The sequence below is a fragment of the Citrus sinensis genome, chromosome 2 (genome assembly GCF_022201045.2).
Source record: "Citrus sinensis cultivar Valencia sweet orange chromosome 2, DVS_A1.0, whole genome shotgun sequence".
Taxonomy (NCBI): Eukaryota; Viridiplantae; Streptophyta; class Magnoliopsida; order Sapindales; family Rutaceae; genus Citrus; species Citrus sinensis.
Window position 1 is genome coordinate 25839960 of NC_068557.1, and position 138209 is coordinate 25978168.

Here is a 138209-nt window from a genome sequence, read left to right on the forward strand (position 1 = left end):
TTATAATTGACTCAAATTAGAAATCTCTTCGAAATCTTCCAGAGCAAAATCTCTTTTTCATCATCATTCATCCTCAACCTCAACATTACCAAATTCAAAATTGTACCCAAATTCAGTCGAAAATCAACTGCAATTTAACACACTTAAATAAAACGGGAATCACAATAGCTATTCAAATTCAGCCGAAAATTAATTAAATGGGAATGATATTAAATTTTCATCATAAATGTCCTAACCTAGATAAACCAAATCGTCCCCATTTTGCCATAACCTAAAGAGGAAAAAATGAAGCATTACCTCAGGCTAAAAAAACTTTGTCGTTTCGTGCGTTTAATTTCCCAAACAAGCGTTACCAGTGTTGAACTTTGCCGCTACTAGTGTTTCAGACTGTGAACTTTGCCGCTACTAGTGTTTCAGACGGTGACCGTGGCTGTGAGTCGGTCGTGGTGGATCCCGAATGCCTGGACCTCGGTTGAGGAAGGAAAGTAACAATTTTTTTGAAGAAACAAAGAAACGAAGCACTGAAGAGATTTACGGTCAACCAAGAAACGAAGAGGAAGAGATTTAGCTCTTCTATCTGTCGCTTTCCCAGGGGAAACGAAGAAACGAAGAGGAAGAGATTTAATTCTTCTCAAAATAGTCCATAAAAAACGGCAATGTTTTGGAGTATTAAAAAAAAAAAATCAAAACAACGTCGTTTTAGTTATTTTCGGGGTTTGACCCAAGGCAAACATCATTTTCTAAAATATATTTATGTTCTAATTTCCTCTCTTTTATACAAACACTTATTAGAATCAGAGTTTGACTAGGAATTGAGCTAGTAGAGGACTGCAGACCAATGGGCTTTTTAACTTCAGCTTAATATTCAAGGTCCAGTGATCACTTAACACACGAAAACTATTAAGTTAACCCCACCTTATTCCATTAAAAGCCCAAAATTGTGCTATAGTAAGCCATATAATTAAATAAAAGTCCAACTAATTAAAACTCCTTTTAATTAATTTTAGCTTTGGCCTTAGACCAACAATAACCACTTAATTAACCCTCCATTTGAGGCTCAATTAAAGTTAAGCCAATGAAAAATGTTGTGCCTCTCTAATTATATATTTATCCCTAAGTAATTATTTGTTCTAATGATCACTTTTAGTATATCTATATTAGTAATTAAATTTACAAATAAATATTATTATTCAATAAATAATTTATTGAATAAATTGTGGCCACATATTTAAATAATCAAGTACCACAAATAACTTAGGTAGGGATCATTAGTATAAATTCCATCTTTTAAATATATGTTCTCACGATCTATGAAATTATATCACCAAGCTATCAAAGTTTTGATCGTTTATATAGATCTTACTCTATGATAACTCAAAAGATATAATACATTATGTAAGTTCATTACCTACTTAGAATTAAGGTCAATTAAGCTTATTAAAGTTTTGTGAACTATGATCAACAACATTTGTTAAATTAGACCATAATTCACTATAGTCCAATTCAATATACATATTAACTATTCTACTCGAAGTCCCCACTTCAGTGATCAAGATGAAATCACTCACGATAGAAGTAAAAAAGTTACAGCCTTATATAATAAAATGCTCATTTCATTAATAGCTGTGAACAATCTTTTATTTATAAACAACTTGTGATTTATAGATTCAAATATTGATATCATAAGCCAATACATAAATCACATACTTTATAAACAAGGGCTAATAATATATGCTCAATATGAATTATGAATAAATATATTTTATTAAAACTAGGAAATGTTATTACAACTAATGCTTTAAGAGCGTAATAATAACATTAAGTCTAACAACTTTTTTGCACCCTAAATTACACTCTAAACGCTAATTAATCATTCTAAATTCATGAAGTATAAAAGTTGATTTTCCTCCTAATCTGCTCATTATCGCTCCATGTACACGCCAAATGCAAGATGAGTTCAGTAATCTGTGAGCTTTTTCTTTCTTTTTTTAAAGTAAAAAATATATATGCTGTATTTTGAAAGGTAAGTTTCTTATTGATTAATTATCACATTCATCATAGATATAATTCAAGCACAGTTTGTACTGACTCTAAATTGGTAAAATTTTATGGATTTGATTAGATTAAAAAATGTACGTAACAAATATCACTCATGTCGATCTTCTGAAGAGTAAACTTCGTATGATGAACTTATAATTATGATGACAAACCGGACTTGGATTGGATGCATCTTTTATTTCTAAGCAATTTTTTTAGATTAATTTGTCATGTTAGTTTGTTAATGTAACATAGTAATAATATAATTACTATTTTTTTTATATTCATGTTTATTTTTGTAAATTAAAAAAATGCAAGATCTAATTTAATTTAATCTTTTTTTATTGAAAATTAGACTTGAATAACCGTGGAAAGATTAGCAGGCTTTCTAAATTTGATCACATCTGCTATTGAATATCAACTTAAACTTATCAATCTGAATTCGAGTCGTCTTCTATCATCTTCCCCTGTAGAATTGGTTTCTTCCAATATCTCCTCAAATTTTTCACATTTTTTTTTTCCAGAAATGAGAATTTGTTCATTGATGTTAACAAAATAACAATTAGTAAGAGTCACAAATATATGTAGGCTCTAAACACCAAAAGTGTGTAAATTGTTGTGAAATTATGGGTGTATTCCCAAGTTACAATGTTAGTGGACTGTTTTGTCATACTGCCGCATTAAAGTGTGGATCATCATGGATTTCAATATCAAAGTTCTAACTCCACTTTGTGTATTATAATGTTTTATTTAGGGATGATAGAAATCTTTATAGGGATGAGGCTCTTCGGGAATTTTTCTTATTTGGGGAGGATACGGAGAAAAAGAAAAAAGAAGAAGAAGAAAGAAACTTTAACATCTAATTTCTATCTCCTTTCTTTTCTCTTCTAATAAATGTCACCCCGGCAGCTAGCAGTCCAATGCCCACCAATACATATCCTAACAAAACCGCAAATACCATAGCCACCATAGATTCAAATCCATTTTAAATTTTAAAGAAGGAAATTAAAAAAGGGAGAAAATATTTCTTAGCATTTTCAATTGAAAGTTACTGAAACTCCATCCTGTCTACTAACGGGTACCTCTCTCTAACCTAGCTCATCTTCTCTCTTAATCATTATCCTCACCACACTCTCTATTTTATTTTGTTGTGTTCTTTTTTCCTCTATAAAAACCCATTTTCTATCACAACCTTAACTGAGACTTTATTTCATATTGAGGTACCATAATTTTTAAGCAACAATTGTTATTAAAAAAAATTGTAATTATTAAATAACAGTTGATATTGTATAGTAAATATGACTACTAAATAATAATTTTGACAAAATAAAAAAGATTTTTTAAGTCCTTCACTTGGGATCAATTAAACTTAGTTTCTAAATAACAATAATTAGTGTTTACTAAACACTTTATTACTATAACTTTTAAAGTACATTTACCCAACCTTATACCAAACAAAGCTTGAAGCTCCGAATCTCTTTAATCAAAAGCTGAAACTAGAATATGATTTTTTCCCCCTTAGTGGAGCTTTTAACACCCCTCAGAAATCCTTATAACACTCCTTTTGAATTCTATTTCCTAAAATACTCCTAGGTTAATTAGGTTAATTTATGATATACTAATCGATAAATTAACATCAATCATCTCGATCTTGGTACCAGCCCATAACGGTCAAAATCGAACCGCGAGCCGATTAATGAAGCAAATTCAATGAAACAACAACTGGTACCATAAAGAAGCGGCCATAAGCTGGAGAGTCTTGACCAATTTGAAAGATCGTTTGATGTAGTTGAAATAAATGAATTTGGGGTTGGAGAGTCTTGACCAATTTAAAAGATTTGTTTAATATTTGTTAAAACAAACGAACTTGGAGCAGTTGCACTGGTGTATTAAGCTTTTTTTTTTTCTTTTAGTAAATAATTCGATACAAAAAGATTTTTTTTGGGTGAACGTGTTGCAGTTAATTTATTATTTTTTTATTATTTAAAATAGTAAATAAAAAATTTTATTATTAAAAATGAAAGTTTTATTGAATATATTATAAATGAAAGTTTTATTGAATATATTATAAATGAAAGTTATGTCAATAATAAATGAAAATATACATTGGTATGAAATTAACATACTAGGAAATAAAAATAAATATAAATGTATATGTATATTTTCATTTATTACAAAAAAGCTTTCAAGATTTTGTCATTTACTATTATGAATAATTTATTGTGAGTAAATATAACATAGTGTCTTATTTTAAGAGATTCACCCATAAAATAATACACTAGTTACGTTGTCTCCTCGAATGTAATTATTATAATTCAATTAATTGGGTCATCAATACTTTTTTTTTTTTTAAAAAAATTATTACCCAAACTGATATAAATTAAGTGGGTCAAACTACCCATTTCATTATTATTATTATTATTCAGCTTTCAACTGTAAAAGTTAAGATTTCGCTTTATCATATAAGTTTTATTAATTAATGCAAACACCGTCCGTTTTGAAGATAGAAAGAGACATGTAATATTGTAACTGATTAGAATATATATCGGCCCGGCCGGCATCCATTTTAAGAACTTCACAGCAACAAAGGAATCAAAAGGAAAGAAAAATAGTTTAAAATAAAAAATTAAAATTGAAGCATAATAAAAATCAGTTGAAGTCACATAATCTATCAATATTAATCCTTTCACCATTAATTTGTTAAAGGAAACTGAGTTCAAGATTTGTAAATTGATGATCTTTTCTTGTGGATTAGATTAATTTATGCTTATTTTCCGATATGAAGGGATTAAAAATAGGCGTAAATCTATAGTTAATGCTAACCCAATATTTTTTTAGTTATATTTCTTTTTAGATAACTGTTACCTTACATTTTATATAACGTACAATTCTCTCTACCGTTTGTGGATCCAAGTGAGACCCACGACTCAATTTGTGAGAGATAATTAAGAGATTGTACCTTACATTGTATGTAAGCTAACCAAATCTTTATTTTTAAGTCCAAATAAAGAATTAATAAGTATCTGGTTGCAAATTTCAATTAATAAATGCACGCTTGAATCTTTGAAAATGTCCCAGTGTTGGAAATTTCTTATAAATGGTGTCACATCACAACTTGGCAAATATCTTGCTAGTAGTTTGACATTTATAACTGAAACACATAAGAATTTTGGATTTTATTAAAATTTTAAAAAATTATTAAATTATATAATTTAATATCATTACACTATTAAATTATATAGTTTAATAATTTTCTCGATCATTGGTTTAATAACTTTTCAAGACTTGAATAAATTCATGATTCTAAATTGGAATACACATATATATATATATGTATGTATGTGTATGTATGTGTGTATGGGGGAGTGTGTGTGTATGTTTATGTATGTATGTGTGTGTATATAAAGTTCTTTTTTTTTTTTAATAATTTCAAATTCAATAGACAAATCAATTGGTTCAAAATATTACAAAAGAGAATGTTTACTTACTTCAAAGACGAAGATGAAAGATTTTATAAGACTTTGGTTGGCAAAAGGGTCGATTATTCGGGGCAAACCCTTTTACATTCACCACACTTCGGACTTATCTAAATCAAAGGAAGAAACAAGAAAATTCGAGTTTCAAAACATTTTTGCAAGATTTTACTACTCCGACTGCGTTGTATACTCATCACCAATACACTGCGGGATTCATCATGACAAGGGCTTTTGTTCAGATAAACTAATCACATATATTTTATGCTAAAAAACAAAATGGTTTGGTTTTTTAATTTGCAAGAGTACAATATTGATTCAAGTTGTGTTAAGGATGATGTGTAACAGTCTGAGGCTTGTGTTTTTCAGAATACTTGATCCAATTCTTTATCTTTTTTTTTTTGTTTTTCAATTACATTAACAATTTTTCTTTATATATTTTTTTTCAGATGATGTAGTTCTATAAATCTTATAGTTTCAACATCTGATTGGTATAAACATTAGAGGTTTGATTGTTGGGTCCGAAAAAGCAAAAAAATCAATAATATCTAATCATTCGAGAGTTTCTTCGCTATGAAAAATACCCTTGGAGTACCACAGGCGCAACTTTTTATATTTCTTGTTTTCTCTTACTTTGCATTGCTGTCTTGCAATGATAACCAAACACTGTTTGCCCACGATTCAATCATTCAAATTTACAAGTTGTTGAGTTTGTGACGTACCAAATGTTTCTGTGTGTGTGTAAGTTGCTCTTTTTCATGGGGTCTACTTTTTAGTAACGTTGATAAATGTTTGTTTGTCCCTTTAAATTTGGTTCAATGTATTACTGTATGCAGAAAATAAGCCATATTAACAGCCATTACAGCAGCAAAGTTTTGCCCCAAAGCAAAGCAAAAAAGCAATCATACTTTAACGCATAAAACTGTAACGGCTTCTTTTTAGTGAGTGTGTTCTTTATTTTTCACCTTTTATGTTTTCCAAATCATGGGTTTTCTTAGCTTTAAGCAGTTCTGCGGCGATGCAGAGGCTCTTAAATGCATTCACAAGGTGGAAAACGTGAAGGAAAGAATGTGCTAATTTGCAAGTAAAAAAGGTTGTAAGAAAGCTGTTCTAATTTTTTGGTTAATAATTTTCGAATGTGTTAATGTGCCTGTTTGCATGCTTCCTACATCTTATTGGCACTTGATTAATTATATTTATGTTTATATGCATCATTGACTTATATTGTATATATGGAGATATTTTATCTGTGCTTGTGATAGTTTAATTTCATTAGTGTTTTGCTCTCCAGTTGACATTGTCTCATTGCTTGCTGTAAATGATTATGTCGTTTACCGCCAATTTTCAATTTCTAATTGCTCACGCATCTCTAAAAAGTGCAAAGAATTAATTTTAATTTGTTCTCAAGAACTCTGTTTGGTAAGCTTCAATAACCGAAAAACAACTCATGAAGCCTGTTCTGGTTATTTATGCTTTGTGCTTTGGTACTTGTCAGGAACTGAACTGGTATGGGGTGCTTTATATCGACGCCAAATGCTCCTGGTGAAACCCGAAGAAAGCCGAAAAATGTTGGGGAGATTGCTGTGTTTGTTCCAGGATTAAGGATTCCAAAACCTGTTGACTTTGCTGAGCCAATTGGTGATGAGTTATCTAGGAGATTGGTTGAACGTTTATCGGCTCTTAGAACTAGGATTGTTGTCATGGCAGGGCAAGAAGCTCCCATGGCTACAAAACCAAGAAGAAAAGCCACACAACATGGTTGGTTGAGACGTTGAGCTGTTTGTAGTTAACCCCCGTTGGTTTTTTTTGAAGTTTTTTGTTCATTCACTTGGATTGTTGTCGTGCAGGAGGATCAACACTGGCTGATCTTCAACAGGCTCTGGAGGATTACCTGCCTATCTTACTGGGGCTAGTCGAAAATGGTGTGTACATGATTAGCGGTTTGCCAGAAACATTTATTGTACTTTCTTGGAATTCAGTTTGGTTGCTAAGAAAGTAGAGGAAGACATGTTTAGTTCTACAATATTTCTGTTTGATTTCTAATGGAGGAAAAATAACCATAAATTGGCCTACATAGTTGATTTATGATTAGCTGGCTTTCGGTACCAATTTGATTGCTTTCCTTCTTCTGCCTTTTCGTGGCAACCAAACAAAATTTAAAGCCAAGTTCAGCATATACAATTCTTTTCAAGCATGCATTTCCGGTTTAAGATTAGTCCTTTATATTTTCCAATACATTATGCAGGAAACCAGCTGCGAGATAAGTTGCAATTCTCATGGTTAAATCAAGAGGATGATGCAGAGGTGAGATGACAAGGCCAGAATCAAATTTGTTACTCAGTCCGTGTAAGATCTATGTATTTCCATCTTATATTCTGATCATGTTTTTTTTTTTTTTTTGGAAGGAAACAACGATGGCAAACTCTTGGTACGAGATTCTATCGGTTTTGCAAATGATGACCATGCTATCATTATCCCAGGCCAATTTATTGCTTCTTCCGAAAACATCTACAGATGGTTATCAGTCAAAAGTATCAGTAGGTCAGGTTAATTGCTAACCGATATGCATAATAAATATAAGAAGTAAGAAGTTGTTTGGGTTTGTAATTCCAATAAAAATTCTATAAACCAGTCTACTAGTCTATATTCTCATTGGCTGCAGCAGCGCAGAATTTTATTAGCTGCAAGATTCTCAGTCAACTACTAAAAGCTACAATTTCTGATTCTATACCAGAATGCAGGCGGGAATCTATTGATATGTTCTTGAAGGCAGCTGGATATCTAGATTTTGCTGTCAATAATGTTCTCCCTCAGCTTCCACCTGAAATCAGGTTTGTGAAAGATATCCTTGCCTGCTTCTAAAGTTTTAGATAATATGATTTTTACAGCAACTGCCTCCTGGAAGAGACTTCAACTCCATTGGACTATTTATTACTTACTGTAGGAAAAATTTACCAATGGACCTGACAGAGGGGGTGCTTCGAGCCTTTTGCATGCAATCACTGGGACAGGTAATAGCTCAATGTTTGAAATCATGAAAAAGCCTTGATCACATTTTTAGTCAGTTCCATTGTTTGTTGAATATTATTATTTCTTTTGGCTTTCATCTTTGCATTTCTTCTTTTCAGAATATTTCTGCTTGAGAAATTATACAACTAGGAAACCACAGAACAATATAGGGAAAAAAAAAATGTCAATGACAATTAAAATTACATGTCTCAAAACAGTTAAAAAAAAAAAAATTCTTTGTAGCAGCTTAATGTTGGAGGTAAGTTCCCTGTAATCACAGATAAAATGCTATTTCTTTGTAAGTTCCTTGAGTGATCTAACTACTTGCATACAGGGTGTTGATGTTCAACTTGGAATGGCAATTGATAGTGTCAACGCCACAGTGGCAGTGAAACGAAGGTTCGCATGCGAGCTGGTGAAATACTGGCATGAGGTACTCTGTCAGATCAAAGTTTTATTCATGCTTATTGTTTGGCAAAGTAGAAGTGTTACATTATCATATAAGATAGTGCTCCACATTTACATGGCTACAGTGGCATTTGTGTGATTTGAGATATTGAATGATAATAAGTCAATTATAATCTGTTTTACACTCTGCAGGCTCAAGAAAACATAGTAAACCTTCCACTAGCAAATGGATGGGGAGACAAACATAGGCTTTTTGTTCGATGGAAGTATGCTGAAGCAAAGGTGACCTTTGTTTTTTCATTTTTCTTTGCTACTTAAGGAAAAATGACGTGCCTTCATTTATGAGATATTGTTCATCTCGCTGCTTATATGCATATGAAACTATTTTGATGTAGAGCATACGAAGGATAGAAAGTGAGCAAAAACTCCAATGTAACCAATTGTGAATTGCACATTAAGTAGATATCATAACGTGTGAAATATGATGCAGTTTTACATTTCAGGCAGCTGCATACTACCTTCATGGATTAATCCTTGACGAGGGGAAAACAGAAGGATGTAGTGAGATGGCTGCGGCAGCTCTGCGAGCAGCAGATGAGTTCCTTAAAGAAAGCAAGATGACCTGTGAATCTTTCCACATGACACCTCCTTTATCGCGGTAGTCTAATTGAAACCTCTCTCTGTTTTCAGAGGTGTATTTTTCAGGTCTTCCATTTTGGGTACTTCTTTAACTTTCTGTTTATCCAGAAATCCACCTCTCTGGGGGACTAGCAAGTACCTCTCCGAGAAAATTCCGAAAGATATTTCAAGCAGGCTGCCAGTAAACCCAGGCCCGCAAAATTATGAAATGTAGGTGACAGATTTTGAAGTTTTCATTTAATTCCATTATTGAATTTCCTATAAAAGCTAGATGTTTTGACTCTCTTAATTCGAGGTTTAAAATATAGCAGCTTGAGATATCTATTGAGTAATATTGTTGGTTCCAGGATTCTGCAGACAGCCCCAGCACTGCCAGATTTTCAATTGTCTCTAAAACCTGAAGATTTCATACTTCCTTCAGTGGATTCATCATGGAAGGAGAACTGAAAAGGTCAACATTTGCATCGTACTTGCCCAGCTGAGAGAGACCTCTAGAATGCCCAAAGATATTCTCAACCATTGCATAAACAATTGATACAGCTTGACAACTTGAGTTATTCTAATGTGTTGAAATACCAGTGTGATACAATTGATACAGCTTGACAACTTGTGTTATTCTAATGTGTTGAAATACCAGTGTGATTGGATCTCAGTGGCAACTACTTATTTATTGTGTTTGTTCAGTTTTTGGTTTAAATAAAACATGGTGAGAATGAAAGATGAGCAAGCTACCAGAATGATCAAATGCACACGCAACTTGATTAAGGTAAGGGAGCGGCTGTTCCAAATCTAGTGTATACATATAATAAGTGTTTTCAAATGATTATAATTTATATGGATGTTTATTAAAATAATTTTTTTATCTTCTTATAAGTAACGTTTAACTCCCATTATTTTTTTTAATTTAAGGTCTGTTATCTCTTATATTTATGATATATTTACTCGCCATTTTATAGTTGTATTATTATAAAAAAAAAGTCTTTGCTCTTTATTTGTATACATTTGAAATTGAACAAAAGTTATCTCTAGATTACTGAATTGCGCCTATTATTTGTTCTCTCTTTCTCAAATTATATTGTGTCTTAATTCATAAATAATTTAACAATAACATTATTATAAGACTTCGCATCTCTCATTAGCGCATCGTGACAATGCCTTATCGGGCGTTGCAAGTAGTCCTCAGCAATGAAAATTAATGAGTACCTTTCTAAAAGACAAGAAAATTATTGAGTAAATTGTAATGAAAAACAATTCCAAATGGTCACTATCAAGAGTTCAAAATTCCAAGCACTACCTAATTTTTTTTTTTTTGGCGGGGAAGAGTCCAAGAAATAAATCAGGAGTAATATTTGTATCACCAGAAATGGCTCAACTGTAAGCCGTGTTGCTGATCTTGCGCAACAGGCATTCGTACCGCGTGAAGCATCTCCTAATGGGCATTTGGTTCCTCAGCTCTGCTCAGAGCCAACACTGGGAAGCATACTCAGGGCCCTCATCAGAAAAGTATATGTAAAAGCAGCTTCTCGAAGCCTCTCAAATCTGCAATAACAGAACAAATCGTTTTGTTATTACCTAAGCATGAAACAGTTCACTTGATTGAAGAGTGTGCAAGTAGAGCAAGGAATGCATATCAATGTAAGGTGCAACAGCTAGGTAGAAATGAACACCAAAATGATTGGATTAATAGGCGCGTTCCACAATCATACATAGATGGTCTGGAAAATAATATTTTATATGCCGGCAAGATATTTATGGTCTTGCAACCAATAACAAAACGGATTTCCAATAATATAAGATAAAACATTTATCACACAGTAGCAATAAACATTGTCACTGTTAGCTGCTTCCAATGATTGAATTTTGTGGATATGTGATCTTTCTGAAAATTGTGTAACTTCAGTCATACGACCTTGTCAAACAACGGGCCAACCAAGAAACATTGTAAGTGGCAGAGAAGTTGGGACAGATAGGATGCAACAGTAAGTCTGACGAGAATTTAAAAAGGGAAAAAGAAATGGGAAATTTGGATTTTATACAGAACTCTAACAAGTGACATACTTTAAAATTTCATTAACAATCAGATAGCTCATGATTGTCCATGATGGTAGTGAATTAAACATGATGGATCCAAACATAAAAAATAGGTAGTGGATTAAATATGATGGATCCAAGCAAGAAATATAGGTAGTGAATACAGTGTACACAACCCAGGGTATGCCTCCACAAAATCCTGAAGAAGCAATATACTATATACATATTAGCCTTCACATATCTAAAACGTTTCATCTAAGTTGAGATGCTAAATATGCCAATTAACAATAATTTTAATTTCCTGCAAATGCAGATCATATTCATCAATTACCTCTGATCCCTAGTAATCACTCGCGTCAGAATCCATAAATCACATTAAGCTGGCCACTAATAACAGCAAATATAATAGAAAACCAAAAAGCCTGCTTCACAATAAATATTAAACACAAGCAGCTTACCTCCCTGACTTTGAAAAATGTCCAGCACCAAGTTCACATTTAAACAATAGTATATTGTCATCAGTTTTCATTTCCCTCAGTTTTGCCACAAACTTAGCAGGTTCCGAGTACATAACACGTGGATCTGTTGCAAGAAACCAGATATCAGCTTGAGTGGAAAGAGAAGTAATACAAGCATCAAGTATGTAAAACATAAGAATCTGCTATGAATCGTATGCAAGGAAAATTTTAAAATTAATCATTGTGATGAGCCCAACTCCAATGTCCTCTGAAAATGGTATTGTTTGGACTCAATTTTATGAACAATGCATCAAAATGCTCATCTGGCCCTAGTTTCCAGGAAAGAGAATCACCAATTGAGATCTAAATATATCAATCATCAAAAAACCATTTGAGTTTCTTACTTCATAAACTATGCCATAAAACATGAAAAGCAATAATACTCTTCTTTTTGACAGTACAGTCAAAGTAATCAAATGGTTTTAATATCCAAAGTAAGTTAAAAAATATATTTTTATAAACTGGAAGGATAGCATAATAAAAGGCTCTAGAAAAGTAAAAAACTTCTCTCAAAAAAAAAAAGAAAAAAAAAAACAGAAAATTGAACTTTGCATGGGAGGAGTGAGCTCTGACAGAGTTCTGGCTTTAACAATTATGAAATCACAGAGGCAGCTACCTAAGTGGTATAACCACTGCAAATAAAAGATATTAACTGACCAGGCAGCAATGATAAAAATGCTAATTTAAACATTTGGGAAGCTTTTGAATTCCCAAAAGCTAGCATTTAATGTCATTCCATAAGACGTGCACTTCAAAGCAATGCATTAATGCATTTTCTTCCTCACCCAATTTATGGAATACCATGCTAACAAAGTTCAAACATTCGCTCTGCAAGAAAACTAATATTGCAAAACATAATCAAAAGATTTAGCGTTTATGCTTACCATTCAAGCCAGCCGTGACAAGAATGTGAGGATAATTTTGAGCCTTAACCTGTGTAAAAAGAAAATTCATACATCAGGACACAAGCATAACAAAAATGTGAAGAATTGACTAAAGGGCACAAATCAAACAGCGCTGATAGTCAATAGCTTAGTGGTTAAATTATAATAGTGATCAAATATACAAAAACATAATGTAGCGTTGTGCAATACTCACATTATCAACAGGCGAATATGACTTCATGTAGAAGTAAAATTCTTCCTTCCAGGGGTCACCCCATTCCTAGAATAACATAAAGAATTTGTTTAAAGGCAACACATCAGCACTAGCATGTGAAGGGGAGGGGGGAAAAAACAGCAGTCCTACAGAGGCAGTCTTTGAAAGTCAACAAAGATAATGGAGAACAATCAGGAGCTAATACTTGAAGCATATTTCCATAAATTTAGGTGATCTGAATAGTGGAGAATATTATTTATAATTATATAAGATGATTCAACAAAGCAAGCTTCGAATATAAACATATTTCCATAAATTTGGGTGATCTGAAAAGTGGAAAATATTATTTATAATTTATATTAGATGTTTCAACAAAGCCAGCTTCGAATTCATCAGCTTTTCAGATCTTGTCACAGATTTATTATTTTATACAATAGATCATTGAGTTTCCCGGGAGATCAAATAGGACTAAATGATGGTTTACAAAAAAATGGCACATCACTTCTGTTGGTTCTGTGGAATAATATGCTGATAGAAAGGCAAGCAAATTTTTACATTTGATATTTTTCTCATCCATATTCTTATGTCTAGTATTTGATAAAACATGGATACACAATCAAACAAACTGTATACAGACTTCACATAGATTGTAACTCTGTATAACAAATCCAAGCTATATAGATTATGTAGATTAGTTAATGTATGATCCCAAATTACTTGGTTATGAGTATTGCAATATTTAAGAGGCTTCTTGCTTTTGCATTGCGATTATGTATAGCTGGATTTCATGCGCCATAAACTAACAAACCAGTTTATTGTCTGTCATTTAATGTCTGAATTCCCTTGTTACAAAAAAGTTCAATGGTAATGCCTATCAGATTTTAGCATTAATCTCTGGCAAAAAGCATGCTAAATAACCACCAAATATTGCAAAACTATGTTAAAGGTTCATATGAACAAAAATAAGAAAAATATAATACCTCCCACTCAGCAGTTGTAAGAGGAATAGTTGGATCCAGCATTGTGGTCAGGACATCTACGAATGGGACTGCTGCAACTGCAGCCTTGAACAAATCAGGCCTCATGTTAAGGACAGCACCAATAAGCAATCCCCCAGCACTTCTTCCTTCAATACACAGTTTTTCCTTTGTACAGTAGCAATTTTTTATCAAGTACTCAGCACAGGCAATAAAATCAGTGAAGGTATTCTTTTTCTTTAAAAACTTCCCATTCTCGTACCACTGTCTTCCCAATTCACCACCCCCCCGAATCTGAGCTATCGCAAAGATGAAACCACGATCTAATAGAGAAAGCCGAGATGAGTTGAAAGCAGGATCATTGCAGATCTGTTTACAACACAGATTAATCACAAAGAAAGTTCAGATAAAACATCTGATACAAGATAAAAGAATCAACTAACTCTATGCCGCAAGAATGAAAGGCCGATGCCTCCAAAGAAATATGTAGCCCAATCAACTAAAATTTATCTAAAGGGAAAGAAAAAAAAGTCTAAATGCAAAACATCAAGCCATTTTCCAAAGTACTAACTGATTTCATGATTGGAAATGATGACTTATAGGACTACAATATGATGAATTAGTGGGTCGTTCAGCTTTCTTAATGAGATATACAAAAAAAATAATAATTGATAAAAGGAATGCAAAGGATATTGTAAGATATTGGCAACTTGAATAAATATTCATAATCTTACCATGCAACAAAAATTAGGAATCAAAACACCCAAAGCAAAAATTTGATCTTAGAAATAAGAATTTGGTAGCAGATGACAAAGAAACATACAGAAGTAATATTGGTCATGTTCCAACAGAACCACTGATATATCAAATTTACAAAGACTTCACTGCATAATTTCAATATTGCTTTCTTAGTGGGCAGCTGGTACATAATTTCAATATTGCTTACTTAGTGGACAGCTGGTTCACTCCTTGTAAAGATTCTTCATCTTTAATACAATTTGCAGTTTCTTATCAATCAAAAAAGGAAAAAAAAAATTACCTCATACGAACCATAGCCATAAAGTAGTAATGGATCTGATCCATCAAGCTTCACAAGATTCTTCCGATAGACAATGCATATAGGAATCTGTGTGCCATCTGAAGCACTGGCCCACTTCCTTTCAGTAAAATAATTGTTTGTATCAAAACCTCCCAAGACCTGGATGAATAATGGAAACAAGTGCTCAAAGTGAGAAAGAAATAATAACACATAAAAGAAAGAAGTAATGAGATTAAGTGTCTGTTTGGTATGACTTATTTAAGAGTTATAAGTGCTTATTTAATCCTATAAGCACTTTTTAAAATTTTTTATGGTGTTTGGTTATTTTTTGAGTAGAATTTTTTAGCTTAAATAAGCTAATTTACCTCTACTAGTAAAAGCCCAAAATTTGAGCTTTTGAGAGTAGAGGTTAGAGAACTTTTCCAAAAAAAATTATAATATAAAAAATATCCTTAACATATTTCATTAATTATATACTACCCTTTGTATAAAACCCATCAAACGAAAATTGTTGCCGCCATATAAACATATTGCTGCCGCCACTTCACTTTATCTCTCTTTCTTTTTTTTTTTTTAAATAACCAGCACTTTAATTTTGCAATCCTTACACATACCCAAAATGATGCAATTTTTGTTTAGGAGAATATATCAATGATGCAATTTTTTATTTTGAAAATTAAAGAAATGATTGAATTGATTTTTTATTATTAATTGATAGCTTGGATGCATTTTGTTACATGTTATATAATTATGAATACATATCCTTTTTGGTAATTTAATTACATAAAAACACTTTTAGTTTTACATGACCAAACAGTTTAATGGTTCAAAAGTGCTTTTTTAATTGACAACCAAACACCCAATGGCTTTTTGTTCAAAAGCTCTATTGGTATAAGCTCTACTCCTATAAACTCTACTGCTATAAGCTCTATTTAATAAGTTATACCAAACGGAGCCTAAATTAAATTTTCTGTATGCATGTTTTGGGAATTAGTCAGATGATCAAATAACAAGAGAAAAGTTTGTAAGGTGAGATACAAAACAAAATAGAATAATGAGAAACAAAAAAGCCAATCACACCAAGGGCCTTCAATGAATAACATTTCCTAGTCTATTAAGAGCAGAATGACACAAGTCTGTCAGCCAGTGTGTATCGTGTTAGGCTCAAATTTATAGAACCAGAAAATTGCTAGATTTTTTTAGTATAACTTACAGTTTCAATTTTCTTCAAAACAGAAATCCCCATGTCCATATCATAATCATATACGGAAGGAGGTGTCCTCAATGAGCTATAATGAAACCGCAAAATCCTGGATGAAAACACTGATTCTGATGGATCGATTGAGTATACTGGATCTATAAATTCAACAGACTTGCCACCTTGGAGGCTTTTGAGTGGCTCCCCTACAGCTGGAAGACGATAAGTAGTTATTTTTTGCAGACCCCCTTCACGCTCATACACAGCAAGATGATCAATAAAAAGTTGTATGTCCTGAAGTTTTACACTGTAGAAAAGAAATTGTCAGTCCATAAGTATTATCTAGGCTGAGCCTGTACGAATATTGGGAGGTGAGAACACAAGCCATGGTTGTTGAAACTTATGCATGACTTCTTCAAAAAAATGAAAATTGAAATGCTTTACAAGTAATTTGCAAAAGAGCCACATCAAAAAAACTGACCGCAATAGTTGAAATAATTCATCTTCAGGAGGTGGTGCACTAGCAGCTCTCTTTTTTAATCAATTAGAGAATACAATAAGATTAAGTGCTCAAGTTTATTTACCACAAAGGAGATTTAGCATCAAGTGATTAACCATTGACTTTTCTTGGGCTCAAAATATCTGTCAATAAAATCTACTTACGATTTACGAATGCCAAGCATTAGTGAAGCTAGATTCTCATAGCAAGGGGCAGTAGTAGAGGCGATGCCCTATGCGGTATAATGCGGAGTGATTTCATCCAAGTTAAAAAGAAGAGCTAAAACAGCTATTGACCATTTTAACTGTCTTGCTTTTTGTGACATGTCTTAAGAGAGGCCATCAGTTGTCTAAAAAGTCGCAAAGTGACTTTCTTGATAACCCCTCAGATTAGTGTCTAAAAACCAAATAATATTGTTACAAATTCAGGTGACAGTCCTTAGCTCTATTTATTTATTTTTAAATGGGACAGTCCTCAGCAGAAACTAAAAAGAAAGTGAGATTGTTCTGGTGCGGGCAACCTTCAAGATAAAACTGGTATAAACCAGCTATCCTCAGATAGATAGATGCCCTAGGAAAAGAGGAAAAAAAAAATCAATTAGCCCTTGATTTGCCAATCCAAACCAGTCCCTGGGTTAACAGCCAACTTTTTAGTTTTGCATAGATCAGTACTTCTGGCTCACAGCCTAGATGTAAAACAAAGAAATCATAATTTGAAAAGAGTATAAAGCACACTAAAAAGATTGACAAAACCTGTTAAGTGAAATAACTACAACTCAGAAGAGGAAACTCTGCCTCTCAACTGTGTGCAGTCAAGCTGTACATTTACTTGGACAAGTTTATATGTGACAGTTCACAAAACATCTATTTACATAAATCTCACAAGAAGCCAGCATATTCTAACAAAATGATAGACCAGACAGTAGACTGACTATAATCTGCAACTCTTAATTCAGCATTACCTTTCTCTGTGTGGAATAAGAACCGTAGTTTCAGATGTGTTGTCCACAGGACATGCTAGTAGTTCTGAATTGAATAACTCATCACTTCTCCTTGTTATGAAGAAATGGTTTCCACGATGACTGGCTGCTGTATCAACTCCTACTACACGAGGTGTCAAGACCCTCAGCTCTTCAGGCTTAGAGACATCCAGATAGAAGACAAACCTGGTAATTTTGCTTTCAGAAGCAATGAATAAAAATTTTTTACTCTCAGAAGCTTGAAGACCAAGAGAATATATATCATCCTTCTCGTGATAAAGGCAGATGTCATTTGACTGGTCTGCTTCCAACTTATGTAACCACGCCTGTGATTAGTTATCATCCAAACCAATGAAAAAAAAATTAGCTGACAAGACTAGTTGCAGAATTCTACTTGAAAAAACAAAAATACCATTGATTAGGAGAAATAGCAATAAATAACAAAGGGCTTAAAGGGGGAAAAAAATTTAACCAATCAATGGAAAATGGCACCAACAACACAATGACTTCAAGAAGATTTTTTCAAACAAATATATGCTGCGAGGATGAAGCAGAATACTGGAATCTGGCACAAGAAGCCAAGGGTAGAAGCATGTTCGACGGTTGGGTCTAATAAAAGAACAGATAAGGTTAGAGATGTATTTCTAACTCATCTCAATCCTATATAAAACTCCACTAATATGTTCCTCTTTTGCACGGAAACTTTAAATGAATAAGTCACTAGGAGATAAAATGTCATTTAATGAACTTACCATGGTGGGGAAATAAATACTTTTTTCCTCATGCTCTAGAAATAAGGATTGAATGAGTGCATGACACACCGTCAACAATATATACCAATGCAATTATCACATATACCAACCGTGCAATTTTCAGGTATGAGATATTATTCTTTAACTGATCATCTTTGGATGGTAACCATCCAACACCCTAAAAGCTTGACCAACAACTATGGAAGAACAGACTGACTTTTGAATAGGCATTGCTTTGTCTCCAAATAAGTATGTGACATTTTCAAAAGCAACACTGCAATGAATCAGGAAATAGACACCAAGTTTAAGCTGTCTCTCTGCAACAACTAATTCAAATTGAATATGTTTACAAACAAAGCGTGCAACAATCAATAATTTCTCCAAGATAATGTTCAAAAAAATATAGTACCAAAAATAGGACACTGAGTAGGATGATCATATACCTTATCAGGCCGTAGGATCTCATCCATTGTAATGTAAACTAAAGCTTCATTACCAGCCCATTCAACAGATGCAGTTACCCCCACTAAAGGCTTCCCAACAGGAGTTCCGGTCTCTATATCAATGACGTATACAGTGTATATTTCATCTCCTTTAGTGTCTTCTGCATATGCCACCAACTTATTATCCGGGCTAACCTATACCCAGAACGAAAGCAGTAATTAGAAGCTGCGGAACAAATCCCAACCTGTGAACAAAATACAAAGTAACTTCTCTAATTGACCTGGAAACAACCGACGCTATAAAAACCTCGACCTTCAGCCTTAACATTCTCATCCAAGATAAGATGCTCAGGAGGAGCATCAGGACCAGTTTCCATAGTATCATGAACAGAAGGTGGAGCCTCATTATTATGGATCAATCGCCTACAGTGCTGAACATACTCCTTCCCCTCCAAAGTCCTTGTGTAATAATAATAAGACCCTTGACGAAATGGTGCAGATACATCTTCCTGCTTGATCCTTCCTTTTAACTCAGCAAACATGTTGTCCTCAATCTTTTTTGTTCCTAAAAGAGTTTCCAACATCTCATCACCTTAAAAGTGATTGTTACTTAAGAAAGAACAAAAAGTTGTTTTGCACATTGTCAAAAAACAAAATTAGTGAAAAATTACAAAATCCTTTGTCAACTTCTTGAACAAACTAGTATCGGTTACAGTTTCAGTGATTTAATTGAAAAAAAAAAAGAAAAAGGAAAAAAGAGAAATAATTTTCTCAGCAATGAAAAAACCATGTCAGCCATAGCGCAATCAGTTTACAGGCAGAAAATTTGATAGTTACAACTTACACAATAAATGAATTAAAACATGGTATAATTATCACTAAACGATTATACTACAACATAACAAGGTAAGTAGGTATCAATACCAATTTAGTCTTGAGATACAAACTTCAAAATTTATAATCTCATTCCACAGATCGAGACATACAAAATTCAAATTTTTGCACAATTAGTCATAAGTTAAAAAGTATAAGATTCAAATATCATAAAAAAGATTGAATTGTGAATATAAAAATGTGAATACCAGACATAGCGGACTCGAAATAGTCGTTTTCTTGCTTAAGATAAGCGAGCACTTCGGGATCGGATCGAGAGTCATCTCGAAGCCAGTAATAGTTATCAACTCTGACGTCTCCGAACAACTCCATCTTGTGCTCCACCTTCTTCGCCACCGGCGGCGACGGTAACTTCGACTGCGACATCATCGTGGCCGTTGATGTTTTCGAATCTGAAGATGATAGCGACGATGATGAGCAGATCACTCGCGGCAGGTTAAGCCAGCCGCTTGTGCTTATAAGCAGCGTATGTTTGCAAAACACACTTCGAAGCATTTTACGCTTTTAGCGCACTTTATATAAAAATAAATAGATAAATAAATTAATATTTTATTTATGGCGACATTCTCCGTAGGATCAGGCGTGTTACTGGGGCAAAGAATCTGCCAACCAAGCCTCCAAAAAACTTGTCTTTTGTTGAATGATAATTCATAATCACCTGTGTACGCCATCAGAATTGTGATTAATTATTGTATACGACCCACACAATGTAATGTTTTAACTAATTTTTTTTTCATTAATAATTATCCCCAAAAATATAAATATCTTTTGTAGACGAAAGATGTATCCTCTTGACAACGTAAAAGACTTCTAAAAACAAAACAAATTTTTACTTGTGTCTCTTATAAATTTTATGGTAATTTTTGTGATCTTTTCGGTACAAACATCATTATTCATCTGTGGCTACCATAATATGAAATTTTCTGTCTAATTTTTATGCCATCATCTATATTCATGGGCGATAGGCAGAGCTTAATGCAGACTTAGTAATAAATCTGCCAGTTACACAAATTCTACGGCAATTTCCCACCCAATACGTTGAAAAATAGTAAGGAAGAGTTAAACTGACAAATATGAATTTCCCACCCAATACAAGAGTTGTGCCAAAAATTTCCAGGCAATACACCACACCAGGAGACAGGAGTAGAAAACAAATACTATTCACTGTTCCAAATGATAGGGGTCAGGAGGTAACTCTTTGAACAAAGCTCTCGTGATTCTATCAAAACCACTGCATTACACCTAGCTGATGCTGTTGTGCAGCAAAAGCTGGAACTGGATAGTCTGTAGCATCTCATATGGGCATTAACTTCATTCAGTTTCGGCTCTGCTCAGAGCCAGGTGCATGAATCATATTCAGAGCCTTCAGTATAAAAGTATATTTGAAGGCATCTTGCTGCTGCTGCCGAAGCCTCCCAACGCTGCAGCTCCAAAAAAAAAAAAATGGCTCTGTAACCCAATTAAAAATTGGTATGCAAGCGAACTTTCAATGGCTTCAAGGAAAAGATTCATGCAGCAATCAAGTTACTCATGTTGTCTCAAAAGCAGGTCAACACTCGCATTGAAAAAAGCAGACAGCAGGGACATTAACGTGGATCAAAATCGAATCATATACATGGTTGAGGATCATAAAATTTTCAGGTTACTGACCCCTCAAATCATTTTCTTCATGGAATTTAGTTTCCAAAATGACTGAACCAAACCAAAGATGAGAGTAAGAGTGTTGGAACGGTAAAGAACTACCTTCAACTAGCATACGTACAAACAATCTCACTAATGAAAAATTTAACAAAAAAGCAAAGCCTAACCTCATCAATGAATCTTTAAAATCAGTAGCTTACCTCCCTGGCATTTGTCTATGGCCACCATCAGAACGACATTTAAGCAATAGTAAATTGTCATCAGTTTTCATGTCCCTCAGCTTTGCCACAAACTTAGCAGGTCCGTAAAACGGAACGAGCTTATCTATTAAGATAGACCAGAGTTCTGATTCAGCAATAAGAGAAGTAATACAAGCACCAGACACAAGAAAAACTAACATTTCCCCTCTTAGTTGCTTTGATTCCTGAAGTAATCTGTCTGTCAAAACAACTGGAGGGTTGTCGTATAAAACTTTTGAAGCTGCCTATGATTACACGAAAGAAGCAACACAATATAGGGGTCCCAATACACCAAATTATTATTATTATTGTTGTTGTCGTTGTTCTTTTTTAACAAACAGAAACTCATGTAGAGATCTGAAGTCTTTAAGGCAGGTGTAATGCATAATACTTAAGTGGCACAATACAGCACAGCTTTTGAACATTTGATAAAGCATTTTATTGTTTCTTTTCTTGTCCCCCCTATAACCATTCTTCTGCAGGATGCCACAGTGAAATGTATGTTGCATTTTCTTCCTAAATCCTAACCGCCCTTTAGGATAATAGACTGACAAAATTCAAATGCTATTCTGTTGGTAAAAATAAAAAATTTCTAGTAAATCAAAAGATCTAAACTTTGAGCTAACCTTGATAAGCCGTTCTGACTAAGATGTTAGGATAATTTTGAGCCTTAACCTGTGAAAAACAAGTCATAGGTCAAGAGAAACAAAAATAGTAGAAAATTACAGCATTGAATAAAATATAAAAATCAAACACGACATAGAACAATGCCAACCAAGCGGTTCTAAACTCATGGTTGATGCCTTTCGGGGGGCGGGGGTAGGAAAAGAAAGAAAACCTCATGGTTGATGGAGATGTGGATCAAGAATTCAAATAAATAAATACAGAGGATATGTAACTAACATTATCGACAGGGGAATATGATTTGATGTAGAAGTAGAATTGTTCCATTCGAGGGTCACCCCATTCCTACAGCGACAGAAAGGAATTTGTTTAGAAGCTAACAATTTGTAACTGGTTCTTAGAATTTAAAGCACTAGGACAACAGCAGTAGCCTCTGAAAGTAAAAAAAGATCTTAAATTATAAGAATTTTCATGATAAATTAATTTTGAATAATAAAACCATGGTACCTCCAAATCAAATGTAAGAATTTTCATGATCTAACATCTGTGATTTATTATATAATATAAGATGCATTAATACATTAATGTTCAAATTGATCATCTGTTCAAAAAGATGAAATGGAATTCTCTCTTCAGCAATAAACCATTAAGTTCACCAGGCAATCAAGTAGCAGTGATTGATTGATGGGATCCAAAAAACTAGTGACTTAGCACTTGTATTGCATAAATGCTGGACTGATAGACAGCATCAAATAATCAAAGCTAGCATTTGATATCTGTCCTATCTCTTTTCTTTACTTCGGTTGTTTAGCATCCACTAAATAACTAATTTATCAGATAAAAATCAAACAAACGAATTGCAGATACAAATTCATACAACTTATAACTGTCCGTATAGGCTCCTAGATTTGATAGTGTTAGAAATGTGGCCTTCAGTTACAGGCTAATAATGTGTTACTGTAATATGAGCTAATTATATGGGAAACTAGTTGAACGGTAATTAGTTAGGCAAACTACATGTATTTGAAAGTTTTCCTTACAATGGGAATTAACCTACTATGTAAACACTCTTCTTTTACGTACTTATGCATAGTGAAATTCAATTGTGTAAGAGATTCTGTCATCTCTTTGTTATTTCATTCAATCAAGTTTTCCGTTAGCACAGTTTATGCATCCTTTGTGATGCATGTTGATTGTACTACAGCAACTCAACCCCTGAACAAGGCTAACTATGATCTAGATATCCCATCTAACAAGATTACATAAGGCATTAAACTAACAAACCAGAGTATGGCCATCCAATGTCTGAATTTTCTCTTTTCTACCATTAGATGTGACAGGACAAAAATTAGTAGAATTATCAATCAGATCTAAGCATCAATGACCTGGAAGAAATCTTCAAAGTAACCACAGATGTTGCAATCTACATACAAAGTGAATATCAATAAAAAGTTGAGTATACTAAAAAGGGAACAGAATACCTCCAGATCCCTTTTTCTAGGGTAAAATAAGATTGTAGTCAGAACATCTACGGAAGGAACATCAGCAACAGCAACCTTGAACAATTCAGGCCTCATGTTGAGAACAGCCCCAATGAGCATTCCCCCAGCACTGCCTCCCTCAATACACAGATTGTCCTCTGAACAGTAGTTGCTTTTGATTAAGTAATCAGCACATGCAATGAAGTCCGTGAAAGTATTTCTTTTATTCAATAATTTCCCGTTTTCATGCCACTGCTTCCCCTTTTCATCCCCACCCCGAACATGCGCTATTGCGAAGATGATACCACGATCCAATATAGTAAGTCGCGATGCTATGGAATTAGAATAGCTGGAAGGCTACTCACAAGAAAAGAGTGAAGAGAGTTAGGATCAAAAAGAAACTTCAAATAAATCATCAAAAACAGGCCAGTAGCATTTAAAAGGACCCCTCTCGGTTGGCAGATGATACCATTCTTATATTATTAAAGTTTGCTGTTCAGGGTACATAAATACTCAGTTAAAGCCTCTAGTACCGTTAAGGGGTGAGGTACTGTAATTGGAAGGGGGCAAATCTGCCTTTTGGTTGGTATGTCATCACCCCACAGTCCCCATCCCAAGAAAACCCCACAGCCAAAATCATTACTCCCTACTCAAGTTCACAGTAAAGACCAAGTAACATTCGTTGATTCATTTTATGATATAAGGGGAACGAGAAAGACTTGAAGAAAAGAAAATGTTTAGCTATAAAACTTAAGCATTTTGGCATTGACATGTTCCATGATTTCAAAAATGGTTTGCAAACTGGAATGCGACTGCCCAGAAGGTTTTTCTACTTTTCAAATAAGATTTACAAAAAATTTCAAATAAGTAATTCTAGAAAAGGACATTGTAGGAGATTTTTTAAAAAAAGGAAAATTGCAAAACTACATGAGCACAATCAACAATTTTATTAAGGGTTGAAGCAGACAGAAGCATCAAACAAAATTTAGATAACATTTTGACAGTTTTATCATATGCTCCCATGTTAAGATCCGTTGCATTGTTTCATAAAGCATAGAGTGAGATAAGATAAAACCCTTATAAATCCAGTTTGCGCCACAAGGAAGCAATAATTTTAATGCTCAGACTTGAATATTACCCCAAGTCCGTATGAACCATAGCCAAAAAGTAGCAATGGATCAGACCCATCAAGTTTCACACGATTCTTTCTGTAGACAATGGATATAGGAATTTCCTCGCCGTCTGAAGCATATGCCCGCTTGCTTTCAGTAACATAATTAGACTCATCAAACCCTCCCAAGATCTGAAGAAATAGTGGACAGAGTACTCAATGTTAAACACGTAGGAGAATCTTCCATTGTGTGAGGTATGGGCCAGATAATGTTTAAGCAAATAATAAGACACACAAGAAAATCTACGAACTTCTCAAAATTTCAAAAAACCAAGAAATATTTCCTCATTTTACTTACCGTCTCCTTCTTCTTTAAAACAGAAATTCCTGTATTCATGTCGTAATCGTATGCTGAGAAAGGCATCCGCATTGTGTAAAAACAAATCCGCAAAATGCTGGAGGAAAACTGTGAGTCTCTTATACCGTGAATCCTGCTTATGCATAATTCAGATTTAAAAATGTCCACAGTCCGGCCTCCTTGAAGGGTTTTTAGTGGTTCTCCAACAGGTGGAAGGCAATAAGTGGTTATTTTGGGCAGACCCTCTTCAAGCTCATACACAGCAATATGATCAGCGAAAAGCCTTACTTCCTCAACCCGTACCCTGGATTAAGAAAATAAAAGATTAAGAGACTAAAATAAGCATTATTTCACTACAAGGCTGCCAGTATGCATTTTTGGGATATGGAGGGCACCAATCACTCTACACTTCTGCATACAGTTTTCAAGATAGATGCAGACAAATGATTTTCTAAGTTTCTGAAAGGACCAAATTGTACAAAATGAGAAACCGATTAAGATAATGCATCTCTGTGACTCATGCATTTCTGTAACCCCTCTATTCTGTATCATTTGAGAAGATATGATAAGAAACATATTCTACCCATTACCCTTTTGATTTAAAACAATATAGTTGAGAAAGAAAGATCTATGAAACTTGGTATTACCTTTCCCTGTGTGGAATAAGAACCGTGGTTTCAAAGGTATTATCAACCGGACATGTTAGTACATCACTGTGGAACCCTCCATCACTTCTTCTTATGAAGAATTGATTTCCACGATGACTGACAAACATATCAATGCCAAGGTGCCAAGGGGGCAAAAACCAAAGCGTTTCAGGCCGAGAAACATCAAAATAGTAGACAAAGCCCGTAACTTTGGTTTTGGATTTAACAAACAAAAATTTCTTGCTCTCGGAAGCTTCAAGAGTAAGGTCAAACAAATCTTCCCTCGTGCGATAAAGGCAGGTGTCCTTTGACTGCTCTTCTCCCAACTTATGAAACCACACCTGTTATTATTTTCAAAGCAAACCATTAGGAGATTAGGAGAAATGACTATTTTCACTTGCTGCACATGCACTCTATTCTCAACCCAAATTGCCAACCATATAGGCCAACAGAATGATTAATGAAGTTAAATTAACCATCCAAAATCAAACCGCTAATCTGTATAACAATGAAAGAGAGGATAGGATATTCTAACTGTAATGCTCCCTGAAGATGTTCCTCTTTGTAAGGTTGGCTCTCCTTGTATATACAAGCTTAATTAGGACCATGCCAGTTATAACGTATACCGTCAAGTTTCTAAGTTAGTTTTTATCCAACAACTTGCAATTCTGGAAAAGAAAAATTTAGGACTGTAAATTTAATTACCTACACCGGAGTATTTGAAGATGGTGATAAAAGGAGCACGATAATGCAGAAAAAGGACAAGGTAGAATCTCAGGAGTAAAATACGAAAAAAGTTCTTTAAACATAATAGCATACAGACATAGATAAGCGCAATCTCTTATAGAATGGAAAAGAAACAAGGGCTAGTCTCATTTCATCTATGAATTCCAAAAATTACAAATAAATAAATAAAAGACAGACATAGGTATCTACAACTTTGAAAGGAGAAGCAATCAAAGTAGAATTTGGTACCTAAGATTCATATACCTGAGGCTCTGCTATGGCATTGCGCCTTGTGTAAAGAAAAGCTTCATCACCAGCCCATTCAAACTCCAAACATCCCTGTATAGGCTTCTCCGCAGGGGCTCCTGTCTCTGAATCAATGACACAAACGGTTCCGCAGTTTTCTCGAAATGCCACCAACTTGTTATTTGGACTAACCTAAATCACATAAAAGACATAATCAATAACTGCAGAAACATTAACTCAAACCTATACGTTTTTATTTTAAGAAAAAAGATTCCGAGTAGCTTCTCTTCCCATATCTAATTACCTTGAAAGCAGTAATCCGGTAATTCTCCAGAGAATTTTTATACTTAATAACTTCCTCATCAATGATAACCTCCTCTGGAGGGTCATCAGGTCCCGTTGGCATTATATCATACACAGATGGTGGGGCTTCATTGTTGGGGATAAAACGCCTGCAATACTGAACATAGTCTTTGCTTAGATACCTCCTCTGGTAGTAATAGTGTGAACCTACACGAACCGGTACGGATATATCATCTTCCTTGAATCTTGCCTTCAGCTCGTTAAATAACGCAAACTCATACCCGTTCGTTTCTGTAACAGTGCAAGTTGTCATAAACCCAAGAAAATAATGGATTCCAAGACGTGGGCTGGGTCTCTTAACAAAGAAGTGTAAACAACGCAGGTAATGTTTTTGCAATTGTGACACAATTGACGTGGGATGAAATTATTAGTGGGTTCTGCGTAATTCTTGCAAAATTGTTGTTATATTACAATCTGCCGAAGTATCTATCGATTCTAGAGTCAAATTGAACCCAAGAACTTGTAAAAGCTATCTTTTTACTTCATTTGAAAATTGAGCGCCAACATTTACAAACATATAAGTAACTAACTTCATTAATTACAAACCTTTACATCCATATACATACACAATTAAGATATATAAACATTACTAAGTTATAAACGCATGGTACTTACAAACATACCAGACATGATGGATTCGGCGTATTTATTTTCGAGCTCCAGATAGCGTTGGACGTCGGGATCGCGGCCAGCGTCTCGTAGCCAATGGTAGTTGTCAAGTCTCTTGTCTCCGAAGATCTCCATCAGGAACGGCACCTTCTTCGCCTCCGGCGGTGATAGCCGCTGCCGATGAGAGCTCATGGCAGCCGTACGTTTATTATTCGCAGTAGCAAATTAATGCAGCAGTGAAAGAATTAAACCAAACCAAATGAAGTAGTAAAGTGAAAAGTCTTGTGACGTATCTTTATTGAAACAGAGGACTGGTCTGGAGATCTTTCTTTGATCTAACTGAAATCTGATCATCAGCCGTACATCATTGACCGGAATGCAAAGTTTGTTACTGATCAGTACCGGCGAGAATGTTTGTTAAGGTGTGTTTGTTGTGTTTTATTTACCCTTGTTGCTCATCAGTATTGGCGGGAAAGTTGGTTAAGGTATGACATTGTTCATACGTCAGTGTTTCTATTTTTATTCACTGGGATCGCCAACTTGGACTGCCACACACTGGTAAATATAGACACGTCAGCACTTGAGAGTATCAATATCGTTAGCAGAAAACTTGGGGAACTCAAGCGAGACTTCTTGTTTTATATGAAAGCAGTTGCAAACTTCCGGAATCATATTTGTTACTTGGCGACAGCTTTTTTTTTTCACTTTTTTTTTTTTTTAGGTGTAGTTTTTTAATACTTTGTCGAGTTATTTTAGTAGTAGAGTTGGTAAAGATACTTGATATGAAATTGATCACTAGTATTCAAACAAAAATTGAGATTGAAGTGTCATTTTATCAAACAGGTGTGCTATCAAAAAGAAGTTGAAACAACAGCTCAAAAAGTCTCCCATGGAAAGCCACTGTTGATGCCTTTGTAATATTTACTAGAATTCATTTTATGTACGATTTCACAACATTATGACCCAAGAAGACCAATTTTGTATGCCGTCATCAGGTATCAGCTATTCATAGGCAGTGCTTAACGCAGGCCGTGGTGCTTCTTCGAGGAAAAATGTTGTTGATAAACTTTGAAGACAAATTGACGGTTATTCTCTGTAGTGTTCGTGGGTTACATTGACAAATACCATATATTCACAATTCAAATGATAAAATCAGGAATAACAGTTGTATCTGTTTGAATACAAATTCATGTTCCAGTTTCACCACTTAGGAATGGAAAGAACTCTACCAAATACTACTGCGTTGAACCCAGCTGATCTTCTGCAGCAAACGCCATATAGTTTTAAGCGTCTCTAATCATCATTATTAGTCCATCAGCTCTGCTCAGAACCAGAGGCAGGAATCATACTTAGAGCCCTTCAGTATAAAAGCATATTTTTAAGTCATCATCTTGAAGTCTTCCACATCCGTACCAACACAACATGGCTCTGTGACTACTTACACAAGAAGGATTAAAAAATAGGCGTTCAACAATCGTCCAGCAGCTACCATGAGTTACTCACGTTGTCCAAAGCAGGCGAACACTCGCATTCATTCAAAAAGCAGACAGTGGGGTAGCATGAATCAAGAGTGAATCATATGGAGTGCGGATTTAAAAAAGAAAAATTCACTCTTATCAGCCCCTCAGATCATTTCTTAATTCACAGAATTTGGTTCCAATAAGAAAGAAGCAAACCAAGGATGAATCTTTAACGTCAGCAGCTTACCTTCCTGGAATTAGATCATGGCCAGCACCATCTTCACATTTAAACGGCAGTAAATTGTCATCCGTTTTCATATCCCTCAGCTTTGCCATAAACTTAGCAGGCTCTGACTATTTAACGAACGAATCTATCATGATAGACCAGAGTTAGATTCAACAAGCAGTAATACATACATTCATAAAACAGAATCTAATACCTTCCTCTTGATTGCCTGATCACTGAACTGTCTGACAAAACAACCCAAAGCCGTCTTATTATTACTGGGAACAAGGATTACAATGTAGGGGTTCCTTCACAGGACATTAATTTCTTTTTCTTTTCTAAAAAGGGCAGAAAGTGTAGAGATATCAAATCTCTGAGGCAGGAACTTCTACTACTCAATAGAGATACTGATAAACCAAGTAGTCATTAACAAAATCACTGCTTTTGAACATTTAGTTTCCATAGAAATATATTTTTTTCAACTCCCAGAAACTATTATTTCACAGGATGCCACGGTGTTTTAATCAGAAATTGTATATTATTCAGAAGGGAGCCACAAGACAAGGGATGCATTTTCTCCCTGCCCTCCCATTAGGATTAACATATACCAAATGCTATTCTGCTATTTTTTTTTTTTTTTTTTTGAATGAGAACTATTGCTCATGATGACATTTACAATCATATATATACTGAGACCCGTTTACATCAATTCTGATATGACACCGCTCAGATTTTTAACCCTCTCAAATATTCGAGGGACGTCAACTCACATTCTAAGAGAAAGACTGCCTTCACTCAAGCTCTGGGGCTCCAAGAAAGGAAATTGAAATCAAACCCCTACAATGCGTCTGCGAAGGCTCGAACCACTTCCCTCACATTTGTGAGGTAGTGACTCTGACCACTTGGGCTGGTTATGCTATTCTGCTATTAAAAATAAGATCTTTGCGCTTCTAATTGGATACACTTGCTGATATTCTGCGGTCAGCTAGCATGCCTAATCTTACGTGCCCTTTATCATTAAAAAAGGTCATTTGAGGCTTGAAATGCATCCTTCAATTACTTCTTGAATCTGCCAATTCAATTCCAAACATTACATGTCAAGAACAAGGGATGATGAACAGTTGAAAAGGCCTACAGATCCCACTTTTTTTATAATTTTTTTCCCAATCCTTAACAAACTTTATATTGCTGTTTAGAAACTGCACCATCAACACCAGGGATCCAAGTTGCCGTCAGGAATCCAATACGAAAACCCAAAATTGTTTCAAGCAGCAGTAAGATGAAAAACAATGATTGGTAATTAATCGTAAAGTGACATATTTATCAGAAAAATACAGCAACTCTAATGATTGTTGATTAATGAAATTCAAAAAGGGGCATATAAGAATGAAAATGGACACTAATTCATATAGAAACATACAGCAACTCTAATACACAACCTACAAATTTCCAAAGCAGCCTGGACCAAACTGAAAATTCAAGCCAAGCAAACAAGAGGTCCACCTGCAAACAGGTAAGAACGCATGCAAGGTCATCAGCGATCAACATGCTTGCAGTTGGACAATTTTACAAGTAATTGCAGCAGATAATTCCCTTTGATCATAAGAAATATGGAACTCCTGTTCTGGGTCCCCTCATCTGGTTGTTCTCCTCTGTTTCAGTGAAAAACTTCACTTCGCGCTCCTTTAGGAAATAACAGCCAAAATTAGTAAATACATGCATAAACATCCAGAGGACATGAAGACATAAAATAAATAAATAAGAACAAACTAGTAGGAGTAGTTTCAGTTTTGCCTTTTCCCACAGCAAGTTAAAGGCAAGGGTGAATCCACTAAGCAACCATGCTTATAGCTTCACATAATGATAACGATGATAATGGAATTAACTATAGCAATTAATTCAATGGATGGTTTGAATAAGAATTCAATTTAAACAAAAGAATGGAACACTGAGCAATTTTGTAGCGAGTTAGTTAATGTAGCATGAACAAGAAAACGAATCACATGAACGAGAAAGACTGAAGGCAAAATGTAACAGTATCAATTCCCAAGAAATAGAAAAGGAGAAAGGCGGCTAACTGAAAACAAAAAGTCTGTACAGCATGTTTAGATGATTGGAGCATTGCAAGCCACCTAAGCATTTATTATATTGGTCACGCAAATCTTACTACTAGCAAGCAAGAATGCTTCACTTTTTTTTTTTTTGGTGTTTTGGGGAGGGAGGGGGGGCTAAGAAAATATTAATGATTATTAAAAAACAAGTATTACAAATGTGTAGTGGACCTGGTGTCCACAAATGAGCTACCAAAGCAACTCAAACAGTCATCACCCAACAGTCTGGTTGGTATGTCCATCTCATTTCATAAAATGCCCCCTGAATGGTAACTAATTTCTAACTCCTGAACTTGAGATCAGGTCCCATGTAAATGAAGATGAATAATTCTCCTCACAGAAAAACAAACTCAGACACACACAGGTAACTTGCAGCAATAATAACCAAACATGATTTTGATAGATTGGGGCAGTAATATATCAAAATTATCACAGCATTTAGGCATGACATATGCTGGTATCAGTTGCAAAGATTAATATATCCAAGTTGTCACAGCATCTAGGCATGATATATAATGGTATCAGTAGCAAAGATTATCTAAAACACACACACACACACACACCCCAGCATGCCAACAAGCAGGATATCTTACCATGTTCTCATTGAAGCTCAATATAGAAGCTACATTCCCACAACGATAACAATAATTTGGCGCGGACCACACCTGCAAAATTCAAAAACCAAGCTATTTCATCAACGTTTATTTGGTTAAGCATCAATGTGAGCAGCAAAAGATTAAGTGACTCACAGTCACTAGGCCTTTATCTTGAAACATGTATTTGAGACCTTCTTGTACAAGCTGGTGTGCTCGACAAACTAAATCAAGATTGTTTATGTGGTTAAACTGCAAGAAAGAGGAAAAGACATCAGTAGCAGGAAAATCTTATTGCAATTTCAGATCCAAATCACATTACCTCAGATGTGACCCTGGAGCCAAAAAGCCAACCAGCTCCTCGTGGACTGACTGCCCATGTTTCAATATCTTCTGGATCACTCCACATGAGATCACAAAATGGTCCTTCATGTGGAATTTCACAATTCCGTTCAATCACCCTAATCTGCCAAACAGGGGGAAAAAAGAAGTAAATATCAAAACTTCATATGTCAGCACAACGCTCTGAAACACAGAAATAACCGCAAAGATCATATTTTGGCTAGTTAGACAAAAGTCTCATTGAGGGGTCATTGTTGTTTAACTATGGTTACTAGCTCAATAAAATAAAAGTTTCTGAACTTAGCACTGACAACGAAAACCAGCAATTTGAATTCAAAAGAATCCAATAAATCACAAAGGCATGCTTCAGATATGTAAACTGCAACCTATCAAACTCACCTTTGAAGGCAACTGACTGTTAAGAAATGTAGCTGGTTAGCATTAACATTCCAGCATGCACCAAACACCTCCATGACGTCCATGTCAAAATACAAAATACAAAAACATTGAAATTATCTGACATTAGCTAAACCATAGATTTTTACCCCTCTCAGCTATTTCTCTTCAAAATCACTTCCCATACATTTGCTAATAACCTAACCTTTTTTTTGAAAAATAAAAGTTAAAAGACACAAGCCCGCAACATATTGTATCCCTTTTTTGGACAAAGTGTCTGGTTTCTAAGTCCTTGCCATGTCAAAAAATGCCTGTCAGGGTGCAGGTGTTGCAGTTTACAGAATTGACTCAAACATCATTCAAAGGTGACATTTAAAGACTCCCCTCAGTTCAAATACAAAAATTTCAAATCATATGCAGACATGATGAGGCAGTCGCAAAAATCAAATGATAAGTATAGAATATGAAGGATGTTATAAAGGATCAGATAAACAACTGCTGAGCAAAACGAAATGGGGAGAAACCTGATCAATTGTCCGTATGTCAGGAGAAAGGCCACCATGAACGCAAAGCACCTACAAAATAAAAAGCCAAAACGTATTTTAACTTTTCCATGTAACTCACACAGAACATATATACAGCCAGCAAGGAGGAAAAAAAAATAGTAGTAATAAAATGAGAGTCTCACAGTGCCATCTATAATTGCTGAGAGAGTTAGATAGTCAAAAACATCTGTACAGTACCGCCATGCATTAGCATTTCCATACTTCCTCTGGCACTCATCATAAAATCCATATACCTGGGGACATAAGCAACCTATCAAACTAGAGCTTGAATCAAACAAAAGTAAAAGTCACTCTCTGACATGTAGCCGTATGAAATCATCAGTAACATCACAAATCAACAAACAGACAACTAAGGAACACTTAAATAGCATACCTGGGTCAGTTGTCTGCTTTCATGATTTCCACGTAAAAGAGTAATATTTGCCGGGTATCTAGCAGCACCACATAAGAGTCATATTAGCTTCTTCAAGAGATTAAGGAATTTAATAAAATTTACCGAGAAGCTTTATTTTCAAAACTTTTGGTAAAAACAATAGTGCAACATTCATAAGTATCACATATTGAGCCCTTAAGCAGTCAACATGATGGTCGATGTCCGATTTAGTTACTAGGCCGATATAACCATTACAAATTCTCACATGATTCCAAGGTATCTAAAAATTGCAATAAAAATGAAATGATAATTTCAAAATTAATAAAGATAAACATATAGATGCAAGCAAGAAAATGCATGAAACAAGCATACCTTGCCTTAAGAAGCAAAAGAATGGTGAAAACTTCAAGACTATTGTAACCCCGATCAACGAAATCACCCTGTCAAGGCATAAACAAATTATACCAAAACAAAGCACTACAATGTCATGATAATTCTGGTTGACAAATAAAAATTATACCATAAATATGTAATTTGTCTCTGGTACATGACCTCCTGTTTGAAAAAGTTTCATTAGGTCATGAAACTGGCCATGAATATCACCACAGACAGTGACCGGACTGTTAACAGGCTGCACATTGGACTCTTCAATAAGGATTTCTTTCACCTGCGATATTTTTGTACACAACAGCTAGTTAGGAGACATCAGGTAAACAAAAATCAGAAAACATATAAACTATCTTTTCTCCAAAAATTAGATACATTTTATCAAAGTCAGCAGTTTCATCACGTGAAAACACATGGTTAATTCAAACATGTAAAAGTTTCCCAAAAGGAAAAGAATAACTAACAAATAAAAAATAATCCAATAAAATAGTATAACCAAAGTATTTAGTCAACGATTGTAGTATATCTACATTCATATACGGAATCTATTACCAAAACAATGAATCAACAGATCTATTACCACCCAGCTTCAAGAATTTGTTCAGCTGAATATGCCGGACTAGTACAACTTCTACACCATAATGAATAACGTCCCAATTCAACTACATTATGAATTAAGAACATGAAACAAAAGCAAAACCACCAGACTAAGAATTAAAAGACATGCTAAAACAAAAGCAATACTATGATTAAGATGCCAAATATTGGCACACAGTGCCGAATGTGGGACCGACCCTAATGTGCATATTACATGCCACTTCAGAGTACAAAAATAGGAACACAAATTATGCATTCAAAAAATTCTACTCATGCCACAAATTACAATGCCCAACAATTTATCAAGACAGATTAAAAAGAGATGATTATTTTTCACTGATCACTAATAAATGAATTGTTTTGGTTAACAAGTAAACATCGACAACAGATACAAAAATCTTTCAATTATTCAGAGATAACGGCAAGTAAAAGGCAAAAACGAAAAGGCGAAACCCTAACTCTTTATACTCAATAAAAGTAAAAAGCAATATGTATTGTTTTGTAAACATACGTATTCGCAGAGGAGCTGAAGCTCGTCTTCTAAAAGATGCTGGCCCTCTTTGACTTTGGCTATCCACTGATCCAAATCCATTCAATTTTCCACGAAAATGAAGGCCAAGAAATTAGGGTTTTCGTGTTCACAGAGAGAGAAAAGCCCAGGAAATTTTTCAATATACGACTCCCTCTGTGTCTGTGATTATGTTTTAATTTACGTCGACAAACCGAAACAACAAAATAAACCAGATCTGCTTTTTTATTTTTCTTTTTATTTTTTCTTTTATATATCGATACACATGAAGTTGGAAATGAAAAATGAAAACGACGTCGACGTGTTTTTTGTTGGCCGGTTTTTTAATTAGAGTAAAAAACGAAAAATCAATTAACAAATAAATAAATAAATAAATATATATATATATATATATATATATATATATATATATATATTTTTTTTTTTCTAGTCTTGCAAAAATGCAAGGGAGGAGGTAAAATTCAAATTGATATTTTTAAGTAGTTACCTTTTTCTGAATTTAAAATTTGGATGACATGGGAAAGAAATATTTAAAAAACCCACTTGGTTAAGCCTAGGATTTAATGACTAGGAAAATACGGGTGCGTTTAATACCATTTTTGATCTGCTGTTTTCTATTTTTTAAAAAAGAAAATATATAAAATTTATTTGGTGGGCTCATTTTCCTTAAGAAAACACTACAGTATTAGAAAATAAATTATTTTTTTTCTTTAAACTTAACAAAGAAAATTAGAAAATGCCTTATTGGTGTTCTCTAATTTTCATTCTCTATTGAGAGTTTGAATGAGCCCACAATTTGACTTTGTAACCACTTTTTCCAATGAACGTGTAGGTTCAACAGGAAATATGTTATGGGCCAAGCCTATGTTACATGCAACGTAACATACATTCAGATAAACAAAATATTAATAACCTCCCTTGTATTTTATGGAAACCACAATAATAGAGTTAAAAGAAATACTTTTAAATCTAAAAGAAGAAATAAAAGAAATAAGACAAGATATAGGAAAATTAAAGATAGAAATATCATTGTTACAAAAAGGACAAAAGAAAAATAAGAAAATAGAGAGGCTTGAGATAATGAAATCAGGTATTATTGGAACAAATTTTAAGAAACCTACACAAAAACCTCAAAAAGGAAGTTATGACTACTGGTTTATGGAAACACAATATCCAAAAATATTACAAGAAGCTGAAGAATTAAAGGCAGAAATAAAAAAGAAAGAAAAAGGAAAAGAGAAATTAGAAATAAAAGAACAAACTGAGTCTAATTCTGAATAATGGAAGATACAATAGAAAGTTTAACTGAAAAATTTAGTGACATAAATTTAAGTGATTTAGAAGAATTTGAAAAAGAATACCACATAAAAATGAATACCGCAGGAGGACCAGAGATGAAACCAAATGTTGCAGAACCTAGCAATATACCTAAGAAAAAGAATAAACCTTTTTATGAATACACACCTAAAATAAAAGCTACTCCATGGAAAAAAGAATACAAACCCAATCAGGATACATTGGTACCTATAAGCAATAGTGGATCATTTCTAAATATAGACTGTAAGGAAAACCCTCGAAAAACATTAGCAGAATGGGGAATGCAAATGAAGCTATTCTTCACATATAATGGAGCTAATGATGACTGGAATGTAACCACTAATGAAGAAAAAATAGACATATTTACAGATATCCTAATAACCAATTTTACAGGACATGTATTTAATTGGTGGAGAGGATTAAGTGATGATACACAAATGTTAATAAAAGATTCAACCAAAATAGCTTTTAGGCGGAGCACTGCTCTAGGAATAGAAAGAATACTTGAATACATTGCTAGAGAATTTCTAGGAGAAGATTGGTTAGAAAATTCAGAAAGAGAAGCAAATAATGAAAAGCAAAGAGCTAGATTAAATTTATTAAATTTAACAATATGCAATATGTGTTTTATCAAAGAATATACATGTGAATTTAGTAAATATTACTATGAACAATATGTAAGTTTAGAAGATCAAGAAGTTTATAAAAACTTATATTACTCCAAGTTACCATACCCTTGGAATAGTTACTTTATAAATGAATATGAAAAAATTAGTACTTCAAATAAACTCCCAGATAACTTAGGATCTAGAATAAGATTTATAAATACACGACTTAGTGATATATGTATCCAGAGAAATTTAATCAAAAAGAGTAGAAACATAACAGAAATATGTTGTGAAAAAACAGAGATGCCAACGCAATGGGGATGTTCTATCCCATATAATAGAAAAAGAAAGTGGTATAAAAAAGAAAAAAGATATAAAAAATACAACAAATTTAAAAAGAAATACAAGAAACCTGGAAGAAAATACTATAAAAGGAAACATAAAAACCAAAGAAAGTTAGTAGATAAATCAAAATGTAAATGCTGGAATTGTGGTGAAGTAGGACATATCAGTACAGATTGTAAAAAGAAAAAAGTTAGAATTTTACAAGAAGATTTTGAACAAATACGAGATGAATTAGAAGAAATAATTAGCATATCAGAATACGAGGGGATGGTAGTATATATGGAAAAAGAAGAGGAAAATGAATCAGAATAAAGAAAAAGACATATTGGAAAAAGAAGAAATAGACGACATTGAAGAAATAGAAAGAGAGGAAAACAAAAGTGGATATAGCTTAGTAGCCACTTTTAATAAGGAAAAATACAATAAACTTCTAAGATTAAATGTAGAAAAACCGGAGTATAGTATATTACAAAAACTAAGAGATTTATTTAAGAGAAAAAGGATAATTTTACATGAATACTATGAACAAGAAAAAGCTGTAACCATAACACAAGCTGAAGGAAATATACGATTTAGCTTAATAAATAAAAGGACAATAGATTTAGCCTTAAGAAAGATAAAAAATAAATCGACGAAAGAAAAGATACAATATGTATATTTAGCTTAAATCCAAATTTTAGTAAAATCACTCTTCAAAGAAGGAGTAGATAGCCCAATAGTTTTATCAATCCATGATCAAAGATTCCATGATCCTAGTATAGGACATCTAGGAACAGTAGAAGGAAACTTATGTTATACCAAATTACTATTTACATGTCATCCTAGATACTGTGTACACATAAGAGATAAAAATATAGATGAAACTTTAAGTCTACATTTTAAACTCCTAAAAAAGAACTTAATGAAGGAAGGAAATAGGTTAATGACTATACACTATTCAGCGTTATATAGTTTTTGTAATTCTAATTATGGAGAAATTTATGGTAATAAACCATATATAGAAATAAATAAAGAATGTGAGGATATAGCAACCTTAATAGAACCTATCATACAGGATTATAAAATTCCTATAACATACGAATTAGATGTAGATGACAAAAAACAATTTTTAAATGATAATAATGAGAATTCTATAATCCCTATCAGTTTTGCAGGAAGAACCCTTTTGAGAGGAGGGTCTTCTAGAAGATTAAGTACTGATAAACAAATAATTAATATAAATAAACAATTATTAAAACCTACCCTAGCTAGTAGTGTAGTAAAAATCCTTGGACAATACTTCAATGGAATAGAATATACAATAAGGTTACCTATATTAGTAGATACAGGAACAAGTCATAATTATATGAATCATACAAAAAATAAAGGACTTTTAATAAAAGAAAAAGAAATTCCATATGAATATACTGACTTTAATGGTAATAAGCATATATGTAAGCAAGAAGTAAAAGTTCCATTAATAATTGAAGGAATACGAATAATAGTATCTTGCTATATAGACTCTTTCATGACTACAGATCCAGAAAAACATATAGTCTTGGGAAATAGTTTCTTAAACAGTCTAGAATATTATAAAATAGAAAAAGACCAAATTACTTTACAAATAGAAGGACAGAAGATAATTTGTGAAACATGTTAAGACAAGCATATATAAAATATCCTATGTCTGTTTACATACAAATAAACATAGTAGAAAAAGATATAGACACTTGTGCCTTAATAGACACAGGAAGTGAAATTACAATTATGAAAACCTTTTTATCAAACCAATGGAAATCAAATAGCAAAATAAAACTCGTAGGTATCACAGGAGATAAACAACATATTACTCAATCTTTAGAAAACTTTGAAACTCTTCTAGGAAGTAAAATTGTTCGTATTAATCATATCTTCCAATATGACCAAATGGATTGTGATATACTCTTAGGTAATGATTTTTTACAACAATTTCAATATTACCAACAAACGACCTATATGATTACTCTTAAAACCCCATGCAATCATATTTTACGCATTCCTCGAGAATTTCGCCCTTATCGAGTTCAGCCAGCCTTGCGTGGTGATAAGACAATTTATGAAAAACATTATTTAATTTCAAAAGGACAGAGTTATAACATAAATATAAAATTAGAAACAATAAAATCCCAACTTAGACAAGTCTATGAAGAAAATCCATTAGCCTTATGGAAACCAGATCACCCCAGAGCAAAAATAGAATTAATAGAAAATAGAATTATAAGACTTAAACCTATGATGTATACAGAGGAAGACCGAGAAGAATTTAAAATCCAGATAAAAGAATTATTAAAATTAAATTTAATACGCAATAGTAATAGTCCACACAACAGCCCAGCTTTCATGGTTAGAAAAAGAGCAGAACAAGTTAGAGGGAAAGCTAGAATGGTAATAAACTATAGAGAACTAAACAAATATACAAAATTTGATGGATATTTTTTGCCAAATAAAGATGTTCTAATCAATTTAGTAAAAAATAAAACTTATTATTCAAAGTTTGACTGTAAATCAGGTTTTTGGCAGATAAAAATGGAAGAAACTAGTATTCCTTATACAACATTTAGTACTCCACAAGGACATTATGAATGGTTAGTAATGCCTTTTGGATTAAAAAATGCTCCACAAATATTCCAAAGTAGAATGGATAAAATATTTAGAGATTATAAATACATAATAGTATATGTTGATGACATATTAATAGCCTCTGAAACACTAGAAGAGCATAGAAAACATTTAAAAGAATTTGTAAATGTATGTATTAAAGAAGGAATAGTATTATCAGAAAGAAAAGCAGTAATAGAACATAAGAAAATTGAATTTTTAGGAATGATTCTAGATAAACAAGGAATCAGACTCCAAAGCCATATAGGAAGAAAAATTATCGATTTTCCAGATAAATTAGAAAATAAACAACAAATACAAAAATTCTTAGGCTGCTTAAATTATGCAGAAGGATTTATAGAAAATCTAGCTAAAAAGAAAAATATGCTTCAAAAACTACTTAGGAAAAATAATACTAGAGGATGGAATACAGAACATACAGAAACTGTAAAAAACTTAAAAGATGAATGTAAAAATCTCCCTTCTTTAAGATTACCAGATAAAACTGATAAGTTAATAATGCAGACTGATGCATCTGATCTATATTGGGGAGCAATACTTAAGACTGACATAAATGAAATATGTAGATACACCAGTGGTACTTTCAACCAAGCACAAGTCAATTATCCTGTACATGAAAAAGAACTACTTGCAATATATAAAGGAATAAAAAAGTTTTCTTTGTTCTTATTACAAAAACATTTTATTATAGAAACTGACAATTCCCAGGTAAGCTCATTAATAAATAGAGTTTTACCAAATGAACCCCAGTACAGAAGGTTACATAGATGGCAAGCTTATTTATCATATTATAATTTTAAAATTATACATATAAAGGGATCTAACAACTTTCTTGCAGATTTTTTAAGCAGGAACATAGAATTTGGGAATGGATCCTGAGATAGACTTGATCCTTACCAAAATAGATGCTGAACTACATAGACTGGCAACAGAAGCATCAGACATAATAGATGCAGTAAATTACATAAAAGAGGCTTCAGAAGCCCATGAAAAAGGAGTACATTTGTTAGCGTCACAAATAAATGACCTGACAAAAGCACTCTCAATAAAACAAGGCTCAAAAAATATTGCGCCAATAAACACCAGCCTAAATGGTGAAGGAAGCAGTAGTGGACCCTTCAGAGAAAATAAACCAATCTCTGATCCAATCATAAACCCACCAAATATAATATCCATAGAAGTTGAGCCACAAAAATCAAGTCCTTCAAAAAAGTTCATCCAAATAAACAATCTCCAAATAAAAGAAGAAGAGAAGGAACCCTTGAATCCAAAAGAAGAAGAGTATAAACAATTCTCTACGTGGATTTATTCTATCTGTTCTCATAACAATAATATCCATAAAGCACCTGGAAAAAATATGTATCTCAGAATTATAGCCACTAAAGGAGCAGACCCACTCCTTGTAGGAAAGATAGCCCGTTATGGTTATCTAGATTTAATATATCCAGACACAGACCTTCGAGAAATAGCCAGTTTAGATGAATTACTAGTCAAAGAAATATCTAAATTTGCCCAAAAAAGACTTATATACCTCAAATTCTACACCATAAGTCCAGAATACCATCAAAATGTAGAATACCAAGCATTTTACATGATCTCAGTGGGTCATATAACCAAAAATTTCCAATTAGAAGTAGGAACCGAATATACTAATGTTCCTCAAATCACAAAAAACTGGATCCGAACCCGAAGAGCTCGAGGGATAAAAGCAATCTGGAGCATAGCAAAAGACCTATACAAGAGGAATTTCAGAACCATCATCAGATTCCAGAATTATATCTTAGTAACAGCAGAAGACAGCCACACACCATCAAATATCTTGCTGGAGCTCATCAATGAAATAAGCACTATGCGATTCCCCAGCAGTAATGAAACCATGCAGCATGCTTATCAGCTTATGGAAGCAAGCAATCAGCCAAAATAAAAGTAATAATCGTATAGAAGACGTGGCCGACATCATAAAAGAAGATGCCCGACAAGATAAAAAGAAGAAAAGAAGAAAAAGACAAGAAAAAGTTTTGTAATAATGTCTTAGCAATAATGTAAAGATAAAGCATTTGTAATAATTAGAAAAGGCCAAAAGGGCAAGGATGTAATCTCGAATAAAAAGTTTTGATATAAAAAAAAGGAGCGAGGAGCTCAGACCTCGGATTGACACCATACTTCACGATTTGCATCTTGGAAATGGATAGCTAAAATTTCTTAAGCTCGAAACCAGAAATCAATACATCATCAATCATAAACAAACAACCCCATAGAAAGGAAAGAGAAACCTATAATTATCTTTATTTTCTAAGAAAGAAGATCAAGATCCATACAGAAAGGCCATTGGAGTCCGCTTGATCCCGTTTAGGCAGGAGGCCGTTGAGGGAGTGAAGGACGCATAGGCTGCAGGTCACTGGAGACAGATCTTAAGACGAAGAAAAGGATAACTTAGGTAATAATTCTCTAACCTTATCTGTTGGTGGAAGTTTGGTGATGATTGTAGATGAGGAGATTGATGGTGGATGAGCATCTCCCAGAAGTGAATCTTATTCAAAATTATTAATCAAAATTGTTAAAAATAAGAAAATGAGTGTTTATCAAAATATGAGTGTAAGATTAGGACGTGGAAATCCTAAAGAAAAAATGATAAATCCTACAACAAGGATCACATATAATAATTACATGATGATAATAGATTATAATCTTGGATCTTTTAAACAAAGCTCATACATATTTAGTAAAGAAGAAGTTATTAGTAAAGATGAAATACAAGCTATATATACCCTAGAATTACCACCGGAAATAAAAAGAAGAATCTTAAATATTTTAGAAACAGATAATCTAAAACACTTAATTACAATGTTAACTATAGATGAAGCTATTGATATAGTTAAAGCTAAAACAGAAAATAAAAATTTAAAAATAGAACCCTCATACATAGAATACATAAATAATTCAGATAACGAAGAATTAGAATTTTAATATCATTACATGGACGTAAGATATTACACTAGTATAATAAATAATAATCTATATATTTTAAAAGTAGAAATATTCTTTTATCCTGTAAACATAACCCATAGTTTAAGAATCTTAAACCAAATCAATAATCCCACATATATTATAGAAACCAATAACAATTATTATGATTTTTATGTTCCTAATTTTCCCGGAACTATACCTAGTATAATTAATGGGGAAGAAGTTATAGGATTATATTTAAGAAATGATAACAATAGAAGGTATGATAGATATACCCTTTTAGAAGAATAATAATAAATATATCTTCTTATTAATTCTATTATCCATATAGATTTCATCCAACTGAACATATCTTTTATAAAATTTTGTTTTGTTTGATTGTATCTTGTTTGCTTGTTATTGTATGTTTTGTTTTTGTTATTTTGTTTTATTTGTTTGTTTGTTTTTAATTTGTTTTTAATCTACGACAATAAATGGTATCAGAGCCATGGATCCTATAAGAGATATAACAGATAGCTTATATACTTTAAAAGTATTTGAAAAAGAAGAAATAAAAAATTTAATAAAGTCTATAAAATCTGAAAAGAATAACATCCGAAATATTGAGCTTGATATAACTCAAGAATTACGAGAAAGAAATATAGAAACCCTAGGAGGTGAGATTTTAATAGAGAAGAAAATGAAATTTATAGATGAATTTATAAAATTTTTAGTATACTGGTATAAAAAAGAAGCATTACCATGAACCAACATGCCTTTAACATAATACATAATTTAGCAGAAACTATCGATCATATGAATTTAGGTTGGGAAAATATTATAACAAATTATATAAATCAAATAACTCAAAAAATAGAGTTATTAGAACAGGAAAGAATGGGAATAATAAATTTAGGACCCGAAATTTATTCTGAATTTACAGATTTATATGAATTCGATAATCATATATTGTTGTTTAAAGAAATAAAGAAAATATTAGAAAGAATGAAAAATAGGTGTATAATTGACAGAAGAAGACAAATGTATCCTTAAAAATAAAAAGTAATAAATATAAGGACTTGTATGAAAAATTACAAGAAGAAAAAGATAAAAAACGTAAGATACACTTAACGTAACTTAGGGACACCCATATGTTATGTATATAATAATGATAGATAATAACAAAAGAAATTTTAATGATTATAATGCAATATTATTTTTAAACACAAAAGGAAATTTTAAAATAAAAATAAAATACAATTAATCATAATATTTTAATTAAAATTTTATAACATAATATATTTTTTTGTTTTGCTATATTGCATTATGCTATTTTAGACTATTTAATTTTATATTTTATTATGTAAAATGACATTTAGAATAATAGAAGACATTTTAAAATAAAATAATTACACTTAATGATAATAACTCCCACAAAAAAATATAATAAAACTATTAAAAATATATTAAATAATAAATAACTATTTACTCTTTTTCATTATTCTCATTTTTTCAGACAAACAACCAAATATATTTTTGTTATTTTCACTTTTTATCTATTATTTTAAAATGAACTGCCAAACACGTTTTAACTTTTAAAAACATCACATCAAAAACATCATTTTGCTTCTTTAAAATAAGGATAGAAAACACTAATTGAAAATAGTACCAAATGCACCCTACATGTTTCTTGTTGTAAATACACTTTTAAAAATATTGTTAGGAACAAAATTTTAAAAACTAAAAAAAACAGTGAACTCTTATTTTCAAATGAATTCTTTTTACATACTATAAAATTTGTGTATCAAGTAAATTGTTATTTATTTTGAGTAATAATATATTATATATTTATAAAATAAAAGTTTAAAGTTTGTATTTCAACTACTGTGACACTATTATAAATTATCAACGTGACATCACAATAACTTTAGTATCTCGATGAAAAATGATAAGCTTAAAACTTAATTATAACGTAAGTTTATGAAATAATGACATGTTATTTTCTGTAATAGTTGGGATACAAAATTTTGTATCTCAACTTTATAATAAGCCTATCATCGATTCTTTTTATTTTACTCATTTTAAATTGTTGATATTTGTTTTTATTAAAGAAAAGGTTTAGAAGAATAATAATAATTTAGTATGTAATATTTCTCATACATCATAGTGTCTTCTACTATTATTATTAATGTACAATATCAAGTTATCAACTCTGATCGAGAAGAATACATAGTTGCTTACATGTAATAAATTTATTAGAAGAATTTAGTTAGCTTTTTTTGGGGGGGTGGGTTGGTTATTTTTTATAATCTAAATATAGCAGAGTTATTAAAATTGATGATTTAATTAAAAACGGAAAAAGAAAAGAAAAGAGCATCTCGGGCTAGGCCGCTAGGCCCAAATAGAGCCCGATACGACGGTGCAAATCCGACAAAACAAATCCCGTAGAAACTAGAAATAACTGTGTTTCATTTCATCGATTTTTCTTTAAAAGATTTTTTTTTCTTTATTATTATAATCCGGTGTTTGCTATCGTAAAATCGTAACCCTGAATTGGAGATTCTTGTTATTGGGGCTGAGGAGTAGAGAGCATTAATGGGGGAGGAGTTGTCAGGTTCGTCAGCGGCTATCAATTCATCAAATATAGGCTTTCAGGTATCTTTTGACTTCCTGATCTGATTCTTTTCTCTCTTAAGTACACATTACGATTATTTTTTTAGTGCGAAATTCGATTTTTTTTTTTTTTTCTGTCTAAAGGGGCTGATTGTTGTCTACAGCTATTGAAGAAGCACGGATGGAAAGAAGGAACCGGTCTTGGAATTGCTGAGCAGGTTAGTTAAAATTTTCCATTAAAATTTTTCAAAACCTAGTTTTGCGATTACGTATTATATCTGGATTTACGAGTCTATTACTGAAGAAGGATTCTGTTTGAAAATTGTAACTTTGAAAGAGGAGAAATTTTTTTTTGAGAATAATAAATAAATAAATAGAACTTACTCGATAATTAGGTTTCTTCTACATTTTTACATGAATAGTTCAAACTGTAGTGAAATGGAAGGTAGGGAATTCCCCGAAATAACATATATCATTGATAACTACTACCAAGGCCCTGTTTGTTATGGTTGTACTGAAATTTTTAAGCTACAAGTATTGTGGACAAAAAACTGTTATTATGAAATAAAAGTTAGTATTGTGCGGTAAATATGACTTTTAAATAATAATTTTGACAAATATAGTAAAGATATTACAGCTTTTTCATCATACAAGCGGTGGACCAAATTAACTTAACTTTCAAGATATAGCCGCTACGTGTTTACCAAACACTTTGCCCAACCTCAACGCCAAACAGGGCTTAAATATTGTACTTTATCTTGAAATTGGATTTGAGCATGCTGCGTACATCCATATATGACTTGTTTTCGCTGGGAAAACTCGTAGTTTCTTTGATCAATGAGTTCATGGTGAAAACAGGGTAGGCTGGAGCCAATACGAACACATGTGAAGAAAAACAAACGAGGTATCGGAGCAGAGAAAGTTAAGAGGCCAAAGCCTATTGAAGCTCTGGAAGCTGAGAGCAAAAATGAAAAGGTTAGTTTTGTTTGTTTCATTAATCATGTCTCGAAATTCCCTTTCGATCAATTTCCCTTTTTCTATTGGTCGAGCATCCCATCATTAGGAGAAAACAAGAATCTTAAAAGGGGTAAAATGTTGTAGCTGTCTTGATTTTGTAATTTATTATATTATGATATATTCAAGCAATAAATTTACAGGTCCTAATAAATTACTTTATTTGAATCTTGTTATGAAATTCCACTATTGAGAACCTTAACCCACTGAAAATCTTTGGTAGGTTTCATCCTAAATACCCTTCCACTATGTTTAGCTAACTGTTTGATATAATTACTTATGCATTTGAATCAAGATTTGATGAAAGGTCTATGATAGATCAAAGCAGGATTTTTATAGTAAATGTGCATACGTACATGTGCTCTGATTGTTGATATATTTGTATTCCAGTTTTTTTTTTTTTTTTTTGTTGGTATGTGCGTAGTGCATTTTTCTAATATCCTCCCAATAAATTCCAGGAAAAACCTCCAAAGAAATCCAAGGCATCTAAGAGGATGAGGAAGATGCTGGAATTAGAAAGACGGTTACAGGAGACAGAATTTGATCGAGCTTTTCGGAGGGAGTTCTGGCCAGATAATGTTTGATGCTGGACATTTTATTTTTATTTTTTGTTTCCAGATGGGTGAAATTAAATGTACAGGCATTTTGGATTAGTGTGTCCCCCAATTCAGCCCTTTAGTTATTTTTATCAACATAACTTTTGGAGTCAAATTTACTGGAGGATGTTGAAATATATAATAGTATTCCACTCCATGTCCAAATAGTTATACCTGTATATGTTTTGAACGTCAGATTTTGAATCCCCTTGACAAATTATTTCTCAAATAAGGAAATTCAAGTTGATGTTGTAATAGTTTTCTTTGTATTTCAGCCTTTTTTTAAATCAAAGACTCATCTTTTTCTCATGTCGAGTAGTTTTACTTCAGCCCAGTGGTTTGTATACTTGTTCATTATGTGTTCAGCTGATACACTATAGCCCAAACAAGCTTTGCGAGTTACGGCACAATGAAATCCATGGGGGTGGGCTTTTTTTCTCAACCTTGTGACGGTTTTGATACTTGATAATTTGTAGTGGCATTTTTTATTTTATTGTTAAGCGTTTACGTAATTGTGATTTTTCACTTTGTTTACTCTCTGACATTGCAAGTTTTCAGCCTATTGAATTTGTCCACCCCCAAGAGACTCATGGTGGAGAGTAATGTGCACCCTTGTTATGAAATAGGTAGAGGATGAACATTCCAAAGATGCATAACTAATTGAAAGTGCCCTTTAGCTATTACAGAGGACTCTTGGGTCCAGGTTTTGACCTTGTTCAACTTGCAAAGAAGCACTTTGCGGATGAAGTATCATCAAATTGCTAAAGAAAAAGATAACAAACCTAATTGCGATCTAGCGATGGGATGATTCAGTATGAATATTTCAGAATTGATACTGCAAAGAAAGAAAAAGGGGTTCATTCATTGTAAGAGATAAGAACAGTTTGGCAGAAAAGATTTCCACTTTTTCTTCCAGTTATTTACAATTGGATGCTGTTCTTATCGTTTCTTTTTCCTTTTCTCTTCATTTTTAATTAGCTGAACAGGAGCTGCTGGTATCCTAAACCACCATTCTCTTGCCCGCCTCAGCAACTTGTCACTGCTTTCTTTCCTATATGGCAGTTCCCTTGTGAAAGCCTCCAGATATACCAACAGAATTATGTATCTCGGAGGCACAAATACAAATACTGCAGCCATTAAAACCAGCAATAGGGCAACCTTGTCCGTGGCCTGCAGGCAGACAATATGAATATACTTAACATCGAAAACACTGAGGGAAGCCAGTCAAGAAGCATTTTCTTATGCACATTTGATTCCCAAAAAAGAAAAAAGAAAAAAGAAAAGAAAAGAGCATACTCTACTGATTTTTGTACAGTGATTTTTAATGATTTACGTCTTACAATATACTGCTCCAGCAGAAATTGTGTTCAAGAGAGGGGGAAAAATGAAATACTAGGGACTCTAGTGAAACTACCAGCAAGAAAACCTGTGCAAAGTACCACTTCCTTACTGGGGACAGGTTTGTGAGACCATAAAAGTAAAGACAGGCTTGTGAGAGCATAAACTTAACTACAATGCCTTGGGTAAAATACGCAAGGATATAGACATAGACCTTGTGAAATAACAATATTACATAGACCTTGTGAAATAACAATATTTTCATATGCAGTATATTTTAGTTTCTAGTTTTGCTTCAAGAAACTGAGCATGTCGCTGAACACATACCGGTGGAAGTGCTGCAAATAGTAGAGCTCTTATTTTCAGAAGAATAATATTTCCATCTTGAATTAGTGCTTCAAATTTAGATATAGCTTCCTGTAAGGTTAGCAGCTGCTCTACTGCATTTTTATTAGGGGGTAGTATAATTCTGATGGGTTCTAAAGGCTTTCCCCTGTTGAAAAGCCGGCTCCAGAGCATACAAACTGCCAAGAACACTGAAATTGATGCCAATACATACCTGATCCACCCCCTGTACATCAAATCAAACGCCTTATTGCACAGATTTGTCAAAATTATCAATAACAGTTCAAATTTCATAAATGCGGCAACTAAAATCACCAAGAAAATCCAGGTTAGTCAATTTATGTGCATGAACAGTGGGCATAGTCAATTGAGTATACTAAATTTACCCAAAAGGAAACCATCTGTGGAATCTTGGATAGGAAATAACTTTCTTCACAATTAAGTTAACCATCCAACACAAAATCTCCACTTTTTATTGCTTATTTATCGTATTGGGACATTTACATCTAGGCACTTCTTGTCATTTCCCAGAAACTGAGTTGTTCATGCAAGTATGATGCAGTTACTGTCTTTATCACAAGGGCCATTTTACGTCCTGGAAAGTCTTGTTATACAAATTGCATTGAAACAACTGAATTTATATAGAAGTCAGTTATATGGAATAATAAACTTTATGACACACCAATCTGCTAACCAAGTGTACTATATTGTGGTTAGAGATGTGTTACCTTAAAATAACCAAGGTAGTTAACATCAGAAACATCGTTGATTTAAAAGGGTCTTCCCAAGAGGCAAAATGTTCAATATGCCTGGCTATTGCAATATGATGAAACAGCAGCTCCTACACCACAAAGAAGAAAAAGAAAAATCTATCATTTTCTGAAATATGAACTCAAAAATTTCATTCAATAAGCTCTATAAACAGTGAATTTCAGAAACTAATAATTAAAATCAGGTGAAACTTGCAATAAACTGGTTCTATCGATCAGAGGGAAGCCTATGATTGACTTCTATTAATGGTGCACATGTGTTTCAATACTCCTGCAAAAAAGTGCCCCTTCAATAGCTCTCAGAATACTACTGTTCAAAATCCAACTCTTAGCACCAACATCTCACTACTGGTAGTTGAGTTCAATCAACATCATCTACTCAACCTATGCACTGAGAAAAAAACATTTCACTACTTCACTAAAAGAGATCAGAACAAGGCCAGTTTAGTTCAAAAACCTGATTGATCAATCCAGCCTTCTGCCTAAATAAAAGTTAGAAATGATTACTATTCAACTATGGGAAGAAAATTAAAGCCAAGTTTTGTGGCATCCGTTGCAGAGTGATAAAAATATACCTCTATATCCGTTATTTTGGCTCCCCCCCCAAAAAAAAAAAAAAAAAAGAGTTCAGGACTATCTAAAATCAACCTTCATTACTGCAAGGTTTGTATCAATTCCTTCCACTTTCACTTGATTCACAGTGGCCTGTGCAGCTTCGACCCTTCCCGTGTCTGATATTGACTTTTTCACAGCTATCTCTAAAAGATTTGTCTCCCCAACACAAATATCGCCAACTACTTCCACTCCTGCCCCTAGATTTGACTCTTTTTGTGAATTGAATCCAAGTTGACCAAGTGTCAGGATAGCAACTGGGGACAGTTTCAATTTCTGTTTGGTATGCAGACTCTCAGTCATATCATGTTGGGCCCCACCAACACTCAAAAGCGCCAATCGACTTGAGAGAGTTTCCAATATTATATCTCCCTTTGGTAGGCTTTCAGCTAGATTAAAAGCAAGTAATGTTTTGTATTGGGATGAGCAGGTGTGAAAAGCTTCTCTAATTGCACGATATCTGAAAATGCCAAGTACAGCCCTTGCTAGTACTTCCGATTGTTGAATCTTGTTGAAGTTGTTTTTTCTAATAAACCTGTGTGCACGGAGGATCTCAAGACATATATCCAACCAATAGTCACGACGAGAATTGCCTTTAAATTCAGGAAACTCGAAATAAACGGGCTCTTCTCTGTACATACATAAAAGAATCAAACAACAAAAAGGAAGATGAGAAACATAATAAATATGTAAGTTAAACAATTAGACAAACAATGTATGATGTATGTTGTCAGATAACATACACAGATGATGAGTTGTACATCACTGCTTTATCAAAGAGACGAGCACCCAATGGACCAGTCAATTCTGGTTTTATAACCTGCTTCAGGTCAGTTGCCAGATCATACCTAACAGCTTTGTCATATGAACCCATTCCCAATGATCCAAAGTACAGAGCATAATTAGTCAAAGTCAGGCGTCCTACACAAACAGAACTTCAATGAATATAAATAATGTCCTGAGAGGGGAAAACAATTCCTTGATTGAAATAATTATTAGATTCTTCTAATTGAGTTGAGGACTCAAGACATTTCAGTAACTAGGTTGTACAGACTCCATATATAGTATTCCTGAAAAAATGTGAATCACATCATTGCCATCACTAACACATTATCAATCAGAGAAGGTGAAATTACGACATTCGAATTTGGGCACACAAATACATAACATTTTTAGTGGCATGCAGCTGAAAGAAATAAATTTGAGCAAAAATCTGCCACGTCCTATGATAAGGGTCCATTAGTTATAAACCCACATGGGCAGCAGGACTGATTAAACCTCTAGATCTTTTGACCGATATTCACGAAACAATGACCCACCCGGCCAAGCCGACATGCCAACATGTTGCAGAACTGGTTGAGTGGGAACTGCACCATCAACATCAAGGGTGATTTCACCCTCATCAAGCTGAAGATTGGAAATTGAAAGGCCCAGTGCATTTTTTGCAACCTTGACAACCCTGCAGATGGGAAAAAAGAGAGAGAAATTCAGATAGTAATCACTATTCATAAAAAATACAATCAAAACAATCAACAAACACAAGAAATAAGTCAACAAAATCACATACGGGTACATCCTTACCCTCTTGGTCTACACATAATACAGTTATGTAGTTCATAAACCCTCTTAATTAACACTTCAAATTATGAACAATAAACTTCCACGAGTTTGTCTTGGATTTTAAAATCTTTTCCCACCTCTTATACATATTTCTCAAAGAATATATTTTCATTCACCAGCTCCACAATTTAATCACTGCCAACTAAAACTTAAACAAAATGGGAATATAAAAACCTCACCCCTCACTTAAGCAAAATAGGAGAAAAACCATACACATATGGCCACATCATCCCTCAAAAAGCTGAAATTCGAAAAGTATAAAGAATAAAATGCAGCCTGTTTAGCTGTTTCTTACTCTCAATAATCAGTAACTAAGTCCTCCAGAGCACAATGGGGCAGATTTTATCGAACCTTTCATTTCATAACGAGATAATTACTTCACTAATGACAAAAAGAAAATTTAAAACAACTAAAACAGCTGCTTCTTGTTCGAACAAAAGAGGCATTCATCTGTATTAGTGATTTAAAATGATATGTAGAAGTTTGTGGAATACACCACTCATAAAATGAACTCGAATTTGTGAAATTTATTGTTCTATTAATTTCAATCTAAAAGAAAGCCCAAATTGCATTAAAAAGGGGGGAAAATTAGGAGAGAACTGCTTAAAATATAGATGGTAAATTAACGAAATGGCAAGAGGAAAAAGAATTTCTAATGAACTTCCATAATATGTGGGAAGAAGCATCATGAAATAATATATCAGTGTATTTAAAGAATCTGAATATGTACTGCCCATTAAATTTACATGAATTGACATGTTATTTTCAACAATACAAAAGAACTGGAGCTTAAAGAATCAACAAAGATCAATGAACATTTCATACTTGTCAAGGCTACGAAGATATTTGTCAAATATGAGAAAATGGAGCCGATGGCTGGAAGAGCTTGTAAGTGCATCAAAAAGATTGTGAACAATTATCACATCTGCAACAACAGGACAAGCAGGAGCTATTCGTGCAAAAGCCTCAGGCCCAATGGTTTTCTTGTCGTCAACCTGATGGAAATACACAATTAATCTGATCATTTATGGCCATAGACCTAAGATTGCAATCTTAACACCTGCCCAGCATTGGTAACTTGTTATTGTAACAAGTATGCAAATAAAGAAGGTTATAAGATGGCAACTAAAGAACCTGAACGGCCAAATTTGTGGAACTAAAATGAAATAATGATGACCCATCCTCATCCTCTAACTCCTCATTTATATAAGAAGGAGATTCCTACAGTTGAACAGAAGATAATGCAACCATGTCAAGCCTAAAAATGCAGAAGAAACCAAGGTTTCTAAACTTAAAAAATTTGGTCTGTACGATTAATCCTATGTCTTACAAATACAGCTAACAACGATGGGCTGTCTCACTTTGTTTTCTGGTTCAGTTTCAACACATGGGGCCTCCCATGCAAGCATCATGTCATACATCAGACGGCGGAACTCCGGATCACTCAGATAATCTGGATTTCTAGAAACCATGTTGAGTGCTTGGTATGAGCAGAACTCTACAAAATTTCTTGTATACGTCAAAAGTTGCTTAACAGTCTCAGGCAGCTCAATGTCAAAGCGGTGCTGTAATTCTGCAGTAGAGACTTTAAGGATCCTGCAACATTCAGAAATGTGTTAGAGGCATTACAATGACAAGAAATAACACTTTTCAGCTTAGTTGTTGAGCATCGTAGCATCATAGGAAAGGATATAATTGTTCTGAGTATCTCAAAGTTGTTTAAAAGTATACTAAACACAATTTCATAGTGCATTTCACATTCGTTTCTCATCAATCATTTTCACATCCAATCAAATAGAGGCACCATCGCAAAATCAAGCACACATCCAAGCAGTTTCAGTAAAAATACAACTCAAATTTGCAGTATGCGTATGGCATCAATTTATTATGCATCAAGCAACAGTAACAATGTATGCAAAACCTAATAAATCTGCTATGATACAACATTGCATACCACAACGCAATTAAAAGGCTAAATCCAGATTGAGCCAAAATTCCAAGCATTTAATGTCATTGCAAGACAACTTTCTATACTGAAGAAGGCTTACTTATGAGAAGCTTATAAATACACATCTATTCCCAAAAAAAAAAAGGAAAAAAGAAAAAAATTCTGATTCTATCAGTTTCGAAAATCCATCAAATAAAAAATGAATCTTTCTATCCATGTATATATGCATTGTAACATAAAATTAGCTAAAACACTAATTGAATTCTAACCCCACTCATTTCTAACATCCACCAGGTGAGGGGGGAAAAAAAAAAGAAACTTTACGCAAATACATCAAAAGGGAAGATCTTGATGATCCCACCCAAACAAAAAAGGAATTACACGAAAAAAAAGACCCATTTCACAAGGCGGCATTCTCTTCCAAATGAATCAACTTTGATGAAAAATCAAACATTACTAATTATGAAGAAGAGTGAAGAGGGTACTTGGAACAACGGGCGACAACAGAGTTGGCGATAACAGAGAGCTGAGGAATGGGCCCGGGAGAATCGACTAGGGAGTCTTCTTCATTGGTTGAAGATTTCTTCTTGCGCTGAAACAGAGACCTGATTGAGTTTTGATGAGTTTGCATGAAATTCTCCAGCAGTCCTTTCTTTACAACAGCTTCCATTTTGAAATTTGCTTTGTTTAAATGATATTGATTCAAGATTTTCTCTTCGTTTTATGCATATAGTTAAGCTATAACGCTTCCATTTTCTGATTGATTTTCTATCGAGATCAATGAGCTTCCCCTGTTTCTATTATTCGTTGGTTACTTTGGCTGGTTTCTCTCTCAAGTAGTTGCTTTTATTTTGTTGTTTTGTTATTTTTTTTTAAGTTTTTAAAAAATACTTTTTAAAGCGTCAGCGAGAACTTTTGCTTTTGAAAAGTCATCATTATTTCCTTTTACTATTTTTATAAACTTTTTTCCGTATGACTTAAAAAATATATTTGTATTTTTACATTTAAAAAAAAAAAAAAAGCCTCGGCTGCTCACTGCCAATTACCCAGTAGCATTATTTCCAATTACCATCAACAAGGGTAACATGGGTCAAGTTCAAAGCGAGGCAATTGATCAGACAGAAGGGGAGCAGTCATCACCATCGTCACCAGACAGTTCTCAACGTGCTGCTTCCATTGAATCTCTTATTGCAGGTTGCTTTAGTACCCTTATTCTTTCCTAGCTATTTTACATTCCACGTGGGCGGACACTGATGCCGGTGTTTGGTGTGTGTTTTAAGTATGGTGTATGATTGCTACATGTTTGTAGAAATGCCTGAGTGAACTATAGTTTATCTTTTTGATGTGAATAATGTGGAATTTTAATCATCAAGCCGACCTGTATGAATTCTTGCTTAGAAGTTGACTCTAAGCAGTTGACTACGGAAATTCTCAATCTGGTTCTTATTTATTGCTTTAGGCATTATGAAAATAGTGGGAATCCGAGTCCATATTCATTGGCAGCTTGTGATGCATAATATAGTATGTTTTGATTCTAGGATTTTGAGTTTGTTAATGTTAACTTTGTTTATGCATGTTCTTTTCTTGTATCTTTCCCTTACTTGAAGGCAGAACATAACTTTTCGAAAATAAAGAAGACAGAACATAAAGTAACTTCCCCTTCAAGCAAGACTGAAAGCTCCAATTACTTCTGAATTCAAAGATATCTCTTTCCTTTTAATTTTGCTTAATAGGGAAGCCGCTGTATCCTGAAAGGGATTGCATTCTTAGTGAGCTGTGTTATTTTTGGGTTTTGGGCTATTTTTGCTCTGTGTAGAGTTTTGAGTGTTTTGTTTCCCTTGGGACTTCCGGTCCTCTTCTTGGTGGATGTGTAGTTCCATTAATCCTGAAGGATTTTTTCATAGTTTAATATATAGTCTTTTGTCTGTTAGCAATAGAGGGAACCAAAAAAAAAAAAAAAAAAAGTGAAAGCTCCAATTAACTGAGCATAAATAGAAATTTCTACTTCTCAGTTTTGTTTTACAAAAGTTTTTACTTACCAAGTAGCATTGTTACATTATGTCTACAACATTGGAGGTGAAGATACAGTAATGAGAATTTTTTATGGTTTTGGTTTATTGAAGGCATAAGCTTTTTATACTTTTACTTCTTCAGTTCTTCTCGGCTCTTTTCTAATGCTACATATTATTGTGTTCTTTAAGGTTAATTCTGCATTGTAGTTGTGTGCTGTGTTCTTTGAGGTTATACTGCATTGTAGTTGTTGAAACTGCATCTGCAACATCTTTTGCATTGGTTCTTTCTTTTGTATTATACTTGACAGTTTCACTATCTGTTTACACAGAAGCTGCAGCATATGGTGATGATGAGAATGAGGTTAGTTAACTTTTTTGTAATGATATAGTTGTCTATTTCAGAATAGCTACTAAAGAAGATGAATTTCATTTTCAGTCTCTGGATGAGAAGGCTCAGAAAGCATTAGAGTGCCCTTGCATAGCTGATTTGCGAAGTGGCCCATGTGGGGCTCAGTTTTCAGAGGCATTCCTCTGTTTTCTGAAAAGTACTTCCGAGGAAAAGGTAATTTTGACTTGATTTAGATTGTTAAGACATTGTAGAGCTCAAATCATACCAACTTTGTATTTGTAGAATTTAATAAACATATGCCTTTTTGTGCCATCATGAAGCTGGCCATAGCACGTATATTTCTCCAGAAAGTGGAAGGCTTAGCCTATCCTTTCAGATTCTTAAGTCTTATTCCACTGGAAATTGTATATTCATAATATTTCTATTCATTGGTTGGCGGAAGAGCTAAAAGAATCGACTTTGTACTGTTTCATTTATTTTATTGCATCCTCTCAATAACCAAACTGTTTCGTGTTTTGTTGGTCTTCATGCATGCTATCAAGCCCCTGGATGTTTTAATAAATTTTTCATCTGAGAGTTACTTCCCATATTTTTGTCCATAGCCCTCACATATTGAATTTTACTTATTCTGTAGGGCTCGGATTGTGTGCATCCATTTGTGGCTTTACAGAACTGTATAAAAGCAAATCCCAGTGCATTTTCTAAAGACATTTTAGAAGAAGATGAAGTCAAGAATGAGGAAGAACCACCCCCAGAGTACAAAATTATTCCTCCCGTTTGGTCCAAGGAACCTAGAACTCCAAAGTCGAAGCTTTAGGGAACGCTTAACATTTTTCATGTTACTTTCTTTTACAATGTAGAACTCAGTTACCTTAAGATTCAATTGTGTAGGATTAGCTGAGTTGATGAAGACGACATAATAGTATTCTCATTTCCCAGCATCTCCACTTTGATGCACAATATGGATTACAATTTGCAAAGCAACTTCTGGCTTTGTGTTTGCGGATTGTGAACAAATGTTGTTCCCACCCCCAAATTTTGATCCATTGGCTATTGTACCACTAATAAAAACTCTTCAATTTAACTTTTTGTTTTCTTTTTGGAATTTATTAATTGATGATGTGAAGTACCTAATATTGATAAAATTGTGTCACTTGCTCATAAAATGGTATAATAGGCATGGTATGGTGGATTTTTTTTTAATTAATTTTTTGGAAGCAAAAATATAGACCGGAATAGTTAACTAATAATTGAATTTTAATTTCTTTGTGTTATTATGTTCTTTCTATTCATTTTTTTTCTATATAATAAATATTAAATTATAAAAATAACATAGAAAGGCCATTTAAATAAGCGTAATAAAACCTCAGTTAAAACACAAACACTCACATCAGAGAGTCTCTGCGTAATGGCTTCTCTTGCAACTTCTTCATTCTCTTCGCTGCAGTTCCTCCCGCGACCCAAAATTCCCCAACCACCCTTCTCCTCTCCTTCTCTTTTGCTCCGACAAAGAAGAACAACCTATCAGTTTTCCTCCCTCGTCGTTTCTGCCCAAAACGACAAGAAGTCAACAACTACAAAGGAAGTGAAGAAGAAAGCAGAGGAAGTTGAAGTGGAAGTCGAAGAAGAGTTGCCATGGATTCAGGAGAAAGCTTTGGACTTGGTGGAGTTCACTGGGTCAGTCACCCAAGCCATTCCTGGTCCCAGGGTCGGCCAGAGCAAATTGCCTTGGATTCTCGCCGTCCCATTAGCTTATGTTGGCGTTAGCTTTGTCATTGCTTTTGTCAAAACAGTCAAGAAGTTCAATTCTCCTAAGTTCAAACGCAAGAAATTGGTTAGTGGAATTATCTCTAAACCCATCTTTTCAATTTCTTATTTTTGCTTAAAGTAAATGAGAAGAAGAGATTTTTACTCTCCATTCCCTGTCATTTTGTTTTGAGAACTAGGATATGTTTAGTGTTGATGTTTTGTTGTTTTTAATCTGAATGAAATCACCATCAGTTGCTTAAAATGGGTGTTTCCCGAATATTTTAGTTGTTTCAAAATTAAGTAGAAGCACAGCAGCTACATGTTAGATTTCTTCACTCTGATTGAGGGTGTTGCTAATTTGAGATTATGTATGTTTAGGTCAACAAGAATGCAATGGTATGCAAAACAATAGATGAATTGTTCCAGAAAGGAGGAGATGCAGTAAATCCACCTGCTTTAAAGGGGTTAGTGCAAAAGGTGAGATACATGACACTGATGTTGGAATATTCATCTGTATTATATAATATCAAGTTTTGAGACATATGATGCTTGATTGTCGCTCTATTGTTTCTTAGATTTTGATACCAATTGCTAATTCACATCCAGACAGGTTTTAGCATGGAAGATGTTCTGCGGAAGTACATTCGTTATGCATTGAATGAGAAACCATTTAACCCGGATCTGGTTGTTAACTTAATCCAGCTCAGAAAAGCTTCTATGCTGGATGACTCCCAGGTTGCTGAAATTTTGAATGAAATCTCAAGGCGTTTTGTTCGAGAGAAAGGTAACTTTGGCATTGCACAGCTTTTAGTTCATACTATTGTTTTTATCCTGTGTGGCAATTATCTGTTGATTTCATATTGATCTATAAAGCATACCATCTTTCACTTTTGTTTTATTCTAGATGAAGATGCATTGGATGAACAACCACCAATGCAGGCTTTGTTTGTATTCGATCCTGTTCATAACATCTGCTGTTTTCTTCATATGAAATGGTGCAAGAGGTGGGTAATTTGTGTACCAATTGTATCAAACTAAGCACTACAAGAAGTGGATATGAAAAGAATTCATACTTGGTGTTTATTGTGGCCTATAAATCATTCCAGTGCATGTTTCCTGGGGTTTTCGTAATATGCCAGTTAGGTAATTTGTTTTTTATATTAGTGTTAGGTAATTTCGTTCTTTAGTTGAAATTTCAAAGAAATAGTTTTCTTTCATATAAGATTTGGGTGATAAAATTGGAAATATTGCTTTTTAGTCTTTCAAGCCTTGCGCATGTTTGCGAAATCCTGGGTAATTTTCATTTGGTAATGTTCAATTCTTTTAGGACTTGCATGAAATCTACGTGCTAAACATTTTTCTGCTGCGATTGCATATCATGGCTTGTTAATGCATGCCTAAAACTGTAGCTCAAGTAAGATTCTGGTTTGACTTGCATTATGCTTGCGGTTGTCATAAAGATGCAGTCATTGCGCTGAAGAGACGGGGAAATTATATTTGGAGCATAGTTCTGTAGGAGTTTTATCCTGAAAAGTAGCAAATGGACATCCAACTAAAAACCTTAGTCCGAGAAATCCATGAATGTAATTTATGATTTCCTGTCACATTTTTCTTTCTCTTTATGCTTCTTTTCTTCCTGGTTACTGGTATGGTGAACATGGAAATACTGAATGACCAGACAAATTGATTCATTACTATATTTGAAGAATTGCCCCAGCATTGATGATTATCTTTTTTTCTTTTTTTTTCCTCCCTCAGGTCCAGTTGTCATGAATATGTCTGGGTACTCTGAAAAGGGATTTAAGAGAAAACTTGCTGTGCAGGCCCTTTTTGGAAAAGTTTTCTATCTGTCTGAGGTAAATAATGAAACATCTGTATGGTGACCTTTTATTGACTCCTATTTCTTGCTTCAACTGTTTTTGGCCTTGTTTCTTTTTTCTGTGAAACATAATTTTAGCCCTTATTCTGTTAATCTTTATGAGAGGGCTTGAAAACTACCTTTTGAAACAAGTCATTCTTTCTTATTCTGTTGAAATGGGTGTTTATTCTGGGAAGGGTCTCTGATATTGCAGCTCTCATTTTTGTATGAAATTTGATTTGATATAGACATAGGGATATGGGCCTAAATCTGTTGAACAATTCAAGCTGCCTTTTTCTTTTGTTTTTAGTTCGGTTTAGGTTATGTCCCCGCAGTGCTTCCTGCGGGTTGAACTGTGCACTTGGTCTTCTCAAATATTTGTGCTCAGGGATGACATGGTTTCTTTGATATTCTGAATCTTATTTTAGTCACAATATCTGCATTTGTATGGGTAAAACAATGATCTTTTGTGTAATCCACTTGCATGTGGTTTTCCCATTTAATTCCACTTTTTTGCTGGACTGAAGTACTCTCCAGATGCTATATTTGAATTTGATTTCGATAGAACTTCATTAAATTAATACTCGATAAGTTGATAACCTCGATTAAATAATAGTTTCGGTCCCAATCTGGGGCCAACATGATAAATAATAATTTGACAAATTTATTCGATAATAAATTTTCAAAATGATCTTATTTTTCTATGAGATCCAATTAATACATAAACTAATAATTAATTAATTTGAAACTAAATACATATGATTAGCGTATGGATTTTTTTTTTTTTGGCTGTACTGACATAATGTTTTATGCATTTAATCAGTTATTGTTGTATTCTATATGCTATGTTAAGAAAAATAAGAGAGAAATCGGCTTAATATATTGTTTCTAAAAAGTCTTTTCCTATGAGTTACCATTTAATCGTAATCTAGTTAAAGAATTATCAAGTGACTAATTTACTCAATCAATATCAAGCTTAACAGAATCACTGCATTCTTTAATTAGACTACCTCTATACTTAATAAAAATTCATATTATGAACGTGATATCATCTTTATTAATTAATAATTATTAATTTATCGATATATTAATATTTGTTAAATTAATAGATTTTTCGTGAACTAAGGCTATTAATTTATCAGGATTCTACTGTTGCTTGATTACTTTTAATTTGTGTGTACTTACTCTGAATAAAATTTTCTGTTGACTGTGCTTTTGGTTCTAACTTTTTGGTTCAGCTGCCAGAGTTCTGTTCAAGGGATAGCTCCTTGATTGTCAAGGAAATATTTGGGGTGACAGAGTAAGCCTTCATTCTTGCAGACTTTATTCTTTTATTCAGCATTTCCAAGTTGAGAAGAAATTCTAAATGTTAGCCATGCTCACCATAAATTATGTCTCCTGTTTGATCTGTGCTCAGTGAAGATGCAGACAAGCTACGGCAACATACTCTCTCAGAAGCTGGGGACATGGACTCACTTGAGAAGATGGTTAACGATTCTGATTCAGAAGAAAATTCCAATGAGAACTCATCCGAAGCTGCTCCTTGATTTACGGTACCAAGCTGAAAGTCTCTTTATTTAGAGAAGAGGAAAGACAAAAGTTAAACGAAAGGTTAATTCTAGGTGGTTCTCCAAATAGGAATTGTTCGTAGCAAAGTCTTCTCTACAACACATCATCTTCTTCTCCTGGATCTTGAAAACTTAAAATTTTTTGGTGAGATTGTGAGTTCTTATTCTGTCACATACAATGCAATTTTATACCGTTTGTCTGAACAATTTTGGTAGAAACGATGATCTTGTGTATTCGGATGCACAATTAGGGGGGGGGGGGGGAAATCATCCGTCTTTTGTGTTATTTATCATTATGTCAAAAATAATTCAAATTAACAGCTGTACATTTCTTCACTAAATGACATCCATACAATTAACAGATTGAATGATTTGAATCACACAGTAGCCATTCAAATTACAGGTCATATTATTGTAAATTTATAATTAACTTAGTGAAATAGTCAACAGTTTTGGAAGCTCTTTTTGTTTTGGAAAATTTCAACTCATCCCCAAATGTTTTGATATAATTCAGTAAAAAATTATAATTTTAAAAATTATTTTATATATTAAAATATTATTAGTCTCTAGACAAATTCTTTTATTTTATATTTGTATTCAGTAAAAAATTTTAAAGTCAATTTTTTAATTATTATATACGAAGGATATAATGGTTAAGAAAGAGATTTTAGTGTCTTCTATCTAAAATTTGGGAGTCTTCTTAATTATTTTTCTAAATCTTGCGGGTGTATATGTTATTTTTTTTATTTTACTTCTATTCTTCTCATTCTTTCTCAAAAATTACATGCACCTCTTTGTTTTTTATTTTTTACTGAAAAAAATTAGGAAGATAAACTTTAAATACTTATTTTTTATCTGAAATTATAATTATACATATATTACTTATAAATTTTCAACAATAGATTTACTACGTTCACTAATGGATAATTTTAACGGCAATTGGAGCGTGTTTTAAGTTTTCAATACGCTAGAAGTTTTATTGAAGTATGTCAAAACCTTTGGGGGTGGATTAAAATTTTCCCCTTAGTTTTGGTCCTTCTGGATACAAATATCCATGTGGCTAACTGGGAAGTAAGCCACAATTTAGATATTACAGTTGAAACTACCGAACGAATTAAACAGCTATCGACTGAATTGAATTCCAGGCGGAGAAATCGAAGCCCACGACGCTGAACTAACGCTTACAAAAAAGGGGGAAAATTGAGAAACCAAACTTTATTATAAACGAGCTTGAAAATTTTAGCATTTTGTTTCCACAGCCAGAAAACGAAAACAGCAGAATGATTCATCAAGCGATTTGGAAACCTTCAAATTCAATTTCATATTCAATCCCGTCGAAAATCCGGTGCGAGTCAAGAACTGACACGGTGAAGATGAAGCCACCACAAAGACAACAAATGGGTCTGCACACGGGGAGAGATCCGGATGTGAAGAAGCCGGAGTGGCTGAGACAGAAAGCTCCACAAGGTCAGAGGTTTCAAGAAGTTAAAGAATCTCTTTCCTCATTGAAACTCAACACTGTTTGCGAGGAGGCCCAGTGCCCCAATATTGGAGAGGTCTCTGAATTTATCTGAATTTGTTCAATGTTGTGTTGTTTGAACACTTTTTCTTTCCCAACTTCTACTAGTTGTAACGTATTGGATTTGGGTGTGACTTTTTTTTTTTGGATAGAGGATTTAGGTGTGACTTAAGCTGAATGTTTGATTTTTTTTATTATTTTTTTGGGCAGTGTTGGAATGGAGGTGGGGACGGCATTGCAACTGCAACGATCATGCTTCTTGGAGACACCTGCACCCGCGGCTGCAGGTTTTGTGCTGTGAAAACCAGCAGAAACCCTGCACCACCTGACCCGATGGAACCTGAAAACACTGCTAGGGCCATTGCTAGTTGGGGGTAGGTTTTAGAAAGTTCAGTGGTTTAACTTTATAGTTGGCAATCGTCGCCTAGTCGGCCAAATTGTCCATCAGCTGTCAGTAACATTAGTAACATACCTGCTGCTATAGTCTATAGAATATTTCATGTGTACTTTGGTAATGAATCGTGTAAAGTACCGTGAGTTCTTTGCTTATAATATAATGTTTTTCGTCAACCATTTCTTCTTTTGTTGACCTTGTAGTGATCAAGCATACCGTTCCTTCCCCACCCCCCAATGACACTCTATGAATGTATTTCCGAAGGACCATGATTCTCTCCTGATCTGATCATATCCTGAGCAAATAACTCAATTGTTGATTGGTAGTTAATAAATAAAAAAATAATAGAAGTTGAATCTTACCCATATACTACTACTAAAAAACACATGGCAGAAGATCTTGAAAAGTTCAAAAGAGATCAGATCAGGAGAGAATCTTTTTCCATTTCCGAAATAGTACTTGAGTTTGATATCTGGCTCTTGGTCTACTGTTCCATGAGACTTTGGAGGAATAGCAGTAACTTTTAGTTGATAGGATCCTCAGAGTTGATCCAGTTTTGAGAATGAATAGATTAATTGTTAAGTCGAAAGCTTTGAGTTGGTTAAACCATAAATATTTTGTCAAATATATTTAGAGGATACTTCTGCTATTCTGCCTGGTGCATCAATATGCATATTTGCAGAAATTAAAGCTGCTATTATCTTAACTAACAATTTTGCACATGGCTTGATTTTTGTAGGGTGGATTATATTGTTCTAACGAGTGTAGATCGTGATGATATTCCTGATGGTGGTAGTGGTCATTTTGCACGGACAGTCAAAGCTATGAAGGTCTGCATCTCATTCTTCCTGTGTTATTGAGTTGCTTTTTGACCGTTAGGTTCATCAAGATATTAATGGAGAAAGAGATTGGAGTTTGAATGAAAAACTTGATTGAATTTTCTACAACCCATTTGCAGAAACAGAAACCTGATATCATGGTTGAATGTTTGACGTCTGATTTCCGGGGTGACCTCAGAGCTGTAGAAACTCTAGTTCGCTCAGGCTTGGACGTCTTTGCCCACAACATTGAGACTGTGAAACGGCTCCAGCGAATTGTCAGAGATCCTCGGGCTGGGTTAGTTTCTTGTTTATGAGATTTTATATTAAATTTTGTTTTACTTCATCAATGAATTGACTGGCTTAAGGATTAGTATCACTAACTGAAAGAATGGTTTGATTAGATCAGTTGCTGTTCATTATTATTGATTGCAAGTCCTAATTCTGCTATATAGTTTGGTAATGCAGGTATGAACAAAGCCTAGAAGTTCTAAAACATGCTAAGTTAAGCAAGAAGGGTCTGATAACAAAATCATCTATAATGCTGGGCCTTGGAGAATCTGATGATGATTTGAAGGAAGCAATGGCTGATTTAAGGTCTATAGATGTTGATATTCTGACACTTGGGCAGTATCTTCAGGTAAGTTTAAATGCAAACATTCTGCAATGTATATCTATATAAATAGCAGAGCCAGAGTCTTAGCTCATTTTTAAGCTGGCTGCGTTCTTTCCTGTTATGCCAGTTTTGCAAAGCTATCTTACGACTGCTCGGTGCTTGCATTTATTCCTACTAACTAGTTGAACATTAACTGTTAGTTGGTCATATTTCTGCAGCCAACGCCACTACATTTGACAGTCAAAGAATATGTTACCCCAGAAAAGTTTGATTTCTGGAAGGCATATGGGGAGTCTATTGGATTCCGTTATGTAGCCAGTGGACCCCTGGTAAGCTGGTTCTAGTCTTAAGCTTTTAGCAATTCTAATGTATTTGAAGTTTATTCTGACATGAACATACATTTTGGTGGACTTTCAACATTGCAAATTGGATGATTATCAAGATCAATTAGTTTCTTGCAAAGTGGGCAAAGATTAACTGACTTATTCAATATGTTGTTTTTCTAGGTTCGATCATCTTACAGGGCGGGGGAGCTCTTTGTTAAGACCATGGTGAGAGAAAGGGCTAAAAACACTGTTGCTATGCCATAGTGGATTTTGTTCATCGATTTTAGCCTACAATGATATCTACCAAACAAATCAAAATTATGCGGCAGAAAAGCTGCTGTCAGAGCCTAGTGATTGCGATGTGGCAGGAAATTGTTTTGGGTCGACATTTTGCCATGATTCTTTACACGTGATTTATTTAGTCGAGCTGCATCCTGATCCTGCAGTCCTTTTCTTAGCCATTTTATTCAAATTTTCGTTTAATATTTTGATCACAGTCATGGGACATTTATGTGTAACATTATTATACATCTCATAGCGTTCGATACTTCAAAAAAATTTACATTGATGCATCAAGAAGTTAGACTCGTCCCTCTATATATACATAATTTTTTTTCTCAAATAATCATTAAATGTTTTCTGATATATTAAATGTGTCGTGAGATAACTAGAGTGAATATAAATGTCGAATGTCTTCAATAAAAGTAATTAACATAAAAATGTTGGCATAAACTCTTAAGAAGTTAAGAAATTATTAAAACAAATCCACCCCACCATCATAACCGTAGTTAACGTTAAAAAAAAAAATGTCGGCATTAACACTTGCTTAACACTAAGTTTTTAAAATGCAGTTGTAAAAAAACTTGTTAATAAATTGATGTCAGAAAACATAAATTGAGTATTTGATAATATCCCTTTTAACTTACACTGCCATTACAATAATTTTTTAACATAAAAAGAAGAAACTTAGAAAATCAATAATTATTTAAAAAAAAAAGTATGAAATGATTTAATTCGAACAAAATTCAAAGGGCTCTTAAAGTTGCTAAGGAAAGACCTAGAAAAAGAGAAAGATAGCAGACTAAATCGTTAAAACTCTTAAACTAAATAATCTCTACAAATAATAACATCAATATTAGTAAAGATGAAGGGCGGAGGCCATATAAGAGTAGAGGGTACATGGCCCCTGCAGAATTTTAAAATTTTTTAGGTTTTTAAATAAAATATGAAAAATTAATGTAAAATGTCTACACTGGCCCCTATATAATTAATGTATAAAATTTATATATTAGATAATATTGTAATTTTACTATTAACCCCACTAATGATAGCATCAAAATAACAAGAAACAAATCAGTCAAGGCCAAAAGAGTCACTAACTATGGCATCAAAATAATTAAAACAAAAAAGAAAAAAGAAATCAGCCAAGACCCAGAACATTAGCCAATGAAGATCGTGAATAACATATCCCAAAAATCGCTAGTGACTCAACAAAAACCCCTAAATTTCTGACAATTTCACCGCAGCAAACATGAGAAAGTCATTAAAAATTAATCAATATTTCAAAAGAAAAAATACTGAAAATTTAGAAGTCAATACCAATTCTCCAAATTCTGAAAATTCACAAGTCACGCTTACCAATTCACTAAATTTTGGAAATCCACCTTTTAAATATCCAATAATTGAGACAAATCCAGTTGATACTCGACTTTTGAAGTGTGATCAAGGATTGCATCCACAAATATGGGTTTATGATGTTAATCAACCGGATGAAATTCGCAAAGCATACTTAATGGCTGGTCCATACCAACCAAGACTTTGAGAGTATCTGAAATCTGGACCAAAAAAGCATCCCCATCGTTTTCAATCTGCATGATTCGATTTTTTTTCCTTCTTGATGTGAATATTCACCTATAAAAAATGCTGCTTTTGGTCTACCATGTTATCTCTTTAATACACCATATGCACAATCAAAACATATTACTTATACTGTTGATGGATTTAATGGTTGGAGAAAGGTTAAAGATGAGAAAAATTGTGTCTTCTTTAATCAGTGGGAAAAAATCCCAATTCAACTCATAAAAAGCCTGAAAAATCATGTGAGGATTTGGTGAGGCAATCTTTACATCTATCACAGGTATTTAATCATTACTCTTCTTAAGAAATTGAAAATAATAGAATGCAATTAAAAACTACAGTTGAAGCAATTAGATACTTAGCTTTTCAAGTTTGTTCTTTTAGAGGCCATGATGAGAGCAAAAAAATCATTAAATTGGGGAAATTTTCTTCAATTACTTAAAGTATTTGCCTCTAATAATGAAAAGATTGCAAAAGTTATACTTGAAAAAGCTCCAAAATATGCCTCCTATACATCACCAAATATTCAAAAAGAAATTTTACATGTCTTTCCAATGAAAGTGAAAAAGGCAATTCGTGAAGAAAAAAAAAAAAAGATGCAAAGTTTTGTTTAATTGTAGACGAATCATGCAACGAATCGAAGAAAGAATAGATGGACATAGTTTTGAGATTAGTTGATAGAGACAGTTTTATGCGAAAACATTTTTTTGGACTTGTTCATGTCTCTAACACTTCTGCAGTGACTTTGAAAGATGGGATATACTCTCTATTGTCTCATAATAATTTAAATATTCAAAATATTTGAGGGCACGGATATGATGGTGCAAGTAACATGCGAGGTTAGTGGAATGTTTTACAAACTTTAATTTTGAAAAATTGTCCATGTGCTTACTACATTCGTTGCTTGGCTCATCGACTATAATTGGCTTTAGTTATGATATCTCATGAGGTTGTTTTTATTCATCATTTCTTTACTGAGTTGATTTCTATTGTGAATATTATTGGTGCATCTTGTAAGCGCAATGATGAACTCAAACGTGCTCAAGCTGCTGACATTGAGTACATGATTTCCATTGATGAGCTTGAGAGTGGGAGAAGGCTTAATCAAATTGGCACTTTACAAAGGCCTGTGAATACTTGGTGGAGTTCTCATTTCATATCAGTCTCTAATTTAATAAAAATGTTCAGCACAACATGTTCTTTTCCACTTAATATGATTGAAGATGACACTAATGTTTGCAACGAGGAGATGTTGATGTTGTATATTAGGTAATGACTACTTTTGAGTTTGTCTTTGTCTTGCACCTTATGAAATAAATTATGACAATCACTGATAAACTTTGCCAAGCTTTGCAATCTAAATCTCAAGATATTTTACATGTTATGCATCTTGTTTCATCAACTAAAGCACTTATTCAGAAAATTAGAGGTGATGGCTGGACTACTTTACTTGATCAAGTGAAATTATTTTGTGAGGCAAGAAAAATAGATATTCTAGAAATGAATGCTCATTATGTTGTAAGACAAGGTCGAGCTCAACATCAAGAAGATAACTTTACTATTGCAGAACATTACAGAGTAAATTTATTTTATGCTGTTATAGATTGCCAATTACAAGAGTTAAGTAGTCGATTTAATGAACATGAAGTGTAGTTGCTTATACTTAGTTCAGCACTTGATGTAGGAAGTCTTTTAGAATTGGTGATGTTTTTCAATTAGCTGTCGAATTTTATCCAGCAGACTTCATAAATGTTGATAAAATGAATTAAAAAATTCAACTTGAGCATTATGAGTACAGTATAGTTCAACATCTAGAGTTCAAAAGCTTGTTGACCATTTCGAACTTGAGCCAATGGTTAGTTAGTACTAGAAAAGCAACAATATTCCCCCTTGTCTATAGAATAATTCTTCTTGTGCTAACTCTTCCAGTATCTACTGCAACTACTGAACGATCATTTTTGGTTATGCGTATAGTAAAGACAAGACTTCACAACAAAATAGAGGATGAATTTCTTACAGATTCATTGATTATGTACATTGAAAGGGAAATTGAAAAAAAATTAAGCATTGAATCAATAGTTAATGAGTTTCGAGATATGAAAGAATGTCGTGTTCCATTTTAATGTTGGAGATACTGATTTTCTTAGGTTTAGTATCTTATGTTAAGAATATTTTTAGCTTGAGGAAGCTTTTTCCCTCAACAGTTATGACGGTTTCTTTTTAAGTTTTTATTTTCTTTTGATAGCCTCTGCGCTTTAAGACTTGGAATTTTGTATGGGCGGAAGCTCTTTTGCTTTGTAATTATCTTCCTTCATGAATTATAAATGTAATTTTTTTAATATAGTATCTTACTATTTTTTTTTTTTTTTTGATGATTTGGTTTGGTTGTAATTTATGATCGGGTCATGTAGGAACAAGATTCAAGTCTACCAGTCTGTTAGGATGCCTCAACTGCATACATCACTGCACTTTCACTTGACACCTATCATAATGATAAACGGCTCGTCTCGCCGTGACCTCTTGAATTCTCAAAACTTATGTGGCTCCATCCCCGCAGGGGCAGAGAACCCGTCGCTGTCTCAACTGTACTACCTTAAAAAACTAATGAATATCAAGAAATTAATTATTACTAATCACAAAAACTACATATGAATATCAATATACATTTATATTTTAACAAGTTAAGGATGTTGCTAATATCAATGGATGATTTAACTAAAAGAAGAGATTGATCGTAAAAGTTTCATAGTATCATTGTTGGGATCCACCACAAATTAGGTAGTAGAAACATTACACATAATTATCAGGGTTATTATTTCTTTTTCTTTTTCCTACCATAATATTTCACAGTAATATTGGATACTCTTAAAATACTTCTAAACATATTGTTAATATAATTCGATTTAATTTAGTTAAGAGTATAGTTATTTGAACTCATAAAATATTATTTGCATTCATTTTTAATAAATTTTTATATTACTAAAATATCCCAATATTTTTTTATCACTACATATATATTTATTAATTTTTATTAGTAAGATAAGTCAAATGCTATAGTATACCTTAATCTCCTTCTTCTCAACAATATCACTATCATTTCTTTCAATTTTTTTTTCTTGTTTTACTTTGCTTATAGAATCACTGCAAATAATATCTGCAAAACATAATACTTATTTTAATACATATAATATTTTTCTATTTTTCCCTCAATGCTATGTTAGATTGTTGGCCATTTCAACGGCCTCCAACATGCTGAAAAGAGTATTATGATTTGGATTATGAAGTTAACCAAATTTTCCAAATAAAAGAATGGAGAATAGAGCGAAGATAAATAAGAATGAAAAAGGAAAAAAAAAAAAACACAAAGAATGGGTGGAGGGTTTCAAGAGAAAACTAAAATAGAATAAGAAAGATATGACTTTGGGATATCAAAGGGTTTACAGAGTAAAAGTTTAAAATTAATAATTTGGTAGTGGGCAAATTAAGAGAATGGATGTTAAGAGGAATTTGGTGCTTTGCTTAATGACTAAGTGCATGTTTGGTATAACTTATTTAATGACTATAAGTGCTTATTTAATCTCATAAGCTCTTATCATAATTTTGTTATTGTTTGATTGTTTTTCTAATAGAGCTTTTGAAGCTTAAATAAATTATTTTGCCGCTACTAGTAAAAGCTCAAATTTTAGACTTTTGCGAGTAGATGTTGAAAAACTATTTTTAAATGTTAAAATATCTAAAATATCCTTTATTTATTTAACAATTTTATTTTATTCTTTTTATAACATAACTTTAAAAAGTTTGCCTATTAAAATAATTTTATAAATTTTTAATAAAAACTCTTATTGAAAACTAAACAACTAAAGTTTTTTTGGTAAAATCTCTATTTATAAAAGTTCTACTTAAATAAATTTTACTTAAAAAGTTATACCAAGCAAAGCCTAAATCTCATGTATGTTAATCCTGGTTTATTTGCATTATAAGCATTAAAACCAAATTAGACTTTCAAAATAAGATTGGGTGAAGTGTGAAAATTCCCATTTGGATAATAAAGAAACAAATAATGTCAGAAAACAACACTAAAATTACAAGGAAAGAACCAAAGTCGCAACCAAGCCATTTTTCTATTCAATGGTTGCATATTCTTGAATTCTTGAGGCGGTTACCGGCACACCAAGATATATAAAATTCACATTTGCAATCACATATAGGCACATTTCTTGTATTTTCTTTAAGAGTTTTGCGGAGAAAGATAACAACGGAGTACGTGTACAATTGAACCCACACGTAACATACTGGTGGCATACGCTCACAATCTCACATGCCTATGCCTGTGCTGTGGGCTGTGGCTACCCCTTTTGAGCTTTTTCTTTCTCTCTATCCAATACAAGCTTTGATAGATTGATTCCTCTGCCAACTTCCCCAAAGAATCACATAAAAATTACATGATCTTGTTAACTTACCCCCCTTGTATTTATATTATTAATTTTGTTGTCACTCTTGTCTATACAATTACATTTACCTTTCGGTGCTCCGCTGTCGCCTTTTTCTTCGTCCTCTTCTCTTTTTCTCTACTGTGCGCCTTCTCTCTTTCTGGTTATTTCCTCTTTTCACTCGAGTTTCTTTCTTTAATCGATTTCACGCGTTACTTTGTTGATTTTGCTTGTTGATTCTGATGATGGATTTACATATATATTTTTCGTTTTGCTATAGTTGACGGTATATCAGTTTGATTTTTTTTTTTGGTTCTTGGGTTCTTTATTTTGTTCGTCATCTTATCATGTATAGTCTTCTTTTGTTGGCAAGTAAACAAAATTCAGTCTTGGGTTGAACATTTCTTGTATTATGATGATGCTGATTGGATCTTGGTGCTTGTCCCATGTGTATCATACTTTGGTACTAATTGTTAGTGTCAATTTGTTATAAATGATTAATTGGTTCGTCATTAAAACTTCATGATGACTGTGGTTTCAAGATTTTTTTCATTTTCAGAGATGCATTTTGTTTGTAGGTAAGCTTGGTGTTTACTATGATCATCAGTATCATCTAGTTTGATCAAATTCCAAAACTTTTCAGCTTCAGTCTTATATGAGAAATGATCAAACACTCTTTGAATCACATAGCTAGTGGCATTAGTCGGCTAAAAGATTTTGCTTTGTCAATGCCTGTAACAAATGCTTGTTTTAGTGTTAGGCCGCAATGTGCTAAGTGTAGAGTCGGATTTAGAAAATTAACAACTGGCTCTTTCATTTCGTAAGGATTGGGTGATCATGTGTTTCTTTCTTTTCTTGTTTTCCTTGTCGTTCATCAAACCAGTTTATTTCTCAAGGAGACTGATTGAACATTAAATTAGATGTTCTAGTTTTCATATTAAGTCTGTTGTCATATCATTGCGCATAGTGATTTTGCTTTTGCTTGATGTGGCTTTTATAACATGGTGTTTTGTAGCTAAAATTTTGTGTCTCTCTATTCCTTCTGAGTCTCAATTGTTTATTTGTGCTCAATTATACTTTGCCTGCACTATGTGGAACATACCCTTTGGCTATCGCATGCCTGAATAGTGAATCTGAATTTCTTTTGGAAGTTTTTGATTGAAACCATCATCTGATCAAATTTTCTCCTCACATACTTTATTTCTTTTGATCTTTTAGAGTATATATGGGTTGACTTGGAAATTTCATGGGAGGTATAGAAGAGAGTGAACCACCACTGAAACGTGCGAAAGGGCCTGTAGCAGAATCAAAAAACTTAGCAGAAGACTCATCTGTTAAAGAATCTTCTGTTTGCTCTTTGGGAGACGTAATGGCTAGGCCACTAACCTCCCAAGGGGATGAAGAAAAAATTGGTTCAAAAGGTGTCATAAAGAAATCAGAGTTCATCAAAATCATAACCAGAGCATTGTATTCACTTGGTTATGACAAGAGTGGGGCCCTCCTCGAGGAAGAATCAGGAATACCAATGCACTCATCAGTGGTTAATCAATTCATGCAGCAAGTAATGGATGGCTATTGGGATGAAAGTATCATCACATTGCATATGATTGGTCTATCAGATGAAACAGCTGTGAAATCAGCATCTTTCTTGATATTGGAACAGAAATTTCTTGAGCTTCTAAGGAGGGATAAAGTTAGTGCTGCCCTAAATTCTCTGAGGAGTGAGATTGTGCCTCTTCAAATCAATATGAGCAGAGTTCATGAGCTTGCATCCTGCATTATTTCTCCATCAAAGTCTTTAACACTTGGAGACTCTGGTCAAGATACAGAGGATGAAAAGTCAAGGTCAAAGTTTCTGGCAAAACTGCAAAAGTTGCTCCCTGCTTCAGTTGTTATTCCTGAAAAAAGGTTGGAACATCTTGTTGAAAAGGCTCTTGATGTACAACGGGATTCTTGCTTGTTCCACAATACATCGGATAGTGATTTTTCTCTGTATTCGGATCACCAATGTGGAAGAAACCGGATTCCTTCGCAAACTTTGCAGGTTAGACTTGACACTGTAGCGATTGTTGTTTACTTGTGATGCCTTGCATGCCCCATATCCGTTTCTTTTCTTGTTTGATTGGCTATGAAATATTAGAGCATTGTTATTTTTCTTCCCTGTTATAAATAAAGATGATGCAGAAGAAAAGGGCATGATTGTTTTGTCTTGAGATTCCTTTTTGGCAGCTTGCTTAATGCAAAGGTTGTGCTCGATGGTGAAATATTTTGTTTGAATATGTGTGTTTAGGAAATTATTAATGGAACTTGGGATGTTTGTTGGTAACTTAGTTGATTAATATGAAATGGTTAGTATTTTGCAAACATTGGCGAGGAGGTGAGAGTTAAAAGAAATTCTGGAGTTCAAGTTGTGCTCATGTTGGACAATGATATCCATGAGGGGCACTTATTATAGAGTGGAAACAGTTTCCTTATGAAGATAGATGGTGTCTTATTTATAACCTCTTAATTTTTTTATCATTGTTGATATTGTTTTTATGACTATCATCGATAAATTAGTTTATAATACTTTTTTCACATATTATGTTACCTCGTAATATTTGTACCATGATTGGAGTGCACATTTATTGCAATGAATTGGTTTCGTACGACATTTGCAAAGGCTAGCATGACAATATCTCATTATACGAATGTAACAGATACTGGAAGCACACAGTGATGAAGTCTGGTTTTTGCAATTTTCACATGATGGGAAATATTTGGCCTCATCATCCAAGGATCAGTCAGCAATTATATGGGAGGTAAGTTCTCTTTTTGATTATTGGCTTTTGGTCATTGACATGCACTTTACAACCTCAGTGATAACTCCTGGAAATCTTGCCCATATGAGCACAAGATTGGTGATTAATATGCACTGGCCCTCATTTTCAAGCTTTCTATTTATTTATAGATAAAATGTGGAATTTGATAAGGACTCTATTTGCCCTAATGTGGTTTGATGGTGTAAAGTGTAGGGACAATACTTGGAAACTATTTGAGCAGATTTAAAGCAACCTATTTAACTTGACCGCAACTTTATTTAATATTTTATACATCACAAATTAGTTGTTCAGTCCATCTCTTGGAATTCTCCTTCCTTCCCAACTACATTCTTACTTAAAAAGTAATCGTTTTGAATTCAGAGCGTTGTAGTCAATCAAACGACTTAAGCTCTTGTGAGCTTTCAAATCCAGATCAAATGTGAACAATGGCCATTGTTGACTTAAGAGTTTAAACTTGGTAATCACTAACCTGACCAACATGACATAATCTGTATTTCAGTGTAACCAATAGCATTGCTATTATTTATGCCCAAATAAACTAGTTGTTTCAGTATAGTTTCCCACTATTCTCAATTGATGAACTTAAGATTTTCTCTTTTTAAGGTAAAAGAGGATGGTCAGGTGTCACTGAAGCATAGACTAAGTGGTCACCGGAAACCAGTGTTTACAGTATCATGGAGCCCTAATGACCATCAACTTCTTACTTGTGGACAAGAGGAGGCTATCAGGCGTTGGGATGTTAATTCTGGAGAATGTCTCCATGTTTACGAGAAAACTGGTGTTGGCTTGATTTCTTGTGGATGGTTTCTAGATGGTGGAGGAATTTTTGCTGGAATGACTGACAAGAGCATCTGCCTGTGGGATTTGGATGGAAGAGAGCTGGAATCTTGGAAAGGGCAGAAGACTCTAAGAATATCAGACATGGCTATAACTGATGATGGAAAGAGAATAATAAGCATATGCAGAGAAGCTGCTATTCTCTTGCTTGACAGGGAAGCTAATTTTGAGAGGTGGATTGAAGAGGAGGAAGTTATCACTTCATTTTCATTATCAAAAGATAACAAATACCTGCTGGTTAATCTTATAAACCAAGAAATCCATCTCTGGAGCATAGAAAGTGATCCCAAACTTGTTTCAAGGTACAAAGGTCACAAACGTGCTCGATTTGTTATTCGATCTTGTTTTGGTGGATTTGAACAAGCATTTATTGCCAGTGGGAGTGAGGATTCACAGGTAAATATTTTCCTTTCTTTTTCACCTTTTGCTAAGAAGATAAAATATACAAGCATGAAGGGTGCTTGATTAACCTATTATTTATTGCGAATGGGGTAAACAAATTAGAGAGAGAGAGAGAGAGAGAGGGAGAAAATCCAATTAGGAATTTTTTGATATTCTCAAAATTATATTTACGTAATTATGTATATACTTGCTGGAAATGGACACCATTCTACTCAAATGATTTGGCCAGGCGGGCTTGTGAATATTATTTCTAAAAGTGCATTCTTACTTTTCTTTCTCAACAATAAATATTGATGGTACTCTCTTTGCAGAATGTGCCAGAAATTCTATTAAGTGAATCTGTTGCTGCTGCTGCGTCGTCTTTAGATAATTTTGTTTCAAGTTATTTCTGCCTTCATCTTTTCTCCTTTTATTTGTATTCAGCAACAATGCTTAAATATTTATGTTTTTGATTGTAGAAGTATTGATATTGTTCATTTTAGTAATAGAATACCGGACAACGTTATTCCTTTAATATATGTAAGGAATAAGTGAATTCATGATATGATACCATGCGGCCTTCAAACTGGCTGATTCTAAGAGTTGTGAAAATCGTGGTTGGATTTTCCCTACAGAATTTTGTTCTAAAGCGTAAAACATTTCTCTCCTCTTCTCCCTCTGTCCTGACAGCACACTTTGTACTCATTTTGTTGGTTACTCTCTCTACTTTTTCTGTATTAGTAGTGTCTGGTGTGTATCTTTTTTGTGTATGAAGATGTAATTTAGATTCACATTTAAGGCATTCACATTTATTGTTATAGGTGTATATATGGCATAGATACACAGGAGAGCTCGTTTTGGCATTGGCAGGACATTCTGGGTCAGTTAATTGTGTGAGCTGGAATCCGGCAAATCTTCACATGTTGGCTTCGGCCAGTGATGATCGTACAATTCGAATATGGGGCTTAGATCAGATCAATATGAAGCATAGAGACCAGAGCAATGGCATTGTTCACCACTGCAATGGAAGAATTTGAAACAATTGCTAGAGCCAAAATTCCTTGAACGTCGTCATACAGAAATGTTCTTCTTTAGTTCATTTACATTTGTGTAAATTCTTTGAATGATTTGCTTACGTTCTTGGCATCTGTGGCAGGCAAAAAGCAAGTCATTTATGTAGCTGCTATCTGCCAATAGATAATACAAGGTTGACATCCATTGCCTTTTAATCTCTCTTTCAGTTCGCTTTAGATTTAGAAGCTGCACCATTAGATCAGTGATTTGTCTTCTTTTCCTGTCACTATCTTGTCTTCTTCTTCCATATTTCAGAAAAAAAGAAACTTTTCTTCTTCCTAGAAAAGCTATGATTGAAATGCGTACTTTCATCTGGAAAATTGTGTAATGTTTGCCATCAATTCATAGGACGAATAGTATTGCCATCAATTCATATGACTATCAAATATAAATTTTGCTTGAAACTGATAGCAATCACAATCTTAATACAGGATGATATGAAAATAATTAAAGCTGTGAAGAAATTACTTTGCATGGTGCTATCCTCTGGATCCGGCTTTTATCAAAGCTTTGTGACTGGAGTCAGTACATACATCTTGCATGAGTGACCGTCCACTTTAGCAGTCAATTTCCCTTGAAATTTTGTCTCAAGAGTACGATGCTGAGAAAATAAAAATTGAGTGAGTTAATCACCAAAAAGCATATTTTATTAAAGCAAGAAGTTATGTTTTACTCTCTCTGACATTTGACTGAAATATCTGCTTAATTTCTTTCCTCCCAAAGGTCTCTAGCTTCAAACAATGTATTATTTGACTTGATGCCAATGTCATCCCAATGTGCTGTCATCATGGAACTAAAAGTCTTTCGGCTCTCGAGCAGAACAACTATTCTGTTTCCAGAAAGAGGACCAGCCCATATCTGTTGATCATTAATTGCTACGAAAATGATGAGAGAGAGGAAACTTAAACTTCATAATCTATGCTTAGAAACTTCTAACACTTGGAGCCTACCATTCTTTCTCCTTGCATTCTAACTTTCTTTGCTTGAACACCCAAAGGATCTATCAAAATTCAGTAAATTCATATGTAAATATATTGCTTGATTGCTGATAATCATCTAGTATCAATGAAACCCGCATTGCTGATGAAATGATACCTTGATTAACAGCTATAACCTCCTCATTACCAATAATTGGCATGGTTTCTGCGGTAAGATTTCCTACATCGCATCCTAAAAGAAGTGGAGCCTGCAACATAGTACGCAAACATAAATGAAAAAGAACCCCTACATAGGTGAAATAATGGGGCTTATTCAGTGGATAAGTAATCAAGCAATTACCTTAGAGATAGCCCAAATGCTGAAATGCACTACATATTCATTGTACTTCATCCCACCATTGCCGACTTCTAGCATGTCTGGATCTGTTAAGAAGGAACAGATATCATTCAAATCACTGGAAGATGATGTACTTCATACTGACTGTAGCATTTACATTTCATTTCTACCCAAAACAACTATGGATACTCAGTTTTTAACCATCAGAAGCCTGTAGTATATCTGTACTGACCATTCCAACCACCAGGCTTGGCGTGATCAGCGTACACTTCATTCATGTCAGCAATTGTCAGCATTCTACAGGATATCATACAAGAACCATTTAAATTCTTCATTGATCTCTGAGTTTTAGATTGCAGACTTTGTCAACTATATGAACACAACTTTGTAAGAAATTATTAGACAAACTAGATAAGTCAAGAATCCGATTTTCCTGTATAACAAAAAAGTGGTAGATGTATTTTTTTTTCTTACCTTGCCCATGAGTCTGAAATGTCATCGGTAGTCCTCCAGCTGTTTCTGATGTTAGAACCCCATAGAGCTGGGCGCATGTCCCCCCTAAGATAATGTGAAGAAAATAATTCAGAATTTAGACTTCCGAATAGAGTTAAGCCAAGTTAACACATTGCGCGTGACAGTAGTACCATTCACACATAGAGAAAAAGATGGGGCGCCCTGCCTTCTTCAAAGCATCGGACATTGCTCGGTACCTAACAGGAAATGATATTCTACTATTCATGAACTTCATCTTTCTACGGTCTAGTGGATATACAAAAAATGGAAAGTTGATAATTAAATAGAGTCGTGTTTAAGGTCACCTTATAGTTGGCCTTGTGTCGTCATTAAAACAGTTGTCATACTTCAAGTAATCAATTCCCTGCTCAAAAGCAATGTTACTCTCTATTCTATTATCCAATGAATTTGAAATTAGTACTGAGTTTAAAGTATTGATGGTAGGTTAATGCCTGCATGTTCTGCATTCATACCCATGAAGCAAAGTTTTTGGCATCTTGTTCTTCATGACCAAGTGAACCTGGCATTGTCCCTGAGCATGTTTGGTACCTTTACCAGTACAAAGAGAAATGAGTAAATTGTAAATTTTCTTATTTCTAACTTTGACATCAACAGACTGAAGATTGTAGTTTGTTAAGTAATCATCTTCTAATGTAACACAATAAATTTTGTCCATGTATTGGCCATTTGTCCAAATGTTTCAATTTGTTTGTTTAGTTGTCCATTCAGGTCCTTCATCCTTGAAAATGTTCCGGGAATCATTTAAAGGATTTTAACAAAAGAATTCTAATCAGAGAAATTTAAAAGCTCACCCTGAATCTGCGTAAATTCCTTATTTGAGGCCCTTGCTGTGAACATAATCTGCAAGAGCTTTGGTCCCAGATGGGAATGTAGTCTTGTTAGCAACTAGATTACCCTGACATTGATTAGGTAATGGTTTAGCAGCTATTTGAGTTAGAGAATCAAACATATGGAATGAACAGGATAGAGAAATCTGTGCAGGGCAATAACAAAGTATGATATGTTAATTATAGTGTAAAACACCTTGTTATAAAGGAATGACAGCTTATCATTGCAAGTTTAACTGATCATAATTGAGTGGAAGTCATCCTAAATGTTTCAATCATGAGCAACATGGACTATTTTTCCATAAATAACGAAAAAGAATAAATGATTTTATTGGTCTCTTCCAAATTTCATTTTCATTTACTCTCCTCCGGTCATCTCTTCCTCAACTGGCTAGAAGAACTGGAAAACATCGAACTCAAGGTCATCATATTCTAGCTATAATTTTGATGTCAGAACAAATATTCGGCAAAACCAGCGGCCACTTGTAGCTCTTCCAGAGAACTGATTCTGTATTGCTACTGAGAAGTTTATGTAGTAAAAACGAATGAGCTTTTGCAAAATTAAGGTAACCTTATCTGGCAAAATAAAGTATGAAAGTAGCTTATTTTACTTTAACATCTTCGATCATAGGGTGCCATTTCTGGAGAGATTTGAAGGGAATTGAAGGAGAGAATGGAAACAAACCTGAGAATCACGACTTGACTCCCCCCAACAATCATCTGAAAAATAAAAGAAGAGTGCATTGTAAGAAAAGAATTCATTGATACATGCAATGTAAACTTAACCATCACAGTGATTAAGATGTTTTTCCAAGCCAACTAGTTACCTATGTTGACATACTTATATCCAAGATTGGATAGTCCGCTTGATACAAAGACATCAGCTGTTATAGACAAAATTAATGTAATAATTAGCTATGTTGTAAATGTATAGTAACTTTAAGTAAAATGCTCATGGGTGAGCAAGGCCATCAACTCACCTGTTTCTCTAATGATCTTCTCGTTGATCTGGCAATGGAAGTGATTCCAACTATTCCACCTATCCCGAAGATAAAAATGAATTAGCTAACTTCAGAATTATGTTGCCTTCAAGGGAAGACTAATCGAAAACTCATGTTTTTGACAAAATTATTCCTAAAAAAGAATATGCATATAATAACATGCTGGCTATTACATATAAACTGCAGCTAAAGCAACCTTATCAACCGTAACTTTGACAAGAATCTGGAAATAGCAAACGGTATGCAAATGAAATTAATGTATTTGCATCGAGAGAGAGAGTGAGAGGGGAAAAAAAGGAGAGGAAGTGCATACCCCATGGGAGGAGTGAGACCAAGACCATTACTGAGAAGATTTCTCCTGTCACTACCATTGCTGTCTGCTGCAGATGATGAGACTATGAAGAGGACTGCAAGTAGGAACAAACAAGGAGCATAGCATCTTTCCATCATCTTCTTAGCCAAATCGTCAAATATCCATTGTAAGTTATGATTGATCCCAGCCTTTATAATATACATATCACTGCCATTATTAATGCCAACACGTGCTTTCTAGTCGAGCACACCCAGTAATGCGAACTTTGGGGCTTCTTTGCAACTTGTGCTAAAAAATAAATGGACTACATGCCTACCACTTACTGATTTGGTTCGCTTTATAATATATAAGTTAGAAAATTAGCGGAAAATCTTGTGAAAGTTGAAGAGAATACTAGAAACTTTAGTTTATTCCAAACCTCCGATCTGACGAAAGCGCTTCATGAGTTAATAGTGGTTACAAGGAAACATCATGTGATAGTAGTAGCATTCTTTTTGCTACCTAAAGTCCCACTAGTTCAAAAGTTTTCGTCTGTCTGTCCAAATCTGTGGTAACATCAAATGAAATACTCGGTAATAAAGTACAACTCTTCGTTTACAGCATTTAAAACGACCATGCAATCCATCCATGCATGAAGACATTAAACGAATCAAATATTGCCTTTTTCTACAAAAATTTTTAAAACAACCACACGGGTTTCCAACAGTCCAAAGTAGGCAAGTTTATTTCACAAAGCCTCCTTGAGATGGAAGGTCCTAGCTATGTCCCTGGCATTATCATACTCGTTGAGTTCAACTAGCATCTTCTTCAGCCGACGGGCAAGTCCAGCTGTCTCACTCTCTGTTACACCAGGCAAATGCTTCTTCTCCAGTGTCTTTGCTAATGATAGCATGAAATCCACCAGTGGTTGCAACTTGTGGCAGCAGCTTCCAGTGACGCTTGGACCTGCCCAGACTCCGGATAAAGAAGCAACAATTCTTTCAGTTCTTGAAATGGCATCATGAACATTTGAAGCGATGCTTCGAACATGAGGCAAAACTTTTCTACACAAAAGCTCATCGAGAGCAAGCTTTTCTAAAATTGGCAAAGCAAAAACTTCTTTCCACAAGCAGATATTTCGCATCAAACGAACAGACACCCCAAAACGGTATGCCGCAATTCGTGCTGCATTGGGAACAGCACTCATTGCAAGTGAGCTCCATGTGGGAACCGCAATGTTAGCAACTGCTTCAGCTAGGCAGGTGTGAATAGCTACTAATAGATCTTTCAAAGCCTCACTAGAAGTAGGAACATAAGCCATAACCAAGATTGTGGCAGAAACAGCATTCTTCGTCTCCCGAGTACTGAGCATGTCCCAGCAGTAAGCAATATCATGGTGCAAAATTGGGAGTGCAACCTTTTCCACCAATGTGGGAACAAGGTTTGCATCAGCGTCATCATGGGCGAAGTCTTCCCCATCCTTGGGTAAACCATAATTGAACAGTAAATTATGCCATTTCATTTCAGAAAAATCGGCATCCTCATGGAGAGGGTCCCACTTCAGAAGCTCCAGCCTCACATATGGAGACATGATAGCAGGAGTACTTAGTGACATATAGGCATCACGGTAGCTTGATGAATAGTCTCTCTTCCATTTCTCAAACCTTTCTTTTACCACTGAAAGTTGGGAGTACTCCTCAGCTGCATCACTAAAAATATGTTCAGCAGTCTTGAGCAACTCCTCACGATTTGATTGGTATGCTTCAGTCTCGCTATCACTTTCATCAGTAGTAGATTCTCCTTCCAGTTTCTGAGAAGAAATGTCTGCATCCATGGATGATAATTGCTTTAAATCAAATCGGGTTCTCCTATGTTGACGCGATTCAGCTCTCCGCTCCATATCCCTACGTTTCTGCAGGTTCATATCTCTACCAAATTCATCCAACTTCACCGGTAAATTTGTTTGTTCCTTGACGGCGGCAGCAGCAGCAGCCTGAGCTGCACTACTTGCAGCTATGAGCTTAGAAGCACTGTTTCCACGATCACCGATCACTAATGTGGCTGCTTTTATAGCTGCTTCTACCTCAGTCATTTCATCATCATTATCAGCAGCTCTTCTCTCTAAAATGGCAGATGCACGCTCTTTATTGAGTTTTTGCATCTCTGCTTCAAGTGTCTCAATGTAGGGTGCTTTATCCTGAAAGTGGGTATTATAACAAAAAATTAGTACAGATCAATAAGCGATGCTCTCACTACAGATACCCAAGAACACATAAGAACAACAAGGGAATAAACCACTAAACATAGGATTCATAGTTGCTGTAGTTTTTTTGAAATTATATAAATTGGAATTTACACACCAAATCACAGGCAGTTAAGATGTAGGACTTTATGTTGTTATAGTAATTTGAAATACTAATAACTGACTCAAGATCTTTCAACCTGGTAAACTCTAAATAACTAAGATACAGGAATTTACATAATATTGCTGTTTACATCAACCATCTCGGTTATAGACAAACTAATCCTCCAGGGCTTTACCTCTAGCTTACACCCCTTTAAGTTACATCTAGTATTATAGGTACACCACTGTGTATACAAACTATATGTATATATAGGGCTGCACTCTATTGACTATTATCTCTGTATGCACTTTGTCTATACATAAGTGGCTTCAAATAAACATAAAATTGCATGTCTGATAACAGAAACTAATGAAATCTGTTATGTTTAAGACATGAAAATGTAACAGGGAGAGAAGACAGAAAGAAATTTTTGCAGGAAAAAACAAATAAACCAGACACACCCAAAAAAAAAAAAAAAGTGGTAAATAAAATTAGATTCTTACCTGCAAAAAATCACATATAACAGACACGTAGTCTCGAAGCTTCTGCATGAAGATGAACTTCTCACCAGCAGCAGATAAAGAGCTTTCGAGATCAGTAATTTTCAGGAGCGAGGAAGACAAATCTTCATCCGTTTTTTTCAGTGATGACATAGTTCTAGCATGAGATTCCTAATGAGAAAACAGAAGCACAGAGTAATAAGCATATAATCCAGTTAAACTCATGTAACATCAATTAAAAGTACCCTGCCAAAACTGAGCTTGAAGCATTGAGAGCATTTCAGTAACAGAATAAGACATGTCTTTAAGATTAAGAGTTTGCCTAAAATATCTTTTTGCTTTTGTTTAGAATTATTTTATTTCTCCAATTCCATGGTGGGATTTTGTTTTTAGTTAGACATAAACATAATAAACTACCGATAAAAGGTTGGAACAGAAGGAAGGGAGTCATCTCAACAACTGGGGAAAAAATTTGAAAAAAATATATAAAGAAGAAGAAGAAGAAGAGGACAGCAGTTTCCTGAAATGCTTATCAGTTTTTTCTCTTCAAGTGTGTTATGTGTCATGCTATGCTTTACATTTTCTAACAAAGATAGGGTTAAATAAATTTATGACAACTGCATCCTACTTGTAATATGCACCATTGCACAAGGGATATCCAAACAACCAATCAAGTGAATAAACTGCTAAGGGAATAGAGTATCATAGAATTCATTATTTCAACATTTCTTGTTATTAAGTTTCTCCTTTTCTGTTTCAAATAGCTAATCAGCATATTTCTCATATAATAAACACAGATTGGCAATTTTTAATTCCAAATTCAGATTCGATTTCAATTCCAAATTCCAGCTTACCTTTAACCTATTGACATTGGTCTGCAAAGCTTTCATAGCACTCTCAGCTTTCTGAGCTATCGACATGGTATCCAAACCTTGTGATGCCCCAATAGCTCCTCCAATACTTGGAATAGGAGTCACAGTTGTCGAGTATGAAAACTGCTGTTGCTGCTGGGGCATAGCAACACTAGAGCTAGTATTAGCACCCACCCTGACCGAACCATCATCAATCCTCTTCCCTAAACCTTTCCTCACCTGCTCCTCTTCCCACATCACATCTTCATCAACATATTCATAATCATTCTCCACTCTAGCGACCACAGGCCTCTCATCTTCATCCACATCATCATCTTCAAATACACCTTTTTTCTTCTTCCCACTCGCAGTCCTCTCTCCGAACATCGCCACTCGCCTCGGAAACTCAGGTTCCTCATCACTCGAACCCTCAGCATCCCCACGAAGACTACTACTCCCTCCATCCAACGGTATATAATCTGGTGCTTTCGCTCCTGATTGCCTCAGTCTATCCTTCTTTGCCCTAATTGCCTTAATTTCAGCCTCGTCATAAATAACCCCAGATTGCACCGCAATTTTCCCAACACCCAACGAAGCAAATCTCTTCTCTGTCTCAGCTTTATGATCAGAATCTGAATCCGACGAATCTCGAGATGGTTTCTGTTGTACCCGAGTCAAATTGGAATCTTCAGGTTTAATGGAACCCCTGAGAACAACTACAGGTTCGGCCGGGGGTTTTGAAGATGGGGCCTTCAGGGTTTTGGTGTTCTTGCGAAGTTCAAGAAGATATTCTTCAGTGTAAGTCCCAGCTTGGGCCTGAACATTGGACAGAAGTGAGGTTGAAGAAGAAGTAGCAGAAGAAGATTGACGTTCCTTTGAAGCTGTAATCTTGTGAGACGAAGAGGGCTTGCTAAGACGAGAAGAGGGTCGGGTTCTGTCTCTATTTGACGTTGGGATTTCGGATTTTTCTTCTTCGTCGTCGGCGAAGCTGAGAAGTTTCTTAGGTTTTGATGAAGATGGCGGTTTCTTCGTGGCGGTGGTTGTGGCGGCGGAAGGAGTGTTATCGTCGTTGTTGTCTTCGTCGTCGTCAGCACGGCGACGGAAGTTTCTTGCTCTGGAGCTGCTCATGCTGTGAATTGTGATTGTTGTTTAATTAATTATTTGGAGCTCCAGATTCAAATTGTTAGGTTTTGCGCTCTCCGTCTGTGATTTTGCGCCGCGCGCGAGTACTTTGCGAAGGCAGTTTACGTTGGTTGTGTTCGGTAAAATATCGCAAAAACAAAAGGAGCGAATTGTCCTTTGAAATAGGGAGAATTGTGTGGGATGTACCCCATTCCCTTCAAAATACCCAATATATACCTAAAATTATAACACTCTTAAATTTTACATATATATACTCTAAAAAATTAGAGAAAGTACAAAAATAACCACAACTAAATCCTCATAAAACTAAACCCAACTCCTCAAAGTCGGGTAAATGGTCGAAAATACTCGACTTCAACCAAACTATACACAATTAGTAATTCAGTATAAATTCTCGACTTTTTCATGTTAGTCGGGTAAATAGTCGAGAATACTCGACTTCAATTGAAATAAAAAATTATCTGAAAAATTCTCGACTTCTTCATGTTAGTCGGGTAAATAGTCGAGAATACTCGACTTCAATTGAAATAAAAAATTATCTGAAAAATTCTCGATTTTTTCAAGTAAGTAGAGTAAAGAGTCGAGAATACCCGACTTTAATTTAACCTTACCCAATATTCATTCAGCAAAAATTCTTAACTTTTTATTGAAGTTCGGTAATTGGTTGAGAATACTCGACTTAAATTGAAATGAAAATTTTCCTTTTAATTAAGTCAGGTAAAAAGTCGAGTATACTCGACTTTGGTTGTGTTATTATGTAGAAGTCATGAGAGATGAAGTAAACGTAAATAGATGACTTTTTAAGGTTATTTTTGACTTTTTACACTTTTAAGAGGTATATGTATGTAATGGGGTATAGATTTGGCATTTAAGGACAAATGAGGTATATTTAAATAAAAAACCCTTTGAAATATGGAAACTAAAAGCCGAAATCCCAAATTTGTCCTCACTAATTGGAGAATCTTTTGGGCTGAACCCAGCGACCATTATTTTCAATCATATTGTGATTTTCAATCTTTTTAATGTGCAAAAATCAATTAATGTTGTATTGAAAGACGTCTAACCCTTTGTTATTTATGAACTTCGCATTCATTTAATTTTTTTTAATATATATACATATATATTCTATTTACATACACTTATAGTTTGTTTGACACACCATATTATTTAGAAATTGTATTAGTTAATGCAATATAATTCATGTTTCATAAATTTTTCTATTCATATTATGATGCATTATAATATATCATAATGTAAACTATTTTGCATTAAATAATTTCGAGGGGGTTGAGTTTGTATAATACTATTCAGTTCACATTAAATTTGTTAATTTTTTTAATTAAAATAATAAATAAAAATATTAAATAAAATTAAAAACTCAAATAATTTTAAAGTATTAATTTAATATAAATATTAAAGTAAAATATTTATTTTATATAACACGGTTCATATTACACGCAATAGAGTCTAATTCAATACAGCCTTTCACCTTCAGAAATCAGAATACTAAAACTACAGTTGCAATGAAATTACAAGAATAACACCGATTCCGGATTACCAGCAGCTTCCGAGCATTCGTCGTCGTGTCTTCTCTGGAACTCTCTTACTAGCCCTTAAAAGATCAAGGTCTCTGTCATCAAGAGACGAAACGACTTACAGATATTGTCGGGTAATATTTTCAAGTTCAAGCCTTTTTTCTAATCACCATAGTTTTATACTGTAGGGTTTAGGGTTAGGGCTTACGTTTATATTCAACCTTTGACGACTGTCCGTTACATTCAAACCGTTCCTTCTTCTGCATAAACTGAAATCAAATAACATTGTTTAATTTTGCTTCTTAATAAATTAAAAAGGTGCCGCGAGAGAAGAAGCATCTAGTACCTGGCTCGGGAGAACAATGGGAAGCGCACCGGCACAAATTCCAACAAGCTTCGGGCATGAGCTGAGAGCTTGCCTCCGTTGTCGGCTTGTCAAAACCTATGATCAGGTTCCTTAAAATGATTGAGTTATTATTTTACTTTTGATTGTGTATCGTTATTCTAGGCTTTGATTGATTATATTTACAGTTTAGAGAATCGGGATGCGAGAACTGTCCCTTCTTCAAGATGGATGAAGACCACGAGCGTGTTGTTGATTGTACTACCCCTAATTTTAATGGGTATGTAAGTAGTCTTTACTTGATTTTGCTCATGATTTGATATGGCATTCTTTTTCTGGTTCATTATTTCTTTGCTTTCTACAGCATTATATCAGTCATGGATCCAACTAGAAGCTGGGCTGCTCGCTGGTTGCGAATTGGTATGTTCTATGGTCTATTGTAATGCTCGTGCTTTTACTTTAATTACTTGTTGTTCTTTGTTAACACAAATAGAAAAAAATTGTTCGTGGAAACTGGTTATTCAAGTAGAAGCTGTTATTTTGTACCGTCCATTGTTATACTCATGAAGTTACTAAACATTAGTGGGATTCATCTGGTTATATGGCCTCTTGACTATATTGTTCTTTCGGAAGTATATAGAACGGAGTATAGATTATTATAGTGGTGAATGATGATAACACCAAGTGAAATATCTGATTTATAGTAGAGCTCTATGTGAAATGAGTTTAAGCCTAAACATCAATCATTATTTGCTGCATATGATAACTTGAGATGATAGTATAAGCTGCTACAATTAAGTCAAATTCCTTTGTTAGTTCAAGGCAATGAATCAAGTTTTAGCATGAAGTTTTCTGAGTAATTTCTGGAACCCTAAAGCCTTTACGAAGTGAAAAAGAATTTATGAATGTTCTCCATAATGCTTCAGGGTATCAATAGAGTTTCTGTGGCTATTTGCTATATCCTGCAATGGATTAATTTTTATTAGAAGTCTGGTATCTTTTGAGTGTGCTTTTGCAATAAATTATATTAGTTTGATGAGGATATGTATTTGGTTGTGTCTAGATTTCAGCCTTTTTTTTTAAGTTTGGAAACCGTGTCAAGATATGATTAATGATCTTCCAGAGGCTCCATACCTTGGTATTCTGATTATGGTCATTCAACCTGGAGCATCTAAGTGTCATTTTAGCTAATTGAAGTTTCTTATTTCTGTTTCTGGATCTATTTAGATGCGTAAATGCATTTCGTAGCACTGATTTAAATTGTTGTAGTTTTGAATCGTTTATGGTATCTGTTGGGAAGTAGTTTTTACTTCTCAGTTTCTCATATTCTTTTATCTCCTTTGCAGGAAGATTTGTCCCTGGTTGTTATACTCTTGCTGTCTCAGAAGCCCTACCTGAGGACTTGCAGGTTTGAATTTTGAATAATGTGTAATATTTAGATTTTTTTATTTAAAGGCAATATTATTTAATTATGTAATATCTAAAAGGTGAGGAGTGATCAAAATTTAACTGACTTGCTTGCTAGCCTTGGAGACGGTTTGTTTGTTTGTACATTGCTCTGTGATTCTTTTGTGGTTGAGTTAGTTCTGGTAATAACTTTATCCTTGAAAGAGATCTACGGATTCCTGTTAGTGATGGGTCATATGGCAATATTGCTAGGATGATTCCGTTTGTGATGTAAGAGTACACAAACCTGTTATGGTGTGGAGAGATTTGTGAAGTCGATTTTTTAAAACTGTGCACAATTTTCCTGTCAGATATCCTGGCCTTGCTTTTAGTGCTGGCTTTGCATGTTGAAAATAAGCACTAGATATTGGTGGATTTTGCCTGTACTTGGAACGCTGGTACTACAATCAGGTCAAATTATATAATGTTTAATTATTCCCATCTATAAAGCAGGGTTTGTGGTCATCTACTGCCATGTCCCTTGAAGTAATGTGAGAAACCTCAAATACTTGAGGGGGAGAGATCACTGAAAGTAGTCCTAGCATTAGGAGAAATGAAATCATGTGTTCAAACAGACAAAATTAAAAAAAAAAATTCAAATATGATGGGCTGCATTGGTTAGTGGACCCTCATCATAACTTCACATAAGCAACTTTGTTTTTGTTGCTGTCCATTCAGATTCAATTACTAATTTTCTGCCAAGTTTCTTGTATGATTCTAATACTAATGTTTTTTTTTTTCCCTGACTTGACTGTTTTCATGAACACAATGCAGAACTTATGTGAAGACGAGCGCGTGCAATATGTGCCGCCAAAACGTTAATGACAGTTTGAGCAGTGCATTGTCTGTAAAGATTATATCTGTTTCGGGTTACTTCGGAGATGACATGTTTAACGATTATATGCAACTGTAGCTGCTAATGTTGACTTGAATTTCTTGTGCCCAATGCTTGTGTAGTAATCCTATTTATGTTTGTAACTTGTATGCTGCGTTTTGATTTTTTAATGGAGTTCTAGAAACTTTTGAGTTGATTTAGAAACATCTGCGGCTCTCTTTTACTTAAACATTTATCCATTCGGGGATATTTTCCAAAATTTTATATTAATGTTACCATAGACATGAAGCAGTTTATTGAGATCTTTTTCGGTACAGATACTGAAACCTGGAGCCTTCAAACTCAAAGCTAACCGTGAGTTTAAGTTGACAAAATGCTAAGAATTTTTATTTCTTTGGTCAATTGAGGGCTTCTCTGTTGCATCATATTTTCCAAAGCCTTAGCCTTTGCTTGTGGGATGAGCAATAATTTTTTTGGGTTAATTTTTCCATTTAACGGTTAAAAAAAATTTTTAAAAAAAAACAGCAGTTGGGTTGTAATGCCAGTGCTCAGCAGCCGTTGGGCTGTGAAAGCCCAGCAACTGGAAATCAGACCCAAATGAGCCATTTGTGACATGGGCAGCAGGTGGACAATGGTATTGGTAAAGCGTTTTTGGGCCAAGACAACTGGAAGTGACACACCAGCTCCTGGTTCTAAAAATATTCAGAAGTCGTTGGCAAAATGAGATGGAATTCCGAAAGGAGAACCTTCTGTTCTGTCACCATCAACAAGACTTCTCAAGGGCATCATAGTATACAAGATTTTTTAAAGTCATCATATTATCCAATAGTAGTGCAGAGCGTACTTGGGGTGCTGAAACTTGGAATTGTTCAACAAAGAAATTTTTTTTCTTTTAAAATTAAGATGGATGATTGATGATGAAATGGAAACTCTAAAAAATATATGCAATGGTCTATGGGCGATGGCAACAATTTTCAATATTTTTACTTGAAAGAAATCGAAAAAATTATTTTAAAAAATAAAGGAAAAGGAAAAAGACAAATCTTTGAAAAAGATGGTTGCGCACACAGACAGGGACTTTTCTCATGGCCCCCACAAGCGAAATGAATTCAAATCTGTGGTCTTCGTAATGTAAATTAGATTATATTGTAATTACCAAAAAACCACGCCTCCCATGTGGGTTTTTACCATGAAGTCACGAGCTCACGGAGACATCATAAAAGAAAGCAGCCTTCTACGTACATAACAAATGTGGTCATAATTAACGACATTCTAGAATGTATAAAGGAATAATATTCCCCCTCCGTGACCGACTAGACTAGACTGACCGCGAGCGGCAACGTTAAAAATCTTGCAGCTAACGCGAGCAGCCACGCGTCCATCATGACCCACGTACTCAAAGTCGCCCATTGTTTAACGCCACTCCACACTTTTCCTTTTAATAGTAGCAGGCTAGTGGCAATAGGTCACTAGTAACCAGTCAGGTACGCCTCTCACTCTTGTCTGAGTTTATACAATTTAGTGATTTACTAATAAATAAATAAATAAATAAAAGGCAGAAACGAATAATTACAAGTAAAAATCAGAATTAGACACTCTGGTATTTAGCGCCGTGGAGAAGCAAAGGTGTGCCAGCGAACAGCTGTTCTGTTGGGGTAACTGACTGGTAAGCAGCTCGAGGACGACGGATCTGGTTTTAGTTTTCACACTTCCCGGTTTCAGTCGTGTTTGGTTCCTTTTATATTATTCTCTCTCTCTCTCTCTCTCTCTGCTCTCATTTACTTTTTTTTTTCCATTAAATTAGACATCAATATTATGTAAGTTTCCCTTCTTTATTCTTGTTGATTGGATCTGGTATAAGAAAATTTTGAATTATAAATATGAAAATATGATGGATTTTTTCAGAGGATGGCTTTATTTATTTATTTTTTTCATTCGTGATATGCAGATATATTCGTTATTGTGAACTAGACTTGATAAGGTAAGCTATGGCGAACATAGATATAGAGGGACTCTTGAGAGATGTGCCAAATGATAAGCGGTTGCCGAAGACGAAGATTGTGTGTACTTTAGGTCCTGCTTCCCGTTCTGTGCCGATGCTTGAGAAGCTTCTGAGGGCTGGAATGAATGTTGCTCGTTTCAATTTCTCTCATGGTACGCACGAGTATCAGCAGGAGACTTTGAACAATCTCAGAGCTGCCATGCACAACACCCAGATCCTCTGTGCTGTCATGCTCGATACCAAGGTCTCTCTTTTCGGTTTTCATCACACCCCCTTGTGTTTTTTGCATTCATTTGCTAAGCTATGTTGTTAACCAAAGAATGAATTTGATGCAAATACTTTTAAATGGAATAATCTTAGTCATTGCAGTGTCATTTCTCATATGTATTGTCACATTGTGGGGTTGTTTGGTTTAGGCTTTTAGCTGATGAGTAATGAGTTGCCCATTTGTTATGAAACATAAATCAGAGTTTTGGGGTGACATAGAGATTTGAAGTTTAAATTGGGATGGTTTTATATCAAACTTTGGGAAGTAGTTTCGCTTAGTATTTTTTTTTTCTCTTTTGCTTTCTTTTAGCATTTTTTCGGAGCATATTGGTTTCTGGAAACTTTTATGCTCTTTGGACGATACTAGGATCTAGACCTCAGAGCTGAGCTTTGGGATTTTCCTATTTCTTATGTCACTGAAATATTCATATGCATCATTAATGCATTTTTATCAAGAAACATTTGGGGTTTCAGTTGACCTTTTCTATCTCCAACACATGTTGACAGTGACCTTATTGGTACATCACACTTCACAGTTTACATCACAGTGCAGTGCTTGCTACGTGTTTTGTGAAGAAGTGAAATGATGAATTCTATGGAGATTTATCCGCGAATTTTCTGATCATAAAGCCAATGAAAAGAAAATAGAAAACAAAAAATTATGTTCCCGTAGCATTCATATGAAGTAATACAGACATCCTAGAGTCAATCTACACATGATAACATGAAGCATATATATGCAAGGATCTAGCTTTGTAGATGTTTATATTTTAATGCAGACATGGAACAATTTCAGTAAACAGTTCGTCAAAATAAATGAATTTGGTGATTAATTGAAAATGACCCTATATGCTTCTGGACCTGCATTGGCACCTTACATGGATATTCCTTTTGCTTGCTGTAGATTGTATGGCTTAAGTGGTACATTGAGATGAGACATCTCATGAGGTTTAAAGATATGTGAACTTTTTTTTTCCCACTTTCATATAATTGGCTTCTAGGAGAGTTTTTCGTCAGCTCTCAAGATTATGAAAACTATTAAATTTCTTGTTTGAGATATTAAAAAAAAAAAAAAGTCAGTCAGGTTTTCTCCTACAGCAGTTGATGTTTTTTTTACAGCAGTTGATGTTTTTTTTATCTGAATAGCTGGTTTTATAACGCCTCTCTAGCGGGAAAAAAGTAGTCAAAGTTTTCTGCTACATAATACTCTGTTCGGAAATTGTTTATTTCCAGTAACCTTAGCACACAGGCACTTTTGCCCTGGTAGAATATATGTCCTGAAGTTGACACTGAGGACTTGGAAGCTGCGAGGTCGCTGTAGGAAGCACCATAGATACTGATTAGCAAACATCTTGCTTTTGTAATATGAGAAATTGGAAATATGTTCCAAGTGTTTTACCAACCTTGAATGGATTCAATACAGATATGTTGGGGGCTCTTGGAGGCACAATGGAAGGCCATTCCAGTTTTTAATTAACATCCTCAATTGGAATTGGACAGCTTAGATAAGCTGATTGTACTGAAAGGAAGCAGAGTGAGCTCCCCTGCCTGGGGAGCACACTTCCCTTTCAACAGTAGCTATAGGTTGGGTTTTTGGGTTGTCCACCAGGAACAAAGGTTCTTTTTATGCTCCAATTCTTTGGGTTTGTGAAAATATCATTGACTGACCCTGCATGGTACATTTTTTAATAAATAATGCAACAAGAAGTTCTGGAGACTTTTACTTGTTTTCTTTTGGATGTACTATTTCTGTAAATGTGTATGAAAAACTTGTACATGATGTAGCTCTTTTAACTAACTAGAGTTATCATTTATGATTGTGGAGTGAATTCATATTTCTCTTTTGTTGCAGGGACCCGAGATTCGAACTGGTTTCCTTAAGGATGGAAAACCCATACAACTTAAAGAAGGTCAGGAAATTACTGTATCTACTGATTATGACTTCAAGGGAAATGAAGAAATGATCACCATGAGCTACAAGAAGCTGCCTGTGGATGTGAAGCCTGGAAATACCATCTTGTGTGCAGATGGCACCATAACCCTGACTGTCTTGTCTTGTGATCCAAAATCTGGAACTGTCAGGTGCCGTTGTGAGAACACTGCAATGCTAGGCGAGAGAAAGAATGTCAATCTTCCTGGTGTTGTGGTGGATCTGCCCACACTGACTGAAAAGGATAAAGAGGATATCCTCCGATGGGGTGTTCCTAATAATATAGATATGATTGCTCTTTCATTTGTGCGCAAGGGTTCAGATCTTGTCAATGTACGTAAGGTCCTTGGGCCTCATGCCAAAAACATACAGTTAATGTCTAAGGTATGTTGATTGCTTATGCTTCCTTTGTATTTTGTGAATGTATTTATAAATTCAGGTTAAATAGCTTTGGGCATGTTTGACGTAACTAATTGTTGATATCAGTTTGAACTTCTTTTATGAGGATTTGGGACTTTTCTTTTATAAGAATGGATAGAACCACATATATTTTAAGGTTCAGGTGCAAATCTATCTTGAACAATTGACCTAGTAAAAGGTTGCTTTTTCCTCGGCTTAAGGAAGAGTTATTTGTGCTTATAACATGTAATTTCTCTTCCCTTTTAGTTTGTTGGTTAACCTGAGGATTATTTAATTTGTAATTTTCCTTAGGTTGAGAACCAGGAGGGAGTTGTCAACTTCGATGATATTTTGCGTGAAACTGATTCATTTATGGTTGCCCGAGGTGACCTTGGAATGGAGATTCCAGTTGAGAAGATTTTCCTTGCACAAAAGATGATGATATACAAGTGCAATCTTGTGGGCAAGCCTGTGGTCACCGCGACTCAGATGCTTGAATCAATGATCAAGTCTCCTCGGCCAACTCGTGCTGAAGCTACTGATGTTGCCAATGCTGTTCTTGACGGCACTGATTGTGTAATGCTTAGTGGTGAGAGTGCAGCTGGGGCCTACCCGGAGATTGCTGTTAAGATCATGCGACGAATTTGCATCGAAGCTGAATCCTCCCTTGATTATAGGGCTGTGTTTAAGGAGATGATTAGATCAACTCCTCTTCCTATGAGCCCATTGGAGAGCCTTGCTTCATCGGCTGTTAGGACAGCTAACAAAGCTAGAGCTAAACTAATTGTTGTTCTGACACGTGGTGGGACTACAGCCAAGTTGGTTGCCAAGTATAGACCAGCTGTTCCAATCCTATCTGTAGTTGTCCCAGTCCTAACGACTGATTCATTTGATTGGACCTGCAGTGATGAAACCCCAGCAAGGCATAGTCTGATATACAGGGGCTTGATTCCTATCCTGGCAGAAGGATCTGCTAAGGCCACAGATGCTGAATCTACAGAGGTGATACTGGAGGGTGCTCTGAAGTCGGCAATAGAGAAGGGATTGTGCAGCCCCGGTGATGCTGTGGTGGCACTTCATCGCATTGGAGTTGCTTCTGTTATCAAGATCTGCATAGTGAAATGAAGTGGACTATGCAGAAATCTTGATTGGCTTTTAGAGGGAGTAGGGGCAAGGTGAATTTTAATTTTCTTTGGTAATCTCTCTACTGTTTATGCTATCTTGACTTGAAAGTAGTTTTGGATTTAGAAGGTATTTTCCCATAAATCCTGAGCCATGCTAAAGGCTACTCTTGATTTCACCTGTGTTTTTCACTAGCTAATGCTGCCAGCCATTTTATTATATGGCTGGTTTTTAAATAACTACCAGAGTGAGTGATTTGTGTCTCTGTTTTTTTTTTTTTCCTTTTTTCCTTTTATTTTTTTAACCTGATTCTTGGTGTGACATTATATTCTTGTGAATATAGTTTTGAAGACTTAAACTAGAAAAATGGCGTCATTATGTCTCGGAACATCAAAAGTATTCATATCCAGTGGCTAATTAAGTTAAACTAGAAAGAGCTTTAACTCATCATTATATTTCACATCTGAGGATGTGTAGTAAATAAGAAACCTGAAGAGCCAGACAGATATGTGATAGATTGCAACTGAAATAAATGCTTCTAGAGGTAAATACGAAGTTTGACTGGCTGGCTAATAGAAATTGGGAGAAATTGAGCTGAATTAAGTACCAGAAAATTCCACTCCCTACCTTCCTCATCTTGGCAGATGTGGGTCAGAATTTGCCTCGTTCAAAATAAAAAAAATCAATGTAGATTTTGGACGGGTACAGAAGTCTAGCCTGTATTGAAGATTAATTTCTTTTGAAAAAAAGGGGTTCTGGAGAGTTCTTAATTATAGTTGAACTAGTGTTTGTGTATTCTTTGTTTCGAAGGAAATGTGATTGATCCATTTGGAAGTGTCGGTCCCTCAAATAGATTTTGATAACCTTTCGCTAGCTTTTCTCATAATTTTCGCAGTATGCATGGACTTTAAATGTTTTCTATCTTGTCCAACCTGTTATAATATCACTTGCTTTTGTTTGTTTCCATTTTCGAATTACGGGTCAATGGAGAGAAGTTAAGGATGAGTCCACATGGTTAGGTTGTGGAAATTATATCCATCATCAAGTATATGAATGATCTCCTTAATCATATGTAATCCATTATGCTTAAGTAACCTATTTCCTTTTCTTTTGTTTCTTTCTTCTTTTCTGAAGGAAAGGCCCTTGTTTGCATATCAAATTTCTGAATAATTTTATGATAATCCAATTCCTAATTCATTTTCTTGTTGTATTTAACTCTTACGTTCTAGTACATATCTCCCAACTATGCATATATGTAATGTGATTGAAAGACAAAGCATAAAAATGGGTTTGTGATAAAAGTTCAAAAAATTCCGTTTTCAGATTAAAATATGAGTGGTATAAAAACAGGAGATGTCAATTTTAATTTGAGCAGTTTGGGTTTGTGTTTCATTGTTGCTGTGTAGTGGCCAGAGGTGGTCCCTTTTAATTTGGACCTATTTTTTGACCTTTAACAATTATAATTTTTTTTTTTTTAAACGAACCTTTAACAATTATTGATTCTTCAAAAGTTTTGGCCATCCATGGACATATAACTATTAAGTGGACAGAGGCAATGTGAGGACCAGCTTTCAGAATAAAAACTTTTCACTTTAATTTCAGAACTCGTTGACGTACCTCAACTTCCATTACTCTTGCGATTGCAGTTGCAGGCTTGCAGCAATCTCCTCATTAATTTCTAGATAGTTCTTCAACGTGTCCTCACCAGTCACCAGCTTAAATTAATTATGTGTTATTTTATGCTCCAATATTTTGCTCTATATCGAGTCTCTGTCTTCTGTAAGATTTTCACTTGTATATGTAGCCAAAGAGAAAACAAAATAATTATTTTGGAAAACACTTGTGGGGCCATGCATGCAGATGCAAGGTTGCATTGGCAACATGTGTGTAAAGCTGGTAAAACGGTTGAATTAGTGTTAGTCAGTTTTGTGTTGTATGAAATTTAGTTTAACTTAAAATATGACTCATTTAATAATCGTATCAAATTCTTAAGACCTAACTCGACACACAAAATAAATAAACTATTTAATAACTTGTTTAATATCTATATATTTAATAAAATTTATATCAAATATTTGCATACAATTTTATACACGCACATATTTATCAAAATATTACTCATTTATACTATTAGAGTTCTAAATCTATATAAAATTTTATAAATGGAATCATGTGTATATGTTCATCCTCCAAAAAAGAAATAAAAAGAGAGAATCATGTTCAATATTTAAATTTTAATAATAAAAATTTATAAATTAATTTAAAATAAAAAATATATTTATGTTATTAACCAGGTAAAATGGGTTAAAAATTTTAATTGTGACTCAACACTGAAAAAAATTGTGTCAATTTTAACCCGATCAATTTAATAATTGTGTTAAATTTACCGATCAATATTTATTTATTCATACAATGTTTGAATCAAATTTTGATAGCTCTACGCGTGTGCCGTATCTCACATTTATTAATTAATTATTATAGCATGAGAATTTCTACTTGATTGGCTCTCATGAAAATGCTCCAGAATTTCAGCAGGGATATTAATTGCTGCAGAAAACACACAGATGACAGTACGAGGGCAATACTGTTATCATTTCTGTTCTTATCTCTATCCTCCTCTTCTTCACTTTCTTTCTTGTTCTTGCCTTTACCGGACTCTCAAAAGGGTTTATTAGTAAGGGTGGATAATTTTCCTTTTTTAAAATCAAATTTCCAAATTAAATCAACACTCTTGAAATAAAATACAATTAGCCCCTATCTGTTTTCAAATACGGCATAGGTGGAAGAAAATGTTCAGCCGCTTATGCACAGCAACTAATGGATAAAGTAAATAAAAAATAATGATAGACATCTCCAATTTTATCTCAAATGACTTGTCATTAATTGAATAATTAGTAATTCTTTATAAAATTTAAGTAAATTAATTATATTATTTCATCAATCAATTAATAAATATCATATTATTTAAAATAAAAAGTTTGAAAAGTGTAACACTACTATTGAATAAGAAGTTGAAGGATTTGGATATATTACATCAATAGTGCTACACATCTCAAATTTTTTATTTTAAAAGATTATCTCAAATGATGTGTCATTAATTGAGTGGTTGATAATTCTTTACAAGATCTAAGTAAATTAATTATATTATTTCACCAATCAATTAATAAATAACACATCATTTGAGATAACTTTTTAAAATAAAAAATTTAAAATGTTTAGCATTACTCTATATTACATTACACGTATCGGAGAGAAGGAAAAAGTAGTGATCCCAAGTGGTATCAATGTAATGAATGAGTGTAATAATAATAATAATAGTAATAATGATTGGATAAAGATATTGCTGACATGGTTGATAAATATTAATTATTCCAAAAATCCCGGACGCCTCGGTATTCTTAATGGGCAAATTCGGTAATAGAAGGAAAAATAAAAGAAAAAAAAAATCAGGTAATGGAACTTTCACTCGCGTAAAATTCTATAAATAGCTCTTTGTGACTTCTTGACTTCCTATATTACTGTGCTCTGCTCCGCTCTGCTCTTATCCGTGTTTGTCTTGTTCGAACAAAATCCAAGAGATGGAGAGAAGGATTGAAAATTCACTTGTGAAGTTGATATGGTGTGTGTTAGTGTCATTATTAATGGTGATGGGTTATGTCGGTGCAGCCTCATCAAGACCAACAAGAATTAACAGCAAGTTCAACAACTACGGTGAGCAACTCAGGAGAAATCTGCTTGCTAATGGCCTTGGCATGACTCCTCCTATGGGGTATGTTATGTGTATGCTATGTTACGTCACTTTCTTCTTAGCTTTCTACAAATGCTTGATGTGTCTGTTAGTTCTTTGGGCTGTTGGTTTGACGGCCTCTCACTGAACAGAATGCTTATGATCAGATCACAGTGAAAGTTTTATGTTTTGGAGTTTCTAAAAACTTCTTATGGCATATGTGAATACCCTTTAATTGTGAAATTACTACTGCTGTTAAAAATTAGGCAGTACAATATTAGTGTTCACTGTTCACTACTGTGAACAGTCTAATCTGTATTAGAAATCTGACAATATTTGACTTTTTGTTTGTGTGCTATCTAAGAATCACTGATGATTACTAAATGACCAGTTGAATAATATATAGTAACTTCTGTCATTTGTTCTATGATTTTAAGAACCCACAAATGAATTTGTTCCCTGTACATTATTCTGAATTTACTTTGATAAAACCTTTTAATATATTCCCTGGATGAAAGATTTGTTTTAGATATAACAGGCCGAAAATGGAATTGAAAAAGCTGGTGGTTTCCTTTTCTGCAGGTGGAATAGTTGGAATCATTTTAACTGCAAAATTGATGAGAAAATCATCAGAGAAACAGGCAAGTATTATCCACAGTAAGAAACATGATCCTCAAGCTGAGTTTCCTATTAAAGAAGATTCATCAGGGTTGTCACAGCATAGTTAAGTAAATAATTGTATTTGATTTTGTTTTCTTGGTTTAATTGGCAGCTGATGCTTTGATTTCCACTGGTTTATCCAAGCTTGGATATATCTATGTTAACATAGGTACGTTGAAATTTATAATTTTTATTTCTCTTTTTATGGCATGCTTTCTGTACTGGCATTTTTTACATATGCGGCTAACCAAAGTGTGAAACATCTTGATTTCTTAGATGATTGCTGGGCTGAAATAGCTCGTAATGACAAGGTATGATTTGTTTCGATATTTGATCTATTTTCTCTGGTAAAGTTTTTGTTTAAAAGTCCTCTAAAGTTTAAAAATAACGATAACATTGATTTCAGGGCGAGTTAGTGCCTAAAAACTTAACATTTCCGTCTGGCATTAAAGCACTGGCAGATTATGTTCACGGCAAGGGGCTTAAGCTTGGAATATACTCAAGTGCAGGGTAGATGACTCTAATATATGCACTTTAACACAAACTTATATTAAATAATTGTAAGAATAACCAAGCACATTGATGCATGTCCATCTATTTTGCAGGTATTTTACTTGTGCCAAAGCCATGCCTGGTTCACTTGGTCACGAGGAAAAAGATGCTAAGACCTTTGCCTCCTGGGTATCATATTTAGCATTCTTTTTAATTTTATGTTTCAGACTCTATTATCCCATCAGCATGGAACCATAGCAGCTTTCATTGATGAGATTCTGGAATAAAGTCCCATATTATAAAATGCTAATTAATTCATTTTCTGTTCAGGGCATTGATTATTTGAAGTATGATAACTGCAACAATGATGGCACAAAGCCAACTGTCAGGTAATGAAATGCTATCTATAATCAAATCACTTCATGTTCTTCCTGTTTTTAGCTAAGCATTCCAATATTTAGGCATATAGCAATGATATATTCCATTTTCTTGTTCTTGTAGATTCCCTGTGATGACGAGAGCTTTAATGAAAGCTGGCCGTCCCATTTTCTACTCATTATGCGAATGGTAACAACTTATGTCTGTGACGTTGGCCTCTTAGTTTAACATTTTTGTCTCTGCAGTTAAATAATCTTTCTAGTTTTTTCATTGATTTAACATATTCAACTTACTGGATATATAGGGGAGACATGCACCCTGCTTTATGGGGTTTTAAAGTAGGAAATAGCTGGAGAACTACTAATGACATTGCCGATACTTGGGATAGGTAAAATATTTGATACACACACACACACACATATGTATATGTATATGTATATGTTCACAAATTAAATACAGTAATTTTAAGACTTTGATCGAAGCCTTGTAAGTTGTTTGTTTCTTCTTTGGCAGCATGATGTCCAGAGCAGACATGAATGAAATTTATGCTGAGCTTGCTAGGCCTGGTGGTTGGAATGGTTAGAGCTGTTAAATATTGATAGTCTTCATCAGCCAAAAATTGCTTCCCTTTCGTGTAGATATTTATTCTGAGTTTTGTTATGTCTGGAACAGACCCTGATATGCTAGAGGTAGGAAATGGTGGTATGACTAAAAATGAATATATTGTACACTTCAGCATATGGGCCATTTCTAAGGTATAGTAGAAAATCATCTTTCTCTTGGACTCATTACTTACTTGAATGATTGCTCATTTTGGTGGCTTCTATTGGCTCATGATTGAGTATACTAATGCAGGCTCCTCTCCTAATTGGTTGCGATGTGAGAAATATGACAAAAGACACTATGGAAATCGTAGCCAATAGAGAGGTCATTGATGTTAACCAAGGTAATTTGATTTCGCCTATTCATGCATACTGGTTTTCACCCATTTCGGGTAACAAGTCTGATTCACTATACTTATTATTATATACTGATTTCATGTTGTTATATATAACAGATCCTCTTGGCATTCAAGCAAGGAAGGTTAGGTCAGAAGGTGATCAGGAGGTAAACTTGTAAATGCTTTTTCTTTGACACAGTAGTATATGTGATGTGTTTTCCTTTGAGTTATTGAGCAAACCATAATTTCTGTTTCGTCTTTAACAGATTTGGGCAGGGCCCCTCTCGGGTTACAGGGTAGCTCTGCTACTTGTCAACCGAGGCCCTCAACGTTATTCCATCACAGCCAACTGGGATGACCTTGCAATCCCTGCAAAAAGCGTTGTCGAAGCTAGAGATCTCTGGGAGGTAATTTTGACTTACAAGCCTTGTGATATTTGTTTGGTTCTTCCACTGCATGACACTTGAGATACATTTTGTACTGCTTCCTGAAACATTGATGTTTCATGCAGCACAAGACATTGCGAACAAAATTTGTTGGGAACGTGACTGCCACCGTGGATTCTCATTCTTGCAAGATGTATGTGTTGAAGCCTATTGGTTAAGAGTTCAATCAAGTTGAACACACAGCAGACAGGATCTATTGATCAATTATGATGTAATTGATTTAATATTTCTATGGTAATCAGTTATAACATCATGTCATTTTGCGAGTTTTGAATTTTATCATCACCTTTGGGACATTATACTGGATATTAGTTCTTAATAATAATAATTTGGTGGAAGCAAAGCTTTTTTTTGCTATTGCTACGCATTATGGAATATGAACAGGGGTCACTGAGGTCAGTAAGTTCCCCGGACTTTGGGCCCTAACTTTTTTTTTTTTACTATTATACTAGGAGAGACAATTATTAATATTTATAATTAGACAAATAAAATGGGACTATAAATTATTGTTTGTTTCACTCGTATTTCATAAGAGAAAAAAAATTATAAATTAGCTTCACTCAATTATACTTAATTGAGGAAGAATTTGAGTTAATAAAGACTCGAACCGCTACTCTCACATTTGTCAGAGCAAGCGGTTCACCACTCAGCTAAAAGTGCAGTGGCGACTCAGACCCTAACTGAAAGTGATTTAAAATAAATTACTCATAATTATAATTCAAATTGTATTTTATACAACCAATAAATTTAACTAGGCCACGTCAGCTAAATTTCTATAAGAATTTGTAATTATATCATCATGCTTGTAATAATTGTGAATTGATATTTAAAACGTTCTATATATATATATATATATATATAGTCCTTTTCTAGTGCGGACGTCCTTATTTATTTTTTATGCGGATACACTTTAAAACCGCATGGTTTAAGAGAGTTAGTTTTTAACTCTTTAAAACCATGCGATTTTATAATTTATTTAGTAACTAATTCTTTTAAACCACACGGTTTAAAAGTGTATCTACCCTGAGAATGATTATATATATATATATATAAGATTTGCTCAAATAATTTACACTGTTTCTCATGAAACTTTGATTTAGTCGCATGCCACCTAAAGTAAAATCAAAATGAAAACATTTCCAATATTATAGCAGTAGTAAACAGTGAACAGTAATATATTATAGCTCTTTCATCCGAACCACTAACTAGTTGCAAACACAGTGACATTTCTAGGGTATTAATCAACCTTCATCATCCTCTACTTGTGAGGTTTCCATGATTCATCAATATTCATCACTATCTTGTCCTCATGGCTCAGACTATTGATCAATGCTGAGAACATACGCATTGCCTTTGTCTGATCCCAAATACTCATTGCCTTATCTACTCGGTCTTCACTGCAAAACATCCTAACTACAATCTCATTGGTATTCGGCCACTCTTTGTATCAAACATCTTAATATTGGTTTCACTTTTTAAGCCAGCTAGGTGGCCTGTAGAATATGAAGGGTGAAGGGGACATGTTATTTTGCAATGGCATTTGTAAATTATTTTTTTATTTAAAAAAATATAATTTAACTAGTTTCCTAATGATGAAGTCAGATTCTATCATATTAGAATGGATGATGAAGTATCCCTAAAAAGATGGAGTGATTCTTCCGTAAATATGTAATTGAAAGTAGATTTTTGATAAAGTTTTGAAATTATTATGGAATCAACATATCATCCAAAAATCCCTGATATTATGGATACCAAAAGGGTCTCAAATCATTTTAAATACCACTGAGACTTCTCCTCCAAAATTCATTACACTACTTGTAAATCCTTTCATCCTCATACAATTTTCATTCACTACAGCATGGGCAATAGAGTTGACCATACGCTTGTGAGATTATTATGTTTGTTAATATCATCATTAATGGTGACAGGTGTTGCCTCGTCGCGAGCAACAATTCTAGGGACCGGGGCAGATGACAAACTTAATCACAACAACCAGCCATTGAGGCGAAATCTGCTAGCAAATGGCCTTGCTGAAACTCCTGCTATGGGGTATGTACTTATTTTTATACACATGTAGCTCTTTGTAATATTATATTCGTAATCTTTTGTTTCTGCTAATGTAGTAATGTGTATGCATGACCACTGAGTATATTTCATATATAATCTTCTGTCTCTCCACAACTCAACATGACTACTCGATTCCCTCAGTGTCTTTTATGAAATAACTAGTTTGTCCACTCTGCAACGTTTATTTTGGATTGAATTTAAATTGTTGGTCTGTTCCTTTGCTATAGGTGGAATAGTTGGAATCACTTCTGGGGAAATATCAATGAGGATATCATCAAAGCTGCCGGTATGTTTATTCATACTTATTTTTTACTTCAATTTTGCCAAAGCTATTGCGGCAGAGCAGTTTTATATCTTTTGGAACTGGTTTTGAACAGCTGATGCTCTAGTTTCCAGTGGTCTAGCCAAGCTTGGATATATCTATGTTAACATTGGTATGCTGCAATTGTATTTTTCATTTCTTATTGTGTATTTTTCATGGACAAAAGTCTAAAAATAGCTTGATTTCTTAGATGATTGTTGGGGTGAACAAGATCGTGATGAGAAGGTATCTTTCTATGTATTTTTCATCTCTATTTGCATATATAACCAAAAAATATGGAAAAAGAGAAGTGATACTTTAAGGCACATTAATTCCAGGGCAATTTACAAGCTAGAAACACTACATTTCCATCTGGCATTAAAGCTCTGGCAGACTATGTTCACGGCAAGGGGCTTAAACTCGGGATTTACTCAAGTGCTGGGTAATGTGTCACAAAGTTATATTAGTTGTTGGAATTTGATAATTTCGCACGCTCATAGAAACATTTCTTTCTATTTTGCAGGTATTATACTTGTAGCAAACAAATGCCTGGTTCACTTGGTTATGAGGACCAAGATGCTAAAACCTTCGCCTCATGGGTATGAATTTTTAGTCTTCCTTTTTTTTTTGTTTTGGATTCTATTATCTTAGTAGCTGCCTCCGATGAGATCATATAATTCACCTTTTGTGCAGGGTGTTGATTACTTGAAGTATGATAATTGTTACAATGATGGCTCAAAGCCCATGGACAGGTAACTAAATCAAAGTCGTAATACAAATACTTGTTGTATATTCCATCTTCACTTCAGTATGTAGATACAAAATGTTACATTACCTCGTTTTTGTAGATACCCTGTAATGACAAGAGCTTTAATGAACACCGGACGCCCGATCTACTACTCTCTATGTGAATGGTAATTTATCTGTGTAATTGATGATGAAATCTTTAACAAATATTTTTTTTTTCTTTTTCCCCTCTCGGGGCTTAATGTACTCTTCTTTCTTCACGTTAGGGGAGACATGCACCCTGCTTTATGGGGAGATAAGGTAGGAAATAGCTGGAGAACTACTGGTGACATTGAGGATACATGGGACAGGTAATTTTGTTTTTTTTTTGGGGAAAAGAAAATGTCTGAGTCATTGATCAAAATGGCCTAGTAGTGGCATAGACTAGTTGTTTGCTTGCTCCTTGGCAGCATGATCTCCAGAGCAGACGAAAATGAAGCTTTTGCCAAATATGCAAGGCCCGGTGGTTGGAATGGTTAGAATTTTATAACTGGAACATTCATTCTGCAATGCGGAAATGATTACAAGACAATCTGCCTTGTTTATGAAGGTTCTTCTTTTATGTAAACAGATCCTGACATGCTAGAGGTGGGAAATGGAGGGATGACAAAAGATGAATATATTGTACACTTTAGTATATGGGCCATTTCCAAGGTACTATTACTCTCTTTCACTTGGCGGAATGAAAGCATACATGTTCTGGTGGGGAATCTGCAGCTTATGAACAAGTGGTTTTGCATTTTCAGGCTCCTCTTCTCCTTGGCTGTGACGTTAGAAATATGACAGATGACACACTAGAGATCGTTGGCAATAAAGAAGTCATTGCGGTAAACCAAGGTGATTAGATTACATTATACGTTATAAACAGTTAGATTAGCATCGCTAGACTTATCCAGATATTGATTTCATGTTGTTCATAAATGTATGTATCAGATCCACTGGGCATTCAGGCAAAGAAGGTTAGGTGGGAAGGCGATCAAGAGGTAAAATTGCTAGTTAGCAACTTTTCTTGAGACTGAAGTTGTGCTGATCTTCGACTGAATCATCGAACAAGTCTAACGTTTGTCTTTCTCTTTCGCAGGTATGGGCAGCGCCACTGTCCGGCTACAGAATAGCTTTACTCCTAGTAAACCGAGGCCCCTGGCGTTATGCTGTCACCGCCAAATGGGAAGACATTGGAATACCTCCAAACAGTGTTGTTGAAGCTAGAGATCTCTGGGAGGTACGTGTAATTTAGGATTCATCAGCTACCAACAGCCTTAGAATATTTGTTCGCATTTTTTCTGCATCACTTACTGGTGAATGGGTGTGCGTTTTATGCAGCACAAGACATTGACAAAGCAATTTGTAGGAAACCTGTCGGCTATGGTGGGTTCTCATGCGTGCAAAATGTACATCTTGAAGCCTATTTCTTAAGAAGTCTTTTGAACTACGAAGAGTTTGCTTAGGGGAACATTCTATGATGTAATTGTTATCTCTTATTTAGTCACAGTGTCTTTATCTTAGTGTTGGGAATTTAATAATTGTCTTTGTACTCGAAATTAATTGTTAACGATGATTTGGAGGAAGCAAAGCTTCATTCTATCCTCTCTTTTTTTTTTTTTCTTCATACATACTTCAGCCAAAAGAAAGTTTGAACTGATGGCTGTAAATTAAAATGACATTTGTAATTCCAACATCCAAAAATGTGCATGATCTCAAATTTGACTATATTTGTTAATTATTATCATGGCCAATATATATAAAACAATTTTGTTCGCAGTCCTTAGTAATTTACTATAAAGTCACAGACTCACAGATTGATCAATTGCCACAACCTTAATACGATTGATATCCATGTTCAACAATTGTTTTACTTTTTAGAAATTATTACCAAATGAAAGTAATAAAGTGTAAATAGTACCTATTAAATGAATTACACACACACACACACAAAACACTTAATCAACGATGTCACATTAAAATTTAAACACTGTTTGGACAGATCATTTACGTGTTTTGCTCTTTGAAACTCAGAATAAAACAAAACACGTAATATATTAATGTGATAGCGATGATTACTAGCATAGCACACCACATTATGTATTTATTTGATCAGACTATTTGCCATCAAAACTATCAATAAAGAAAATTGTTAGGGGGCACAGCAAAGTCACCGACACAACACACACGAAAAATAGGGATGATAATTGTACCTACAAATATGTCCAAATCCGCCCGTCAAAACTTATCCGCTGCGGGTAATTTTATCTGTTGCGGGCGGGTTTAGTATTATAAACTAAAACCCGCAAATGGATACGAGTGAGTTTAGTATTAACCTTATATTCGGCGGATACTCGCATGGATATCCATCAAACTCGCAATATTTTTTCTAAATATTTTTAATTTAATTTTAATCTAAAAAATATATAAAGAAAATAATGTAATTATTCAAATTACCAAACAATAAAAGGCTTAAAATTATGTATGTGTGTACATGTCCCATCTCCCATTCTAAAGTCATGACATAAAGAAAACTAAAGGCATTTTCTCTTTGACTTAACCGCACACCTATCTGACCATCTCTCATCTCTGTCTTCATTCAATCATTCTTTTCTTCTTCAGCCTTGAGTTTGTTATACATTACAAATCTATTATATTTTTGTATGTACTATTTTTCTTTAACTTAATACATGAATTATTTCATTATTATAATTTTTTTCTCCGAATTAGTATTTAAAAATATTAATATTAATTATTATTCTAGGAATTGTGTTGGATGAGTGCTTATGGTGGTGAATGAAATGAAGATCTTCTCTTGGAGCTTATTTTAAATGATAATATAAAATGTAATTATTATTTTTAAGTACTAGTTTGTGTTTTTTAAATGGATTTGTATAATTTATACTTAAATTTAAGAATTTGTGTTGGATTGATATTAAAATTTTAATTTTTTCATTTATATTAGTTAAATATAAAATTGAGTATGTTATATAGAATTTGAGGTTATTATTATAAATTTATATATTAAATATTTATAATTTTAAATACAAAAATTTATAAAAAATTCACCGAATATCATTGTAGATTTGATAATTATCAAAATTTACTATAAATTATGAGTGAATTTAATAATTTAAATTTTATACGGGTTTAAATTTGGTAATCACATACTGCAGGGGTGCCATTAGCATCCCTAATGAGAAATATCTAATCGTATCTTTCAATTTGGAAGTAGGTTGCTTTAAAAAGACATCTCTAGCTAGCAACGAAGGACGAAAGTAGAAGAAGGTCACGAGTCATGACATGACAGCGGCACAGGCGCTGTGGGACCACAGACCAAAATGTTTAATATGTAAAACTAGAGGGGCCAAATTATATTTCAATAAAATAGTAGGGCCCGCCATTGCAGGGACACTCGCGCACTTGTGAGCTGTGAGAGGCCACAGTTTCACTCGTCGCCACCTTTATATATTGTATGATGAATTTATCCATGCTCCGTTACTACTTACTACTTTTCAGAAATAATTGTCGTTAAAATTTTTTTTTTCTTCATTGTTATAATAATTGGTCGATTTTAAAAACATTAAATGTGAAAAGTTTTACAGTATCAGCCGAAGGATGACGCGGGCTTTACTATAAAAGACAATCTTTTGCGTTAATCATTTTGGATACTTCTGCTTAATAAAATCCCCGAAATCCCATAAAAGTATCCCTGTAAATATGGAAAAACGTTTTTGAACGTTAAGCTGGATTCGATGACGAGTCATCCTAAACTTATCCAAATGCAACAGCTTGTATCTTAAAATGCTGATGTGCTTTAAAGGTGTCTATAAATAGCAACCGTGATTTCTCCACATCCCAAGTTGACTACTGCTCTCATCAATTGAGTCTCTCTTTCAAACACTTCGTTTTGATTTAGCATTAGTGTGTGTGTGTGTGTGTGGAAGATGGGTACAAGGACTGAGGGCTTACTTGGAAAGCTGATATGTGTGCTACTATCATGTTTAATGGTGATGGCAGCTGCCTCATCGAGAGCAACAATAATGGGGAAGGTGTCAAACACCAAATTCCACCATCACAGTGAGCGGCTCAGGCGAAATTTGCTTGCAAATGGCCTTGGAAAATCCCCTCCAATGGGGTTTGTATTAACCTTTTTGTTTTGTTAATTTTCTTTCAGTATAAATTGGTTCAGTTTGGCTGATGATGTCGCTTTATTATTTTGCAGGTGGAATAGTTGGAATCACTTCTGGTGTGATATTAATGAAGATATTGTGAAAGCAGCAGGTTAAGCTAATATTCATTGTTTTTTCCTTTTTTTTCTATCTTGGTTCATTTTACATCAAACATGTATTAAAGCTGCAACAGTACTGGTACTGATTTTTTATTTGCTTGGTTGGTAATAGCTGATGCTTTGGTTTCAAGTGGTCTGTCCAAGCTTGGATATGAATACGTGAATATCGGTACACTGCAATCATATTTTTTTATTCAATCTTTATTCTACATCTGCTGTTTTTATCGTTATTGACGGAAATGGCTAACTGAAGACTGTAACATCCTTGATTCTTAGATGATTGTTGGGGTGAACAAGTTCGCGATGAGAATGTACGATGTGTCTCTATCTATTCTGGTTCTCTAATGTTTGAATTAGAAAATGAAGTGGTTCATAACAAATTGTGTATGTTGCAGGGCAATTTGCAAGCTAAGAACGCTACATTTCCATCCGGCATCAAAGCTCTGGCTGACTATGTTCACAGCAAGGGGCTTAAGCTTGGGATATACTCAAGTGCAGGGTAACACACATATATGCTGTTGAAACTTGAGCGTTCCTTTTATCAGAGCAACTAAAGCACACAGATGAATTTCCATCTATTTTGTAGGTATTATACTTGTAGCAAACAAATGCCAGGTTCACTTGGTTACGAGGAGCAAGATGCTAAGACCTTTGCCTTATGGGTATGAATGTCTAGTTTTTATTTTCTGTTTGGAATTCAACTGTCTTAGTCGCTGCCACTGGTGAGAAAATGTTATAATTAAACTCTTTGTGCAGGGTGTCGATTATTTGAAGTATGATAACTGCTACACTGATGGCTCAAAGCCAATGGACAGGTAATTAAATAATAACTATAAAACAAAACTCTTATACTTTCCGTCTTAATTTATGCATTCAGATACAAAAAGTCACATCACCTTGCTTATGCAGATACCCTATAATGACCCGAGCTTTGATGAAGGCTGGCCGCCCAATTTATTACTCTCTATGTGAATGGTAATAATGTTTTACCTCTGCAGTCAAGTCGCCACCCAAATCTTCTTTTTGTTCATCACATTCTTTTTTCCTAAACAGGGGAGACATGCACCCAGCTCTGTGGGGTTTTCAAGTAGGAAATAGTTGGAGAACTACCGGTGACATTACCGACACATTCGAAAGGTGCACATTTACATTCAGAATCAAAATATTTTGAGGTTGGTTGACCTATCCAAGTTATTATTACCTTGTTTCTTTTGACAGCGTGATGTCCAGAGCAGATGCGAATGAAGTCTATGCTGACTATGCAAGGCCTGGTGGTTGGAATGGTTAGAATTACGAAATTATGTCAAATCTTTCACCAATGCAGAACTAAATTTAACAAAATGTTTACCTTTCATGAGACGTTTTTTCTGTGTTTCATCACATTTGAAAAGATCCGGACATGCTTGAGGTTGGAAATGGAGGAATGACAAAAGATGAATATATCATACACTTTAGTTTGTGGGCAATTTCCAAGGTATGGATCGTTGTAATTGGAATCATCTGTTTCATGAATGACTGCATGTTCTGATGGCTTTGATTGGTACTACAGGCTCCCCTTCTTCTTGGCTGTGATGTGAGAAATTTGACCAAAGATACCATGGATATTATCGGCAATAAAGAAGTCATAGCAATTAACCAAGGTAAGTAGATTATATCAATTCCTGACACTGCATAAATTAATTAGAGTTCTTAAAATGTTGAATCATATTATCACATATCGCAGATCCGCTTGGTGTCCAAGCAAAGAAGGTTCGGACTGATGTTGAGGTAAAATATCCAGCTGAAAAAGCGAGCAGACTATACTTTTGAATGTTCTTGTTCATACTCCCTTATAGAATCACGAACAAACTATCATTTGTGTTTTTGCCTCAACAGATTTGGACGGCACCTCTTTCAGGCTATAGGTTTGCTGTACTTATAGTCAACCGAGATCAATGGCCTGCTAATGTCACAACACACCTGGAAGACTTTGGAATCCCCCCCAAAACTTCTGTCACAGCAAGAGATCTTTGGGAGGTATTATTCACAAACGAGCCTTATGATATTCATACTTTCATTTTTTTGGTTTGCCGCATGGAATTTGATTAGCATTTGTGGTACTTCTCCTAATATATACATATATATGTTGTTTTATGCAGCATAAAACATTGGAAACGCCATTGGTGGGGAATTTATCAGCCAACTTGGATCCTCATACATGCAAGATGTACCTGTTGCAGCCGATTTCTTAAGATGTCAAGTTCATTACACGGCTTTTGTGTTGGCTAGGAGTTTTTAGGAATGCAATTGGTGTCTTTTAGTCTAGAATAATTAGTGATAATTGGAAGATATTTATGATGTAATTGGTCTCTTCTGGTTTTATGGCAATTTGGAAGAAGCAAGGTCTCCGCTTTATGTTCAGATATATTGTTTCTGTCATTCTGCCTGCTTCACAATCTTTATGTAACGAACATGATTGAATTTGATTAGAGCTAAAAAGTGAGAAAACTTTAATTTTACCCAAAAGGGTGACCGGGTGAGGGACCTTTTGGACCAAATGGAAAAAATATATTCTTATTTGTGAAATCAATAAACATACAAGGACCTCAGACTGCGAAAAGTTATAAATACCGAAAAGTGTAGAGAGATTAGCAGCATTGGTTTCCATATTTGAAGGGAAACATGAACTCAGTGAGAGTGTGGGGATTTAGTAACGAAACCCATCACCTTCAACTTCTCAATCAATTATCAAATCCAGCATTTCAATTTTGGGCTTCTAATTCACTGACAGTCTTTCCCAATAGCAAAAGTGAGTGCTTCTCAGTTATAACGACAGCGAAGAAGGGGCCTCGGCTTCAGCCAATCCATGCTGCTGCTAGTGAAGATGGTGGCAGAAGCAGTAGCGGTAGAAATAAAAGAAACGAAGTCGTGGATGCTAAGGGTTCAGGAACGTCGGCGAGAGGGAGGAGGCTGCTGAAGGTTCGGGAAGAGAAGAGGAGGCGAGAACACGATAGGCTTCACAATTATCCTTCATGGGCTAAGTTAGTTACTCCTTTTTTTTCTTTTTTGGGGAGAGTTAGTTACTTTTTTTTAATGTTTGTCTTCTATGTGTTTGAATTATTACCTCAGTGAATGCCACCTTTTGTCTAACTATTTATATATTATGCTGCAGGGTCCTTGAAGATGCCTGCAAAGATGATGAGGAGCTCCGAGCAGTTCTTGGCGACAGCATTGGCAACCCTGAACTTATGAGAAAACGAGTCAGTACTTAAGTAAAGGTTTATTTGTTTATGATTTTAGATTTTTTCCCCCTATTATATGTCTATCGAAATGCATCCGAGTGGGCAATAAGCTGTCAATGATTTTTCCCGGATAAAATTTTGGTGTCCATTATGTTGATTTTGTGTCCACCGGCTCCTATGCATAATGTATTTGTGAGGTGAAATTGTAATGTATTTGGCAAACATGCTGCAGGTTGAAGAACGAGTTAGAAAGAAGGGTAGAAACTTCAATAAGTCGAAAACTGGCTCTGTCCTTGCATTCAAAGTCAGCTTTAGAGAGTAATATACCTCCTACTTTACTTGAAGTTTCCTGCCAAGGGTTTAATAAACTTACTCATCAGCTGGTTGAATTTGTTAACAAGTTTTTTGGTGTTCTTGTATGTACTATTTGTTGATATACCTTACCTTTCATAATATTGATTTTCTACTTTAACTGCACAGATTTAACCCCCTGGATTCTTACATATGGTTTGAACTATATGGATCACCATCTGATCGGGACGTTGATCTTATTGGTAGTGTAAGTGTTTCATAGAAGATTCTCCTTTTAGTTTGTCATGGTGACAATGGATTCTCCTTTGATGTCAGGAATGCTCTCTGTTTAATTACTACATTTGCTGCTTGTACCTTTCATTTGTTCTTTATCTTTTTTTGTGGATCATGATATTACAGGTTATCCAGTCATGGTATGTTATGGGGCGATTGGGAGCCTTTAATTCTTCTAATCTGCAGGTTTGCTCCTATTTCTCTGTGTCTTATTTTCTTAACTATTGTGTGGTTATTGCGCTTTTGGATGGGCTAAGGTTCGAATATTGGCTAGGTATTTTAAGAAAAAGGAATATTTCACACACTTCCTTGTTTGGGAGGAAATTATGGGTTATCTACTTGTACTTATTACTGCAGGAGGAAATTTTTTGCATGCATTCGATTTTTTTAGGCAAGTCGTTTGGTAAAATATCTTCATAATTGAAATATACGACCAATTATCCCTTCTCTTCATTATTGATCCTAGAAAGGTTCATGTTTTATAGAAATATCCTATGCAGCATAATAAAAACTTTGGCCGAAAAAATATGAAACGTAAAGAAAAGTAAAAATAGAAAATGATAAAAGAATATTGATCGGTCCTTATGGTTGATTATTAAATACTTTGAGAATATGTAATGTGTAACAAAAGAAAGATTTTCATGTGGTATTATTCTTGACAAATAGATGACTTAATTTGAGATTGAAAATTCTTTTCCCTTAATGTTAGCTGATTTATTTAATTTATGCTGAGCAAGAAAACTGATATCATGTTTGACTGTTTGTGACAGTTGGCAAACTCATCAATAGAGTACAATCCCCTATATGACGCAGAAAAGGGCTTTTCCGTTATGCCATCTTCATTTCATGATATCAGTGATGTTGAGTTCCAGGATAATTGGGGCCGTGTTTGGTACGAGTTCAAGAACTCAAAACTGCATATTTGCTTTTGCATTCTATTCAATTGGAGAAGTCTGATTTCTGAAGTATACATATCCTTTTACAGGGTCGATCTGGGCACATCGGATTTTTTTGCTGTTGATGTCCTCCTCAACTGTTTGACAGTACTGAGTTCAGAGTAAGCCTTATGGATATGATGTTACCATTATATTATATCTATGTGCCGGGGATAGATCATTGTTCATCTTTGTACTTAGCTGGTTTTTCCTTTTTGTTCATCCAAATCGCAGATATTTAGGCATTCAACAGATAGTATTTGGTGGCCGTCGCATGGGTGATTGGGAAGAAGGCATGACAAGCTCTGAGTTTGGATACAAGTATTTCAAGATCTAAAATAAATGTGGAGCTGGGCTCTTCTGTTACATTCTGCCTGCCATGTATATATTTTCCTAATTTATTGTATTTCATTTACCATTTCATAATAATCTGTCTTTTTAGATTTAGTAATTTCACGTGTTTGGTATTCCACTTGCTAAATGCGCATCCTACAAATGCCCAAAAAAAAATAAAAAAATTAGAGAATCAATTATTAAAAAAAATGAGAATTTTCAAGATAAAATGCAAATCACAGCTCAGTTGGTTGGCCTTTTGCAATGGAAGCGAAACAGTCAAGGGTTCCAGCAACACATTTAATTTAAGAATAGAGAAGAATTGAGGGGCAGGATAACAGTGGTTGGGGGGCAATAAAGGAAGAGAAAAGGGAAAATGCCTTTTGATACCAGTGTTAGGATCCTCTAGAATCTAGAATCCAATGTTAAGATCAAACATCCAAGAGCAAAAAGGGTATAATAAAATAATGACCAACACTGAGTTATTCACCTGGGGTTTAATAGCACCGTGTTTATTACTACTGTTATGTACCTTAATACAGGTTCTCTATTTGACATTAAAGTTGCGAGACCCCAGTTTTTTTAATCTGTTGTAAGTTGGAAATTGATTGTTAGAAGTAGACAATGTATAACTCTTTCAATTGTAGAGCCCTTATGGTAGTTAAAATATAACTCCATTATCAAAGCACCATAATATCCATATTCAGGGCATACAATAGCTTTGGAGGAAGATGATCATCAACGCATTTGCCCCAAACCGGCATAGCATACATTGTGTTATAGCATTAGCTTTTTCTGTCAGTCACTACCCAGCCATAGTGTGATTACTGATTACATACTACTACATAGTCTCTGAACATCATTAAGCTCAGAAGAGCTCAGCTTTGCTCTATTTCAGGACTCAAACAAATTTGTATATGTATGATAAAAACAATAATTAGCTCAATACACACCAAAAGTTACACGTGATGAGCTGCACATGGGGTTAGAATGCAATGAAGTGGGTAAATTCTTCTTTGCCAAGCATGTACCGAGTTGACAGTTGCCAAAACTGTACAGCAACCAGCAGCAGCTTCTATTAGCCTTTGGTTCCAGTTAACTTATAGAATCAAGTAATTGTTAATGCCTCTATTACCATGTACATGGAGGACCAAGGCCATACAAAGACATTAAGCTACTGGCTCTTGTATGCAGACAGTTCAGTACTTGCACACTTTCTATCAAAGCAACGTATGACTTCAATCCATGCAATGGCAAAAAAACTCGTTTCTACTTGGTATGAGTCATCACTCATGAAACATCCTGAAGCGCTAAATTCAATTCTTGAGCGGATTTCGCAACGGAACCACCTCTTCTACAGGAAAAAATGGAGACTTAAAAATTAAAAATTAAAAATTAAAAAGAGGGAGAAATAAAGAGCAGTTATTCAAGCTAAATTAATTGTTACCAACCTCATAAGAGTAGGCAAGCAGCATTTGACTTTTTCCAGCTCTATAAAGCAGCGATTGCAACGTTCGATTCTAGAGTACCAAGCAACCATATCATCTCAGTTAAATCAATGTTATCCTATTTATCAGTGAAGCTAAGACATTAACGATGAGATAAATATGGACAAACCTTTGTTCTGCCTCAATATCAACACCAACAGAAGTTGATGCTGATATTGCTGAGTAAATCATCGAACCAAATGTTCTGACAAGCTTTAGCAGAATGTCCAAGGAGATGCTTAAATGCCTGAATAGGAGCAAACAGGCAATAAGCTGGCACCTCAATCACAAAATTGTGGATGCAAAACAATTTAAGAATGATGGTAGTTTATTTTGAAATTGGGTAATGACAAGATATAGAACACACCCTAAATTATGATTCAGATTAAATATACTTGTACTTGAGCAGTTTCGTAGCTTTTAGAACTTAGATATTAATGGTTGGACTGCTGCCTATAAACTTAACTATTAGATAGAGGGATTAAATTAGCAAAGATGACAGAGCCAAAAGAACCAGATGGTCTTATGCCAGAATCTCCTACTGTACCAACTGAATTATGATTTGGACCGTTGCCTATAAGCTTGATTATTAGATTTGAGGGATTATTCAGCATGATATCAGAACCAAAATAACCAAATGTCTGTGGTTGTGATTAGTTGATCCACATGCCTAGCATGTCATGTCAGGTGTATTAAAGCTTAAGAAATAATGATGCTTTTACAAGTTTAATTTGTTGGGTTGAGTGATGATTTGAGAACTATCATTTCTTTGTCAATCCTTAGGACCTTCTTCCTTCACTTCCTTAGAGTATTTCTAGTCAAACTCCTAAATATCCAATTTCCCTTCTTCTATACAAGAAAGTTTTTAGTTTATCGAAAAATGATCCTTAAATGTAGCAAAGGGCTCAAGGAAGAAATGAATAGTAATCTATGTTATTTATCAACGATGCACCCACGTGGAAACCAAAATGGCTTGGCATTAAAAAATAAAATAAAGAAGAAAAAGAGAGAGAAAAATGCACACTCCCAAGTGCAGAATCTCCTATTATGATAAATACCACAATCTCCTTACCTATCCATGTCACTTTCAAGAAGGCCTGTCAGAAGAGGGAGGAGACAAGAGCAAATATCCAATGTGACAATTTCAATTTTCTCTGCGACAATGCTCATTACATCAGCAAGGACCTGCAGTTTACAGCATACAAAAAACAAATGACAGAGGCCCCTCGAATTTGAATTTAGAAACATTACTTTATTTTCAACTGCAATATATTTAAAGATGGAGAAATATATTAATGAACACCAAGCTCTTACAGTGTGATCAGCCATCTTTTGCATAGCACTAATGGCACCCTTAACATCATTCCTTTCCCAATATCTGTAGACTGCCTGCAAAATATTATGCAAGGATCAGCTATATTTTGATATTAACAATAGGATATAACAAATTCAAAAGATGGTGGAACAAGCTAAAAGAAGACCACATGCCGCCTTTTCTTGTACCTTAAACATTAAGCAAACCACAAGTCATTGATCAAGAAAATTTTCACACGAGCAAGAACTTCAACAGTCCAGTTAAGCAGGAAGAAGTAAAATATTGAATATTTGAGGTAAAAGTGTATAGGTAATTTGATATTCAAGAAAAATAAAATAAAGCATGCAAAAGTTTTCCCTAAAAGAATTCTATAGCAGAAATTCAGATAGAACTTAATTGATTTGGATAACTAAAAATTTTCCATGGACAAAGAAAGATGTCAAATAGGTATGATGCATGTAGATTTTTCAAATTGGGATAAAAAAATGAAAAAGTGTAGTATGCAACTCTTAACAAAGTACTTTGAATGAAACACCATCACATAAAAATACGAGACTACAGAAACTAAATAGAGTTCATAAAAAATTAGAAGGATCTAAAAAAGCCAGGTATTTGTCAACAATACGTCATTCAAAATTTTTTTGTCGAATGACACCCATGCAGGATACATCAGAATCTCACAAAGATTTAACCATTATCTCAAGGAATTCAAAGCTTCTCATCGGCGTAATACTTTTTTAATCATCCATGCCTTGAGTGAACCACAGAGTTTCAGGTAATCTATAAGTCTAACTATATTTAAAATTACCTGTAACTTAGCTAAACGAGACTGCATAGAGCTCACAAACTGACTGTGCTGTTCCATCACATCTGCAGTAGCATCCTCATCACTAACAGAAGCTGTCTCTTTTTCAGCAGATGAAGAATATCCCCTTTGTTTAAACTTCATAAAATTAAGAGATAAAAATCACAAATTAACACATAAACAAGGAATTTAAAAGTTCACTTTCCTCTGAAAAAAATAACTATTTGCATAAGGCAAATATTTTAGGTGGTGTGCTCTTCAGAATACTGTAACTCAAATTTTAAAAAGATTTAACGGAAATATATTTAATAAATAAGTACAGAACTTAAATTGCATTCATACCGCATTAAAAGGGGGCATGCTTACAGTAGAAACTGTCCCAGAAGAAATGCTGGAAGTAGGTCCATCATAATTCGGAGAACTTCCTCTTTTCTCCCAATTTATGACAAGTGAATGCATTCTTCCTAATTGAAAATTGAGCTAGGCATCAATGGACTACTTACCAATATGAAGAATGAACGAGGAAGAGTTATACCTCTTTTTTGGCTTTCCATAGCATATCCATCTCTGTTTGATTTGTGCCCCAGACTATCATCTGGAATAAACAATTGTCGTTTGATAATCAAGAGTTCAACATTTCATTCCAAATAAAAATGTATTAAAATGATATAAATACGTACATGCTATCAAAGAAAGGTTACCAATCATCACACATCTAAAATATGAACTACAAACCACAAACCAAGCAGAAGAAAAAATGGCAAAAAATATTGGGTAAAAATTGCACTTATTTTATAGCCTCAAGTGTGAACAGAAACTATGAGCTTGGGTAGTTAAATGGGAAAGGAAAACAGTACAAGTAGTTTAAAAGTATACTTGTACTGTTTAAAATACGTACATCTTTCATCCTCGTAGCTGGCAGGCGACTCTGACATTGACATTGTTCCACTCTTACCAGATACTGTAAAAATATCCTCCTTAGAGTTCCTTTCCGTGACAGAAACTCCCTGGATGGAGCCTTTAATTGCAGCAAAGGTATTCCTATCTGCAACACTGCTCACTTCAGTAGCTTTAGAGCCTGTGTTTTCACAGAGAACAGAGACAGCTGGCTGGTCAACCTCATCTCCACTGTTCTGGAACTTTCGAGAATCAGTTGCCTTTGACTGCAATGAAAATGGCATTGTTCTTCCAATAACATCAATGTCTTTTCTGGACTCCACTGCCTGCTCAAATCTTGTATTTGTTCTAGGGACAATTACTGGAACAATATCTGACTTGTTCAAGATCGGAACATTGGATGCTGTGTTAGCCCTAGTAGAAGTCCTCTTTGAGACAACTGCAGTTGAATTGACCACACTCGTCTTTGAACCCATGTTTAAATTGACCCTTTGTGGAGTACCAGGTACACTTCCTGTGGCTTCAATCACCACACAGAACCAGGAATGAGATATGTTTCTCACATTAAGGACTTATGCATAAAGTTTAAGCAAATACTGTAATAGAGGTGAAAATAAGAAAAAGGATGAAAGAAAATTAAAAGACAAAAAAAATCTAAAATCATCATAAACTAAAAAAATATAAAATAACATACATGACAGAACTTTTGACTCCTTAGCAGGTTCTGAATTTTGAGAAACTGACAATCTTCCAAGAGTTTTTGTTTCCTTCAACAAGGGATCTGAATTTTGTGAAACTGACAATCTCCCAAGAGACTTTGTTTCCTTCACCAAAGGATCTGAATTTTGTGAAACAGATAACTTTCCCAGACTAGCCTTTGCAGAGTTCTCATTCAAGACTGATAAATTCCCACTTGCACTAGACTTAGATTCTGAAAGCCCATTTACTCGGGTGACGCTACCAATTGTATATGGCTCTATCCGCTGAACATCAGTTACATATTAGAAGCAAAAAATCAGCATGATAATACAATCTATTTAATTAGAGCAGAAAACAAGCAAAAGAATATGCAAATAAAGCCAAATGGGCAAATACCGAGATATCAACAACCCACACTCCCACACAACTTTGATTATATGAGCAGCCAAGGAGCTTCCCCTCGTGAACATTAAGATCCGACAATCTAGACCATCCCACATCCACTGCATCATGGCATCTTATTGGTTCCCATGAGAAAACCTGTATTAATGAAAAAAAGAAACTAGTGTTAAAAAAAAAAAAGAGAATTACATTAACATATGATATGCTAAGAAGATACAACTACAAAAGAGAACTACCTTCAAACTTTCATGCAATCCACAAAGTAGGGTCCTTCCATCAGGATTAAAGGTCAAACAACGCACTCCACTAGTCTGCAGAAAAAAAGAACTCACAAATTTTCACCTTCACCAATATGGAAGCTACTTCTGTAACAGCAATAATACCATCAGACATAAGATTACCTCAGGCCCAGCTGAACCGATTAGCTCAAAGGTCTCAAGGTCCCAAAATTTAACGGTCCTATCAGCTGAACCTGAAAAATGAAAATATCCAGACATAAACAATGAAAAAATACAAACAATGGCAGCTATTTTAATTAACAGGATCCAACTATGATTAAGGAATTGCACTGAAACAACAAAAAATGATAGCAGGACTACTATTTTAGTCTTGCAATACAGCGGCAGAAGAGAGAACTAAAAAATTGAGTGAGAAAAGTAGTTTATCAGGAAAGAATTGAGTGAGGGCTTCCAAAATTTTAAAAAGATAAAATGAGAAAGCAAGCATAACAAATGGCTGCCTCTCCAACCCAAACAAACCTGCCCCGAAAACCCCTCCTCCCCCAACAAAACACCACAACAACAAAGGTCGGTTGGAACTTCCATAAGAAACATAGCAGTACCGACTAAAACAAAGATTATCTCAGGCTCTTCAAAATATTAAAACTTGTTGGGTTTTGCTAGGAACTAGTTAACTAAAGTGTAATCTAAATTTAGAAGACCCGGCCTTGTATATACATCAAGCAGGCTTTTAGCAACAATGTCATGCCATTAGAAGTTACGTACTTTACAACATACACCCCTTTTTGTATTCATATTTTAATCAGTTTCAATACTTCTTTAGAGGCAGGGCAGGATGAGAAGAGGAGAGCTACTACAAACATATAACCAAACAAGGACTGCATAATTGTCTCAGTAATAGTTATAACTATTATAGTAACAAAGAATAAACAGGGTAGTTACTGAATTATAGAATGAATCAAATTCACAGCAATATATTTCCAATCCGAAGTAAATTTAACAGAAAGTAAAGTTGACCTGTTGCCAGCAGAAACTCGTGGGGATGAAAATCTATGCACTGAATCTGGCCTTCATGACACTTGAAGTCATGCAACAGCTTTCCAGCAGTCAGATCCCACAGCTATTGAGATAGTTACTTATTAGATTCAACAACAAAAATTTACGAGACCAACATATCCATCAAGTATCTTTCTAGGAATATAATTGTTCACATGATATGTACTACATTATTACCACAAACAACATGAACTAACAGGAAAGCAATTCGAACCTTTACAGTGTTGTCCTCTCCTCCTGATACAACCCATCGACCATCCGGAGTAAATCTGATGGCATTGACTCCTCGAGTATGACCTTTGTAGGTGTGGATACATCCCTTCTTCCTAATATCCCATATCTTAAGGTTTGTGTCAAGAGAGCCAGATGCAAAGAACTCCCCAAAAGGATGGAAGTCCACAGATATGCAGTTGGATCGATGACCAGTAAGTGTGCGAACAACTACACAAAGAATCACAATGCCACGGCAGATGTAAAATCAAGAAGGATATGATATGTTTTATGAAGTTGGAAAGCATGATTATGAAATTAAGAAGCTTACTTTTCGCCTCTTCTAAATCCCAAAGCTTAATTGTACCACTTGCCGCTCCAGCAGCTACTAATACTTCAGAAGAATCAAAGCTTACAGAGTCGATTCCACTTGTATGTCCAGACAGACTCTGTAAAGAAAAAGATAATTTGTCTAAAACAAGGGGCACCCACTGTTGTTTTTGTATTTCTTATCTAGAATTGGATATGTTCGCTACTATGCAAATGATTTTTTTCCTTCTAAAAAAAAAAAAAGAAGAAGGAAAAACGAAAGATGAAGAACTGACCAGAATGGCGTTAGGTTTACCAATGGCCCAGAGATTAACCTTGTGATCTTCACCTCCAGTGACCAGAACCCTGGATGATTTCCTTCCAATCTTGAGGCAATTAACGGTAGAAGAATGTGCTACAAATTCCTCTAAGTTAACGCTAATCAAGGCCAACAACTAGTTTTTGAAAAAAAAAAGGCAAAAATGAACAATGTATACTCCAAAGTAAATATTAAGATGAAAGAGATCTGGGAATATTAAACCCTAAAAAAGGATACGTAGCTTGTAAGCACGTTTGGTAGTCATTTAAATGGAACAGCAAACAAAACCCTAGCAGTTCTCCTGACATTCAATTGATAAGTCCAAATCTGCAAAACAAGAAGACCCTTCTCTTCTTCTATAATAAACAGCAGATCTCACGCATATCCCCTCCCATTCGTAACTTCATTTTCCCGTTCATGGCTGAAAATGAAAATAATAAAATAATAAATTGAAAACTACGAGATCAGAACTCAAAATAATAATAATAATAACAACAAAAATATAAAATTTCATGAAAAGGAAAGAAGAGAGTGAATGACACACACGGTTTACCTTCAAGTTAATAATGGCAAAATTGCTTCAGTTGAGACTTTCTTTTTTTTTTCTTTTTTTTTTTTGGTTTCTTATACTAGTTGCAAACATAAAATGTTAAGAACTCAAGTACGACTACGAGTACGAGTACGAGTACGAAATAGAGTAGGAGTATGCCAAAAGCGTTAAAAAAAATAGACCCAAGAAGCAATTGTGTTATCTATGCAAGAATGAGCGGTTGTTTAATCTCGCCTCCTCCCTGTTTGCGGAAATGCCCAAATGCAAACGGGTAGCTTAGTTTAGTTTAGTTTAGTTTCAGAGAGATGGAAAAAAAAAAAAGGAGGGGTCAGTGACAGAGAGAGAAAGAAGAAAGAAGAAAGAAGAGACGGCTTTTGTAATTTTGAAATTATAATTAATGGACAAGAGAATGAAAATGCTTGGGTCCTGTCGTTGCTGCTACATATGTTCAAATTAATCGCCTGAGCTCAGAGTTGGGGGGAATTTTATACCGAGTAAAAAGACAAAAATAATTTGAAGGCAAGGCAGCTATCAGAAAGGGTAAAATTAATATTAATTAACAATTAATTGATTATGGATTACGACTGATGGGCGTGGCGTAGCGTGGCCCTGAAAATTACCTACCGTCTCGTTTGAAATTTGACGGTTGGACCAAACCCCACAAGGCCCATGACCATGGGTCACCCACCCTCCCTCTCCCTCCCTCCCTCCCTCCCTCCTTCCTTCCTTCCTTCCTGTAACCAAAAATCAAAATTGAAAAGACTAATCAACCGTACCCCACCATTAACTTCCCTTTCTTCACCTTTTCTCTTTAATTTCATTATTATGTGCATTTATTTATCCTTTGTGTGGTTACTTTTTCTTTTTTTTTTAACTTAAGAAAGCTTAGTCGTGATGTGGTGTATATTTTACTACTTTGTTTTTTCTTGATTCATTGCTGTGGGGTGCCCACTTTCTTAATTATAATCACAAACTCAACAACCACAAAACACCGCCTAGCTTTGCACTTGTCTGTGCTTCTTTTATTCATGTCAAAATCACAATGCTTTGTTTATAGCAACGTGTTAATGAATTTCTTTTATCCTACTTCTAACATTAACTCAATTGCCGCCGATGAACATTTGGCCCAGCGATAAATTTTTATTCACACGAAGGATTGTGAGAGTAGGGATTCGAATTCTCATGAACTCAAAACTCTCTTTATTAAGTATTATGTATAATTATGTGGAATTTATTTGTAAGTCTTTCTCCCTTACAAAATACGAGTGGAGTAAATACATCCCTCATCTGTGAGGGTTACTTGTCTGGACATATACTTTATAGATTTAATGTAACAATATAAATCTCAATTATGTATATCTGATTGTAAATATCAGTGTAATGTTTGTTGTAATAATAGTTGTATATATATATATATATAATATAATATAATATAATAATCTGATGTGGAATCAGTATTTAAAAAAAAAAAATTAACTCAATTACCGAAACATGATGTTAAACGTAGAAGTAAACATGGCTCGTTCTAAATTAAAACATTGGAAATGCACCATCATAATTGAAATCTAGATACCTGTGGATCAAAACATATTAGGAAATATTTCATAAATAAGCATAATGTAATATAATTTTTTTTTTTGAAAAAAGCCGAATGGCTTAAATAACATCACGGATATGAAAAAGGTTAATCAATTAATACGCAGAGTCACATTGGACTAGGGATAGGACACATATATCATGCATCTGGTTTAATATTTATTCTTCAAGGCTGGCATGGCATGACTCGCGTGATTATGAATCATACATTTCTTCAAATACAGCTCAATGTATCATGAATTCATCGGTCCTTTTGCAGCCAAAGCCTCACCTCTGCATGCAAATCTTGTCTCTCGGTTCCCTCTTCTAAACTCAATAACTTTAATGTTCGTGTAGATCTAGTGTAATTTCTTTTAGACTCTTAAGAGAATCAAATATAGGATCAACACTTATTCTGTTGTTCTCAAATGAAAAAATTTCGAATAGATGATCTAGGCCGAATCCTTTGACCCTAAGTTAACAGAGAAAATCTTGCAATTCTCGATGAGATCCAAACCCAAAGACGTAAAAGAAAAAAAATCAAAATTTCACCTTCTGTCCAATTTGGAAGCAATAGAAACAAGCAAACACATCCTTGTACTCTTGCGATTGAATTGATCGATTAAATAATCCATCTTTACAGTCTTTACCACATAAATCAACAGCCAAGCACTGGTCAAAATCTCATAAAATCATATACAAATTGCGTCGGCACATGAGAACTTTAAAACAAAAGTTTCAGGCGCAAAGTTCTTTCCAATCATAACATTTCTTAAACCAAGTAATGTGGAACACACTCCTCGTTCTTCCATCAACCAGTTTTCCTATTGTTTCTCACATATCCGTCTCAAAACAAGTTTCAGTTCCATTAAATATATAATTCGACTACCATAGATTTGCTATCTAAGCTAAAACATAAGAGCTGCTTAGGAGAAGTTCTAATTAAATGTCTCCTAATGACACGAAGGCCTGCATACTCGAATCATAATCTACAACATCATCTGTGGTAATTCTCTTTTTACATCCATGTCTGCCACTACTGAGCCTTTCTACGTCAACTACAAGTGGTAATGAGCAGATTCCTAGTACAGTCTCATAGGGTTCATATTTTTTCTTTTTTCAACAAGAAACTATAAATATATTAATTATGAAGAATCATTACGAGTGGACCAGCTGTCCACTGAGAAACCAAAATAATGAAAACTTCTCTGTGTTATACAAAAAATGCTAATCACTCATCTACAATACTAGACCAACAAGAACACTTATCTCAAAATACTCTCTCAGCTTAGATAAATGAAGGAAAAAGACGAATCTTGAAACTCCTTAGCAACTGAAGCCCAAAATGAAGCTAGAAGACAGACCCATAATTCTTCAATATTATCTGTATTTTTCCCTTGAAAAATAAGAAGATTTATTTCCTGCCATATTACCCAAAACAGAGCTGCCATAGCACGGATCCAAAGAGTTTTGATCTTTTTTCCTTTACCAAAACATTGGAATTCTCCACAAGAATAGAGTGACAAAAACCCAGAACGACCAAAAAAATGTTAGCCTCTTTGCACAACCTATTCCACAACTTTGAGGCCACAAAACAATGAAGAAAAAGATGATTGGAAGTTTTAGCACTTGTTTTGCACATCACACACCAAGACGGAGATAGACACATATTAGGAAACTTTCAATCACTTCCCCAGAGTTTAATTTTCCTTCAGTCAATGCCCACAAAAAAGACTTTCAATTTTTAAATTGATCCAGGAAGGAAAAACAAGTGAGGAAAGGTGATCATCATTAACCATTTCTATGTGAACCTTAAAGCACAAAAAGAATGTCTGCACTCCACTCCATACCATCACCAGTAGAACTACCATCTTAGATAGCTTCAAACTATTTAAGAAACCAGATTTCACAAAAGTCATATGAGCTGCCGCTTAAAAACCGAATTTGGTTCGACTTTTCAAGCTTTTAAGAGGGTGAGAAGGAAACTAATGGATTAAGCCACAAAAAAAAAAAAACTTCAAGAGGCAGGTAATGCATTGCCAAAACTGGGCAAAGACCGAATGGTCATTGCAGTTTGCAGTCTTCTAAGACTTCAAATTAGCTTCCTCAAAATTATTATCTTGGCAGTATAAGATTACCCGTTTCATTGCCAAAGCAAGCTCATATAGGTGTGCTATTTATACTAAGTAACTTCAGTTCTGTCTACTAAAACTAATGTAAATAACAATCATTGCCTGGCTTCATACGTATAAATCATGCAGAAGAAAGAATTGACATTTGTCCACAACTAGGACCAACTGAATAATGGCAAGGGATATTCGTTTGCCTTTTAATCATGTCAACTCCAGATACAAAACTCACAATGATAGCAGTTAAGAGGACAGGGTAGTATTGGGCGTAAATGATTCCTGCCTCACTTCAAGAGTCACGACATAATTCAGCTGCCACGTAACACCACATAACACCAGAAAACCCCATTGGCAATACAGTTAATTTTCAAATATGCAAAAAACACGGATAATATTCAGATATATCTTAACAAATTATGGACTCAGAAATCATATATGCCAACAGCGAATTGAAGGAATATGCATCGCAGCTGGTAGATAACTTCCCTCTCATTTAAGTACAAGGTATTCATAGACCTCCTAACAAGGAAGAACCCTCATAGTATGAGCAGTTGCGTGAACTCCATCAGAGATTATGATGAGTACACAATCCTCTCAAAAATAAAGAGAATGCATAGTACAACTTATAAACTATTCAATTGAAAGATGTTAATTCAAGCAAAAGTTTTCATGGGAAAATAAATAAATAAAGAAAATTTAAAAAGGAGCAAGCATGAAAGCTTGTTTTCTCCTAAGGATTTTTCTCAGTCCTTTGGGATAAACCTTTCCTTTTATTATGTTGCTAGCTTTGAGGATACATTTAGTTCCCGCAGTTGAGTCACCAACTGCGGGAACTAAAGATAGACGCGTGCAAAAGATATCTCTGAGTCCTTAGAAAGTGGAAAACATCGGTTTTGACAATATAACTGATCTTAGCCATCCTTAGGAACACTAAAATGGCCTCTCTGGTGGGATCCAAGAGACAGCCAAACAAAATCACCATAAATACACGCCTGGGGAGAGAACAGAATAGATTACTAATCCCATAAAGCTTCCATTTTTATCCCTTCTTAAATTTGTTGTATTTCAAATACTCATAACATATCAACCCAACTTTTAAGCTTCAAGAAGGCACGAATTCCCTATTTTTGTCTGGCAAAACCTCCAAATAGACTTCTAACAAGATGTCCAGTTCAAGGGGGGACAAAAGCTCCACTGGGCATCAAAAATCAGAAAAACTAATTTGTAACAACTAAAGTAAACTCATAAAAGTAGAAGCCTTGACCTAAGAAAAAAATTCTGTCTTGCTTCATTCATTCTCGGAAAAAGGTGAGATAAATTATCTCAAAGTTTGAAAGCATTTTCAATTAAATACGTCTCCCACAGTACATACCCGCACTTCAATAAGCTGATCACACAACTTAAGCAGGTCCTGGCAATGTTATTCAAGTTACCGCAGCATTAACAGAGAAATAGAGCACAAGAAACACTCCACAAAACTTGAACCATATCTGGAAAGAAATATAGAAATGATTGATTATATAGCAAGAGAAAGTATAACAATAAAAACACTAAGAAGCATAATCTCATGTGAAGAGTTACATACAAAGACTAAAAATATTATTTGTAGAGGATGGAGATAGGAAAGAGAAGGAATAACATGTTCAAAATAATAAAAATTTAAAAATATTAATCAAGGTAATCAAACTCGTCTTCCTTGAGATGTGCAAAGAACTTGACAGGACGGCCTTCAATTTCAGTAACAAACGCTACCTTATAAGGCATATTGGCTGAGATTTTCTTTCCTTTCCAAACGCCGACGTATTGCTTGAGCACACCTTCCATGCCAGACAGATCATGCTCCGGAACCCTAGGAACATGGTAAACCTTCAACGGCACCTTCACCTTAACCTTCGCACCAATCTTAGACTCATCAAAGCCATCATCCGACGCTGATGCTGATGAAGATGGACTGCTCTCTAGTCCTACGGATGCCGTTGAATTGTTGGATTTTACAGCTACTTCACAGGAGATTCTTCTTTTGTTAACATTAACATTGTCACTACAATTGGCAGCTGAAAATGAAGAAACTGAGACAAACGCATTCGTAAGTGGCCGTCGATTTATCAACGAAGAAGTAGCCGAGAACAAAGCAAAACTTGTACTAGTCATGATTTCTGTGTATCTATCTTTTCACTCGTCTGCTAATTCTCACAAAATAATCATATAATAATAATGATATTACCCAACCTTTACTCTCTTTTTTTATTATTATTATTGATTTTTCTATTGAACCACTATCTCAGGCCTCAGTGGCTAAGGCGAGCTAAGACGATGGCAACGGACTTTCGTCTCTATTGCACACGTGTCGAATGAATAACACTCTAGAGCGTATACATCCTCTCCTCCCTCGTCAAAGTTGGAATAAATATCTCACAGAACATACTTGATTTTACTTCTTTTCTATTTTGTTTTACGAACACATTTTGTGGATGAGGAACGAGAGGTGGAAGATCGTTCCTGTCCCTCTTCCAGACTCCACTCCAATCTTTACGTAAGTTAGCGGATAACGGATAATAGATGTAACAGTCAGCTACAGCAACTTATAAATCGCCAACGGATGTAGGTCTATTCTTCGACTATAGGAGCACAATTGATCTTAATACATATATACAGGAGCACAATTTTGTTAAGGAAAAATATTGAGTAACTTTAAATAATAATACAAAAGAAAACTCAAAGAGTAACTTTGCCGACTACATCATTCATATGATGTGTACACACACTTATACAGTAATAACTCACAGGATATGATTTGAGAAAATTCTGATAGATCAGAAGGCAAGTGCTCTACATTACAACATACTCCCAGGCCAATTCCAAGATAATTACTTACACCAATTAAAAATAGTTAACAAAAAAAATGAACCAGAAATTTCAATACATTGAACAGCTCACACCGGACCGTCAATAAGGTAGAGGCGTATGTAGCAGTAGTATAAGGGAATGGAAAGAATGAACAACAAGCAACAGATACACATAAACCGAACAAAAAATTTACAGGGACCTCAGCTGTGTGATGGCACAATGTGGAGGGGTTCAAGGATTCCCCCCACAAAAAAAGAAAAAAGAAAAAAAGGAGACCAAAATAGAAGCTAGTCTTTCCGGTACAGGGATGCGCTGCATATGCCATTGTGGCAGACCATAAACACTTCCATGTATTCAAATGAAGGATTCATATGTTACACATGATGATCATGGGAGCGACCAATAAGTCTGCACTGCTCCGGTAATAGAGAAGAAATGACTTGTCCATTGAGCGGAAAAAGCTCACCATCAATGCCACAACTATTATGAGTGTGCTTTCCGGCTTTGATCTTCACTGATTTTACCTGCATATGATACAAGCTTTGAGTTGGAAGAAGCAAATATAGCTCAATGCACTTTTGACTAAGATTATTCTCAAACTTCTAATCCTCCCCGCAGCCCTAGATTGAGTGATACTGTGGTATCATTACTTGCAGATTCCACCATTGCATTTAAGTTTTCCTAGTACTCTATTATGCATGCCAATAATCTAAATGTGCACTAAACTTCAGTTCCAATTGTCATATTTTGAATAAAAGAGCTCCAAAGTTTGGACATTATGTTTCAATGAGTAGAATTGGAATATAGAAGTGAAGGTCTAACAGAGGCCTATGTGAAATGCAAAACCTACTCAATTTAGCCAAATAAGGAACCATAAACAAACACATACTTTTTAACTAGCATGGAGGATTTGTCTCGTGATTGCATCATTCTATGCTCGTCATTAATGTGCTCAGACTACAATTTAATGCAATTTAATGTACTCAAATTATCAACATGATGGCAACCCCACTTTCCCATTAGAAAAATAACAATAATAATAATGGTCGGCATCGCCTCTTCCCAAAAATTTTAAAAAAAAAAATTGATATGGAGGAGACAGCAATTCCAATCTGCTTTGAGACACAAAGCTCATAACTAAAGTGAAGCGTCATCAAAGTAAAAGCTCATACCTTCACATATTCAACATATGGAAGAGATAGATGTCGACCCATCTGCAGTAGCAAGAAAAATCTCGCCAACCGCAGCCGCCCACTCCCATGGACTAAGAGCATATCCATGGTGTTATCATCATACTCAGCTCTAGGTGCTACCACCTGAGCACTCTGCACAGTTCTGCATGCATGGTTGCAAATCATAATGCCAAGATATTGCCCCTTCTTAACAATCCAATTCTCTTCATACCTCGGTATACCTTCCTTCTTTGTTCCTGCTTCCACATCATCCGATGGCCCTGGTAATTCAATTGGATTTTCCACATCCCAATTAGGTTCAGTATCCCATTTTGGTTCAGCATCCCAGATCGGTCCTGGATCAGACAAAGTTGAAGAGATATCTTCTTTATCATTGGTTGCAGTATTTCCCCAAGAACATCTAGAGGGATCGTGTGCAACAGTCAATCCAGTCCACTTATCTGTCCTCGACTTTGACCTGGTCCGTGGCCAATTCGGAGTTGTGGACAGTGGTAATTGAGGGTGAATAACTTCTGGTTCCGCCATTACATTGCTCCTACCAGAAGACAGGCGTTTTGATTTTGGATCTAGGCCACGTACATACTCTGAAGGTTCTGTGCTAGCATGAGTGCTACTGCATGTTGTATCTGGATCTCCTCCAGACATTCGACTAGGCGTCATTATAGAATCAATACTTGATAAACTTGAGGCTCTGGGCATGCCCTCATTTTTTGATTTTCTCATGATGTCTGTGTAAAGATCTGACATGTCAACTACTTCACGTTCTGCTGACTGTTTTCCTTCTAGATCCTCCTTTGATGCTGGAAGATATTCGACTTCATAGCTATACTTTGGCAAGCATAAGAACTTGAGGAATCCAGCCACAAAATAACGCAGAGGGCCAAAGCGTTTCTGATATTTTTCAGACAGTTCCAAAACTGCAACAAAATGAGTTACAAACACATGAAATATATGAGAGATATTGTATTTCCTGTGTTTTACCATTAAATTATTGCGTTTCTGATTTTTTTTCCAACAGTTCCAAAAATGCAGCAAAATGAATTACAAACACATGAAATATATGTGAAATATTGTATTTCATGTGTTTTACTATAAATTATTAAACATGATTTAGCTAGATTTACATTTTCCTTGTGAAATGTAAATACAAACACAGCAAGCAAGAATTTGAAAACAATGTATTGAAGGTTTATGACTTACCATCACTAACAAAACCATAATACGAGACTGTCATCCCAAAGTGAATGACACCAGTCTGAATCCACTCAACAGCAAAGACATCTGTGGCAGTAAGACCTCCCTGAAACCAACAAAATACCTCAGTTGCAACCAGCAGAAAGCCTAATCTGCAGACTAGTTACTGGTTCTCACCCAATCATATGGAAGGCAAAAAAGGAAGACTGATTTGAGTCGACGCCATATCTTAGGAACTATATGGCTTTTCAGACAAGGTTAGGAACTATAAGACTTTTCTCATAAGGTTAGGAACTATAAGACTTTTTCTCGACAGAAAGCATTTGGTGAAAGAAAGAGATGCAAGGCTCGGACAAAATTGATGAATGATTCAACTCTGTTCCAGTACAAGCTGAAGATTGTAGCAATAAGAACCTCACTTAACTGCCAATCAGGGAACTGAGAACTATAAATAGAGTAGCATACATATTAACAAACTCTAAAAATATCCAGACGCTCAAATTGCTATTTAAAATGCACTTATAAAATTGACCGTGGTGAACTTCAGACAGAGAAAAAGTCACTAATTATATCAGAACCACTAGCTATTGTCAAGCAAAAATGATCATAAAGTAAGTGTCACCTTCACAATAGCTAATGCAGCAGAAACTGGATCTCTAACTCCCAGAACTGTCCAAACTAATGAATTATCAGAACCAGCAGGAATGATTCCAATGGGTATAGAAATACCTTCTTTCTGGTTGCCTCTACTTAGCAGACCATTTAGAACCTGCACAATAACCACGGTCTTATTGAACGGAGAGGATTTCAAATAATAAACAACTTGAGGAAATCTTTTCATCTTCCTACGTTTAGTGCAAGACAATAAATTTCATTCAACGTGATACTTTAAGTTAACAGAAACTAGGCTTAAATTCGAGAATGCTGCTAATGATTTTGGAACCATCTATCAATGTTCCAGCAAGCGAAATCCTCTACCTTCAATGGCTATCTCAATTCGCTTGCTGTCAGCCACCATCAGGGGTGGTAATTGCCAGCCACGTACTCATTGTCGGCCATTCAGATGCCAAAGCCAAAATTCCCAAAATTACATAAAATTTTGTAAAAAAGGGAAAATCAGGAAATTTACAAGAAAATAAATCATGTTTAATAAAATGTTATCCACTTCACAAAATATTTAAATGAAACAAACATTCCAGCACAATTATTTCTTGATTTTTGAAAAGTACTGTTGGTACAGAACAGAAGCAGCCATCCCTCTACCACCCTTTTGCCCTACAATGATCTCCTTAACGCCTTGCACTTGGCAAAAGTAAATATGTCACTTTGGCCAAGATGAGATTCACACATGATATTCAGTGCGAACAAGACTAAACAAAATGATAAGATTTAGGTTAATACAGTATAGTATGGTCTTTTTGCCAAGGCCTAAATCTAGTCAGGAAAAGGCAAGGTACATGTGCTTGAGTGGGAGTTAGTGCCAGGCCCAGCACAAGTACCTGGCCATCGACGCGTCTGAAATTAAGGTTATCCTTTTGCTGCAATTGTTTCTCTTTTCTTTCTCTTTATAATTACCTTGAGTGATTATGTCTCCCACCAAATTTTCCTTAGGTATCAAATATTTACCACTCATTCACATCAATTTTGGACAAATTTCCTCGAGTTTGTATACATTGATGTTTCCATCAATATGTCTATCATTATCCCTTTTCATTTTCTTCTCTTGAAACTTCAAATAACCACAACATTTAGGCATTACCAGCGTGTCTAAGTGATATTAGAGAACCGAGTTTAAAGCCAATTCCAAGCACCCTTAAATGCCTTCCAAACCACCCAAAGCTAATACGAACCAAACCCATATTTTAATAGATACTAACTTAAGATCAAAGTTCCGTTTTCCACCTCAGACTAAAACCACAGATTTGGAGTGTTTATATAGGCATTCAACAGAGAACCACTCCTCTCTACATAAATGAGGAGAAAGTGTTTACACTAGTCCAAACCTCTGCTAAAGATCCATCAGATGACAATTGTGAAATTAATAACTAGACTCCTATTTGTTAAGCAAAACTGATCTAGATTATAAATTATAAATTAAACAAATGTCACATTTACAACATGTACAAGGTAACCAACTATTGCAACGCCTTTTGTTAGAAGTTTATATCAGACTGAATTCCACATTACAGCTCACCTCCAAAGACTCTGAAGGCTACCCCAAGAGCCTGACGCAATTAATTAACTGCCAATAAGGAATAAATATCTATAACACTATCTGACAGAACTCCTATATTATCTATAAGGAAGCATTTATGGAATCAATTCTACAACACTAGCTCGCTAACAGCTGTGTTATCCTTCGCTTCAAATTTGTATATTTCTTTCATGTAGATACACAATTAATCATATTCCTTCCAATTTTTCCCATTAATTTCATATCCGTAATAGTGCAAAAGGAAGGCTCGGCTCCAACTCCACGTTGTTCAAGAATAGTGGCTATCTACAAAAATGAGAACAAGTGTATACATTGTACACCACGACACCAATGCCGACCAATATGACAGATTAAATAATGTCTAAAAACAAGTGCTCGCCCTTCAACAACACCCCCTCGCTGGTCTTCATAAATCAAGGAGAGCTACCAAAGCATAAGATTAACTCAGGAAGGAAGTTCAACCTCAATATATCTGAAGACTCCGACAACATTAACAAATCAACCTCTCGTTTAACCAACTAACTTTGTAGTAAGCAAATGTATATATAATCAGAATTAAGCACAGAACTACATCAGTACCGATAGGCATTCAGTTGAAGTTACTTAGAGCATGGCATGCGTTAACATGGAAAATATCTCCCTATACTTGAATGTTGGCTTGTTGCTTTTGTCTTTCCCTTTCAATTGGAAGAAGGCCATTAAACCAAGGACCAAAAATTAAGCCATGGACCATTAGGATGTGTTTAAGAACAGTTTACAAGCTTAACTTGTTCTACAGATAGGCAATCAAGCAAGATGATACTCATATCATAATAAGTTCAGCTTGGAAAATTATAGAGTATTTTAGTATAAATGTTCAAACACTGACTGCCAATCCAAAAAGAAAAAAAATATGAAATTGAAATTTTCACGAACTTGAAAGTGTACTGAATCTTTTTCCCCCCATGGGGGGGTGACGGTGGGTTGGCAGCAGGCCTAAGAAATAAGATATATTTCTGCTCTAAAGAAGATCTGTATGATAGTGGACAAGATACCCCAGAAAAATAAAATTGAAGAACCCTATAATCATGAGAATTAAGCACTTTTAGCTATCACATGGTTAAGATACAAGCAAAAAGTAACTCGTAAGCTTCAAGAGTATATGGTGACAACAAACCATTCGGCTAAAGTTGCAAGTGACTGACTCACCTCGTTGATAATTCCATCACCCCCTACACATATAATTCCTGAAAAAACATACAAGAGTATAAATTAATAAACGCGATAAAGATGACAGAGTTTATTATGAGAAAAACCAAAACATGTTACTCAATAGTGCATGCAGTAGCAATACCATCTGGGCATGAACTGATGTCAACAGTGGACGCCAAATTTTTTGCATGACCAGCAGATGTTGTTTTGACTACCTCCAGTTTAAATCCTGCAAGCTGTCATAGTGCGCATGTTGAATGTTAATGCTAGCATGACAAAATGTAAACAATCCTTCCAACCAACAAACCGAATGCAACATAAAATTAAGGCCAACAAATTATCTAATACATCAAGCTCATCCATTTCCCGTTAGGGTTTTCAATTTTTGCAGTAAGCATAATAAACTCATGTAAAAAATGAGCAGAAAACAAGCTGACACAAGCAGATTGAAGTCTAAAACAAACCAGAACGCACCTTAAATATAGGTTCTACAATGTCATGGAAGACCTTACTAGACCGACCACGCCCAGATCTTGGGTTTAATATCACAAGCATTTTAGGCGGACTCTTACACCGGAAAATCAACTCAGGAGGAGTATCAGTCGGATATAATTCTGCCGAAGCCTGCTTCTTTGAAGAAACCAAAGGGTGAGGCAAACAATTAACGAAACACTGCTGATCAGCAAAGCCACCGACCCACTGAATAGCTTCCTCTGTGGTAGACGCCAAGAAGCGATAATCTTTACGAACTCTACGGGGCTTTATAAAACAAGATAATCCATAAGAACCCTTTTTTAAAGGATAAGAATGAACGGTGAAATGTCTGAGACCATTATTGTATGATACTGAGACAATATCATCAAGAGGCAGCACGTGAGAACCCCAAACTAAAGCCTTGCTGGTAAGCTTAGCATTGACAGCATCTTGATTAGTAGCTTGAGCAGAAGAACTCTGCTGCTGTGCATCACTAGAACTTTTATCATAAGCAGTCTTTGTCTTATCCAAAACTAGCTTCCCAGAGTAAACAACATAGCCCAATAAATCAGACTTTTCATCTCCTCCTCCTACACCAACAGCACCACCAGGAATATCAATTCTGTGCTCGTCTATCTTATTAACCTCGTCAAACTGAGGGCCATCATGATGCTGTTCAGTCCTGGACGATGCCTTAACCTTCTTGCTCCGTTTCTCAGGGAACACAATGGGGGACGAGTGTTGAGCTAATTGTGAACACAATCCCAACCGCCTAATAGACTGCTGAGGCTGTGTCATGTTTCTCACTGAATTATTACTGTTGCTCTTATTCGTCGAGAACACACTCCCAGTCTTATGCCTTGTACTATCACTAATATTATTATTACAAATAGATCGAACCGTAATTGGAGACGAATGCATACAAACACAATTCTCTGCTGCGAGAAAATTATTACAAAACAGATCCAATCAATTTTTATTTCTTTATTTTGTTTCAACAGCTAAACATGCTTTAGCAAATGTCAAAACTCGGCGATTTTTAGATCGGAAAGGAGGATGCGGAAGCGGAGGAGGAGAAGAGAGAGAGACTTTACCTTTAACGAGAATCAGCGGATGCAGATCGTTGATGAAGTTGACGGACGACGGACGATGGACGGACCCGATTCATCCATACCTAATTCCACCTCTGTTTTTCATGTCAGTCCATTACAGAGGCAACGAAATGAGCCCACCTTTTCTTTTTAGTTTTATTTTTAATTTGCTTATTTTATTTAAATTTGTACGCTGTTTTTGTTATAAATAAATGTTAGTTAACATTAATAAATAATAAGGGTTTTTCTTTTCAGAGGAAAATAAATAATAAGGTTTAGTTTTCCGCCGGACGCCTCTCTTTTGTTGTCACTGTTATTATGTTTGTATTATTTTATATTGCTATGATATTTTTAAACAAGGAAAAAAGTAAAAGGCAACGTGGCAGGTGGGGTCTGGTGTGGGCGTCAGGCTCAAGTCAACGGCAACGCAACGCTAATTCGGTGAACAGCTACTGGAGACTTGCATAACTCGCGTAGTTGTTTCTACGTGTATCAATTTGTTTAATTTATAGGAAATTTACAGCCATGTCCTTTTCGTTTGAGAAAACGATAAAATAGGTCATGACTTTTCTAATTCTATCAAACAAGTCACTTTTAAATTTTTATGGTGCTATTTTCAGAGACTCTTTACATCATGACCATGAGATCATGTCTATTTACACATGCTTTTTTTTTTGGAAAACCCTGTTTAGTAACAAAATCTGTTAACCTTAAAGGTTAGAGTAAAATGATACCCTAAAGTCTAAAGGTTATTCGAAATATAATTTAAAATTTGTTAGCCACTTAGCATTAAAAGGCTAAAGTAAAATCACACTCTATTAGATTATTTGAACTATGATTTCAATAATAATAAAAATATTATATGGATTGATATGTGTTTCATTGAGTTATCGAAAGAAATACAAATCAACTATGGAAGGTCATGACGTGAGCGTGATAATGACCAATGAGTATATGCAAGTATGGATTAAGATGGAATCAATAGGCTCACTTGGAGATTACCTATAGAAAGTCCATCACTCCATCTATTTTTAATCATTGGTTAAACTAAAAAAAGGTGAATTGTTTATCAATATAGTAATATCATGAAATATGAGTTGTAATATAATTAATAGTCTCATATAATTAAAAAAATAAATATTTTCTTTTCTTTTTTCAATGATCAGGCAAATTAAAGTATGTACTTTGAAACTTCTTCAACAACTAATTTTGACACAAACTAATGTGAAGTCCTTATGAGGTTTCTTCTTCGATATGTGTCTTGCGACGTTTGGAGAGTTCAA

The 138209-nt window shown here is 34.6% G+C and overlaps 19 protein-coding genes and 1 pseudogene across 32 annotated transcripts; 11 read left to right on the plus strand and 9 right to left on the minus strand.

The window, feature by feature from the left end:
* The first annotated feature begins 6325 nt into the window (after positions 1-6325).
* Positions 6326-10289, plus strand: LOC102616443 (hypothetical protein). 3 transcript variants are annotated; one of them, XM_052435404.1, is made up of 13 exons: positions 6326-6451; positions 6519-6603; positions 7006-7268; positions 7358-7432; positions 7756-7814; positions 7916-8051; positions 8245-8341; positions 8455-8521; positions 8854-8952; positions 9120-9209; positions 9431-9585; positions 9675-9776; positions 9914-10289. In XM_052435404.1, the coding sequence occupies exons 3-13, from the start codon at positions 7019-7021 to the stop codon at positions 10011-10013; spliced, it is 1230 nt and encodes a 409-aa protein (XP_052291364.1). In that variant the 5' UTR covers positions 6326-6451; positions 6519-6603; positions 7006-7018; the 3' UTR covers positions 10014-10289. The 3 variants fall into 3 exon arrangements, with proteins under 3 accessions (XP_052291364.1, XP_052291365.1, XP_015382780.2); XM_052435405.1 differs by having other exon boundaries at positions 6359-6451; positions 6535-6603; XM_015527294.3 differs by lacking the exons at positions 6326-6451; positions 6519-6603 and adding an exon at positions 6742-6929.
* Positions 10290-10752: 463 nt separating this feature from the next.
* On the minus strand, positions 10753-20602 carry LOC102616152 (uncharacterized). The gene is made up of 11 exons (XM_006468629.3): positions 20183-20602; positions 19382-19665; positions 19101-19295; positions 17888-18231; positions 16443-16734; positions 15230-15388; positions 14194-14559; positions 13214-13279; positions 13000-13048; positions 12056-12179; positions 10753-11105 (listed from the first exon to the last, which is right to left on the minus strand). Exons 1-11 carry the CDS (start codon positions 20487-20489, stop codon positions 11015-11017), a joined length of 2277 nt encoding a protein of 758 aa, XP_006468692.2. The 5' UTR covers positions 20490-20602; the 3' UTR covers positions 10753-11014.
* Positions 20182-27715, minus strand: LOC112497176 (uncharacterized). Its single transcript, XM_025094750.2, has 10 exons — positions 27372-27715; positions 27086-27259; positions 26096-26436; positions 25449-25752; positions 25118-25282; positions 23980-24336; positions 22778-22843; positions 22501-22549; positions 21836-21959; positions 20182-21415 (listed from the first exon to the last, which is right to left on the minus strand). The coding sequence occupies exons 1-10, from the start codon at positions 27681-27683 to the stop codon at positions 21310-21312; spliced, it is 1998 nt and encodes a 665-aa protein (XP_024950518.2). The 5' UTR covers positions 27684-27715; the 3' UTR covers positions 20182-21309.
* Positions 27716-31000: 3285 nt separating this feature from the next.
* On the minus strand, positions 31001-35844 carry LOC102615860 (phytochrome-associated serine/threonine-protein phosphatase). The gene is made up of 10 exons (XM_006468628.4): positions 35602-35844; positions 34627-34773; positions 34479-34546; positions 34107-34164; positions 33856-33966; positions 33692-33742; positions 32752-32895; positions 32586-32681; positions 32430-32501; positions 31001-31408 (listed from the first exon to the last, which is right to left on the minus strand). Exons 1-10 carry the CDS (start codon positions 35680-35682, stop codon positions 31325-31327), a joined length of 912 nt encoding a protein of 303 aa, XP_006468691.1. The 5' UTR covers positions 35683-35844; the 3' UTR covers positions 31001-31324.
* Positions 35845-45922: 10078 nt separating this feature from the next.
* On the plus strand, positions 45923-48004 carry LOC102615559 (uncharacterized). Its single transcript, XM_006468627.4, has 4 exons — positions 45923-46127; positions 46250-46303; positions 46944-47060; positions 47558-48004. The coding sequence occupies exons 1-4, from the start codon at positions 46068-46070 to the stop codon at positions 47681-47683; spliced, it is 357 nt and encodes a 118-aa protein (XP_006468690.2). The 5' UTR covers positions 45923-46067; the 3' UTR covers positions 47684-48004.
* A 533-nt stretch (positions 48005-48537) lies between these two features.
* On the minus strand, positions 48538-55190 carry LOC102615085 (uncharacterized). 2 transcript variants are annotated; one of them, XM_006468625.4, is made up of 10 exons: positions 54814-55190; positions 53742-53976; positions 53515-53601; positions 53206-53375; positions 52080-52219; positions 51504-51681; positions 50797-51391; positions 50107-50219; positions 49361-49604; positions 48538-48865 (listed from the first exon to the last, which is right to left on the minus strand). In XM_006468625.4, exons 1-10 carry the CDS (start codon positions 54996-54998, stop codon positions 48635-48637), a joined length of 2178 nt encoding a protein of 725 aa, XP_006468688.2. In that variant the 5' UTR covers positions 54999-55190; the 3' UTR covers positions 48538-48634. The 2 variants fall into 2 exon arrangements, with proteins under 2 accessions (XP_006468688.2, XP_006468689.2); XM_006468626.4 differs by lacking the exon at positions 53515-53601 and having other exon boundaries at positions 54814-55189.
* Positions 55191-55263: 73 nt separating this feature from the next.
* Positions 55264-57773, plus strand: LOC102614779 (mitochondrial intermembrane space import and assembly protein 40 homolog). The gene is made up of 4 exons (XM_006468624.4): positions 55264-55522; positions 56670-56701; positions 56777-56902; positions 57324-57773. The coding sequence occupies exons 1-4, from the start codon at positions 55414-55416 to the stop codon at positions 57504-57506; spliced, it is 450 nt and encodes a 149-aa protein (XP_006468687.1). The 5' UTR covers positions 55264-55413; the 3' UTR covers positions 57507-57773.
* Positions 57774-58043: 270 nt separating this feature from the next.
* LOC102614493 (hypothetical protein) lies at positions 58044-62244 on the plus strand. Its single transcript, XM_006468623.4, has 6 exons — positions 58044-58523; positions 58817-58915; positions 59045-59222; positions 60197-60294; positions 61535-61596; positions 61714-62244. Exons 1-6 carry the CDS (start codon positions 58098-58100, stop codon positions 61841-61843), a joined length of 993 nt encoding a protein of 330 aa, XP_006468686.1. The 5' UTR covers positions 58044-58097; the 3' UTR covers positions 61844-62244.
* A 676-nt stretch (positions 62245-62920) lies between these two features.
* Positions 62921-66120, plus strand: LOC102614207 (lipoyl synthase, chloroplastic). Of its 2 annotated transcripts, none has more exons than XM_025095675.2 (7): positions 62921-63420; positions 63594-63757; positions 64517-64607; positions 64736-64893; positions 65064-65235; positions 65412-65540; positions 65718-66120. In XM_025095675.2, the coding sequence occupies exons 1-7, from the start codon at positions 63145-63147 to the stop codon at positions 65799-65801; spliced, it is 1074 nt and encodes a 357-aa protein (XP_024951443.2). In that variant the 5' UTR covers positions 62921-63144; the 3' UTR covers positions 65802-66120. The 2 variants fall into 2 exon arrangements, with proteins under 2 accessions (XP_024951443.2, XP_006468685.2); XM_006468622.4 differs by having other exon boundaries at positions 62923-63420; positions 65430-65540.
* A 5502-nt stretch (positions 66121-71622) lies between these two features.
* Positions 71623-77731, plus strand: LOC102613121 (WD repeat-containing protein 26 homolog). 5 transcript variants are annotated; one of them, XR_003064013.2, is made up of 7 exons: positions 71624-71987; positions 73043-73868; positions 74524-74625; positions 75250-75879; positions 76686-77071; positions 77370-77558; positions 77662-77731. XR_003064013.2 is itself a non-coding variant. In XM_006468621.4 (5 exons), exons 2-5 carry the CDS (start codon positions 73071-73073, stop codon positions 76335-76337), a joined length of 1671 nt encoding a protein of 556 aa, XP_006468684.1. In that variant the 5' UTR covers positions 71623-71987; positions 73043-73070; the 3' UTR covers positions 76338-76466. The 5 variants fall into 5 exon arrangements, 4 of the variants coding, with proteins under 4 accessions (XP_006468684.1, XP_024951262.1, XP_006468682.1 ...); XM_006468621.4 differs by lacking the exons at positions 76686-77071; positions 77370-77558; positions 77662-77731 and adding an exon at positions 76197-76466 and having other exon boundaries at positions 71623-71987; XM_025095494.2 differs by lacking the exons at positions 77370-77558; positions 77662-77731 and having other exon boundaries at positions 71624-72110; positions 76686-77093.
* Positions 77407-81147, minus strand: LOC102613906 (alpha-galactosidase 1-like; annotated as a pseudogene).
* A 287-nt stretch (positions 81148-81434) lies between these two features.
* LOC102612824 (transcriptional repressor ILP1) lies at positions 81435-85885 on the minus strand. Its single transcript, XM_006468618.4, has 3 exons — positions 84567-85885; positions 83716-83883; positions 81435-83064 (listed from the first exon to the last, which is right to left on the minus strand). The coding sequence occupies exons 1-3, from the start codon at positions 85689-85691 to the stop codon at positions 81616-81618; spliced, it is 2742 nt and encodes a 913-aa protein (XP_006468681.2). The 5' UTR covers positions 85692-85885; the 3' UTR covers positions 81435-81615.
* A 1280-nt stretch (positions 85886-87165) lies between these two features.
* On the plus strand, positions 87166-90061 carry LOC102612523 (transcription elongation factor SPT4 homolog 2). The gene is made up of 6 exons (XM_006468617.4): positions 87166-87375; positions 87560-87693; positions 87773-87864; positions 87949-88004; positions 88931-88992; positions 89805-90061. The coding sequence occupies exons 2-6, from the start codon at positions 87604-87606 to the stop codon at positions 89850-89852; spliced, it is 348 nt and encodes a 115-aa protein (XP_006468680.1). The 5' UTR covers positions 87166-87375; positions 87560-87603; the 3' UTR covers positions 89853-90061.
* Positions 90062-91509: 1448 nt separating this feature from the next.
* LOC102578009 (pyruvate kinase) lies at positions 91510-95848 on the plus strand (the record flags this gene model as incomplete). The annotated part of the gene is given in 4 exon segments (NM_001288891.1): positions 91510-91531; positions 91814-92111; positions 93987-94448; positions 94776-95848. Coding segments are annotated over 3 exon segments (1533 nt in total). The 3' UTR covers positions 95589-95848.
* Positions 95849-99050: 3202 nt separating this feature from the next.
* On the plus strand, positions 99051-107043 carry LOC102611728 (alpha-galactosidase 1-like). 2 transcript variants are annotated; one of them, XM_006468614.4, is made up of 15 exons: positions 99051-99354; positions 99895-99953; positions 100085-100141; positions 100249-100283; positions 100379-100482; positions 100578-100653; positions 100795-100853; positions 100966-101031; positions 101147-101230; positions 101356-101420; positions 101515-101597; positions 101698-101788; positions 101900-101949; positions 102049-102189; positions 102294-102585. In XM_006468614.4, the coding sequence occupies exons 1-15, from the start codon at positions 99164-99166 to the stop codon at positions 102384-102386; spliced, it is 1254 nt and encodes a 417-aa protein (XP_006468677.2). In that variant the 5' UTR covers positions 99051-99163; the 3' UTR covers positions 102387-102585. The 2 variants fall into 2 exon arrangements, with proteins under 2 accessions (XP_006468677.2, XP_006469082.3); XM_006469019.3 differs by lacking the exons at positions 99051-99354; positions 99895-99953; positions 100085-100141; ... (10 more) ...; positions 102049-102189; positions 102294-102585 and adding exons at positions 104049-104277; positions 104523-104581; positions 104673-104729; ... (10 more) ...; positions 106464-106604; positions 106706-107043.
* Positions 107044-108951: 1908 nt separating this feature from the next.
* Positions 108952-112057, plus strand: LOC102611429 (alpha-galactosidase 1-like). Its single transcript, XM_006468613.4, has 15 exons — positions 108952-109502; positions 109590-109648; positions 109768-109824; positions 109932-109966; positions 110051-110154; positions 110242-110317; positions 110412-110470; positions 110565-110630; positions 110709-110792; positions 110874-110938; positions 111047-111129; positions 111205-111295; positions 111379-111422; positions 111531-111671; positions 111794-112057. The coding sequence occupies exons 1-15, from the start codon at positions 109312-109314 to the stop codon at positions 111884-111886; spliced, it is 1248 nt and encodes a 415-aa protein (XP_006468676.2). The 5' UTR covers positions 108952-109311; the 3' UTR covers positions 111887-112057.
* A 198-nt stretch (positions 112058-112255) lies between these two features.
* On the plus strand, positions 112256-114847 carry LOC102611141 (uncharacterized). The gene is made up of 8 exons (XM_006468612.4): positions 112256-112675; positions 112807-112894; positions 113109-113194; positions 113357-113435; positions 113588-113647; positions 114232-114353; positions 114447-114518; positions 114631-114847. The coding sequence occupies exons 1-8, from the start codon at positions 112317-112319 to the stop codon at positions 114731-114733; spliced, it is 969 nt and encodes a 322-aa protein (XP_006468675.2). The 5' UTR covers positions 112256-112316; the 3' UTR covers positions 114734-114847.
* A 542-nt stretch (positions 114848-115389) lies between these two features.
* On the minus strand, positions 115390-123545 carry LOC102610343 (katanin p80 WD40 repeat-containing subunit B1 homolog KTN80.4-like). Of its 4 annotated transcripts, XR_369531.4 has the most exons (20): positions 123021-123543; positions 122705-122888; positions 122445-122575; positions 122171-122288; positions 121844-122070; positions 121591-121693; positions 120736-120806; positions 120571-120645; positions 120329-120472; positions 119928-120216; positions 119235-119753; positions 118872-118931; positions 118679-118800; positions 118340-118474; positions 117531-117605; positions 117289-117401; positions 116347-116463; positions 116181-116249; positions 115865-116083; positions 115390-115780 (listed from the first exon to the last, which is right to left on the minus strand). XR_369531.4 is itself a non-coding variant. In XM_006468611.4 (19 exons), exons 2-19 carry the CDS (start codon positions 122730-122732, stop codon positions 116020-116022), a joined length of 2436 nt encoding a protein of 811 aa, XP_006468674.2. In that variant the 5' UTR covers positions 122733-122888; positions 123021-123545; the 3' UTR covers positions 115390-116019. The 4 variants fall into 4 exon arrangements, 3 of the variants coding, with proteins under 3 accessions (XP_006468674.2, XP_006468673.2, XP_006468672.2); XM_006468611.4 differs by having other exon boundaries at positions 115390-116083; positions 118703-118800; positions 123021-123545; XM_006468610.4 differs by having other exon boundaries at positions 115390-116080; positions 123021-123545.
* Positions 123546-128212: 4667 nt separating this feature from the next.
* On the minus strand, positions 128213-129239 carry LOC102610025 (ferredoxin-thioredoxin reductase, variable chain). Its single transcript, XM_006468608.2, has one exon. It carries the CDS (start codon positions 128870-128872, stop codon positions 128390-128392), a length of 483 nt encoding a protein of 160 aa, XP_006468671.2. The 5' UTR covers positions 128873-129239; the 3' UTR covers positions 128213-128389.
* Positions 129240-129511: 272 nt separating this feature from the next.
* On the minus strand, positions 129512-137194 carry LOC102609345 (sphingoid long-chain bases kinase 1). Of its 2 annotated transcripts, none has more exons than XM_052435615.1 (8): positions 136930-137194; positions 135836-136770; positions 135504-135597; positions 135359-135396; positions 132578-132724; positions 131962-132061; positions 130741-131678; positions 129512-130092 (listed from the first exon to the last, which is right to left on the minus strand). In XM_052435615.1, exons 2-8 carry the CDS (start codon positions 136754-136756, stop codon positions 129943-129945), a joined length of 2388 nt encoding a protein of 795 aa, XP_052291575.1. In that variant the 5' UTR covers positions 136757-136770; positions 136930-137194; the 3' UTR covers positions 129512-129942. The 2 variants fall into 2 exon arrangements, with proteins under 2 accessions (XP_052291575.1, XP_006468670.1); XM_006468607.4 differs by having other exon boundaries at positions 135836-136773.
* Positions 137195-138209: the final 1015 nt, after the last annotated feature.

Bases quoted from the DNA above. Each gene is read 5' to 3' on its own strand.
- LOC102611728 (XM_006468614.4), top strand. From the start codon at position 99,164: ATGGAGAGAAGGATTGAAAATTCACTTGTGAAGTTGATATGGTGTGTG. The intron at 100,654-100,794 runs GTATCATATTTA...TTTTCTGTTCAG, and splicing joins CTAAGACCTTTGCCTCCTGG to GGCATTGATTATTTGAAGTA. The intron at 101,421-101,514 runs GTTAGAGCTGTT...TGTCTGGAACAG, and splicing joins TAGGCCTGGTGGTTGGAATG to ACCCTGATATGCTAGAGGTA.
- LOC102612824 (XM_006468618.4), bottom strand. From the start codon at position 85,691: ATGAGCAGCTCCAGAGCAAGAAACTTCCGTCGCCGTGCTGACGACGAC. The intron at 83,884-84,566 runs GTAAGCTGGAAT...TTTTCTCATTAG, and splicing joins CCAATGTCAATAGGTTAAAG to GAATCTCATGCTAGAACTAT. The intron at 83,065-83,715 runs GTAAGAATCTAA...ACCCACTTTCAG, and splicing joins TTATATGTGATTTTTTGCAG to GATAAAGCACCCTACATTGA.
- LOC102615559 (XM_006468627.4), top strand. From the start codon at position 46,068: ATGGGGGAGGAGTTGTCAGGTTCGTCAGCGGCTATCAATTCATCAAAT. The intron at 46,128-46,249 runs GTATCTTTTGAC...TGTTGTCTACAG, and splicing joins CATCAAATATAGGCTTTCAG to CTATTGAAGAAGCACGGATG. The intron at 46,304-46,943 runs GTTAGTTAAAAT...TGGTGAAAACAG, and splicing joins GTCTTGGAATTGCTGAGCAG to GGTAGGCTGGAGCCAATACG.
- LOC102614779 (XM_006468624.4), top strand. From the start codon at position 55,414: ATGGGTCAAGTTCAAAGCGAGGCAATTGATCAGACAGAAGGGGAGCAG. The intron at 55,523-56,669 runs GTTGCTTTAGTA...CTGTTTACACAG, and splicing joins CATTGAATCTCTTATTGCAG to AAGCTGCAGCATATGGTGAT. The intron at 56,903-57,323 runs GTAATTTTGACT...CTTATTCTGTAG, and splicing joins AAAGTACTTCCGAGGAAAAG to GGCTCGGATTGTGTGCATCC.
- LOC102616443 (XM_052435404.1), top strand. From the start codon at position 7,019: ATGGGGTGCTTTATATCGACGCCAAATGCTCCTGGTGAAACCCGAAGA. The intron at 8,052-8,244 runs GTCAGGTTAATT...ATTCTATACCAG, and splicing joins TCAGTCAAAAGTATCAGTAG to AATGCAGGCGGGAATCTATT. The intron at 9,586-9,674 runs GTAGTCTAATTG...CTGTTTATCCAG, and splicing joins ATGACACCTCCTTTATCGCG to AAATCCACCTCTCTGGGGGA.
- LOC102610343 (XM_006468609.4), bottom strand. From the start codon at position 122,732: ATGACTACCAAACGTGCTTACAAGCTAC. The intron at 120,646-120,735 runs GTAATCTTATGT...TTTTTTCTGCAG, and splicing joins TCGGTTCAGCTGGGCCTGAG to ACTAGTGGAGTGCGTTGTTT. The intron at 120,473-120,570 runs GTAGTTCTCTTT...TCATTAATACAG, and splicing joins GATTGCATGAAAGTTTGAAG to GTTTTCTCATGGGAACCAAT.
- LOC102613121 (XM_025095494.2), top strand. From the start codon at position 73,071: ATGGGAGGTATAGAAGAGAGTGAACCACCACTGAAACGTGCGAAAGGG. The intron at 73,869-74,523 runs GTTAGACTTGAC...CGAATGTAACAG, and splicing joins TTCCTTCGCAAACTTTGCAG to ATACTGGAAGCACACAGTGA. The intron at 74,626-75,249 runs GTAAGTTCTCTT...TCTCTTTTTAAG, and splicing joins AGTCAGCAATTATATGGGAG to GTAAAAGAGGATGGTCAGGT.
- LOC102616152 (XM_006468629.3), bottom strand. From the start codon at position 20,489: ATGCTTCGAAGTGTGTTTTGCAAACATACGCTGCTTATAAGCACAAGC. The intron at 19,296-19,381 runs GTCAATTAGAGA...TTCTGGGTATAG, and splicing joins ATAGCGTCGGTTGTTTCCAG to GTTAGCCCGGATAATAAGTT. The intron at 16,735-17,887 runs GTAATGCTGAAT...TCTTTTCTACAG, and splicing joins CTTATTCCACACAGAGAAAG to TGTAAAACTTCAGGACATAC.
- LOC102614207 (XM_025095675.2), top strand. From the start codon at position 63,145: ATGATTCATCAAGCGATTTGGAAACCTTCAAATTCAATTTCATATTCA. The intron at 63,421-63,593 runs GTCTCTGAATTT...TTTTTTGGGCAG, and splicing joins AGTGCCCCAATATTGGAGAG to TGTTGGAATGGAGGTGGGGA. The intron at 64,894-65,063 runs GTTAGTTTCTTG...TTGGTAATGCAG, and splicing joins GTCAGAGATCCTCGGGCTGG to GTATGAACAAAGCCTAGAAG.
- LOC102611141 (XM_006468612.4), top strand. From the start codon at position 112,317: ATGAACTCAGTGAGAGTGTGGGGATTTAGTAACGAAACCCATCACCTT. The intron at 112,895-113,108 runs GTCAGTACTTAA...AACATGCTGCAG, and splicing joins CTGAACTTATGAGAAAACGA to GTTGAAGAACGAGTTAGAAA. The intron at 113,195-113,356 runs GTAATATACCTC...TTAACTGCACAG, and splicing joins TTCAAAGTCAGCTTTAGAGA to ATTTAACCCCCTGGATTCTT.
- LOC102614493 (XM_006468623.4), top strand. From the start codon at position 58,098: ATGGCTTCTCTTGCAACTTCTTCATTCTCTTCGCTGCAGTTCCTCCCG. The intron at 58,916-59,044 runs GTGAGATACATG...ATTCACATCCAG, and splicing joins TAAAGGGGTTAGTGCAAAAG to ACAGGTTTTAGCATGGAAGA. The intron at 59,223-60,196 runs GTAACTTTGGCA...TTCCTCCCTCAG, and splicing joins GCGTTTTGTTCGAGAGAAAG to GTCCAGTTGTCATGAATATG.
- LOC102609345 (XM_052435615.1), bottom strand. From the start codon at position 136,756: ATGCATTCGTCTCCAATTACGGTTCGATCTATTTGTAATAATAATATT. The intron at 135,598-135,835 runs GTGCGTTCTGGT...GCACTATGACAG, and splicing joins TTGTAGAACCTATATTTAAG to CTTGCAGGATTTAAACTGGA. The intron at 132,062-132,577 runs GTGACACTTACT...TGTTGGTTTCAG, and splicing joins CTGCATTAGCTATTGTGAAG to GGAGGTCTTACTGCCACAGA.
- LOC102610025 (XM_006468608.2), bottom strand. From the start codon at position 128,872: ATGACTAGTACAAGTTTTGCTTTGTTCTCGGCTACTTCTTCGTTGATA.
- LOC102615085 (XM_006468625.4), bottom strand. From the start codon at position 54,998: ATGGAAGCTGTTGTAAAGAAAGGACTGCTGGAGAATTTCATGCAAACT. The intron at 51,682-52,079 runs GTGGGTCATTGT...CTGTTTGTGTAG, and splicing joins TGGCATGTCGGCTTGGCCGG to GACGCCTGACTTTGACTAAT. The intron at 51,392-51,503 runs GTATGTTATCTG...ATGTATGTACAG, and splicing joins ATGTACAACTCATCATCTGT to AGAAGAGCCCGTTTATTTCG.
- LOC102611429 (XM_006468613.4), top strand. From the start codon at position 109,312: ATGGGTACAAGGACTGAGGGCTTACTTGGAAAGCTGATATGTGTGCTA. The intron at 109,503-109,589 runs GTTTGTATTAAC...ATTATTTTGCAG, and splicing joins GGAAAATCCCCTCCAATGGG to GTGGAATAGTTGGAATCACT. The intron at 109,825-109,931 runs GTACACTGCAAT...CTTGATTCTTAG, and splicing joins ATATGAATACGTGAATATCG to ATGATTGTTGGGGTGAACAA.
- LOC102615860 (XM_006468628.4), bottom strand. From the start codon at position 35,682: ATGGATTTGGATCAGTGGATAGCCAAAGTCAAAGAGGGCCAGCATCTT. The intron at 32,502-32,585 runs GTGAGTCACTTA...TGAATTTTGCAG, and splicing joins AAGATAAAGGCCTAGTGACT to GTGTGGTCCGCGCCAAATTA. The intron at 31,409-32,429 runs GTAAGATATCCT...TATTTCCTAAAG, and splicing joins TGAGCTTCAATGAGAACATG to GAGCGCGAAGTGAAGTTTTT.
- LOC112497176 (XM_025094750.2), bottom strand. From the start codon at position 27,683: ATGACAACTTGCACTGTTACAGAAACGAACGGGTATGAGTTTGCGTTA. The intron at 27,260-27,371 runs GTAATTAGATAT...TATGTGATTTAG, and splicing joins ACCGGATTACTGCTTTCAAG to GTTAGTCCAAATAACAAGTT. The intron at 22,844-23,979 runs GTATTCTGTTCC...CTGTCGCTGTAG, and splicing joins CTAGAAAAAGGGATCTGGAG to GAATGGGGTGACCCTCGAAT.
- LOC102612523 (XM_006468617.4), top strand. From the start codon at position 87,604: ATGGGAAGCGCACCGGCACAAATTCCAACAAGCTTCGGGCATGAGCTG. The intron at 87,694-87,772 runs GTTCCTTAAAAT...TTATATTTACAG, and splicing joins TTGTCAAAACCTATGATCAG to TTTAGAGAATCGGGATGCGA. The intron at 88,993-89,804 runs GTTTGAATTTTG...AACACAATGCAG, and splicing joins CCCTACCTGAGGACTTGCAG to AACTTATGTGAAGACGAGCG.